At 34.5% G+C, this 144,179-nt stretch overlaps 1 long non-coding RNA gene across 3 annotated transcripts; it reads left to right on the forward strand.

Annotated features, from left to right (window-relative positions):
* The first annotated feature begins 2,001 nt into the window (after window positions 1-2,001).
* On the forward strand, window positions 2,002-83,318 carry LOC107520993. Of its 3 annotated transcripts, XR_001599479.2 has the most exons (4): window positions 2,002-2,191; window positions 51,821-51,857; window positions 59,513-59,688; window positions 81,369-83,318. It is a non-coding gene; the product is annotated as an uncharacterized LOC107520993 (long non-coding RNA). The 3 variants fall into 3 exon arrangements; XR_001599478.2 differs by lacking the exon at window positions 51,821-51,857; XR_004955759.1 differs by lacking the exons at window positions 51,821-51,857; window positions 81,369-83,318 and adding an exon at window positions 60,522-61,878.
* Window positions 83,319-144,179: the final 60,861 nt, after the last annotated feature.

A 144,179-nucleotide genomic window follows, 5' to 3' on the forward strand; every position in this document is an offset into this window, starting at 1 on the left:
ATAAATATTAGAAACCCAAACAACTTAGTACCACAATTTTAACATGAATAAGAATAACTTAATTAAGAATGGAACATGACATATAATTGAATCTAAAAAGAAAAATGTCATTAAAATATTCAATAATAAATAGAGAAATCATTGTGACAACATCAAAATTTTGCATTAGCTAGGTAGTATTTTTTTTAGATAAAATAACTGTAAAAATGAGTCATATTTCTTCATTTAAAGTTGATGCTGAAAATAGTCTGTGATTATTTTAAAAATAATCTTTTATTAACTCTAGTTATCTGATTTTTCTTAATGGGCATTGCGTGGGTAGATAAGGTATAGGAATAATTGCTGCGAATATTAATCACCAGAGAAAGAGTATTATTTAGGAGAAATTATCAAAGCAAAATGGAAAAAGACTTTCCAAATCCAAATGTAATTCAATGTAAATTCAATATAAAATTTTAGCAGTTATTGCTCTTTGCCATTCTTTTTTTTTTTTTATGAGCTCATTGACCCTTATAAGTATGGTACATGATGGGAAACTGATTAATCACAGTAGATCTTTTTTTAAAACAGCACCAAAGAATCTTCTACCCTGGAACTAATCCACCAGTTACCATGCTGCTGATAGATTTCTGGTTGCCTACATTCTTCAAAAATGAGAAAGCTATCTTTTATTCATTGCCATTTCTTCACACATACATGCACACAGAGGCACATAGGAACATGTATAGAATCTTATCCCAAAACATCATTAATATCAATCAATATTTTTCCTTTATATCTTTTATAACTTCCATTAGCTACTCCACTTTGTTTTGTTTTGTCAGTTTTGTTGTTTCGGATAGTCCATAGAGGTTATCTTATACCTTTTTTACCTAGAGCACTATCAAATAGTGATGCCAATGATTACATTGAATATGTTTCCTTGTAAGAAGCAAAAAAATCAAGCACAAGAAATGTGCTTATTACGCACATTATACAAAATAAAAAATTCATTAGCTATATCTCAACCACATCATGGTAACACAAAGTTTGAAACAAACCAGAATTATACCTTTTTTTTATTGATGTAAAATTTAACACACACAATAAAATTCACCCTTTGAAAGTGTACAACTCAGTGGACCTTAGTATGCTTACACAGTTGTGGGGCTATCATCATTCTGTAAGTCCAGAGCATTTTTATCACCCACAAAAGAAACCCCATACTTATTAGCCATCACTCCCCATGCCTCCCTCCCTCCAACCTCTAGTAACTACTATTTGTCCTTGTTTTCTAATTCTGGACATTTCATATAAATGGAATCACACAGCATGTGACCTTTGTGTCCAGCTTCTTTTACTTAGCACAAAGTACACCCATGTAGCAGATTTCAGAGCTTTGTTCCTTTTTATGGCCAAATATATTTCATTTCATGGATATCTATTTCTTAAATCTACTCATCATTTGATAGACTTTGGACTGTTCCCACTTTTTGGCTATTATAAATAATGTTGCTATGAACATTCATGTACAAGTTTTGTGTGGACATATGTTTTCAGTTATTTTGTATACTTGGGATAGAATCGCTGATAATTTTATGTTTACCATTTTGAAGGACCACCAAACTGTGTCATTTTACGTTACCATCAACAATGTATAAAGATTCCAATTTCTCCACATCCTTCATAACACTTGTTATTTTCTATTTGGGGGGGGGGAAGGGGAGAGAGGGGGTGGCTGTGTTTTAGTTTTTATAATAGCTAAATTTTGGTATCCTTTCTGATAGGAACTCATCTAAGCTATATAGAGTTAAGTAAGTTACCTGGTATTGGAATAGTCAATTAAGACAAGCCAAAATGAGAGTAATGATCAAACCTTTAATTACTTACTGAAATAGTATGAGCAAGAGACCAAGCTAGAGAATGTGCTGATTCTGCAGTTCCGTTTTTCCCATGGAAAGGCACTGGTCAAAGATCAGGTTAATCAGCACAGATATGGGAGTCATTCCACTGTTGAGGAAGCCCTAAACAAAGGGCTCCTGAAGTTTTATGTACCCATAAAAAAAGACAAGTGGAAAGCACTGAGCACTGAGTCAGAGTGAAGAAAACTGTCTTTAGGATCTTCCCTTCTCCTGCCCACCATCCTTTTCCTGATAAAAGTGGTCTCTGCAGAGGTGACTGAGGAAGGCCTCTGATGAAAGCTCTAGATGAAGTAAGTGGTCTTTGAATGAAGGCACTGGACTAGTAATGCTGAGAGCCTGCTTCGTATGACTTCAATCCTTTTACATTTATTGAGATTTGTTTTATAAACTAACACATGGTCTGTCCTGGAGAATGTTCCTTGTATACTTGAAAAGAATGTCAATTCTGTTATTCTTCTGCGGAGTGTTTGTAAATGTCTGTTAGTTTCAGTTGATTTATAATGCTGTTCAAGTTTTCTATTCCCTTGATGATTTTCTGTCTAGTTATTCTATCTATTATTGGAAGTGGGGTATTGATGTCTCCACTTATTATTGTTGAATTATATATTTCTCCTCTCAGTTGTCAGTTTGGTTCTGTATTTTGGGATTATGATTATTATTATTTATATATATATGTATGCATATATGTCATATCTTCTTGATGGATAGACTCTTTTATCATAGCATATTCTTCTAGTCTCTAGTAAAAATTTTTATCAGCCTATTTCATTTGATGTTACTATAACCACTTCAGCTTTCTTTTAGCTATTCTTTGCATGTTATATCTCTTTCCATCCTTTTACTCTCAACTTATTTCCATTTTTGAATCTACAATGTGTATGTTATAATCAGCATATAGTTGAATCATATTTTTTCATACTGACAATCTCTGCATTTTGAGTGGAATGTTTAATCTAGTTATACTCAATGTAATTTTTGATAGGGAAAGATTTATGTCTTTTATTTTGCTATTTATATTCTATATGTCTAATGTTTTTTTTCTCTATTCCTTTATTACTGTTTTCTTTTGTGTAAAATAAATGCCTTTTAGTGTATTATTTTAACTCCCTTCAAGTCTCTTTTACTAAACATTTTTTTAAATTATTTTTTTGGTAATTTCCCAGAGAGCAAACTATTAACATCTTAAGTTATAACAGTTGCGTTCAGATTTATATCAATTTTATTTCAGTACTTTATAAAAACTGCTCCTTTATGGCCCCATTTCTTTATCTTTCTTCAGTGCTATTATTGTTGTAAAATTAAATTATTTATATACTGTATGCCCATCAGTACAGATTTAAAATTATTACTTTATATAGTTGTTTTTTAAATCAAATAGGGAAAAGTCTTACAAACAAAAAATATATTTATATTGTCTTTTATATTGACCCGTGTAAATCTCTTTACTGGTTTTTACATCTTCATGTGGATTTGAATTGCCATCTAGAGTCATTTCATTTTAAGCTAAAGAATACCTTTAATATTTCTTATAGAGCAGATCTTCTAATGATAAATTCTCTTAGTTCAATTACATAGAAATGTCTTAATTTCTTTTTCTTTTTTGAAGGCTAGTATGCTGGATATAAATTTCTTTAGCAGGTTATTTTCTTTCTTTCTTTCTTTTTTAATGCATTTTAAAAATGTTATCCCACTGCCTTCAGGCCTCCATGGATTCTGATGAGAATTATCTATTAACTTTATTAAGGATCTTTTGTATGTGATAATCACTTCTCTCACTGCTTTCATGGTTCTTTCTTTGACTTTTGACAGTTTGATTATGATGTGTCTATGTGGTCATTTTGTGTAATCCTATTCATGTATTGGTAGAACAGTTTTTTAGAACCTTATGGATTTTTGCATTTATATCCATAAAGGATATTGGTCTATAATGTACTCTTTTTGTGATGCCTTTGTCTGGCTTTGGTATCAGTGTAATACTGACTCTGAGTTTATTCTACTTGGATCTCATTGAGCTTTTTGGATGTGTAGACTAGTGTTTAGCACCAAACTTGGAAAGTTTGTCCATGAATTTTTCAAATATTCTTTTTGCTTTTTTTCCCCTAGAATTCTCATTATACATATGTTGATAAATTTGATGGTATCTGACAGGACTCAGACTTCATTTATTTTCTTTATTTTTTTTCTTTCTGTTCCTTAGATTAGAAAATCTCGACTGACTTATCTTCAAGTTCACTAATTCTTCTGCCTGCTGAAATTATGCTCAGCAACTCTACCGAATATTTCATTTCAGTTTTTACACTTTAAAATTCAGAATTTCTCTTTCGTTCTTTTTTTAATCATTTCTGTCTCCATATTGATATTTTCTATTTAATGCAATGTTATTCTTTTATATAGTTCTTTGACTATATTTAAAATAGCTAATTTTAGTCTAGACAAAACGTCTTTGTTTAATAAGTCCAACATTTGGGTTTCTCCACATACAATTTCTATTGACTTTTTTCTCCTCCCTGTATACAGGCTATACTTTCTTGTTAATTTGCATGTCTTGTAATTATTTTTGAAAACTGAACATTTTAATGATATAATATGGCAACTCTGGAAATCAAATTCCTTTTCCTCCCCAGTGTTGTTGTTGCTATTGTTTTTATTGCTGTTTGTTTCTTTAATTCATTTCAGAACTAATTCTGTTAGGTCTTTGCTGTGTGTAACCACTGATATGTTTGCTCAGTGATCTTAGTGGCCAGTTAATAACTAAACAGAGATTTTTTTTCTTAAAATGCCCAAAACCAATGAGTCTCCCAGCCTTTAAGGAAGGGCTCGGTGTGTGTTTTGGGGTGTGTCTTAAATGTTCAGGCAAGCAGTTTACATCTCTGTTTTAGTCTTTAGCTCCTGATTGCACAGAGCCTCAAAGTCAGCCAGAGATGACATGTTAGGGCATTCTCAGATTTTTCCTGGGCATGTACATAGCCCAACTCATACACTTTGCTTTCTAGATCCTTAGGAATATATCAGAACTCTTCAAAACTTTCTCTGGACATTTCCTTACCCAGGTAGTCTATGTAAGTTTTGTTCCAATTATTGTTTGTCCTAACTGTTATCACCATTTCAAGCAGTTGTAACATTAAACAACTGTCACTGATTGTTTTTGACAAATGCCCCAGGAAATGGTTGTTCACACTGAGAAAGCTCTGACTCAGGTCAAATAAAGACAAGCTTTGTGAGAGGGATTTTCCAGAGAACTGTCAGAAAAGCCAAACAATGACAGTTATCTGGGAAGGAGACCCTGGAGGAACTCCAACCCTTTCTTTCCTCTCCACTGTCTGCTAGGCTGCTGGCTTTCACTATGATTGCAGTGCTGTTTTAAAGACTGACAGAACGGGAAAGGCGGGTGAAACTAGGACAAGGTAAATACCACAAAGTTTGCTGTTCTTACTGAGATTTAACCATTTTTCTTAAATAAATGATCCCCAAATTGTTGCAAGTCTTTGGTTAATTTCCAGAGTTCTTCAAAAGTTAATTTGGGCCAATTTTTGGCCACTTTTCTTATTGCTTTTATGGAAGAGGGGATTTTTAGAGGTGTTTACTCTGCCATTCTCATTGCCATTCAGCAATATTAGCAAGAAAGCAGTCCTTGGGATGACATTCCTTTTTTCTCCCAGAGGTTTTATTTTTTTAATCTAAAATAAGTTACAGTTTTAGAGTTATATTTTGAGAGTTCAATGTAAAACACTACATTAACATATCAAATATTTTTATAGCAAACTTATATTTATATTTGCTTCTTTGTTCCTAAGATAAATATTTGTTGAAATTTTAAACTGTTTTTAAAACAAAACTTTTGACATGTTAATACAATTCAAATGAATTTAATAATGTTTAGATATAACATCTTGGTACACATAGGTCTTCAAATGATGAATGGGCTTGAAAACCATTAGGTCAAAAAGAAAATGATGATCTGAGGCACAGTCATTATTATTATGATTATGATTATTATTACTGATTATAGCAACCATATATCAAGCTTTTGCTATGTGAAATCCCCAATACTATTTTTAGAGAGAAATAGAAAGCACATAAGACTATATTTACAATTTAATACAACAGATTCCATTACATTATTAATCATTATCGTCATCAGTTACCAGTGTTTAAACATATGAGATTTATTACTACAGATAAGTCAATAAATTTTGATGCCTTTTTTTTATTTCTTAAAGTAGTAAAGAAAAGATATGACAGGTCTTAATGATCAAAAAAGATCTTTCGCATTATAGCTTTTTTGTTTTCTTATGTACATAATTTTAATAAAAATGACAAAAGAAATGTGACATTTCCATTGATGTTAGTCACAGTTTATTGCTTTTATTTATTTCCATACTTTCTGCATTTCTTCACGAATAGCCCAAATTCTTTTGACTAATATTTTCATAATTTTATATTATGGGCTTAGAAAACAGTGTTTAGACCAAATATAAGCAAGAAAGCATTTGCTGATTCCTGTAATATGCAAACTATCAGATGCCAATTAGTTTGGTGATTCTTTCCATTGCAGTTGAATGTGTGTGGGCAGGAATGCAGTCCAAGTTTTCATTCCTTTTCCTGCTTCCCGTCATGTTGGTTTTAGACTATGCTATTGGATCCAGCTGAAACTCTTCTCACAGTGGGTGGGCCTGAAGATATTTTCTCCTCATACTCTTTTTAATCCCATTTCCCCATTTTGGTGGCAAGCATCTTTATTTTCACCCAACTAAGAATCTATTTGCTTTCTGATTTTTATTGCAAGGTGGTATTTGGCCCACACATTTTTTAAAATAAATTCTTTTATACCTAGAGAAAATTTTACATTTCAATGAGAGATCCAGTGGATAGACTTACTGTGAACCGTTCAAAAACAATCTATGCAGTATTAGATTTGAATACTCCTTGTGTGTTCTCCACCAAACCTTAAGTGGGCAATCCTCAAAGGAGTAAGGTGGAATCTTAAATGTGAGTGCTTGTCCAAACTACTTAGATTCTTTGAGTCCTAAGACTGAATTGAACAAAATACTAAATTTTTTTTTCCTTTACAATTCTGAAAATTACCTTTGTTGTAATTAAGAAAGATTTGAAGAAAGCAGCAAAGTCCTGTAGTCCTATAGTCACCATAATAAAGCTGTTCAGAGTAGAAAACATTACAAATAAGTTGCCCATCTTAATTTAGCCAGTAAAAATGCCTCTTCTGTACATACTAGCTCTAGAAAATAGGGACAAAATGGACTAATGAACTTGATGTTCACTTCCTTTTACTTCTCCTATTCTTGTAGTATAATTGCTGAAAAGAGACATATTTAAGAAAAAAGGCTAAAACTAAATATTAGAAAACTGAAGTTCCAGACTCCAGACTAGTATTTATTCTATAATGGATTCTATGACACCAATCTAAATAATTAATTGTTCCTTTATCTAAATAAAATAATACTTACCCCCAAATTTCAGAGAGATGTTGGAAAACAATGAAGATCAAAGTGCTGTACACATAAAAAGTATTATTGCAGATATTTGTGTTATAAATGAGAGAAATGAGAAAAATTGAAACCTTATTAAAGGCTGATAATAAGAAACAAGGAAACAAACTTGTTTAATATACCTTTCTAAATATATTGGGAGTGAATCTGAAATATGGGCATCATTTTCTTCATATTCCAACCTGAGATTTTCATAGATTTATTTGACACTGGTCATTTCCCCTATTGTTATTTCTACTACCATTCCCATAGTGTGAACAGAAAATATGCAGAAAGACCCAAGTTTGTATGGAACCATTTGTGGCAGACAGTTCTAAGCATTTACCAAACTAGTTTCCTCTCTTCCTGGGCCCACAGCTAAACCACATTTCTCGACTGCCTGTCAATTAGGAGATGCACAGGGCCAAATTCTAGAATGTGTGCAGAAGTGATGTAATGCATTTCCAGGTCTGGATTTTAAAATGTTCCCATACAAAATTCTTGAGCTCCTTCTCTACCTTCCAGCTAAATAGAGAGGAGTCCAGGGACCCAGAGAGAGGGAAATCTAAGGATGACAGAGGTCTGGGTTCTTTCCTTTTCATTCTGCTAAGTTACCGACAGTGGGGTTTGTTGTTGTATCATTTAACCTATATTACTAATGCACTGTCATAGGATTTTAGAGTCAATTTAATTTAAATTCTGACTATATATACTATGAAAAAAACTGCTGTGTAGACAATTTCGAATAAATATTTGCTATGATTATTTGACAGGCTATGAACTAAACAACTGGTTAGTTCATCAAATCTTCAAAATTCAATTTGCTGTTTGACTACTGTATTTGTAAATGTAGCCATAGTACCTGCTCTCTGGCAGTTCAATGCAAAACACAGAGTTTCCATATGGATACATAAATGAGACATAAAGAATGGCTGAGTGGGCTTTTATTTGTGTGAGTGACTTCTGAGCCTCATTGGGGGAGCAATAATTAGACTTAGGGCTGGCAAGTAGCATTAGCTCTAAGATTTTTGAGGATGGGAAAAATTGAAAAACAAGATGAAGAACTGCTGATGTATTTGACCAAGAAAAATGAATTGAATGAAATTTCTACCAACTTGTACAAATATTGACTTAGATAGAAAAGTTAAACAAAAAGAAAGCAAAAAGATAAGGTTGGGTTTAAATGTTGGAAATATTAGTTGACATTTTCTTGAAGAGATAGATGTTAGAGCTGCAATTTGTAATGAAGCATGTCTTATTCAAGCTCCCTGCCCAAATAAGCCTAAACTAGCATAGTGACTATCAAGCAATTTGAAAGAGCCAAGATATTAACCCTTCTAATAAAAAATGAAAGCTCAATCATGAGAGAGAAAAAAGTCCCCTTGTCAATCAGTCAAATGTCTTTTTTCGTCGTACAGAGCAAGAGCATTAACAATGCAATTGCAATAATGAACTTAGGAAATTTGAATTGCTGAATATTAATAATGGAAAATCACTGTACAAGTTGATGTACTGAGAAATTAAGTGAATATTATGCTATTATTTGATATTCCTGTACAAAGAAAAACATTCACAAAGAGTCTCTGTCTCGGGCATGAAAGCAGAGAGAAGTGCAAATATTAGCCTACATAGCAATATTGAAGCATGCATCAGGATCATCAACACTTAGCCAGTTCAGATGAAAGAGGTAATCAGAGGGACAGATCCTTTAGTCTGGTGAGACTTGAGTCTAGATTACATAACTATGGTACACATAATAAAGTCCACAGATATAGTACGTAGGTATGGTTTCTCTGTTTTCCATCAGACTGAGAGAGATCTGTCTATAAGGTGACAACTTATAAGCACTGCATAATTTTGTGCTATTTTTCACGAATTTGGTATTAGTTTAAAGAATCAGAAATTGATACACTTAATTAAGTCGTTAGGGTAAATTTGACTAAGGGAGTGAAGGTCCTTTAACTTAGAGATTTCATCCTGTCACTAAAGAGAGGTAAGCTTTACCCTGAAAATGGTGGATCCTTTTCTCTGTTGATATTCCTATTACTCAGAAGGCTTGGCTCTCTGGAAGTGGTAAGAGATGCTCATATTAAAGCCATTTCAAAACTATGATTTTCACTGAAATAATTGCTAGTTAATATTCATGTATACACATAGATACAGATGTTATGTCTACAAGGAACTTCCCAGTTTGATGACCTAAATATTAAGATTCACTATTTAAAAGAAATAGTGAACAACTAACAAAATCTCACAACTAATAGCTTTCAAAAAATGTGTACATTTTGAAATAACTAAAGTACCAAGTCTTTACCTTACAGAATAAGGTAAAAATGAGAGGCAATTTTCTAGTTAATTTAGGAAATATATATATATATATATATATATATATATATATATATATAGTGGGTTACTTAAGAAGTTCAATATAACAGCTATGGAAGAAATCCAAATAGACAAGTAATAATGCCAATTTTTATTTGTTTTGTCAATGACAAATGGACCCATCTATGAATATTTTTCTAGGAAACATTCCGATAATCATTTGTTAATACTTGAACATAGTTCTTGAAAAAAATATCTTTTATTATTAACATCTCTCTTTTAAAGAAAGAGTCTTTATCAGGTTTTAAAACCTGATATGAGGAAATTGTGTTTTTGTTTCCAACACCTCTGCATTGTTTCCAGATTTTATTGAAATGGTTTTCAGGAAATTATGGTACACAAAAGGGAATAGGATGGAAAGAAAAATCAGATGAAGCTTGCTAAAAGGGTGTGACACTAATAAATAGCAGGTGTTTGCAATTTACTTTCTGCAAATGCACGATAAATTACTAGACAAAAACCTACCGCCCCTCTCCTCAGAGACCACTGTGCTCTTTGTGTTTTCTATGCAATTACCTTGAATGTGGTCTCCTGCAGCAATAAGGATGAGGTTCTTCCTTGTTTTCCTTTCCGCATTCAGCTTCTTCAGCCAGTATTAAAGGTCCGCCTTCACATGCACATCATGCAGGAATGTGCCATGTTAAAGGGCCACTTCCTCTGGGGCAGAGGTTTTTCTTAATAGTTTGGGTTTCCTCCTTGTTTATATGTCTGTAGTGATATATGAAGATACCTTTAATTTTATTCTTGATGTGTTTCTTTAAAAAATAATTGAAAACAACAAAATGAGTAAGATTGTTATTTTTCCATGTAGTTAAACATGAATACATTTTCTGCTACCTATAACTTAGTTAAAATATTTGGGTTCAAGTGCAGGCTCCACAACTTATTAGCTTTGTAGGCAAATTATTTAATCTCTCTATGCCTTAATTTTATTCTTTATAAAATGAAGATAATAGTCCTACCAATTATTTAAAGTTATTGTGAGGACAATGCTAGAAAACACTTTGCACATTGGAGGACACATAATGAGCATTTAATAAATGTTAGTCACAATAAACTACAAATTCTAAACCAGGTAGTTTTGGCATTAACCGTATATTGTTGAATTTCTGAGCCAGATGCAATTAAGGAATTAATTCCACATCATCTTTTATTAGAATCTGCCTGCATAATCCATAAGCTCCATGCTCTTCTAAGTTCCCGCTAGTCTTTGTCAACCAGTTGCTTCCTTGTTGAAGGATGTTTGATATCAACTATTCGAAATTTCTGAAACCGTTCAAAGATTAGACTTGAGAGTCCTCATCACCTATATTTCTAAGAAGCATTGGCTTTTTTTTCAATATGCTAAATAAAATCTTCTTCCTCTGCTGACACTTCTTCCCCAGATATCTTAATGCTCACTCTCACCTGCTTTACATTTTGCTCAAATTCATCTTTTCAGGGAGGCCTTCACAGACCTGCCTGTTTACAAATTATAACATCTGCCCTTTCTCCCCAACTCACCAATCCTTATCTTTCTTTTTCTGATTAATTTTTCTCTACAGCATTTGTCATGTTCTGACATTCTCTGTTTTATTTATTTATATTTATTTATTATCACTATCTTCTATAAGAATGTAAAATACAAGTGGGCAGGAATATTTCATGTTTCACCCACTATTATAAGAGCCTAGAATAGTAGTTGGCACTTAGTAGGCACTCAAATATTTGATGTATGAATGAGTGAATGAGTGAATAAATGAATGAACAAACAAATGGAGTTTTTGTCTCTTTCTCTCTCTCTCTAATCCAAGGGTTAATTTATTAGTTAGATTTTCTTACTTCTTGTGCCTCTGTCTTGCCACAATATGTGGAGCAGGGTTTAAAATTCAGTATTTTCAGAAGAATAAGCCATTTCCAAAATTGTTTTGGACAAAAGAACCCACACCAATTTGGAAGTCATGGGTATCTTTATCTCACCAGTATAATACAATCATATATTCCCTCTGGTTGCACCAGTTTGGAATTGCAACCATTCCATCACCCTATCATATCACCCACTTAGACTCTAAGTAAATCCTCAGTGGAACAATAGCAATGTGTTTAAGTGTAGGCATGATCTAAGTCTTATGATGTGTCTTGGAAAAATAACATTCTGTGTTTGTGTTAGGAAGAACATACCAAGGAAGTGAAAGTTCCCAAGGTGTGTATCAATTTTTGTTTAACTGTCAAGCTACTGTATTTTGTTAAAAGAAGCCTTTTATTTTTAATAAACTTCCCAAGCTTCTTCCACAGTAGCAAATAACATTGCTCAATAAATTAGTTCTGGAGTCTTCAAAATTTCTCTAGTGGGATGTGTACTCCAAATGGATTAGACAGAACTCAACATCAACCTACCTTTAAGACTCAAATCCCTGCCTAGGAGCAGATAGTAATGATTTGAATGGGGTGGACTGAATCTGCGTGACACAGGGCACTTCAGGCCATCACAAATAACTCCATACTTTGACTTATGTCTCCCACCTACAGATTTTTCTCTCCTCTTCCTCTTTCTTCAAATTTTCAAGAATCTATAAACCTTTCCTTACATTTTTTTTTCTACTGAATCATAAAAAGTTAGTTAAAATAGCCCTTAGAGACTATCTACTCAGTAATGTGAATGTAGACCAATCAGTATTCATTTATTTATTCAATACATATTGACTGCTTAATATGCTCTGAGTTATAGGAGTTACTTTCTAAAGTCAGTAGTCAAAGGCTGAAAGCTTTCTGGTAGATGCTAAAACAGAAACTCTACTCTTACTCAAAATGGACTTCTATCTGTAAACAAAAAAGATGAAGCTCTTGCTGAAATAAAATGTGATTACTTATTTGTGGTCACAATGTTTCATCCTAGTAGAGCACACAGAAAACTCCAGAGCATTATTAAAGGTTTGAAAGATGTAAAAATGGGTGGTGGGGGGAATTAACGACTGCTTGAAGACGACTTCCAGATTTGATGTGAACCGTGCTTGGCTTCCAGACATGACCTAATCGAGCACTATAAATAATAAGTTGTATAAGATTTCCCAAGACAATCACATGTGGCTAGACCAGTGGTTTTGAGAAAGCTGGAAATACCCTGGAGTTCTGGAGGCAAATACTAAATATAAACACAAAGATTCAGCATTGATGTTTGACTAAATGAATTACAAAAAGCAATGGACAATGAAAGAATTGGTACCTATGAAGTTTCTGCTGTGTCTGAGAATTAGGTCATGCTGATGATAAAGAATGTTTTCCTGCAAATAATTAATACCAATTCATAGCCATAAGCGATGCAATTGTATAACGTTTTGGTTACTTTCAAACATATCAAATCTAAAATTAGTAGGACTTGACTTATTGGGGACTGTTTTAAAAACTCTCTTGAAAATTATCCCGGATATTTGCAGTTTTTTTAAGTTCATGATGCTATCTTGTATGCCAAAGTTTTTCACATCTCCTTCCTTTTATCTCTAATCTGCACTGACTTCAATTTACTCTCCTGAGCTCTTCTTGTTTGTTAGGACTTAATACAGAGGCCAACTTTTTTAAATGCTCCCCAGCAATTACTTCATTTTTATCACAGTGGATGTAAAATGCTTGGATAATTGTCTATGTCCTCTCTAGACCAAGAATTCCCAAAACACAGCGACTATGTTTATTTATTCCTGATAACTAATTCATTGGTACATCAATGGAGCCTAATAAATAATTATTTAATGTTGATCTTTATTGAATACAGTTAAAAGAAGCTGAGGTTACCATGAATTTAGTGTTCACTTTACAGTCTTACTTCAAATTCAGCAGCTTAATCTCTGTTTTATTCTTTAACAGATTGTAATAATAATGACTCTGTGTCCCATGGTTAATTATGATATTTAATTTTGGATTAAGATAGACTTCTTTTCTGTATTAAAGAAGGACCTTCTCATTCACTACTTATGAGTGTTTTTTAAAAAATAAGGAAAGGACATTGTGGTCATAAATTATTCATACTTCTCTAATGTAAAAATGTTTAAAAATCAGTCTTTTGGTATGTCTTTATTTTATTCACATATATGCTCTATTCATGTTCTATTAATTTTATTTTTTATTAAGTCTGATTTTAGAGTATTACACAGACTGTGTTGTACTCTACTTTGTTGACCATGAAAGTATGTGTTCTGTTAGAAAATAAAATGGAGAACTTTCTCTCTAGATATGTAATGTGCCCATGGCTCACGCTTTTAATGGTTGTCTTCATATTTCAGAAATGATTGTTTGCCATTTGAATAATCATATTTGGAAAAATGGACACACTATTACACTCTTCCATGTAGGTTCAGATTTTTTAAAGTCAAACTTCACTTTTTCATTGGACACAGTATCTTATAATTAATGTACACGTGACGAACATCCCCAGGTATTAATCTATCCATAACCCTCTTCTCAATTATAGAAGACATGACAGATACTTTATTCATTCCTATATTATTGAAATGTTTCATAAAAATATATTAATAATCAGAAAAAAACACTAATTTATCTTCAAAATATATTAAGTGGCCTAGGTGAAAAGACTAAAATAAGCTGGTAATTACCCCACTGGTTTGTTAACCTGAGGAAAAGGTCAAGCACAGACAGAAGTAAAGGCACCAAAGCCCTACACGAAAGTAATTGTAAGACACAAGTTGTAGTCCCACAAAAGTATTTGCTTGTGTCTTTTTGTGTAACCCATTTTCAATTTCTGCTGTTCATAAATAATTTTTGAGTGCTTCCAACATTATTATTAGTTACTAACAAGGAGTAACTTCTTTCAGTCTATATGGCTTATAAATAACAACAATTATCACTATTCTTTGATTGTGAGGTCTGATAGTGGCAATCACAAGCAATGTTGTAAGTGGATAGTGTGGAGGTGGGGCATGGTTTAGTTCTATTTTTTCCAACTAATTTGAACATCAGTCAGTGATAGTAATTCATAAGAATGCAGATTGCAGTAATTGCTTTTGCTTGGTAATGTTGTCCATGTCTTATATATTATGTTCAGTATGTCCATTTTTTCTAAATATACATATACTAATGGCCAATTCACGGGAGGTTGCTGATGAGATGCCCCAAGATGTTATGTCTCTCCCTAAAAGTAGCTGGAAATGCATTTATTTTGTAGTTTTTACAAACCAAATTTGCGAAAATGAAGCAGGAATGCTTGTTCACTTATAGCAATCCAAGGCATTGAATTCTTGAGTCAGGTTGGATGAGATTTTATAAAGTCTGTTCCAAAGCCTATGACATGGTGAAACCATCAATTGCTCAAGCAGCCCCCTATTTTGCCTCAGAGGATCTGAGATGTGTATCTTTGTGATTAATTATTTTCTTAACTAATTGAAATAAGTTCTAAAATTAAGGAGTGGAAAGCAGCATATTACAGAACAAAACTGATTTCTGATGGTATGATGGAATGTTGATCCAATCTCTTAATTTTACAGATGAAGAACTTGACGCCTATACTGATTAGGTGGTATTTATGGATTTCCATGGCAAAAGCAGGTCTCCAAACTCCTAGGAAAGGGCTTTTTCCATGACAGCACATCATAGTCACAAGAAGAGGCACTAACCACTAAAAGACTTGCCTATAGGATCCAGAGTCCCATAGCTCATTATTCAAAAAGTTGTAAAGAGCTTAGGAAAGTAAAGAATGTTTTTTATATCTTTATCACAGTATCTTTTTAATGGTTATAGCTGTCGCTTTTTGAAATAATGTATGTTTGGCTGCAGTTCTGTTTCATGTATTTTAGCTGATCTTTACCAGTAATGTCACTACCATAACAACCTAAAACCATCTCTTGGCGTTTTTACTTGAAACATGTCTTCAAAGCAGGGAACATGATCTGTGGTCTCTGGAGAAGAATAGATTTCCATTACAATAGCCTTATGACAAGTACAATGTGTTAATTTCACAAAACACTCTGCTGACATAAATGACTTGGTCTCAAGAGTATTTTTAAATGTTAGTCTCTTGGTACTATACTGCTCAGAGCATAAGGCTAGAATTCGAAAGAAAACTGCTGTGCAAAGATAACTGAATGTACTTTTTTGGATAAAATCACCCACAACATATTTTCTTATTGAGAGAGAGAGAGAGAGAGAGAGAGAGAGAGAGAGAGAGAGAGAGAGAGAGAGAGAGAGAGAGAACACTCACTTAGTTATGCATTTATGCATTTTCAATGTGATTACTATCCTAGAAATAGTACAGAAAATGTATATTTGGATTTCTTTTACATTTTTATAATAATACCTTACTGCAGTAACAAAATAACCACTTAAACTAAATCTTTTGAATCTAAAATTATACTGATGTTATAATTAGTGATATAGAAATTTCCTAGGTGCCTCACATAAAAGCTACAACAAGTAGAAAATATAAATATTATATATATGCCAATGTCATATGAAAATCACCTTGATCGCTCTATACATACAATTTTGGCAGGTTTTAATACCAATAAACTACATTACAAAGCCATTTGACCAAATTTTTCCAATGTGGCAAGTCGAGGTAACATCGAAAAAAAGCTGAGAAGTCTTAATAAGTAATGAAAATAAAGAGTTGAATCATGGGAACTGTGGTAATATGTTAAAGGAAATTATATTCTTTAGGACAGAGAAGACAGGTCTGGAGTGTAATTTAATAACTACATTCATATAGTATTCATATAGTCCCTCCCTGAAAGGCACAATAACAGAGCACATGTAAAGTACAAATTATTTCCAGGCTTTTGAACATATTCAAACATTTTTCTCATTTAACTCAGCTCCAGCCTTGCACCAAGAGAGTAAAAGCAGGCATGGGTGTATTCTGCTTTGCAGTATGACACAAACTTTATGTGGCTCTTTCAAATTAAATTTCTCTACTGTTTCTAATCTACATTTTAGTGACTCTTTTACCTTATGGAAAATTCTACTGATGCATTAATGTGGGCAATGTTCTTTAAGCTGGTGTATAAAGAAATGTCTATGGAAGCAGCCTGCCTTTCAAGCCATTTTCTTGCATTATGAGTGCATCTTGGACTTGCTTCCAATTTACTATTGAATGTCAAAAGATAAAGGACTTTGGTATCCTAGTAACAGGTGTATTTTTTCTTTTTCATGCATCAATCCTTAGAGGTTTGTTCAGGAATGCAGCCCCTCGTGTTGAGCAAAGCTGACTCTGGCTTGTGGAGAAGAGCAGCATGAAACAAAAAGAAAGCATCTTTAAGTGGATGTGTGGGTGCCCACACCTGTGAAACAGAGAAAGGGCACTTAGCATCAATATCTTTGTTTTTCTTGAAAACATTATGATTTTCCAGACATTCAAATACGTTTTTATGAGGCACATAAAGTTTCACAGTGACTGTACAAAGCTGTCAGTTATTCTTCTGTTTATTTCTAATTGTTGCAAAGATGCCTCCTAAAATAGAATGCCGGAGGTTTGAGACATTTCTCTATTGTTTGATTGCCAGGTTTCCCAAAGAAACAGTTTTAAAATTTTGATTGTCTTTGGTTTAGTCACAATCGTCACTATCTTGCCTGCAAATTCAACTACGTTTAAAAGTTTTAAAAAATCATTTTCTATACTTTAGCTTCTTGAACTTTGGAAACTCTTATGAAGCTTCTATAAGGGAAAAACTTCACACATATTTATAACCAGATGTAGTTGGCGACTTCTTTGCTCTATGAAAATTGTTTTGCAATGTATTTTTCCATTTATTTTTCGTCACATAGTTTACCTTGTCCAGTGTTGCAGAAATATGTGATCTCTGATGATTTTTCATATTAAGAGGGCATATGAAAAGATTTCCAGTGTCTGACAACAATTTATTTTGCAATTTCTGGAGCAAAAAGAATCCATATGGATTGTTTACAAGACAACATAATCACCCCAATCTAAACACATGGAGTAGTCCCAAGATACAAGCTACACTTCTATATACTTGATGCCAAGCTTTGCATTGCATTTTTTTCCATAATATATACTTTAGTTTTGCAGGAATATTGTTTCATCTCCGGAAATGAGACATTTATACATCATTTAAATGGATGGCCTGTGCAATTTTTTTGAAGTGATGTTTTTCATAAGTTGAAAGAAAAAAGATGGCTTGAACCGACAGTTTAACATTCCAACAACTTGGAACAAAAATATTTTTGTCTTTTCTTTCAAAAAGAAGGAGAGATAGAAGCTAGCTCTTTAAAGTTGAAAATGTAAAAATTAAATACTAAATAAACAAAATTCAAAACAAAACATTTCATCCCTAATTCCAAAAAAATAGAGGTAGAGAAAATGCCAGTATTCACTGAGCTGTTTTATTATAGGACTAAAAATTGAACTTTGAGAAATTTAAATAGCAAGTTGAAGGTGATCAGATTCCCAGTGTGCCTCTGTGAGATCTCAGGATGCTTTACCAGATAGAGAGATGATAGATGACAGATGAGAGAAAAAGAGAGACAGAGACACGGAGAATAGTTAGATGAGAGATAATGATAAATGATTGCTAGATAGATAGATAGATGATATAGATAGATAGATAGATAGATGATGTAGATAGATAGATAGATGATAGATAGATAGATAGATAGATAGATAGATAGATAGATAGATAGATAGATAGATAGATGATAGATAGATAGATAGATAGATAGATAGATAGATAGATAGATAGATAGATAGATAGATAGATAGATAGATAGATAGACAGATAGACAGACAGATAGATAGATAGATAAACAAATCATCTCTGTTTTCAAACAAGAAAACAGGCGTAGAAACAACAAAACAGAAAATGAACAAATATTTTGTAATTTTGGACTTGTCAAGTGAATTTTTTCTTTACGTGCAATTTAATCCTTGATTCAGATGAGGGATTTTAGCCTATTAGAAGAAAAATATTCAGTTTTATAACAAACCTGACATCCAAAATCTGTCATGAGACTTACAGTGAGTGCCTGCAAGCTTTCTTTGTCTTTAATGGTTCTGTTAGTTTCTTAGTTGCTGCCAAACAGACACTAGCCATGGAAGCCTCCAGAACTCCCAATTACAGAACATAAACCATCTCATGCATGCATTTATTGGGTTGTCTAACTGCTTACTTGATTATGTTTTTTAACCTATTCTTGCCTTTCTCCTGAGGAGTGGAAATAAAATACTTTAATGTGTAAATTTTAAAGATGGAAAAAATAAATATACATGAATAGTCTGAGAAAGCAATCTTAAGTTAGCTTTTGTGTATTACTAACAATAAAAATTTTTATCCAACTTTTATGTTATATTCTCCATCTGGCATGCCTACGTTTTCATTGTGCCTCTATCAAATGACCCATAACCTCCTTTTTCCGTGCCTGATCAGCCTCACCCCACTCACTACACTACAGTCATCATGGACTCCTTGCACTGCGCTGCTCCCACACAATTTGAGTTTATGGCACCTTTTCTTTGTTGTGTCTACTGTCTTCACTTTGGGTACCATTTCGTTATGATTCCCATCCCATACCTTGAACATCTTTCAAAATATTATTTATTTCAGCATAAATGACCCTGCTAACTGAAGTATTCTTTCTTTTTCTTTTCCCTGAAAAAGTCAATTGCTTCTTCTATGGTCCATATTACCTTCGATGCAATTCCATTAGAACATGCATCATTTTTTATTGCACATTTAAATTCATATATCCATATGTTTAAATAGACTCTCATTCCTTGTAGACTGCAGCCACATCTGATTTATCAGTGCATGCCTTCTGGCACATATACCTAGGAGGTATATACCTGTACCCGACACAGTGAGCATTCGATAAATATTTGTCGAATTGAAATAATTTGTGTTTGTAAGCTATTACTACAAAAGTTACAATAGTTGACAAAGAGAAAGAGATAAGGAAATGTGAGTTTAGAAAACTAAAGTACTAAACTTAAATTGAAAAAAAGGCATCACTAATAGTGTTTAGACTATTAAATATTAAGTATGTGTATATAATTCAGAATTTTAAACCAACTTTTTAAAATTAGTTCTTTTGGGGGAATAATTCTATATTGTACATGTATGATGATATCGATTGGCAGGAACTAGCAAGTTAGAAAATTTAGTACAGAATTATCCTGTTTATGTAAATATTAAACACAAATATCAACAATGGTTATTTCTCAGTGAACAGATTTTAAGTGATTTTTATTTCATTTTTGCTTTAACATTACATACAGTAAAAATATCTTATTTGAATATGAAACTAATAATTTATTTTAAAACATTCAATCTCATGGTATTTTAAGCCAATGACGTAAAATACATTTTTTAAATTTATGAAGATAGTCAATGGACCTTCATATACCCATCAACCATATTCAATAATTATCGATTTGCTTCATCTAATCCCTTTTGTTTCTTTTTTTTTCTAAAATATTTAAAAACAAATTTTAGATGTTAGGTTCTTTCAACTCTATATCCTCAATTATAAAACTAAAATTTGGCATTTTAAAAATATTACTGCAATGCAATTATCATTTGTAAAAAAGTAAAAATAATTCCTCAAGATCATCTAATGCCCGTAAATAAATTTCCTGTTATATTAAAAATGTGTTTTTACAGTTGGTTTCTTCAGAATAAGAGCCAAACAAGATTTATACATTACATTTTATTAATGTGTTCCTAAAATCCACTTTAATACAGATCACTCTGCACTCACCTTTTTCCCCCTTTGTATGATTTACTTGTTGCAGAAACAAAATGGTTTCTTTTAGAGTGTTCCATACTGTGGATTAATCTATTTTATTCCTTAAGAGCTCATTTAATTTATTTCTTCATCCCTTATGTCTTCTCTAAATGGAAGTTACTTCTGGATTCCTGATTAGATTTAAGTTGGACATTTTGGGCAAGATTTTTTTCGTTTGTTTTTGATGGTGCCATGTGTATCCTTCCATTTGCATCATATCAGAGGCCTAAAAATACCTGGTGTTTTCACTTGTAGTGATGCTGAGATTCATCAGTGATTTCAGACGATGACAGTCTAACCCCTCTATTGGGATGCTCCACATCGATCTTTGATCTAATATTGATACCCATAAATGTGGTTACTTGAATTAGTTACTTCATTAGGGGTTTTCAGAAATAGTAATTTAAAAATAATGTTTAGGCTTTAAAAAATGCATTTGCTGGAATTCTTTGATAAAGAAGAGCTTTCACTTATTAACTAGGGGTAGTTTCCTTGAAATACAGTTCATACAGCAAGACAAATGCTCAGTGCTTTCCTTTTAATTTCCAATTCTCCAAGTAAAATGTTGGTACTGTAGTTACTTCCAAAGGTGTCCCCTCTCTTTCTCTCTTTCTCTGCATCATGATAAACAGCAGATTTTGTATATTCTATATGTTTCAGTCAAGTACTTTCATTTATTTTCAGTCAGATTATCCCATCTTTGGTCAATGGAAGCCACTTCATGTTTGCTCCTATGACCAGTTAACACAATCCCATTAGTTTTTATTTTTCTTTTGGTGCATGTTATATGTTTTTTTTTTTGTTTTTAGACATAGAATTAGCCATTACCTCATTGAGCCCTGGTACTTTTTATCAGGGATTGAAATTCAGACATCAGAATCTGGGTGCTAGGTGTGCTCATGTTCAGGTTTTTATTGTTTCTAGGCCTTTTCAGTGGACGCAGCTAGAAAATATATACTTTTTCAAAGAAAAAGTTAGTCCATGTGGATATTCACAATTAAAACTTATCATTATGAGATTTTTAATTAACTTCTTTGATATTATGTTATCTTTTTTCTCATACACTGAATATCTTGGTTCGTAAAATGTTAAATTTTTAATATATAAAATAGCTTTATAGTAATAAATTAATATTGTATTAACAATTAGGCTACTAAATCAAGTTTAATATTGTTTTTGTAGCTCTATTTTCTTTAGCATATGGCTACATTGCACATTTGATACACTTTAATTTCAGTTTATTTTCAATTTTGAGTTTTTTACTTAATTTAACTTTTAAATGAATAAGATTATATTGCATTTTGTAATATTTTAATGGTAAATTCTTTGTGCTTAAAAATAAATTTTAATTGTCATAGAAAAATAATAATGAGTGTTGAGTGAGAAAAGACAAATACAGTATTGTTCATAGATATCAACTATTTAAAAATATACTTGAAAAATACTGCAAGGGATCATAGTTAAATTTTGGCAGTGGTTCTCTTTAGAGGATGTGACTCGAGGTGAAATTTTGTATTGTTTGCACGCATTACTTCCAAAATCAAGGGAAAGTTATTTTAAAAGATAATTCTGCCTTGAAGTTTTCCATTCAAGAATATGTTCTTCTACTTTTTGAAATAATTACCACTAACAGTTTTTAAAGTAATTTTCTAAGCATGACCTTTCAAAAAGTACCTCTAACAATGGTATGATTTATTTCTCTGCTTGTACAAAGTTTCAAACTATGCTCAACCTAATGATGATTTCCACAAACCAAATAAAACTTAAGCTTCAGGGCATCAGTATTTCAGGATGCCAGTCATGTGTCCACTTGGTCATATGTTTTGTTAGTCTTAACGAGATTTTAACCACATCGTTAAGATTACTGTCTCTTTCCACTCTGACTTTCATTGTCACTTTTATCAGGTGGCATTAGAGTGGCCACAGGTATTTCTGGGATCAGGCTTAGGAAAGTTGTATAGAAGAGACTTTAGTTTGGATTTTGTAGAATATTTGTATGTGCTTTGCTGGCATTGTCTATGTATTACTCACTGTCCCAGTGAAAGAACGGCTTCTCAGAGCACTCCTAGTGCCCACTGCACTGCCTTACAACGCTTTGTGAACCAAGGGCCAGGGCCAGAGGTGGCACTTTGATGTGAATAGGAACTATGGCACAGCACTAGAAGGATGAGGTAGTGGTTGAAAAATAAGGTCTGAAATGTAAGGAACAAGATACTAGTTTGGGGGGAAATATTACAACCTTTAGATTATGTGTATGACACGTAACATGGTCCACTAAAGATTTAGTTTTCATTACTTACCAGTCCAAAAGACATACTAAAAATATACTAAATAGTGCAGCATATCATATTATAAATATAACATTTCCTCCTTTTTAAAAATGTAAATGATGTATTTAATAAGTTAAAAATATGCTGCTAACTGAAATTTGAAAAGATTTTTGGGAAAGTAATAAATCAATGAGAAGTTGCATATTCTTATAACATATATGAAAAGTCTTTTTACTATCTTTAAATTTAGTTGTTTAAAAATACCCAAAGAAAAAAATCATAAAATTAATGTAATGCAAAACAAAAGCGATAAAGAATAATGAAGTCAATAAAAATAATTCTTACATCATGAAGCAATTTATAACATTTTACTCTATCAAAAGTAATAATCCATTAACAAAAAGATCAAAATATTAAAGTATAAATTTTTTGCTTCTTTGTTAATTCTAATTAATGAAGGAGTATGAATTAATGAACACATTAAAAGCTATTTAATTCTATGCTTATTGTAGTGTACAGTGAATATTGACACAAATTAAAAAAAAAAACTTACAGTATACCACTGCAAAGAATGTATAAAGAGTAAATTGTTTGAGAAGTATCAAAGATTCCAGAAGTACTTAATATTAGTCATCACACTGTAAAAAAATTCCCTGAAATCTTATGTTTCATATATTGGTATTTATTGATCATTGATATTTCTCAATTTAATAGTGCCCTACAACTTTACATGAAATTACTAATAATGAGTTATAAAGATACGAAGTAATCTTCCTAATTACCAATTATAAAATAGACTAAAATATCTTTGTATTCTATCTATAAAAAAATAGTATCACAAATTTGTTAGTATATGAAAATATGGTTGAGAGTATACAACCAAAAAAAGTCAGAAAACAAGAATTATAGAGGTATGTCAAACAGTTTAATAATAATATTAGTTTATTTCTAGATTTTATTGTTTATGATATTTGTTAGTTTCTTTTTAAAATGCATATCTTGTTACAATTTCTCATTATAAGTAAATATTCCTAGTTGCATATTTAGTAGAGAAAAAAAAAAGTGTTCCTGATATTGTATAAGATTTAAGCCCCACAAAACCTGGATCCCACTGTATTTATATCATAAAGCTAATTGGCCATAATTAAAGATGTAAGGCCTTGGTTGGGAAATTGAGGGAAAAAGAGAATGGAGAAAATAAACAGGAACCTTAAAAGGAGACTAGGAACTTGGCAGAGATGGATAAAAGACAGATAAGAGTTCTCTGAAAAATTAGAAAGAGTTGAATGTGTAACTTTAAGAATCATGAACATTCTGTTGAATTATTTTCTTATTTATTTATAATCCACCAATTCATTTAGTAGTTTAGTCTGGTGACAATAAAAGCATGTAAAATAGAATGCTAAAATAGAAAAGAAAAGTTTAAACATCAAAATCCAGGAAAATAAAAAGTAGATTAAAAAAACAAGATTAAAACCTAAAAAGGACCATTCTTTGCAGGCATTGTATAAGCATTATACAAACTGTAAATTTGACTCTAAACTTCCTGGCACCAAATAAAGAGGAAAATGTTTTCATGCACATGGTTTTTCTGTCAAAATCAAAATCAGATCTCTCCCCCGGGGGAAAAAGGCTTTTCTGGGCATTTGGCTCTAAATAAAATATTTTAAGGGACACTTTAATATAGGAAATGATGTATAGAAAACACAGTGAGAAGTTTAAATTGCCTGTTTCTATGAAAGCTGTACAACACATTTGTTACCATGTGAAAATTATCTTAGACATTTGTTGCTTTGACTGCCCCAGATTGATTCCACTTTGGAGGTAGTTCTAAACACCCCAATCCTTTTGGAGAGATAGTTATCTCCTGTTAAGAACAGTCAGCTGACAATAATCAAAACAGCATGGTACTGGCATAAAAACAGATACATTGATCAATGGAACAGAATAAAGGCCCAGAAAAAATCCACACCTATATACTCATTTACTATATACCAAAAGAGGCAAGACTATACAATGGGATAAAGACAGTCTCTTCAATAAATGGTGTTGGGAAAATTGGACAGATACGAATGAAACTAGACCACCTTCTTACACCATATATAAAAATAGACTCAAAATGGATTAAAGACTTACATGTAAAACACGAAACCATAAAACTTGTAGAAGAAAACATAGGCCATAAACTCTCTGATATTGCTACTAGTAATTTCTTTTTGGATATATCTCTTTGGGCAAAGGAAACAAAAGAAAACAATGGGACTAAATCAAACTAACAGTTTCTGCACAACAAAGGAAACCATCAACAAAACAAAAAGACGACCTACTGAATGGGAGAAGATATTCACTTATGATATATCTGATAAGGGGTTAATATCCAAAATAAATAAAGAATTCATACAACTCAACAACAACAACAACAACAAACAACAAACAATCCAATTAAAAAATTAGCAGAAGACCTGAATAGATATTTCTCCAAAAAAAAAAAAATACACATGGCCAATAGACATATGAAAAGATGCTCAAGGTTGCTAATCATCAGAGAAATGAGAATTAAGAACACAATTATATATTACCTTATACCTGTCAGAATGGTTATGATCAATAATTCAAAAAACAGACAGTTGGCGAGGATGCGGAAAAAAAGGAATCCTCTTACATTGTTGGTGGGATTGCAAATTGATACATCCACTACAGAAAACAGTCTGGAGGTTCCTCAAAAAATTAACAATGGATCTACCTTTTGACCCAGCAATTGCGCTTCCGGGTATTTAGCCAAAAAAAAAAAAAATGCTAATTTGTAAAGATTTATGCATCCCTATGTTCATGACAGTGTTATTCACAATAGCCAAGACATGGAAGCAACCTAAATGCCCATCAGCAGATAATTGGATAAAGAAGTTATGGTTCATATATACAATGGAAATTACTCAGCCATAAAAAATAAAATCTTATCATTTGCAATGGCATGGATAGACCTAGAGGTTATTACGCTGAGCAAGATAGGTCAGACAGAGAAGATAAATATCACACGATTTCATTATATGCGGTATCTAAGGAACAAAAAGAACAAACGAATCAAAAACAGACTCACAAATACAGAGGACAATCTGGTGACTGCCAGACAAAAAGGGGGTTGAGGCCTGAGAGAAAAAGGTGAAGGGAGCCTAGGGAATGCAGTCAGCAGTAATGTAATAGCTATGTGTAGAGCCACATGGGTGATAGAGTGATTGGGGGGGGATCGTTTCATAAATTATATAAATGTCTGATCACTGTACTATATACTTGAAGCTAATAATAAAATAAAATCCTTTAAAAAAAGAACAATCAGCTCATCCGATGTCTTAGCCTTCCTAGATTGGATATAGTTTAGTTTGGTTAGAGTACAAGCAGGTGTAACAAAGAAACTTGGAACTAAATGAAATGGAAATTTGTTTCTCTCTCATGTTGTGTAGCCTTTTCAAGCTGGCAGATTGGCTTTGCTACAGAACTCATTTCTGGATCTTGATCCTTCAATATTGTTGTTCAGCCACCCGCTAGAGTACTGTCATCCCCTGATCTATTAATGCTAGAAACAGCTAACATGTCCCACATGTCCATGTTTCTGCACGTGGGGATGGGAGAAACAGGTCCTGGGGGACATGGCTTTGTCTTTAAGAGAACCTAGAAGTGGCAAATTTCGTTTCTGTTCACCTCGTAGTGACCGGAACTAACTCACATGGTCATAGCAGGCTGCAAAGGAAACATGGCCTCTAGGTGGTTAGCCTGTGCTCAGCTGAATCTCAGGAGAAGTTCTGTTGCGGAAAGGAAGGAGAAATGGATGCGTGGGAACAATCATCACTCACGACTACATGAAGGGATTGTCAAGTTAAAATAAACCAATCAGATGTTCCCTCTGAAACATGCAAAGTGATAATGCAACTAAATATAGTTAGAGTTCATGCAGTTCACTGTCTGAAAGACTGTGAAGCAGTTTGCCAGTTACTGCTACCAAGACTCTCTGGAGCTATTCCAGGTCTGGTTCTTCATTCTTCTCTTTGATCTGGTTGAGTCTCTGGACGGTCCAGTACATCCCCTTTTCCAACAACAAGATTGTCTCAAAAGATCAAAATATCTGTCTGTGGAGGCAATTATGTTACAGACAAGCATTAAATAGGGTGCAATGTTTTTTTTCACTCTTTAAAAAAGAGTTAATTAATTTTATTCTAAATGAATTCTTTTTATATTTTCATGTCAGTTTTTGATTCTGCAGTGAGCAGAGAGATCCTAACACCTCTGCTTCACTAACACACACACAAACCAAATAAATGTCAGAAAAAATTATTTTTAAATTATCCTTTTAGATAAGTGGTGAGCTTTCAGAAAAGTGAGTGAATCACACAAAAAAGCAGGATTGCCTAAATTGAAAGAAGTAGGTAGTGATGAAGCTTCTGGTATCTCTGAGAGAACATGAAAATCCAGTTGGCTTAGAGCTTCTACCTGCATGTGTGGTGGGCGGGGGGAGGGAGAGGGGGAAAAGGAGGGGGAGTCTTGGACCTAACTAGAATGAAGAGCCAGATCATAGCTTCTTTGAAAAGTCAGGATTCATAAAATATCACATCTTCAGAAAAATAGTGAAAAAATTTTTAAATGTGCTTTTTCTTTTCTTCCCTTCCCCTACCAGCTTTATTGGTGTATAATTTTTTAGTATGCCATACAGTATTTTTAACTATTGTCACCATGCAAAAATCAGTTATATTTCTATACACTAATAATAAACTATCCAAAAAAGAAATTAAGAAAATAATCCCATTTACAACAGCATTTAGAAAATACTTAGAATAAATTTAACCAAGGAGATGAAAGATGCATATATTAAAAACTATTTATTTCATCAAAAAAAACAATAAATGAAATGATATTCCATGTTCATGAATTAGAAGAATTCATTTGTTAAAACGTCCATACTACCCGAAGCAATCTACAGATTTAATGCAATCTCTATCAAAATTTCAATAACACTTTTTAAAGAAATGTGTAAAACAATCCTAAAATTTATATGGAACCACAAAAGTCCCTAAACAGCTAAAATGTACTTTTTCTGAATTATATTTTTTCCTTTTTATGATCTTCCACACTTTAATATTCTCTTACATCTTCGTAGCTACATGCATTAAATACATTACCTATATATTTCTTTTTTTCTTAATAATTATCTTACAGAAAGTCTTTTGTTCATGTAACAAATATTCACAGAGTAACAATTATATAAAACTATTCTGGATGCAAATTTAAAGAAAACAAACAAAAACAAAGTAAAAGTTCCTGCTCTTATAGAGCTTATATTCTAGCAAAGGAGTAAATAAACTGATATATAATTTTACATGCACATAAGTTCTGTGAAGAAATATAAATAAAGGGTGGAGAATAGTCAGGGGATATAGAAAAAAGCTTCTCTGAAAAGATGGCATTTGAGTAGCAACCTAAAGTGAGGGGAAATAGCCACGTGAAGGTGTAGGGGAAAGTATTCCAAGGAAAGAAAGTGACAAATTCATAGACCAAATGATGGGAATAAGGACATATATTCAGGGACCACAAGAGGAAGGGTATATTGGAACAAAATTAAAAGTAGAGTGGGAGTATGTACATGAGAGAGGCGCAATAGGCAGAGGTCCAATTAAATGAGGTCTTTTGGGCAAAAAAAGGGCTTAAATTTTATTCTAAGTGTGATGGGAAACCATTGATCTGTTGTAACATAATCTGTTTTACATCTACCCAAATTACACCAGCTACTATGTAGAAACCAAACACTGCCAGATGAGTAAGAGTAGAAGCAAGAACAATTGTCAGGGGTAACCTAATCAAGAGAGGGCGATGCCTTGGACCATGATAATGAGCAGAAGTGGTGAAGCCCAGGATATATGTTTAGAATAAAGCTAAAGGGCTTTTTTTATGGATTCAGTGTGAGATACTGGGGAAATGAAGGATTTAAGCATGAGGCTTGGTGTTTGGGCTTGAGCATCTTTGTGAATGGTGGCAGCAGTTAGTGAGGTCAGAAAGGAAGAGGAGGGCTTAATGTGTAGGGGGATTGAGACAAGATCGACCAGTTGTTTAATTTTCAACATGTTAAGTTTGATATTGCCAGTTAGACATCCAAGCAGAGGTGTTGAGCAGGCAGTTTAGGTAAGAGTCTGAAGCTCAATGGAGAAGCAGGGTAGGAGATGTATATGTGGAGTCGTCAATGCAGAGATGGTATTTAAATCTATGGGATTATGTGAAATCACCCAGGAATGGAGTTCTAGCTGACAGGACTGAGCCCTGGGGGAAAAGCGACAATTAGAACTCAGGTAGAGAAGGAAAAACCGGCAAAGGAGTCTGAGATGACGTGACCAATGAAGAAGGAAGAAAAGCAGGATTTTGTGGGGCCTAAAGATAAGTCACATGTGTTTAAAGAATGAGAAAAATGCCAACCAATGTCTAGTGCTGCCGAAAGGTCAAAAGAAGAGAAAAACTGAGAATGGACCATTTGGCAACCTAGAGGACTGTGTCAAAGATTGTCCTGTATAGATCTTTCACGTAAAAGAAATGAAGTTAATTCTACCTTGCCTGGAGTAAGAGAGAAGTGGAATGGGATCAGAGCTTTTATGGGAGATATTTTTATTTGACTTTTTTTTTTTAAAAAAAAATCTTTTTCATGTCAGCCTTGAGCCGAGGCAAAGTAGTCCTCCTTCTCCTGACCAGATCGCCCTCAGTGTGTGCTGGCAGGGCTCTTTCCTTGGTATAATTGGGGCAGTCTCAGACAAGTTTAAGCTGGATGAAGGTGCTGCCTTGGGTTTTGACTCTGACTAGCCATGGGCATGCTTCCCAGAGCACTGATGGAGTTGAAATTTGCCTCCTGACAGCCTTCATCCTATCCTCAATCCCATGACTTGCCCCTCTGATTGAGAAGTTACTGAGGGGACTTATTTCATAGTTTCTCCTACTTTGTTTCCAAGTGCAAGGTATAAAGTCATGGGTCAATCTGGAACTATCTACTCTGAAAAAATAATAAAAACTTCATTGAAATTCTTTTTTCCTATGTAGTTGCAACTGATAATTAGTCTTCAGGGCTTTTACTCTTTCCATCTATTTTAAGGTATCTTGTGTTCTGGAAAATACATACTTTGAGAATCAAACAAATGGATGATCTAGGGTTACACAAAGAATTCTGAGATTTTACATCAAAAATATAATCCATGGAAAGAATCCATAGAAAGAAGAATTGAAATATTGAAACTCATCAAAATTAAAACCTTTTTGTCTGTGAAGTCCTATGTGAAGAGGAGGAAAAGAACTCATATCTAGAATACCTCAAAACTCAAATGCCAAACTTCTCAATTTTCAAAACTCATAACAGAACCAAACAATGAAATTACAAAGTGAGTAAAAGACATCAACAGACATTTCACTGAAGAGAATATACAGATGTCAAATAAACACTGTGAAAACAATTTAAAAGTTTCTTAATAAATTAAACATGCAACTTCCATATGACCCAGCAATTGCATTCTTGGGCATCCACCCTGGAGAAACATAAATTAATGGTTACACAAAAACTTATACGTTAATGCTCATAGCAGCTTTATTTATAATACCCCCAAACTGGAAGCAATCCAGATTTACTTCAATGAGTGAATAGTTAAATTTACTATGGTACATTTATACCATGGAATACTATTCAACAATAAAAAGGAACAAACCGTCGACTCCCAAGCAGCTTGGATGGATCTCAAGGGCATTATGCCGAATGAAATAAGCAAATCTCAAAAGGCTATGCAGTGTATGATTCCATTAATATGACATTTTTGGTAATGAAAATATTTCACAAATGAACCAATTAGTGGCTTGCAGGCATTAGGGATGGAGGAGAAAAGAAATGAACAATGAGATATCTTTGTGGTTGTGGTACTTGTTTAGTATCTTGATTGCGGTGGTAGATACGTGAAACTACACATGTGATAAAATTGCATAGAACTAAATACAAAAGACAAAGAGAGAGGGAGAGGGAGAGGGAGAGGCAGAGGGATGGAGAGAGAGAGAAACAAGTACAAGTAAAACTGGGGAAATCTGAATAAGCCGAGTGGAGTTCATGAATCTTAATATTCTGGCTACGATATACCATAATTTTACAATGTCACTGTTTGAGGAAATTGGGTAGTGGGTACACAGATTCTCCCAGCATTATTTGGCACAACTGCATGTAACTGTACAATTTTCTCAGTAGCTATTTCAAGTAAAATACATTTTAGGAAATAATGAAAAAACTTGCTTTGCTTTAGCTACAACCACTACCTCAACATAGTGCTGAATTGGCGATTCATTCATGTGAGAATATTGTTTAGATTCTTACATTCTATAAAAGTATATACAGTACTTCTTATCATCCACTTATTTAATTCCAAAAGTATATATTTTCCAGAACAATACAAGATACTTTTATAGCAGGTGCTCACCAGAGACACGATCATAAATTATCTGCCTTTCGTGACACCTTTTTGAATCACAAACCCCTCTCAGGGTATAAAGGAAGTGTTTACCCCGTCAGTAGAGAGTACACATTTGTGAATGCGCACACACACACACACACACGTGCACATATGCATGTTAACATATGATTCAAGGGAAGTCACAGCCACTGTTCTTTGTTAAGGATCTCTCTTCTATTTATTCCAATTTTTCTCACTGGCTCAAACGAAACTATTAGGAAGCTCTATACATATCTACCTGGATAATATGGTGGATTGCACAGGTGAATCGCCTTATCCCATCCAGGTTTTCAATGAAATTAAACATAATTAAAATAGGTGAAAACAGTAAAGGCCCTGAAAACTAGTGTTGAGATATACCTGAATTGAAATAACATTTCTACTGATGTTTATGCATATACATACGTGTGTGTGTATGTGTACCTGCGCATGTGTGAATATACACACCATTAAATTAGTTAATAAATCCAGTTAAAGTCTGAGCTATGACATTAAATGGCTTGGTAAATGGTAAAACAAGGGAGGAGACAAGGTTAACATGAAGCAACCAAACAAGCAGTTACTGGTATTTTCTGTGACAAATGTAAGATAAAACAAAAATGGGTTTTGGAAGCTACTCCCCATGAAGAACGCTTAAACTGGTTCAGCTGGGAGAAAGGTCCCAGCCAAATGACACCAAGAAAAAGGGTAAAAATCTGGATCTGTGAATATGTTGTTTACCTTAATGATAAAGATTTGTTCGCAAAATTGGATTACGTTCCATTTTCCCCCAAGAGGTAACTCTCAATCAACGACTGCAAGGCAAAAATTGTAAATATTTTCACAGGATCATGGTGACGTAAACAAAACGTAGAGTCAGATGAAAAGGCTTGACTGCAGAAGCTCTAAGTCTATTGAAAATCTCAGTTCATTTACCTGTGATGAAAATTATAGCATTAGAGATAAAAGATTCTAACATTTTTCTTCACTAAAATAATTATTTGAGGCCTATCACCCTGAGACACAAAAGGAGACTGACCAAGGGAAACAGATAACCTTTCAATTCTTGATATGGACCTCATAGCAAAGAGATTCAATTATCAAAATTTCCACTAAGAGTGTCACCTCTTTGTGACACTCTGGGACTCTCTCCTCTTTCATAACTAGCATGGCTAACAAGAATAAATATTTTTACAGAAAGAAATCTAACTATGGGAGGTGAACACACAACGTAAATATATATATATATATATATATATATATATATATATATATGCTTTACTGTTAAAGTGTACTGCTGAAACATTGGATTTCGTTAACCAATGCCGACATAATAAATATAAATAAATAAATAAATAAATAAATAAATAAATAAATAAATAAAATATCTTTCTTAAGTTGTTACTTATATGTACATATATATATCTAAAAATATTGTGACGCTGTGGTAAAGAGTGGTATTTGATAGGCATTAAATATGACATGAGTGTTAGTTGCTTTGATTCTCTGGTTTTTTTTAGTTTTTAATTTTCCAAATCAATCATAGCTTAGTGCAACAGTGAATTACCAATTAAGTGATGATGACCATGACTTTCATTTGGGATCTATTTGTTTTTTGTGGTAACTTACAATTTTTAAAAATTACAACACACATGGAAAATTGATTTTATGTGAATTTTCAAGGTGAAATAGAAATCTCAAGACTTTTTTTTCCCTGGCCATGGCTACTTTGAGCAACTGGAAAAGATCTGTTTTATAGGCTGAGATGACAGCAATCCCACAATCACAAGTGGTCCACAGATGTATGATAATTTGAGCATGACGTGTTTCTGAATCCTCTCTTCAAACTGTTGCGTTTTCTGGTAAGCTTTATTTGATACTCAGAAATAGCAAATGTGAAAGTGCCTTGAATTTAATTATATCTGTAATTTCTATATGCATGAGTCAATGATTCCAGCATTACAACTCTTCTAGGAAACTTCAGTTCCACAGAATGCGGTACCTGCAATCTTCATGTTGTCTTTATTTATAATATAAGCTCCTTGAGGAACATGACTAATATTTTGATGACCCTCATGATGACTGAAATAAGAGCAGTGTTACCAAATCATATTTGAGGAGTAAATGAGTGACTTGATGCCAAACTTAGTATAAAGATTTCAGGAAGTCATTTATTAGATGTTATTATTACTCATAGCTGTTTTCTCGTCGGTGCTATTAAACATACCACTGAGGTATAAATGTTGTATCCTACGGGAGTGAAATTTCATCTTGTCCTCAGGCCTTCACAGATGAATCTCATACTTTGGAATTTAGATCTACACCAGTCAATCCATTACACTTGCTTGAATATATAAGAATCTTGTAACAGAGTGATTTAGAAACAAGGTTTGGCAGTGAAATAGATCAAACTCTGGACTTTGCAACTGTGTGGTCTTGAGCTATCCCTCAATCTCTCAAATGAAAAACAAGGATGGTAATAGTATACACCTTACTAGGAATTTGTAAAAATTAAATGCATTGATACATGGAAAGTGCTAGACACCATACCTGGCGAAGATTAAGTGCTTAATAAATGAGTTATTATCCAAGCAGTACGCTGGAATACCATATTGAATACGAAGAAGCAACCTCAGGCTCCGCTCCTACACTTTGCCATCTAGTCTGAGTAAGCAAGATGTACACATTAAATAAAACCCAGAAACATAGCGAGGAAATGCTTTTGCATAGCACAGGGGAGGGTTACTACATAATTTCAGAAAAGAACTGAGGAAAGTAGAAGTCAGAAAAGGAATTATGGAGGAGATAGAATGTGAACTGGGCCAAAAAGAATAAGCATAATTTCAATAAACTGATGAATAAATTTGGGTTGAGGAAAAGGCACCAAGGAGAAGAGAACTATGTGAGCGAGAGCAGAGATGCAGTGGATGCAGAAGTGAGCATGGCATGTGTGGGAAGCAGTGAAGTGACAGACCAATTGGAGCAACGGCTCACTTTGGAAGCAGGTGGAGATATGGTTGGCTAAAAGGTGATTCTAGATAGAGGAGAAGATGAAAAACCAGAAGAAATTTCGATTCTTTTACTATTAAATTAACAGTTTTTATAGCATACTAAGGTAGAACAATGGTAGAAAAAATTATGTTTAAGAAAAATTAACAGGTATTCCATGTATTGATACTACAAATACCACTATGAAGAAGTTGAGTTGTGATGCCACCTCAACCAAAGACTCAGCCAACCAATCCTACAGAGAATTTTGAAGCTACGATGACCTTTTAAAGTTGTCCGCATTTGGGTGATGGAACTGGGCCTTTATATCCCACATGGATCAATCACTGGCTATGGGCCACTATAGTAATAGGGCACTACTGAATAAGGTGGCTTTCTGAGCTGAAGGCAACCCCTGAAAGAAATACACTTACGGAGAGAGTCTTCTTGCTGAAGCGAACCCAGCACCGGGGAGATCAAGGCCCCTATTTCCAAAGGAACATCTGGAAAATGTGGCATGCACTCCAGCTGTCAATACTTTCAAAGGAGCCAAACACAGAATAGTGAGGTGATGACTTAAGGTCTGGTCTAACTATTTCACTCCCATTTTCTTGCCCTCAATTTAGTAAAAGGTAAAAGATTTATATGATTTGAAAAGAAATCAAAGTATATATGCCCTCAATTTAGGACTCTTCCAGATCTACAATGGGATTTTTTTTTTTCAGTTGTTTAACTAAAATGGAAAAGAAACAAAATCTCTATTAAAGTTTCTTGAAATCGCCAAATGTGATTTCAATTGACAGGCAGCAGAATCTTTTAAAGTCTTTCATCATTTCTTTCTTCCTTAAAATCTCAGAGGAACGTCAGCTGCCCCCAGTTCTCTCCTCTGATTCCCATCACCAAGTCAAACCCAGCCCTGCTGCTGCAGTTGTACTTTCCCTTTTTGCAAATCTATTCCAGGCTTACCCACTGGGACCCTCTCTGCTGTTAGGAAACATCATCCCTGCTAATTCATGCTCCTCTCTGATCCCTCCATACCATCATTACCTGTATTTTTTTTTTTTTATTACAACGGTCCTAGGGAACATGTAACAGACATAACCTAATGCTGAAGGTTAAGTGCTTCCTCTTATTCCTATGGCCCAAATATTCTGTTATTGTAATGGGCCATTTGTGTTTGTTCCCTCCATAGTCTCTTCGTTTTGTCATCTCAGTAGATGTTAAATGAATGTATTGGACACCTCTCAGCCCGCTGTTTACTCCAGCCATTTTTGTAGCAGCCAGTTTTGCACAGATATAACCTGACAGCAACCTGCTTCTGCTATATCACGCGTCATTTCTCATCAGTCCCTGGCCTTCCAAGGCGCAGCCCTGGACCAGTGAAAGATTGAGGTTGATAAATAAATGTTCCTTTTCTCAAGTGGACAATGCTAAGGCATGCTCTAGATGGCTCATCAGGAGGACCCTATGGCACTGAGTTCCAGTTGCCAACAATAGTGAACCGTTTGAAAACACACCCTCAGATTAGCTTTGCTTCTTTCCCTGGTCTTCCTGTTCTGTCTTCCGGGATCACTTCCCAGAATAAATTATCTACACATAAATTCTTGTCTCAGACTCTACTTTCTGAAGAGAACTCAGAGGAAAAGACAAAGGAAAAGAATGAATGAATGAATGAATGAACTAATGACTAGGGGCTAGGACTCTATAGTAAGACCAAATTCCTTAGTAATAGAGGAAACTATTAGAATTAATTCTCAGATTACTTCAGAGATGCAGAATGAACTTTATTGTTCTATTGTTCTACCAAACACTTTAAACACTTTACATATGAAGCAAATGCAGCTTTCCAATCTAGACTTCCTAGTGTGTGCTTGCACGTGTGTGTTTAGTTAGCTTAAATGTATTGGGCCTCAGAATAACTTCTTTATATAAGGACTGCTCTGTCAAATTCTGCTGAGGGCATGTGTGTGTTTATTGTGGCCGTGCATTTGTATTTGTGTAGACAAGAAGAAAAAGAATTAGATGTGCCTTATAAAGCTTTTTACAAGCATTGATGAGTAATTAGCACAAATTAAATCACTGCCCATTTCTTTACAGGATCTTAGATTTAAAAAAAAAAAATGGTGTAAAGCAGAACACTTGAGAGTACAAACTGATTCTAGGAATTTTGATAAACCACCAGATGCCTTTGAGCCTTTACACAGGAAACATAAACTTTTGTTCAATAAAAAATGTTTATCAAAAATTTTGCAGCCTCCTTTCTGAGTGCTCTCTTCAAATCACTTATTTAGAGAGCCTTAATTTCCCTGCTTTTAGAATAGGCATCTTCAATAAGATTCAATGTTATTTTCCAGGTGTACCCACCTTCCCTTCTCTCGCTCCATTCTGTTGTATCTCCCACAGTTAGCGGCACTGCTACCTGGATATGCCTTTTAGTTCACTGAGTCAGAAAGATTAAAATGATTTCTAAACCATTTTAGAAAATCAGTTATTAGGACAATACTCTATTGAAATGTCTAGTCAGTTGGAGAGATAATCGAACTATGAGTTCCTATGAATGTTGGTTTCTAGGAGAGATGCTATACCTGCCTCCTGGTTAATCCGCAAGTATTTGACAATTGCTGTGTGGGAATCATTGTGTTAGATCTGTAGCAATTATGAACATCTACAATAATCCCTTGCCTGTGGTGAATTTCTCTTATGCAGAATTTAAGCATACTGAGATTTAATGAATGACCCCTGTTGTTTTCCACTGGGCCTGCCGGGAGCTTAGGATGTTGCCCTCGTTGGCTGGGAAATGGAAAGGATATCTCCCTCTCTCCCTCCCTCTCACCCTCCCTCTTTTCTCTTCATTTCCTTTTTTCCTCTCTGTTCTCTCTCATTTTGTTTTTGAGAAAGTTCTGGGAAACAGACATAGAAGTTTCAGTAAAGATTTGTGTCTCATGAGAACTCCCTTATGGGAGGCTGTTGGCTCCCTGTATTCTGAAAGATGAGGCCTAAAAAAAACCTGGGGTCAGCAAAAGGCTGTAGCAGTCACACCTGGCAGAGCAGGGATGGGAGGTGGAGAGCAGACTCTGGGCTCAGACAGTTGCAGGGACAAGTAGCAGAGGAGACTTGCTCGTAGGAGGGCTCATCATTGGTGACGCAGTCCTGCAAGGGAACAAAAAGCAGAACTGTTCCCACAACCCTATGCTTAACACACCTGTTCCCCAGAATGAATTCCAGCATTCAAGAGCTACTGAACTTGCTGCAAATGTAATCTCCATCTTCATCAAAGGAAGCATGTAATAGCTGTACAATTTCTTGCATTATAACAGTAAGTCAATAATGGAAATGAAATAACTCACTCTTGATGTTCCTTATGGAAAAGCAGTGAGATCATAACTGATTTTTCAGGTTTTATTCTGATAGATGTCAAAATTTTTAACAACTTTACAAAATGGTCAAAGGAGTCAATGGCACTAAGTAACTGACATTCTCAAAAACTAGGTTTTATCTCTTGGAAGAGAGGCAGGTCAATCTCCAAGAGTCGATTTCACTTGCCAACAATGCTGAAAAGTATCAATATGTTTGCAAACTTGAAACAAAGCTGATTCTCAAAGCAAGAATGCTTTTCTTCTAAACTTCAAAATCTAAGGATATCACAGTTGAAACTGATCTCTCTTCATGGGTTAAATTTAATCTTGAATGTATGCAACAAATATTTAGAGTACCTCCCATGTGCCAGGGACACAGCTATTAGTTTCTTGATGACTCCTTACAATCTTAGAAAGATGTACAGTGAGGCTTTGACAAAGATCATTTACATTTTATTTGTTTTGTTTTTCTTTAACCAAAGAGTAAAGAAAATAATTTTAAGAAACTGGAAATGTATAGAACCATATAAATGGACTGGCTAGGAAATTAGCCTAATAGAGCACACACATGAAAGACCCTGACTGCTCCTCTCTGTGACTACCCACAGACCTCTTTTCTTTCTCTTCTCTTTATCTTTATGGTAATCAAGACAGCAATAGCATCTCCAGGTCAAAGGCAATTGAAAATTAATTTCATAGTATCCATCATTGCTCATTTAAAATGATTAAAATGCCATTACTACTAATTGTTTAATGTACTGCCTTTAAGTGAAACAAAAGAAATTTTAACAAAGTTAAAATGTTTTCCTCTAAACTTACTCTATAAAGTCTAAATTTCTCCAAAGGCTTGAGGATCCTTTCCCCTCATCATCAAGTATGATTTCTATAATAGACCTTAAAGCTACACCATTCATTATGAAAAACACTAACCACATGTGGCTATTTAAATTTAAACTGATTAAAATTAAATAAATTACAAAAATGCCCAGCAGTTACCACATGGGACATAATAGGTATGGAATATTTCCATCATCTAAGAAAATTTTCTTGGACAATTCAGCTGTCGAAATTACCTTCAAGACCTTGTACCAAGTTACTCAGCATAGCTTAACGATGTAAATTAAGAGCCAACAATACAAGTTTTAGTGTATCGTACAACAATACAAGTATTACTGCACTCCAGTTCATGTGCCCTATGCTTCACAAATTTGAGTTGTCATAGTATGGAGCTATGAAAGATTTATTGATGTAGAAAGGACCAATCAAGAAGATGGAATTCTTATTAATGCTCCAAATCCATCTTGCCAGTTGTTCTGAGTTAAAGGACTTTTAAACACACGCAGATTTGGAGATGCCATTGGATGATCACATACTTCCGTGGATTGGTCTTGGTTCTCACTCTTTTCTACAAAGCAAACCTGTAAATCATTGTCTCATGATCTTTTTCTTTTTAATTTTTTCTATGAGGAAGAACAAAGCTATTACGTTAAGATGTAATCTATACTTTCCCTAAGTTTGTTGAGCGACAGGTCATACGTTAATGATTCAAGATCATGTTGTAAACTTATTGAGTCTTATGGTTAGGATCTCAAGCAATTTGTGGTTACAACAAAAGAAACAGATTAAAGAAGCTAAAGTTCAACTAGTCCAAGAAGGTTAGACTTGTAGGGGCACAGTTACGATAGCAATTAGTACTTCAGGAATCAAAAGAGTGAGAGCTCACTGTGAGTGAAGTGGTCAGAGGAAGCTTCGTGGACAACGTGGGATTTGAATCTAGTCCCAAAGAACTATAGAATTTGGGCAGGAAACAGGTGACAAATGTGTTCTAGATGTTGGACAAAACACTCAGTATATAAATGCCAAGTAATTCAAGGTATATTTATGGCAGTGAAGTGAAAGTTTATTATTTCAGAAAGTAATTTGAAATATTGTACATGATCTTGGAGACTAAGATGAGTGACATGTTGAAGCAGTTTTAGATAGACATTGAAAATTCCTTTATTTTCACTTCAGTTTTATTTATATAATAAATGTATATACATATATATAGTTATACAGACATTCTCTTTTATTTTTATTGATGTATATTTAACATAAAACATTAGTTTTAAAGGTACAACAGAGTGATTTCATATTAGCATGTACTGAGAAATGAGCATCACAATAAGTCGTTACTATTTGTCACCATACATAGTTAAAAAATATTTTTTATAATGAGGATCTTTAAGATTTACTCTCTTAGTAACTTTCAAAGATGTCATACAGTATGATTAACTAGAGTCAGCATACTGTACATTTTCAGAACTTATGTATTTTATAACTGGAAGTTTATACCTTCTGACTCCCTTTACTCATTTCATCCATATCCAACCCCCTTTCCTTCTGTCAACCACCAATGTGTTCTCTGTACTTATAAGTTTGTTTTGTTTTTTATTCGTTCGTTTGTTTGTTTTGCTTTGTTTCTTAAATACCCTATATAAGTGAGACCACACAGTATTTGTCTTTGTCTGAGTTATTTCACTTAACATAATGTCCGTAAGTTCCATCTATGTTATAGCAAATGGCAAAATTAAATTTATTTATTATATTATATGGCTAAACAGTCTTCAGTTGTGTATATATACCACATCTTCTTTACATATTCATTTATTGATAAGCACTTAGATTGTTTCCATTAAAGTTTTTGAAAACTTCCTAAAGTCTATTTTTTATAGATGCTATATCAATCAGCAGGACCACTGACAGCCAAAATAATGCTTTAAATGTGAATTTGAAAAGTAAGAATTTTTAAAGTTAGTATTTTTTAATATATCTATAATAGCAAGTTAAACAAATATAAAATGACTTTGTAGATCATACAAGTCAAAGTAGTAAACATAAAATTATAGACAATTAAAAATTTAATCATGGTAATTAAGAACTCAGAGTTATAAGATATTTTATAATTTATTATAAAAGAATTACTGTCATAGGAAGCAAGACTCGATGACTGCTTCAGTGCTCACTTACGTTATTTCTATACAGAAGTGGTTACTAGATTTAACAGTCTTTCTTGTGCATTGTTCTTTAAAAAATATACAAAGGGATTTGAGGTTCAACAATCCGCCAACAAAAGGCTTTATAACAAACAAGCAATTCTGAACTAACATGCAAGGTTTCATTTAAAATACCCAATCTTTTTTCCTAGTGACACTTTGTGGCTTTTGCACTTATGAGTTCTATACTAGTTTTTGTGTTTTCTTCTATATGAATAAAATCCTAATGTTTTAAACTAACTGCTCAGTTATTCTTTAACAGTTAATCCAAAGACTTCTTCCTACAGACCTAAATTCTTTGCGTTTGATCAAATTTTCACTGTCCTATCAGGTAGAAACTGCAACAGAGCACTTACTCTCAGTCATTATTTTTTTTATTAGTTTCATCATAATTTTTCAAAATAATGTGATAAGAATATTAAAAAGACCATGAATTTTATGATCATAAATCCATTTTTTCAAAATTATAGTTATATACAAAATTAAAAGAATTTGATTTTGAAATTTAATTTTAATTGTGAACTGATAACAGGGTTTGAGATCAAATACATTTTCCTTTTTTTCTAGTATTTTCTATGTTGGAGAAAGTAGCATCAATGTAAAGATACAATTTGGCATCAGCGATACAGATTTTGTGAATACTATCACATATATATATATATATTTTTAATTCTGAATCACTTTGATGCTTTCAAGGACATCATGTATACCAAATTTTGTTCTATGCATCATTTTACTTAAAACATTGAGCCAAATTACTACTTTGAAAATAAATATAGAAAAATAATAGTTTTGAAATACTTTTGGCTTGTGTTTGGTAATTTACGTCTTTATTAACATCACCAACGGTTTTCTATGAGAGCACACACTGCATTTAATTTTTAATGGCCTAGTGGAAATGACTTGAAGTTCTCATTGTGGATTCTGCAATGGTTTCAAATTTGCATTTGTAAATGTGTTTTCAAAACATTTTAATATTTCATTGAAGCTAAAAAGTAGTAATTATATAGTCCTTGGATAATGTTAAAAAAGATTTTTTAAAAACCTAAGTGATATTTACTATCACTTAGAGCTTTTTGCTTCCTACTTTATTATAAAATAAGAAATTTAGAGTGCCTTAAAATTTTTTTCAAGGATCTTTTGTAGCAAATCATTAAGCTTTCCATGTTTTCAAATTAAGACTTTAGAATCCCATGCTTCTAAAATTGTTTTGGCTTAGATTTATTCTTTTTTACCAAGTCTATTAAATTTGTTTGTTTGTTTGTTTACTATATAAGACTCTTCTCCAGAATCTGGTTTTATATTTCATCCTGTACGTAATGTTCAATATTATTTATTGTCAATGCTTGTATTCTGCATTGAAGTTTTGCCATAATGCTTTCAAATTTGGCTTTTGTTTCTGTTAAATAAAACCATTATTGTGCACAAAGTTTCTTGGATGATTTTCTGGATAATAGGCATTACCTTTGCCAAAAACTAATTTATGTTTTATGAGTTCAAAAAGGCACATCGATATTTGTATCATTAGTATATAATGTCTTTTTATATCATTGATAATTACATCCATAAAACTAAATTCAACTTAAAAACACTACTTTTAATGACTAACCTTGTTCATGTTTACAAAAATGCTGAGTACAGCCAATAACTGTAAAATCATTCTCAATCTTCAGTTGAGTTTTCTATCCTAAAAGAGTTTAAAATATTTTTTAAAAAATTACATAATCATCAGAAATAATAAACTAAACAGAATGCAATGGTTTTCACTATTTTAAAGAATTTGTTTTCAGAATAAATTTTTAAAATGTCACAGTAGTACTATCTTTTGCAAAACGAAAATTAATTACTTTTTCAGCCTATGTGCCTGGATCAGTAGACAGTATGCTTGGTGTAATATGCTCTCTGTGATTTCTCTTCATGTTTTTTCTTGAAATTCTATAGTAATAGCTTTTATGGAGACATATAGTAAATTTACTCATTCTTTATCTGTACCCTAACTGAGGCCACATTCTGCTCACATTAGGCACTTCTGAAGTTCTTTTCGTTTTTTTCTATCTTTCCCTCTACTTTCTCCAAAATTTCATCCAGCAATTATAATAGTTTTGTTTTCTTTTATAATAACTTTCTGGTTTTTGATGGACATCATTAAAAAAATCTTTAAAACATCTAATAACATTTTTGCATTTTTTTCATTTAAAACAATTTCAAATATATTTATGTAATAAGTTGCTAAATTTTTAGGAGTTAATTTTTGTCCTGGTGATTTTTTTATAACAACAAATAACCAATATTTATTTTTCAGTTCATTATGTGATAATCTCTAATTTATATGTGTGAAATACCTTAGAGGTTATTGACAGCACATGGATATTGCTTATTGCATAGTGCTTCATATCATGATAAAAATACTTGTATCAAGAACTTAATACTTAAATCAAGAGCTCAATAATATTCTAGTACAGTGAATAAGTGGCAAATGAAATGAATTAAAATATAGAATGTCAAATTTAACCATGTACTAATATTAATAAAGAATTTTTAAATTAGATAGTTGCTGATCACTAAATATATCACTATAAAAATAGCATCTTATTTAGCTTTGAAGCATATTTTAGACATGGTTAGATCAACAAGATCTTTTGACTATCAAACTTGTTTTTCCTTTATAAGTTAATGTGGCATAACATTATGTGTATATAATATATACTATGACTTAGAATAATGCACTTTATTCCCATTTTTCATAACATGTCATAATATATTCATTTTTATAGAACAAGACTCTACCACCAACAGAAAGTTGTCAATATGGAAAATTGTCGATAAATATGGAAATAGTCCATCTTTGAAGTCAACATTTACAATAAAAATATTGACATTATTACAATAAAAAAAGATATTTGTGATATGTATAATGTTCTGATGTGATGCTATTATACAGTGCACAATCTTAATGGTTAAACATGACAGCCCTAGGTATTGGATCTATTCCTTAATTAAAAGTTGTAAATGACTGGCAACCATTAAATTCTATGTGTCCTTGCCCCTTTGACCATAAAGATTGAAACTCAGATGGGCAACTCACCTAAATGGGACTATTCATAGTTCATTACTTAGAAATGCAGGACTAGGTCCCAGATGGAATTCATTTTTGGGGGGTAGGTAGGCAGAAATAGATGCCAGTAACCATGCCTCACAGAATGAACAGAAAAACCTGGTCTTCAGAGAAGGTAGGGAAAAATACAAAGAGAATTTTGATGTCATTCAAGTGCCTGGTTAGAGGCCTGGCTGTATCTTTGACTCTGGATCCCATAAATCAACCCTCTATCCATTGGTAGGGAGGTACCTGGACAGAAATACACACTCGCATACCTACAAACCTGTTTGTTTTTAAATAAGAAAAGCTGTCATCTATGTCATCTATGTAGACATAGAAAGTCACTTGGTAGCAGATTTTTTTTCTCACTTTTTCCAAAACACTTGAGTGCTGTCTCTTAATTATGAAACTAAAAGACACCTAAGGCCCTGAGGAAAGAGATAAAACATCCTGTGTTCCAATTGAGGCTGCCCCTCCTAGATGTTATCCTTTACTATGCAAAGCTGAGCCCCCGCTAGAAACAGACTGAGAATGAAAGGTGCTCCATGGAAGAAAGACCTTGAGATTGCAGTTCCTTCCATTTTGAAATTTAATATAACCAGAGCCTCTCTGAAGGATTGTGATGGTCCCACATGAGATTCACTGGAAGGAGAGGTCTCAAAGACCCCCAAATAGAAGTCACCAAGAAGAAAGGAAGGGTCTGTCCTACTGCTCAGGTAACGGTACCAACACCTTGAGTTTATAAAGAATAACATTCAGGAGCAGCATGCTGTGAAGCTGGATGTTCCCCTAGAACTATACCTTCTAGCTTATGACTTTGCCTGGGAGCAATGGCTGAGCATACAGGCATAATTTTAAAACAATATTCTTACTTGAAGACCCCAAGTTTGGTGGCATGTTGCATGCAGAAAGAACAGGATCACCAATAGTGGTGCAGCAGACAAAGTTGCTTTGCCTGTCAGGTGGACAACTGACCCAAGCTGTCACTTTTCAGTTGTGACCCTGGGGAAGGTGATATAAAATGGACCAGACTCCCCAACTCTTTCTCTGCTTGGCTTTTGGAAACAGGTATGGCCCCTTTGGATGGAGAAAGCTCAATTCACAAAGTAGAGAACTCCTTCAAAAAGAGATATCAGATTTCCTATTAATGTACATAGAGAGTGGCCTGAGAGCTTAACTGGAAAATAAAAGAAAGATATCTATATTTGTACCACAAGTAGTTCCTATGAGTCATGTTTCTAATCAATTCCTCTTTTGGATTAAATTTGGCAGAGTTACCTTCTTTAAATACAACCGAAGGAGTCCTAACCAATGTAGATGGAAGAGGTACGTTTGGAGGACATGAACTGATCTAAACCCATGTTCAGGTTCCTTGTTGTATAAGTGAATTTTATCTCCATTTGTTAATGTTTTATAACAGTCTATAAACTGTAACATATTACATTCATTGACAATAATAATTCAATATAAAAATATAATATAGTTAAGTCTTCTTATAACCAGTTTTTCCCCTGGGAAATGCAAAACAAATTGGGATCTCTCCTGTCAAAGGCCAGAAGTGACTTTTTGCCCCCAATGCATCTCCAAACATTCAGTTTACATGGAGATTGGTAAATTAACTCAGAGCAACATGTTGGTGTATGGGAGGAAATTTAAAAATCTATTCCTTAATTTATTCAATGATTTCACAATAAATCAACTGCCTTCTCTACGTAGTGAATATTTCTGTTAAACAGCAGGTCTATTGGCTAAGTAACACTATTTTGTTGTCTCTGTAAAATGTTATAGTGAGTAAAATTACATTGTTATGGTTGCATTGCTTAATGAATACGCATGCAAGGGCTTTGATTTACTAACCTAATTTATATCCACACAAACCAACACTCTCAGCTGCATTTATCTTCTTCTTTAGTCATCCCAGTCATTTCTAAATACCATTGTTGTAGCTCTCTGTAATACCATTATTTTTCTTTAATCTTGAAAGAACACAGACAGCTTCACAAATATCTCTGGAGAGAATTTCAATACATAAACAAAGTTGGTCATACAGTCACTTAAGGCTTTTTGGAGTGTTATATTCTTTTCTATAACTGACCAGGAGATCTCTTCACTCTCAATTGCTTTACATAAAATTATATTCAAGCAGCTCATTTGCATATTTTTAATTTCAAATGTTAGATCATTTTTTTCCATATCACTATTGAAAATGAAGTTGTTTGGAAGAACATTGTGAATAAGTTAGTTGTTAGCGTAAGGACCTGATATAAGAATATTTACCCCATCATTCATATCTGTTGCAAGATATGTTAATGCTTACCAGACTGATATGAAAAACAGCAATGGCACTAACCACACATTAGACAATGTCTTTGCAAGTTAGGTCAAAATGAGGAAATTGAATGACTCAACATGTACTATTTCCTGGGTCAAAATATATCTGTATTTGATATTTTTTCTAGAGTCTAAATGCCATCTATTGGTAGGAGGTTTCTCTGCAAAGTATATTTTAAAAAGCAAAAACAAACAAGAAACAAAATCGCAGGGCACGTTAGACTTGAGTGAGATATATTCACCAAATATAGGGATTATATATTTGTCTGAACTACAAAGCTGGTTAGTGGCTTATGGTCGATTTTGAGAAAATGAATATGAGAAGAAAAAAATGATATTTGATATTTTCTCCACTGCACTGGTATTGTTTCTGTTTTTAAACTTTTGGAATTTGGTCCCTTAACATATTTATAGAAATCACCGTATTTCTTGGGATTACCTAAAGGTTTTAAACTTAGAACTGTCTTTCGTTTGTACCATAACTACAGACCAGACTATAAGAGAGTTTCTGAGGAAGAAATATTTAACAAAAGCAAGTTAGAATAAGAACATGAAAATAGTTTTCAGGTATAAAAACTGGTCAAAATAAAGAACATATCATAATTATAAAATAATCCTAAGAATAGTGTGTAAACTGTCTGAAAGGAATAATATAACCAAAGTAAAAGTGAATCATTAAAATTCAGAGAAGAAAAATATCATCTACTAAATTTTTTAAAAAAGAAAATAACCCAGCAAAGTAATAGATGTTCACATAAAAAACAAATAAGAGAGAGAGGAAGCTAATCCCAAATTCCTCTTTCTTATTTCATCATTTAACCGGAATCGTCTCTTGATTCAAGGTCTTGGTTCCACCCATGTGATTTAGATGCTCCTCCTCTGACCTCCTAAAGCAGTCTGCGCATATTTTTAACACAGGACTTTTTCCATTATGCTATAACTGTTTATTCGTATCTTTCCTCATTGACAGGGTATTGGGGATAGAACCTTATTCATCTCTGTATCTACGATGGCTAGCACAGTGCCTGGCCAAAATAACTGCTCATAATTACCCACTGGAAGAAAAAATAAACTTCAAGTTTACAACTTCTACAAATCTTAAATACAGGAATAAAACACATTTGTTTCACTTGTCTTTCAGGGCACCACGGGTCTTGGATTCTTCATTGACCTCACTGGCCTGTCTCTTCTCTATCTCCTTTGCTCAACCTCCTCAACCTCTCTTGAGGTTGGAGTGTTCCAAGACATAGTCCTTAGATCTCCTCTTTCTTACCAATACTCAAGTTTTTGAAGATTTCATTTAGTCTCTAGCTTCAAATACCACTTATGGCCCACATCTTCAGCCCAGACCTCAGACACACATAGCCAATTGCTTACTGTACATCAGTACTTAGATATTTAATGGCATCTTCAACTTAATATGTCCAAAACAAAATCCCCCATTTCCAGCCCACCAAAACTGCTCAGGCAATGACGACTACACACTGTAGACCACAATCCTAGTTATTCTTTCTCCCACATCCCATATCCAGTATGTCAGCAAATACTAGCATCTCTTCTTTGAAAATATATTTGGGATCTGACAACCTCTTCCTGCCTCCACTGCTATCACCCTGACAAGTCTACTTATCCGTGGTTTCCCTGCTTGCCTTTTCCAGTCCCTTGGACTTATTCACAATGCAGCATCCAGAACAAGCCTATGAAATATCAGTGAGATCATATCAGTCTCTGCTCAAACCCTTCTATGGTATCCTTTTTCACTGGGTAAAAAAAGCAAGAGTCAATTTAATGGTTTAAAGTCCCCATGATCTGATCCTTCTCTGACCATTTCTCCTTCAGCATCTCCTGATAGTTTTGCTCACTCATCTTCAGCCATACTGACTTTCTTAAAATCCTTACAAACCTCCCTACTTAAAACTACAAATGCTTACCACATACTTTGCCTGTTTTATTTTACTCTCTTAACTTATAGCTATCTAACATGCTTTATGATTAACTTAATTTTTAAATTTTATTGTCTACTTCCCTTTACTAGAATGTAAGCCCCATGAGGTCAGAAATTTTTATTTACTTTATCTAGAAAACTACTTGGCACATGATATATGTTCAATAAACATTAATTCAATAAATAAGTAAAAATTTTACTTAATTATCTATTTTTTTATTCAACAAATATTTATTGAGGACCCACTATAATCCAGATGCTGTTCTAGTCTCACTGCAGTCACTCACTCCTAAGTTTTTGACTAATGATGATGACTTTTGGTTGGAATTGAACATAATTTAATGAATCATCTCTTTTCCTTTGCTCCTCCTCTGTATCATTATGTATGTCTTTCTTTTTCTACCCTCCCAATTGTTATTTTATCTATTTATCTGTTTCTAACTTCCTACTTTCATTCGTCTTCCTCTCTTTTCAGAAGTGAGATAAAAATGTCTTAAGCAATCTAAGTACCAAAGAAGAGAGAGCCATATATTTTAAACTGAATTTGGATATAATAATTTTTAAAAGGTTTCCTTGGTCTCTAATGCTTGTAAGCATTCAAGTTCTGTTCACATCTTTAAAATATTTCCATTCACCTCCTTTTTTCTATAACCTGCTTTGTGAACACCTTTATCCAGTATACATATAAATTAGAACACGTCTCCTTGTTTAATTTTATATTTTTTCTATTTTAATAGATTATATTGTACTAGGAATTTTTATATTATAAATGTGTGCATTTTTATAAACGATATATGAATATCACTTGTGGACAGTTAATTCTGATTATCACCTAAAGATAAACTTTTCTAACACACTTTATAACTTTCTTGTTATTTGAAGACCATCTACATTTTAAGGAATGATCTCAATTAAAATTTACTTTCCAAGGATCTTCAAGCTAAGTGGTAAATGAGATGTATAGGCTACATAAAGGCAGTAATTTTTGTGTGTTTATTTTTCACTGATGAATGCTTTGTATTAATAGGAACATAGTAGTTACTCAACAAATATTTGTTGAATGAACCTATAAATGATATGAGATGAGAATGAATAGTGAATATACTTAGTAAAGGTAAAGATGGCATATCCACTGGTGAATATGGGTAATCCAATTTAAAAATGTATAGATTCGGTTAGTATTAAAGGCTGCTAATTTTTTTGTCTTCGATTTTTAAAAAATGCATTAGTTTATAGAACTCATAATTTTATATTTGGAATAAGGAAAAAATGACAGGACTTTGAAATCTTGGGCAGGTGAATTTTGAAGGGGTTGGTACAAAGCTAAATGGTTTTTGTTTCCAACTTTTAATGTTATTCAAAGAAACACACTGTGAAGTGTAGTCAAGATTTTATATTTGGACTGCATATTTGGAGAGAATCTTGGAAATATCTAACCATAGAACAGATACATAGGGTCTCAAATATGCTAGTCCCGAGTCTGAGGGCAAGATGAAAGTAAATGCCAAATAAGTATCAAATTAGATAACATATTCACAGCAAGAGTTGAAAAAATGATTAGCCATAAGCTATTTGTAATGAAAGTCTGGCAATTTGTTGATTCTCTCTTATGCATATGACTTTGCACACATGCCCCACACATATAATATGATAAGTGGGTAGACAATTACCATGGCTGATGGGCATTAAATTATGGGCTAGAATTGCTTGTGTCAAATACAAGAGAGACATCTTTTAAAAGTGAACTTAGAAGATCCTTTCTCCACATCACACAGAGTAATTCCTTTTTCAAAATCTACTTCATATCCCATAGTGTAAATATGGTAGCCTATGATGATTTGAGAATGAAAAGTAAATGTATTCATTTTGAAGTCATAAGAAAATATGTATCTTCTTTTATGGTCAACATCTTGAGCTCTGTGGTAACAGAAATATTTTAAGTAGCAAAGTATAATCATTTAAATGTATTTTGATTTTTCAAAAGCCCAGTGCAAAATGCTAGTCAGAGACTGAACTCCTCAGATTTTTTCCTAGGACCTGTTGAAATGCGACCAGTGGAGGAAAAAAACATGACCATGCAAATAAGACCCCCTCACCCCCCGTTGGTGTGCCAGTAAGAGGAGACAGGAACAAGGTCCAGGGTGGACAGTTGCTATTCATTTTCCCTAATCCTTGTCTCAGAAGGTGCCCACAAGGGCAATACTCCAAGCTGATCTCTCCATTACTCATTACAGCTCATGACAAGATTCTTCAGCTGAAACTGGATCCACTTTCCCATACACTTTCAACCAGGAATTGTGTGATAATTAGAGGATATGTTGCATTTTAAATACCATAATTCTGCCCGCACATCCAACTAGTAATTTGCTAACCACAAATGTGTTTGGCCTACACATTTTATCTCTAAACTCTTCGCTTTGACATTCTCTAAAATCATGACTCTAATGTAAATCTAGATATAATAGTAAACCTTTCAGTGAAAGTTACCTAATACCATCAAAAAAATTAGGAAAAAGTGCCACATGTATCGTGCAAAAAAGGTCTCATTGATGAGAGTGGACTTCAATTGGAATTAATATCTGCAATTCTTTCTCTAAACACTAAATAGTGTGTTTTAATTATACTGTGGAAATCTAGTGACAACAGGAGGTTAAAATACCTTTTAAAATGAGCGCTTTTTCACTTTGTTCTGAGGAAATAAAGTATGAATAGAATAAAATAATGATAATGCAAATATTAGTTTATGTTTTTTAATGTTATAACTACTTAATATTTCAGTTAGCTACAATATCTAAGCAAATGAGTGCTATCTGAATATATACATTGGTTTTTTTCCTTTACAGAATAATATCAAGCTAAAAATAAAATTAATAGCAAATTCACATTAACCTTTGGGATCACCAATTACTAATTAAATTGGCAAATGAGCTTCTGCCAGAAAATCTCGTTCTAACTCTTAAAAAAAAACCAAAGGACTTTAAAGCAGCTTCATCAGGCCAAGAGATTGGGGAAAATATTAGCTAGATGTTATTATTTCTAAATTCATTTGTGCTTCCTCAATGTTTTTTTTTTTTTTTTTTAGCTTGCCTCTTGTGGTTACATTGTAATATATCACATACACTTTAGTTATTCCTGATGTGTCCTTCTTTGGTGTTTGGTAGATCATTCATTCATTCACTTGTTCATTCTCTGTTTCTATTAGCTTTCTTTGGTTGCAATCTATCAAAATGAACTAAATCTGAAATGAATGAATGATGAATGAATGAGACATGCAATAGCTCACAAAATCAAAGGAAAGGTGATATATCAGTTTTTTGTTTGTTTGTTTCATTTGTTTGTTTTGTCAAAATCAGTCTTTTAATGATCTAAGAAGGAAAAGAGATCGATGCTCTATTCTCTTTGGGATACCATTGACCATTGCATTGGATGAATGTGTTCTGAATTGTGTGTGTGTGTGTGTGTGTGTGTGTGTGTGTGTGTGTGTGTGACTGAGAGATGGGGAGAGGAAGGGGGAGGGCGAGGTGGAGACCGAAGTAGCTTGGGAACATACAACATGCGCACCTCTTGGTTGGGGTGGGCAGCACCATCATAGAAATAGTCTTCAAGACCATATTCATTAGTGGACTGGTAGTTTCTCAAAACCAGTTTGAAAGTTCAGTTAACCAAATAATGGAGAACTGATGCTGGATAAATTAAAATAACTGATGTTGGATAGATTAAAATAACTATACTCATTTCCTTTAAAGTAAGTTTTGAACATTCATTGACGTAGTCTGAAAATGTACATGTATTTTAATTGCAATTTCTACTTTCTTTAGGTCATGTGCAAACAGAGGAACTCATCATATTTTTCTTGTAAGGACATTTGGATTATTTCTATGCATTTTCCCCCTATGCTGCTATAAGCAATGTTGTAATAAACATACCAGCAATGTATGTTTATATACTTGTAGTTTTTACTCAGGGTAATTTTCTAAAGTGAAATTCTTGAGTCAAAGGATATACAAATTTTGCATATTGGATATATGTATGCAGAGGCATAGAAAAACAGAGAGAAGAATATATACCTAAACATTATTGATAGCTTCTGCTGCAGCCTATTTGTAATCATGTCTATCATTAAAATAAAACTGGAAATTTACTCAGAGGAGAAAAAACTTTCTAGAATGTTTTCTTTGCCTCCTTGCTGTTCCTTCTCCACTAGAAACCTGATATTTCTTTTCGAGAATAGTTTTAAATGGCCTAGTGTTCTTTTACTTAAAAAAAAAAACTATATTTCGATATAATTTCAGAGAAAAGTTGCAAAAATAGTACGAAGAACTACATATAGCCTTGATCCAGATTCCTCAAATGTTAACATTCAACATTTACATTTGCTTCCTCCTTCTCTCTCTCTCTCTCTCTCTCTCTCTCTCTCTCTCTCTCTCTCTCTCTCTCTCTCTCTCTCTCTCTCTCTCTCTCCCTCTCCCTCTCCTCTCTCTCTGTCCCTCTCTTTCCATATTTATATAATTTTTCTGATCTTTTTTAAAGTAACCTGCAGGTATAATACCTCTTTAGTCCTGTGATAAAGAATCTGACTCCATTTTCTAAGAACTTTGACTTCTGCCAGCTTTTAAACCTCATCCCCCTCTGAGAAAGCTGATGAGAAAGGCCGATGCTCTTTTCTTTGGTGTCATGGGGAGATTCAGACCATGCAAGCCCCTGCCTGTTGTGGAAACTTCTGTCTGACCCCCCGCCCCCCAACCGCAATTAAAATCCTTAGCCAAACTCCTATCTTTGGCTTCTCAGATATGCTTGGGGTGATTGTCCTACTCTCCTAAGATACATCAATTGATAAGCAAATAAACCTTTTCATACCCTCTTTATGTGTGTATGTCATCTTAAATCTCAATGACAGAACCAAATTCTAGGTGAGGATCAATCCTTCTCTTGCAGAGTGATCACAACAAACTCTGAATATAATATTTTATATAATCACAATATAATTATCAAAATCAAAATATTATCATTGATATGTCTTTATTATCTAATCCACAGACCCTATCCAGATCTTTTTATTTACCTCAATAATGTTTTTCAAATCCGAAGAATATCTTAGATTATTAGTCAGATGGCATATATATTTACCTCCTTTACCTGGAACAGTTCCAGAGTCATTCTTTGTCATGACGCTGCCATTTTTCAAGAGTCCTGCTCAGTTATTTTATAGATTGTTTCTCAACCTCGGTTTGATGTTTCTTCATAGTTAAATTTAGGCTGCGTTGTAATTGGAAGTTTCTTTTGTTTCTGTGTTTTGGCTTTGTGTGTTTTTTGAACTATAAGAGGGCTTTTTGGTACTTTTATTATTTCTTGTATCTCTCAGGTAGAAATAAATTTCAATACAAATCAGACTTTAAAGTCTTGAATATCTAAAAGCTGAGACAAGCCTTCTGGATGATGTTTCCTATTGGCCATGTTGTTATTGCTTTAGAGGGTGGCATTTTCTGGGAGGTGATAGAAAAACATTGTACCATTTAGTTGTACTTTTGAAAACTGTAAAAGTTTTCCTCTCTTGAGTCAGACTTGACTGAGATCTGACATAAGAGATGCCTTGTTAAAACATCTTGAACAAATCTCTTTCTTTCTGAGTCTTTTGTTAAGTTACCCTAGAAATTCAAAGACCTACCAAACACTAAAAGGAGAGGTGTGGTTTCTAGTAATTATAACACTATTACTACTAGATGTTGCATTGATCTATGTCTTCCATATTTTAATGCAGACCTTTTTGGGGGGTTATCATAAGAAACATATACTCAGTTCATAATCAAAACATTTATAAGGTAAAGTTTTTGACATTAAAAAATAATCAAACCTACACCTGACCCAAACTATCTCTTATTCTACTTAATATTCTCTCTTTCCTTCTGAGGTAAGTTTTTTTTTTTTTTTTTTTTCTAGTGAGCTAAGATCTTGAAGGGCAGTGTCCGCTTGGTGCCTCCACACCCTCAGATCCCATTCGGTTCTGCAGTGACCTTCTCAGTGTCAGTTCCTTGTCGTCTCTGTGGCACTTTCAGTTTTGGTCACTTCTTCTTTTGACATCTGATTGAACCTTGTCTTTATTTGAATGACTTGCACCTCCCACCCCATAAATGTTACTCTTCCTTCAGGGTCCTACACATGTCTTTCTCCTCACTGTTCAATGAGCTCATACACTCCTGCGGGTTCAACTTCCACTTTTCCATAAAGATCCAATATCCAAACCTACTACAGCCTAGTTCTCTCTCCTAAACTCCAGGATCTTAGGCCTAGTGCACTTTTCTACTATAAAGACTCACAAGCACTTCAGCTGCAGTCATTACCTCTGTCCTGCCCTTCGCCTGCTTGTGCACTCAGTACTCTCTCAGACAATGATTCTAAGATTATTCAATCATCCAAGTCAGAAAGTAAGAATCAAAATAGATTCTTCTCACATTCCCCACATTCAAGTTCTATTGAGCCCAGCTCCAATATATTTCTCAGATCTATTCTTTTCCTTCCTTTAAATCCCCTCTACCACCTGGCTATATGGAGAAATTTAACATTGATTCACAAAAATCCCATTCACTATACATGTCATAAAATTTAGTTTTAGGTTTTTTTTTTTTTTCTATCAGCCTTCAAATATCTCCACACTTGAAAAATTCCCACTACCTTCCTGACAACATTCATAATAAAGTTATACAATATTTGGTGAAATATTCTGAAATTTTCTCACTGAAAAAAATCAGAGAAAATGGCTGAAAGATATGAACATTCACATTATCATGATCCATTGATTTAGAATGAGTGTCCAGCTCTTAGTGAAAATAATTAAGGCATACAAACACTGCTTTTTATTTTTTTTTTTTCTGATAATGAAAGAACATCATCTTCTGTTATTTTTCCTAGCATTATTCTTCACATTTAATTCATTTTCCTATATAAATATCCATTTTCTTACACTTTGTTATTGCACAGATGACTTTTCAATGGCCAGTGCTGATCTAGGACCCACTCAAAAGCTTAGTTTTTGACTGTATGTTGTTAAAGTCTGATTCCAAATGTTTGCAAATATGTTTGTGTTTGATTAGCTTAATCTAAAACTTCAAACAAAAAATAAGATAACTCAGAAAAGAAAAATCCCATTCATCAGAGAGCAAAATATAAGCTGATCTGTTTGGATCTGTATTTCCTATTAGATCACATAGTACTTCAAAGTTGAGATTAACTTTTCAAAATGTATCTGTACTACATGCACAGCTTCATAATGAGCATTCCAGCTTGTCTGGGAAAGTCTTGCCACTATTATACCTTCATTCTGCAGCATTTTACAGTAACGAGGTGAGACAAAAATAAATAAATAATTTTTCTTCAAACTTCCGAAAAATGACACACCTAAGAAATACTTCCATCAGAATCATTTCAGCAAAGATTTAGAGAATTATTATTCATAAGTTCAGTAAGAACTTAGGATCGTTTAATATTTCCCAGAATATCACTAAGAACACTAGTCTTTGCTGCAACATTTTTATAAATATATTTCATTCAACATTGTGTGCAGTTAACAAAAATTCTTTAGAAATGCAAATCCGTATATCCAAAGTACTTATACTAAAACACAAGATTCAGATAAGATAGGGCAGAGCTAAAAAATAACAATCATTTGAGTTCTGACGATGATGAAGAGAAAGAAAATGTTGGTAAGAATCTATCTATCTATCTATCATCTATCTATCTATCAATCGTCTATCTATCTATCTATCTATCTATCATTCTATCTATCTATCTATCATCTATCATCTGTCTAGATTGAGAGAGAGATTAAGACCAAGATTTGATACAGAACGATTAATGATATAATCAATTTATTATGATATTGCTGCTTGGCTAGTATTGGTTCCAGATGATTTGCTAGTAAATTTAGTTAAGAAATGAAGTGAATCTACTCAGATTAAAGATGGACCTTTCAAGTTCAATGAGAAGATAAAAATAGCAGAGAAGGTGGTCGACACACGACAGCTTCATGGTTTTATAAATCTTTATCAAATAGCAAAAAGCAAAAGTTCAGAGCCTTAGTCAAAAATGGAAAATTTATTTGTCTCCTTTTCACTGCAGACTGTTGGCAGATATCAGCTTTATAACTAGCTTTAAAACATAGTGGAAATTCAACTTAAGTTCATAAACAATATTTATGAACATTTTTGCTACTTAGAAAAATCAACAATGGTACTGAAAATCAAAAAAAATTATTGCTAAAACCTATTATATGGAAATAAATAAAAAGAGAAAAATAGGGAGATATTTTACATCATCTTTTTGACATAATTATGTTTTTAGCTACATAACACCTTCTGTTCCATGGTCATAGACGGGATGTCATCTATAAACAAGGAACTTTTTGGAGTTGGTAGAATTATTCTCATTACAACCCAAATTTGAAGGCACATTTTCTTAAAATTAAACATGTTATTTATTCTGAAGGGAAATAATTTGTCTTCGCAAATCATCTTCTAGGAAATTAAATAAAAATTGTAGCATATATTAAAATATATACATATTTTTTAATAGCTGAGCTAATGCAAAGGGTGGATTGTCAATCACACTCTCAAGAATCAGAGATTTTACCCAATAGTAACCTTACTAATAGCTTTAACAAGAGAGATAATCAAAGGGCTCAGCTGGAGCAGAGGGGTCTGGAACCTCTCATTTGTCTCTATGGGTCCATTTTTTCCACATTAAATACACACACACACACACACACACACACACACACACACACACAGATCCAGACAAGTTCTCCATGAGATTTTTTTCGATTCCTCATACTGCAAGGAACATTTAACATGAAATATTTCTATTTATACCTCAGAATGTAGTACATAGTTTAGGTGAAATTCTCTAAGGAGTCATGTCTCATAGGCTATGGATTTATTTATTACGAGTAATCCTTTAGCCAGAGACATCCTGCTGATCAGAGGTCTTCCTCCTAACAAATATCATTAGTTTATTTACATGGAGGTCTAGTTGACAAGAGCACAGACTATCTTCATTTCTTGCCCCTAAAGCATGCCTCATTACTTTAAAGAGAATAAGTGGAACTTAAGCCATCTCTGTATTACTTTCCTCAAACTAGCACTCTAGATGTTTCACATGCTGAACAAATGTGCAAGGTAGAAAGATATATTGATACTAAAGATAATAAAATTGAAATAAAGGAATCTTTCTTGGACTTTTTCACCATTCCGAAAATACTGCTTGTAAACTAACAAGAGAGACTTTGAAACAATGGATATTGATAAGTGGAGAATAATGTTAAGCTTGGCAGAGATTCATAAAAATTTCCATTCACTATAAATCTAGAAATTTCAGTATTGCCTTTGTTTCTTCTAGCAACTTTCAAATGTCTCCAGAATTAAAATTTTTCCATGAAATATCTTCACCAGAAAATTCATCATAAATTTCTATCGTACTTGATAAAATATTCTAGCATTTTTTCATCTAGAAAAATCAAAGAAAATAACTGGAAGATAACAAACATTACTTAGTCCGTTGTTCTAGAACAAATTTCTTGTTCTTAGTGACACTTGATTTGAATTATTCAAATATTACCCTTTTCATTTGCTGTTTTGTTTTGTTTTGTTTTGTTTTGTTTTGTGTCAATGAATTGGTGTTTCTTGTTGGTAAAATACCACACTTCAAATCTTTAAAAAGAAATTAGAATAACTAAGAACTAGCTGCTGATTTCACAACTAACTTGCAAACAACTATAAGTTTTCTCCAAATTTCTGCAAGACAAAAAGAAAAAAAAGCACAAATGTTTATTCAGTGTTCTTTGTACCCTTCTAAAAATTTGTACTTTAATCTTTTAATTACACTAATATAATAATTATTGTGTAAAAAATCATTTAGTAACAAATAAGTTAATTTTAATAAAATCAAACATTTGCCAAAGGTACCATATAAGCAACTACTAAGTTATATCATTTATGTAACATTCTACTTTATCGATTTGTTCTATTGACCTTAAACAAATAGCCAGATATTTCTCCAGCAAAAATGAGTTCATTTCGAAACAACAAGAATCGCAGTTCAGGACATGCAGTCTACTGGCAAACCGCACTCATGTTCCCAGAAACAAAGGAGAGAAAATTCTACAATAGAAGAGAACAGGAAGTTGGGAGAGCTTATGAAAAGAGTTCTTCCTGTTGGGCTCTGCCATTGACATAGGGAGTGAGAGCTCCTTCTACTAACTCTCTCAACTCAATTTAAATGTGATTTCTGTCCATTAGTCTTCAGTTTTAAAACAAAAATTTTTACGTAAATTGTATTTTAAAGACATAGTTCACATTGGTAAAGTGTATAAACTAAAACTGCTCAAATATAGTTGAGAAGTCACCATAATAATAGATATTATTTTTGTTGCACATATGTACTAATGGTGATTAAATGTAGCTATGCTATTGTGCAATACCTCTAAATATCTGAGTTAGCCTACTTAGGAATTGCCAGAAATACTCTTGCCATAAAAATTGCTAGAATTTATTTGACAGGAAAATAAATGCAATATGTGCCCTACAATGCATTTCTAATGGTCTATGAACATTCTCAGTCTAACCACAGACTATTAGTCTATTCCCCGATGGCTAATATTTCAACTTAGTATGTAAGACAGTCTTCTCAAAGTATCCTACACCCTTAGCAAGTATTTTCCAAAAAGCTTGCCAAAACAAAAATACTTATGCCTCATCTATTACCATTTATATATATATCCATATTGCTTGCTCACATCAGTAACATTCTACTTAGGCTGACTTATCATAATTCACAACATGTTGTCTTTTTTCATTTATTCCATCTTTCATTCAACAAATATTTATTAAGTACCTTTTAAATGCCATTAAGGTGCTGAGAATATAAAGATAAAAAATGTGATTTCTTTCTTTAACAAAGTAGTATCTGAGTGGATAGGCAAACAAATAAATAATAGGTTTTGGTAGGTACCAACACAAACTCCTTGAGGGGTGAGAAAGTATCTATCAGAGAGTTTACTCTAAACACTTGGGAGTTTGAAGGACAGAGGACTTGGAAAGTTTTTACCTAAAAATAAATAAAATCAAATTTTCATTTAAAAAATCAATCTGGCCTCAATATTAAATCTAGAAAGTCCAGTTAATAATCACAATCTGCATCTTATTAAAAGAAAAGAACCTAGAAAGGAAATTTATAAATATGGCAAGTCGGTAGAAATGGCCATTCAAACTCTCATAGTCACCAAATATCAGATTGTTCACCTTGCCAGAAGGTGAAACCAATGCGTATTCATCTTTGTATACCAAACAAATGCTTTTTGAGCCAAACTTAAGATAATATTTTTAAAACTGAAAATTTGAAGAAAAAATGTTGAATTATCTATATATCCACCCCTCCCCCCAAAAAATAAACAAATGATGTGGAAGAAATGTGCTTGTATCAGTTTCCCAAATGGATTTATAATTATCTTTTGTTTCTTTTAGATTCAATGAAAGGCACCAAATGGTGAATAATATCTATAAATTGGCAACTAAGAGAAGCAAATATCCAGAAAACACACAATCTTCAAAACTGACTACTAATTCAGAACTGGCATAATTTATTCAACAAACATGTGCTGAGTGTTATACTTTTCATTGAGCACTACAAATAAAAGATGGTAAGAATTTCTAATTTAAAGGAAAATAATAACTGTGGAAATTGCCAGTTTTTCTTTCTTAGACTTCCTACTCTCCCATTTTTTTCTGTTTTGTTGTTGTTATTGTTCAGTCTCTTTAGGCCTCATGCTGCAAAAGGGGATTACAACAAAACTTGCTGTAGGGCCAGAGAGATTTGATAAGAGGGTCATCACCTCCCTTGTATTAAGTTGGTTTCCTTTTGAGAGCTCTTCTACCTGAAAGAGGAAGCTGGAGGAATTAGCAAGATTGAAGAATAGGTTAGCTATGATGACAAGGTTTTTGACAAGGTTTTCTGAAAATTTTGGATGATATAGTGTCTAACAATGACTTGAATGCACATATGTACATTGTGCTATGGTTACCATAGCACAAAACGTTTCCCAAATAAGGTTCCTATGATAGTTCACATCAACTTTTGAGGCTATAGGTTGCTTGGCACACCAAGCTTAAATAAATTGGGTGATTATGCTGAGGTATGGGAGAAAAATGATTGTAGCCACTATGTTCGTTATGACCATGATATGGCCATGAAGTTAGCATCACAGAGTTTTAGAAGACTCATTCTGATACCTGACTCTTGCAGCTTTGGGGTGTAAATTACATTAAGTATATATTATGTTAGTGAATATCTGGCTTTCAATAAATACTCAAAAAATGAGAGCTATTATAATTATTACTATTCCTAGCTCTTCCTCCTCCTCCTCCTCTTCCTTTATTCTCCTCCTCCTTCATGAAGGACAATGTTTTAACTGCAAGTCCCAATTATTCCTAACTTAATCCAAAAATCGAAATGATTAATTTTCTGATTTTCTAGGTATGATAATGCAAACAAGAAAGAAACAATAGCATTTACCAATGGCTTAAAGATTGTAAATAATATTCAGCTCCCTCCTCTTCCAAACTATAACAGCCCAAGACAAAGACCATAATAAAAAATGTCTCGTGGTCATGGTAGTCATCCTGCTCTGAAATGGATTCATCCCAAGGTACACTGTGGTTATTCCTTTTCTTTTTCTTTTTAAGCCTGTAGCACTGGGGATATTTCAAGCAATCAGCTAACTTACCCTCAAAAGAAAAAAAATCAAGTCGTGGTGGATAGATGGTGGGTGGATCAGAATGTTGAGAAATATTCACCATGAGGATAAATGCTTAGACATTTATAAAAATTAAGTTATTATTCTTAGTCTGCCTCTTTTTTTTCCCTCTTCCTACCTCCCACCCAAGTTGAAACAAGGATTTTATTACCAAGCAAAGTTGAGTGTTGTAAAATAAAGAACCCAAGATCTGATGGTGGCTTATTTCATTTTTTTAAAAAAAATCATATGTTACAGCTCTGTAAACTGATCCTGTAAGATTCACCTGTTAGATGCATTGAGGCCCAAAGTAAAGATACCTTTTTGAAAATTTATGAAAATGCATTTAAATAAAATGAATTCAGAGAATGAGATAGTCCAGAACTGAGTCTGTTATAATGTTAGAATTCTCACCATAAATTCTAACCATATGCTATTTTACAATGACTGTATTATTTCAGCACACTTTGATATTAGTATCTAATTTATTTCTTATTCTTAATGTCTTGTGATGTATTGGGTATATGAAGTATTCTTTCCATACTCTAGAAGATACACACATAAAAGTAATGACTCTCAGAATAGTCACATATTTAGTAGACCTAGAAAGTTTTATTTATTCATGCCTCAATTATTAATTGGACACCCAAATAATTACCAGGGATTATTCAAAGCACTGTGGCTATACAGGTGAGAGAAGGATTCGTTTTCTGGATTTGAATGACCGTTTCAGTATGTTTATTAGAATTCACAATTCTAAATGTGGTTTGTTCACCCATCATTTCAAACAAATTACTGCAAACAAGGCCTGAGAGTGTTAATATATATTCAGACAGCTGCACACACTAATGGGGACAGATGTGGTTTCAACAGTTCTCTGATTGTCTGAATTCTTTTTTAACACTGGTGTTAGAGAACACTGGCCCACCTTTATGAGCATGAGATCACCTTAACATTTGCTGCCTATAATTTTGAATAAAGGGCCAGCCAACCCTGGGTGGGAATTGACCTCAAGATTTAGGTTTCATGTGTGTTCGTGCATGTGTGTATGTGTGGCCACCTGCATTTGAACTCATTCATCTCCATCAAGTTTAATAAGCTGAGGGAAGGGGAGAATCCATTAATGGAACTGAAAGTTTTTCTCTTCAAAAGGAACTTGTTAAGAAAACAAAGCAGTCTTAAAACACACACATATACACACACGTGGAAGCAAGATTTGGCACAACATAAAAAATAATAAAGCTGGAAACGTTTTTCTTTAGACTCTAGTGCTTATTAAACATTTAAAATAAATCCAATGAAAATAGTTCAGGTATGACTTTTTGGCAAAACCATAAGACTGTTTCTTAAACTTTAAACACAAAATATTTCCAGATATATTTTATGCCACTTTTATTGTCTGAAAAGTGAGCATGAAAAAAATTATCCAAATAGATAGATTTTGCATTTTAAAAATTTTGTATTGATTTTTAAGTTAAATGCAGTCAAATTCACTCTTTTTGGTGTACCTTTCAATGTGTTTTGACCCATCAGCCCCAAAGTTTTCTCATGTCACCCTTTGTAGTCTGCTCCTTTTCCCACCCTCAAACCCTGACAACCACCATAGCTTTACCTTTTTACAAAGAAGAAAATACGCATGCAATTATACAGTATGTAGCCTTTTTGGTCTGGCTTCTCCCACATAGCATGATTCATTTGAGATTCATTCGTGTTGTCTCAGTAACAGATTCACTTGTACTGGTGAGCATCATCCTACGGTATTCATATACCACAGTCTGTTTATCCGGTCCCTGGTTGAAGAACATCTGGGTAATTTCTAGTCTGGTGCAATTTTGAATAAGGCTGTCATAAATATTTGCACATAGGCTTTCATATGAAATAAGTTTTCAATTCTCTTGAGTAAATTACAAAAAAAGGAATTTCTGAGAAAAATGTTAAGTGTATGTTCAACTTGATAAGAAACTGAAGAATTATCTTCCAAAGTGTCTGTTCCATTTGTGTTCCATCCGAGAATGTATAAAAAGTTCAGATTCTCTGCATCTTCACAAACACTTGATATTGTCATTAATTTTTTTTTATCATTTAAAGCATTCTAATAGTTGTGTAGTGATGGGCTTTGCTTTAATCAAAATATTTTTCTTGAAATCTCTTAAGTAGGAGTTATTAACAGTGACAGATGTTCTCTGGAACTTATATTTGGCCCTGCCTATTGGCCCTCCTCGAATACCTGCCAGAGTAGCTGAGAGCCTCAAGCACATGCTCTAACAGGCTAAAATAACTCAACACCTAAGAAATAATATTACCTAAAAGAAATCCAACAGCTCAACAGTATATGCCATCTGAAGCACAAGTATTAGAATGGAACAACCAAAACTTTAAAAAAATCAAAATACCTGTATCAGGCAATGTGAAAAAAGCAAGATTATTAAAAGGAGCAAAGTAGAAATGTTAGTTATCCCAAATATGATAGTTGAAATAAAGTCCACAAGAGACAGGAATAAGAGTAAGAAGGAAATGGCTGAAGAAGGAATCAGTGAGTCGAAAAGATAAAATTAGTATAACAATACGACCGTTATTATCAGGATTAGAGAAAGTGTGTGAAAAATGCCAGACCCAGAGTAGTCATTTAATACGTGATAAATATACATTTTTCCACCTCAATTCTAGATGCCCTTTTGACAACATTTTGGAGAATAACATTTCCAAACGATCTAATAATTTTGGCCTCATTAACTTTGTCATAGGCATGCATAATCAAGTAATAAATTTCACTCTTTCACCTTTCTTCTTTAATTCTTACTTTCTCTCCCACTTCCCATCTGTGTATGCCACTCACATTTGCATGTCTCCGTGGCTGTGTGGGACACATAAAGGTAGGAGTTTGTGAGTTTCTGAAATCAGAAAGACATGGGTTGAATCCCATAAATTTTGGCAAGTAAATTAACCTTTTAAGACTCAGTTTTATAATCTGTACAAAAGGAATAATATTGTCCACCTCATAAGATTCTTCATGATGGTTAAATTGGATAGTAAATGCAAAATGTCTAGCACAAGGTCTGGAACATAATAGATACTCAATAATCAATTCCTCCATATTTTTCAAAACCTATATTGTTTCCAACCCCTGATATTGAAATTATTTAACTTGTGGAAACACCCTGACTCCACAATTAGAGATGTACCCTACAAGGTGAACACACTTGGGGGTAAGTTATGTTTGGAATAAGCAACCCATTGATTGACGAATTCACACTGGGGCATCATTTATTCATATAAGCCTCTTTTCAGAAAATGGGAGTTTATTAAAAGAAATGGAGAGATGAGAGTCCTGGATCGGAATTAGGAAAAGAATAGATAGAGGAAGAATATATGTAAAAAGAGAACTGAGTTCACTGAAAGTAAGATTTATCTATCTTAACTTTTTGTGTGAGAATGATTATGTGTCTCAGAGCTTAGCTTATAATACTATTCTTGTGGAATCTTGGTCTTTGGACAGCATATTAAGTTCATCATCATCAACCCTATTAGAAATGAATCTGTGCTATGTAATAAGGCTTTTCTTTTACTCCAATAATAAACACAGGCTTTATTCTGAATTCTGTGCTATGACAAGTTGTATTATTTTTCAACTTTATTGAGGTACATTAAACCTTTCCCTTTCCAAGGTGTAATCAAAGTCCTTTGGAGCCAATCAATGCAATTCCTGGCCCAAGTATCAAATGATTAGAGAAAAATTTGAGTTCTCAGTCAGTGACAACTCAAGTACTTGTTGTCAGTCTGTCAAGGTGAGTGCCACCTGTGCATTTATTTGAGAAAGATGTGGATCTAGGAATGATATATATGTGTTCTGTGAATCTGGTAATAACAGCCTCTCCACTGGCTATTTGTGTCTGCAGTATCACCAGCACTGCCCCACACACCTTGTAAATGTGACATGCTATCAAAACAGTCATCATTTTCCAACATGTACCAAGCACTACATTTGTTGACTGCTTAAATAATATCTAAAGATAAATTGATAGCAATTTTAAAATATGGCTTTCAAGATCAGAGCAATGGCAACCTTAATCGAATGTGTGTTTTCTCCTCTTAATTTCCATATTCACACAATTCTTTGTTTTATCATTTCACCATTCTGTGTGTAGAGCATTCGATTCATCCTGTCAGAAGTGCTTTTGGAAAAAAAAGAAATTTCTGGGTACAAATTTTGTCTATGTCATGAATTTCTGGAAGGCAGACAGTACATTTTATTTATCACAATATTCCTTTAATAACTGAGGGAGAGCCTATTCAACACCTAGTATGTTTCAGGCATTGTATTAAGTGTCAAAGATCTGAAGACAAGATAACTTCACTACCTGCCGGGAGGACACAATGAGAACAGGGTATATCCAAAACCTCTGGTATTTCTGGCAAAGTTGCAAATATCTAGGCTCCACTCAAGATTTACTGAATCAGAGTCTCTGGTGAGTGTCCTGGGAATTCTACCACATAAACTTTTGTGGGTTAGAATTGTGCCTTGTTCTTCATTTTATTGCCAGTGCTAAGCACATATCCTGAGAGAGAGAGTAGACACTCAATACCTACTTGTTAACTTTAATCATTCTACAAATATTTGAAAATATTGGCCTTCTATGGGCCAGACAAAGTTCTAGACAGAAGTCCACATTTTCATGTGGTTTATATACAAGGGAAAGGGGGAGAAAATAAACAATAAATAAATACATAATAAGACAAAGCAGTCAACACTATTAACTAAAGTACCAGGCTAGGCCTCCTTGAGAAAGTAACATTTGAGCAAGGACTTGAAGAAGGTGAAAAAGTGAGCCTAGTAGATGTCTGGGGGAGTAGAATTCCAAAAACAGAGAACAGCTAGAGCAAAAGAAGTAAGGCAGGAGTGTGCTTGACATGTTAGTGTAACAAGTATCCTCCTGGGCCAGGATCAGAATAAGCATGGGGGCAAAGAAGTCGAAGAGGCAAGGAAGAGAGAGATCATGTAGACCTTGTATGCCATTTTTAAGGCCTTTAGGTTAAATGAGACAATGAATTAATAATTGAATGAGCTAATGAATAAAGCTGCTAATATGTCATTTGGCAAGTACTAAGAAATTCAGAGGGTGCTCAGAGGGGAGCTTACTGTTATAGGCATTCAAATATTTGAATATTAGATATTTTCTCTTTGCAGTTATTAGGTGCATTTTACTATCATCAGTTTTGCCATTGGCTAGTGAAAATTAAGTATGGTTCTAAGAGCAGTGCTCTTTCTGTTTTTGTTTTTGTTGTCGTTGTTGTTGTTGTTGTTTTAAGGGGAAAAAATCCTCTTGTTTTTGCCTTTCCTAAATTAGCCATCATGGTAGAAGTAGAATTAAACCTCTGTGTCCTGTCCTTCAATCAAGAGTTTCTTCTATTATCTCAGGTTGTCTCAAGATACCCAGAATCTCTGACAAATCAGTTCTATGATTCCAAGGGCGTAGAAACAGTGGCCACTTTAAACTAATATAATGTTGTATATCAACTAGAAATTCATAAAACTGGAAAAAAAGAAACCCAAAAGTGGCCTGAAGTGACTTCTCTTTTACTGACATTCTCTACCAAGTAAAAATAAAGTTAAAAATGATTCTACATAACATTTAGTGCATTGATGTTTTCTACAGTACAAATTCTTCCTGTAGTATCAGGTATCATTCTTCAGGAGGTTCAGTCATGTCCATGAATGTTTCACACATCTTGATAAGATTATATAGATTACTTTGTCATAGAAAAACTACAGTTTTTAAAACAAACAACCAAATCAAACAAAACACTTGTCAAATCAGAAGCACATATATACACACAGCCCTAAAGAAACAACTTCAGAGTAAAGTTTCAAGAAGATCATGATTCCAGTTCCTATTTGCTTTCAGGAATACAGGGGGTTATCTGAGAATATACTCCAGCACAGATAGAAAGAAAGAGCTGGGATCCAGAAAAAGAGTGACTTCTACTTACAAAAGGAAGGAAGAAAAGGTCCAGAAAGACAGCTGTACAGTAGGTACAGAGTAACTAGAACATCTCAGAATTTTTCCTTGGCAGGACTCTTCAACCTGCATAAGATTGACATTTCAGTCATTGGTGAATCATGCCTCATTACTGTACAAGCCAACAGATGTTACTGGTACTGAGAGTAACACTATTTGGATCTTTCGAAACAAAACAGAAAATTCAATGAATTCTGAGAAACTTATAGGAGTTGCAAAGCTTTTATTCTTCTGACTGGTTGAAAATTAATAAAGGTTTGAAATTGTCTTGGGAAAACAACACCATGCACTCTTAATTATCTACTTCAATTAACCTTCAGTACTAAATGCATCCACACGAGGTGACTTCTTAACCTAAGTAAGAAGAACATTACCCTTCACATGTGTTGGTCGAAGCAACAAAGCTACTGAACTCTTCAGAAAACTTAAAAAAAAAAAGCAAGATTAAAAATACAACATTTGCAAACTGCTTAAAAATACTCTCAAATCGCATTATCTTAGGTATTTCATGTCAATGGATAAAATTTATAGACGAAGTATGTCATTTCATTCAATGACTATTAAATTTACCTGCAAATGTGTCAAAAGCCTATTGAAAAAGTAAAAAAGAACATGGTAACAGACAAGAATAAAGGAAGAAAAGGAAATGTTGTTTTAGCCTGATTATTTTCTATGAAATTATCAAACTAATTTCAGAATCTCTAAATTCTTTCAAGGTGTATTTAATGACAAATTATTCTATTTTATGATAATAATTATATTAGGATTATTAAATGTATATTTCAACTGCATGTATATATAATAGAATTATTTTTTTATATTTGACTTTAATATACTGCTGTATTTTACTTAAATTTTAAAGTTTTTTCTCATCTTTTTTTTCAGGTTTTTATAATGCTTTTTAAAAAATGATTGGAGTATTTGGGAAATCCAGTATTTTGTCTTGTCTAACATTAAACAGGTCATGTAACACTGTTCATTTTACTCTTTGTCCCATATGAACAATCCTTTAATATTGAAATAATTTTTCTTGGAACTACTATGTAGTGTTCTTTCTCATATAATGATTTCTTTACTCATACTATTCATACTGCACCTAAGAAATTATGCTCATTTAGTCATTTATAAAACCATCTATATTAGCAGAGCATATGTAAAATGATTATAAACTTATACAAATGAACCATGTAGTCCCACATCGTTACAAATTATTAATTTATTTGCATTACATTGATATGTTAAATATTTTATAGTATGGAAAATGTGTTACATGTACATTTGAAGTTTATGTTCTACCTGGGAGCAATCCTGGAAAATATATTACTGAACCCTCTCATGCATATTAAAAATACATTTTATTTCTTCTGTGATTTTTGTCATCTATCTTGATAGCTTAGAGTAAATAATCATTAAAAAACTGAGATAGAAAGAATTGACAAAATAGTTTTTATGTTTATAATCTGAAGTCGGCCACACAATTCTGACATGAAAAGCTCACCAACTATGCATTAGTAAATTCAAACATTGTAGTTTCAGGTTTTAACTTTATAGTGTCAATAAAAACACAATATGTGTCTAGGAGAGGTTGTTTATGAAAAAAATCTTGATGGCAATATTCAAAATATTGGTTATTTTCTAAAATAATGTGTCCTTTTAACTGAAATTAGTTTACTTAAATTTATAAACTCTAAAATTCACTGATCTAATGTAAAATAATATTTTTGGTGACAGTCTCAAATACTGACCGGTTTAACAAAATATACTTATAGAAATTACTAGGAAACAACATTTTCCTTTTCTCTAACATGATTCCCCATTCCTCCAGTTCTCACTTCTCTTCTTTCTTCTTCCTTTTCCTCCTTTCTTCACATAAAATGTGTTTGTTTGTTTTTTTCTTTCTTCTCCATCGTTCACATCCTTTTTGTTTCTTCCCCTTCTCATCTTTTCCTCCTTGCCTTGTCTTCTCTCCTTTTTACATCAGGGCTTTGCTTGCTTCCTTTAACTTCTTAATGACTGTTTCCCTCTTTCATTTTGTTATGTTAAAATTCCTTTTGGCAAAATCTCTCCTTTAGATACATCAGGGTCCTTGCATGAAATGCCTGGAAAATTAATTCCATGTACATTTTAGGAAATCTTGCTCACAGCTGCATTTTTCCATTAGAGATGGTTTCAAAGGCTACATAAAAAAACCACAGCCAAATGAGGCAAAGTTTAAGTGAGAAAACATGTGTGGAGCATTAAGCCAAGTGACAGGAACAGGGTTACACTTCTCAGAGAAACAGAAAAGTTCTGTAAATGTCTTTCAAATAAAACAAGAACATTTTTTGAGTCCTAGAAATAAAAATCAGATGGCCAAAACAATGAAATTTACAAAAACAAAATTCACATTTGGTTTGAAAGAGAATTGTAGCTCAACTTCTTAAATGGTAAACAGGAACCACATATGTGAAAACAACTTCAAGTATACCTGATAACAAAAGAGAGAGAAATCCGACAAGGAAATATTCCATCCATTTATTCCCATTTTTTATTGGCTATTTGATCATAACAATTTTCTTAATGGTCTGCTAAAAATCGTGCTGTTTATCAAATTTCCACTGATGTAGCTCATTAATTTATGACATCTTCTATGACTAACTCACGTATTTTCTCTCTCCCCATTTTGGATGATCTTTTTTTACTGATTTTTAAAACATGGCTAACATATAGAATTGATATAAGTAATACAAAATTAGTCGCAGTAAATTATTAAAAGATTATCTAATCTTTAACAAATTTCCCAATACATGATTGCCCTGAAATCTCAGTGAACCTTCTGTGTAGGTCATGGAAAGTACATAATGAAGTGCCATCCTTTTTTCCCTATAACTATTATACGTGTTTGAGAAGAAAAAGTGATAGCTTTCATCTCTTTACAGCTGCCCAAGTTGTAGAAGACCTTTCATACATATTCTTATTTAATGTAATTGTTTTTAAATCTTTGAGAGTAATAAAAGATACTATTCTGTGTGTTTAAATAGCTCAAAAAGAAAAAAGGACATTTCTATAAGAAAATTGATAGGAGTGAGGAATTGCTATAATATTAAATGAGTAATCATTTTGGCTCTGTGTGAATAAATGTTTACTGTAATTCTGAGCTTCACAAGTCAAGTAAGAAGGAATTGATAAGAAATAATAACAATTTCCAAGGATCTCTGTTAATTCTGGAAAAGAACTCTCATGAAGAAGTAATTGGGAAAGATATTAAAAATAAAGTTTACGTCTTCATGATCATTTTACTTTTCAGCTAGCCTGGAAAGATCAAATATGAAATATAACCTTTATTTAAAGAAATCTCTACTCGCTTCCTCCACCTCCAACCTAATCAGTTGAGTTGAAGTACTGAGTTAAAAGTACAAAGGAGCAGCCCTCTCCTGTAAACCTCTCCAATAACTGATGGTTAAGAGCTTCTTTCCAATTCTGTTCTGGAGCTGTTTGGAACAGGTCCAAATAGAAAGAACAAAAAGTAAATTGTTTATAGAAAGACACTTGAGAAGGTGAGAGGGAAGGGGTCTGAAAAACTATAGAGTGATAATGAGGTGAATCTTCACACAGGCAAAAGTTGAGAAAAATTAGAAAACAAAAAATTTCTACTAAATAACAACAGTAACATATAAAATGTATACAGAACAAATAGTAAGTAAAAGTTTTTTACTATGTTGAGAAAAGACACTTGATTTTGAGAGAAGACACTCAATATAGATATTTTATCTTTTTGTTCTTTTGTTTCTTTAATTTTAAAATTAGTTTATCAATATAATATGTGATTTAAAAAACCAAACAATGTTATAAAGTCAAAAAAAGAAAAAAGAAAAACTGCCCCGATAACTCTCCCGGTTTACCTAGTCACCAGGGGAACCCCTTTAAACTCTTCTAATGGTTATTGCTTACCTCCCTATCTCTAAATAGTATATGCAGGTTGCATAGTTCGATGTTATCTATTGCTTTTAATTAGGTCAGCTGAGGATTTTTAGTTCTTTTCCATGCCATCTCTATTTTCCATGTATGGTTTTATCACAATTTGGGGTTAAATTAAAATTCCACTCCTTTCTCCCTTACATACTTAGTGTACTATGTTATATACTTGTAAATAGATTTTTAAGGTTCAATCAGATTCAGGTTTGACTTTTTTATAGCAAGATTATCTTATTAGTAATGCAGTTCCATAAGGTATCATGATGAATGCATAGATTTAAACATATTTGATGCATTTCAGTTATGTTCAATAATGTCATGGAATATAATCAGCAAAATTTAACTGTGGGTAACTACAGAAAAAATTAACTGCTTTCTATAAAACATGCCAGGAAAGAAAAAAGAAGAAAGAAATGGCAGGGGAAACCTAAGCTGCAATGAATAGTCATTTGGATCCCATTTCAAATAAAAATATGGTGAAAAAAGAAAAATGTTTACAGTAAAAATGAAGAAATGTGTACAATGAATGTGTAGTTAATAATCTTAAAAGATTGTTGTTGACTTGGGGAAATAGAATGATGGTAATGTAGTTTTTTTTAAGTGATAATTTTTAAAGGATTAATAATTGCTGAAGTTAGGTGAAAAGTACATAGAGATTTATTACATCATTTTTCTAATTTTGTATATGTTTGACAATTTTATAATAAAGCTTTAAAAATTCCTATTCTGTACTTTTCTCATTATGACTATATAAATATTGTTCACTGCTCTGCCAAGCAGAATATCTTTATTTTATTACTTGAACATTTTTTAAAGTTAAAATTGCCTTGCTTGTTTTTTTCTTAGTTCTCTTTGAACTTAAAGCTGTTTTTCAGTAACTCTCTAAATGTTACTGAATGCCTCTGAATGCAATATTTCTACAGTCAAGCCTATTAGATAATTTATGGGTTTTTTTCTTTTCCTGAAAGAACTGATACTAGAACTCTGCCTTTTTTTTCTAATCTCTACTATTTGCTCTCTAGACCTAATAGAGTTTTCATTCTGAGAATTCTCTTTTCATTTCTTTTCTCTTGCATCTGTTTACTGCTTTTTTTCTCTCTCTTATTTTGATGGAGTACATCTTCAGAAGTTTTCTCAGAAAAGTGCATGAGATAATTTTTCAAGACACAGGTTGGTCTGATAATATCTTTATTCTAGCTCTGCACTATTGATGGTTTGACTGGGTAGAGAATTCTAGATTGGCAATAGTTTTCACTCATAATTGAAGCTATTATTCCATTTTTTTTGCAGTTTCTAATGTGTGAGAAGTCCAATGTCATTCTTATTCTTAATTCTTTAATTGAGCTTGTTTATTTTCTTTGAAAAAATGGTTTTGAATCTTTATGACTAGGAGTCTGGAAATTTATAATTGCATAGTTATGCAATTATTGCAGCACTTTCTCCTATCTTTCTGAATATACTGAGTATTTTGATTTTATGTTCTTCGAAAATTTTTATGTTCTCTACATTTTAAACTTCTTTTTCTGAGTTTATTTTTACTTGTTTTAGTATATCTTTCTCTATATCAGAATTTTTTTCTCAAACAGCAAGTGATCTTTGGCCATTTATTCATTCTTAACATTGACATTCTGAAAAGCTAATTAAGCAATATATCTGCATGAATACAGCTTATTAACTCTATTAACCAGTAGGTTTTACTCTAGGCTGATCAAATGATTGACTGAATCTTTTATTAGAGAAACCTGATTTAAGAATCTGCAGTATTTTTCTTTGGGATTGTTAAGTTTCTCAAAGAAGAATACACTTATCTCTTGCCATAGCTTGGATGTGGAGATGGGAAGAAAACTCTGATTGTCATGATTCTGGCAAGGAACATAGCTAAGGCTGATATAACTGCTAAATATGCTAATTTCAATGTTATCCCCAATGTCAACCTAGCATCTCACTCATAAAGATAGTTTGCTGTATTCTTTTGGTTATACTTGACTAGGTTCTTAACAGCAGTTCACCCAGTACAATCAAAGGCAGGCATAACACTTTCTCATTAGTAATCATCCAATTCAAATTGCGATTATAATATACTTAGGAAAAAATAACCATTTTCTTCCCAGTTAAATTTGGAAACCTAAATATATTACATGATGATAAATATCACAGAGCTATAGGATGTAAAGGTTTTATGACCCATGCTTTATACGAAACTCTAAACAAACAGTGAATGAATTAAATAATATTCACTTCTGCAACGGGAATATTTGGTGGATATAGATATTCTAAGGTGTTTTTTCAGATTGATGTTTAATGATATTTAAATGAATATAATAGCATTATAGTAGTGAATGAACACACATGTTAAGAGGAAAGACAAAAAAACTGTTAATTAAAGTAAAGATTTTCCAAGTTTCTTTTCTCTCATAATTCAATAGGCTAGAAAATAATGGTGTAGAAGTGTAATAATCTTTATGATCTTTACCCACATCAGTACTTATGTTATGAAATGTCTTTATGGCCTGAATGAAATCACTTTAATTTGGTGAACTCATCAACTTTTTCAGTATATTTCTGTTGATGAAAAGTAAATATCTAGATTCGGCCATAATCTATAAACAGAGCTTCAAAAGTGTGTGTATGTATGTCTAGATAGAAAGATAGGTAGATGATAGATAGGTAGGTAGGTAGGTGGATAGATAGATAGATAGATAGATAGATAGATAGATAGATGATAGATAGATGATAGATAGATGATAGATAGAGATAATTTCTTACTGAACAAGCCCAACTTAACAATCTATAGTCACCTCAAACTCAACTTATTCAAAATGAATCTGTCATTGTTTCCAGAAACTAAGGTCCTCCTTCTGCATTTCTTCTCAGACCCATGATGTCACCATCACTCACTCAGTCTTCCAAGCTAAAAATCTGGGACACAGAATTCTTTTTCAGACATCACACACACACACACACACACACACACACACACACACACACACACACAATTTATAAAAGCTGGTCACTTCTGTCTCAAAAATTTTCCCAGATTTAGTCCCTCCTTTCCTAAACTATAGATGCCATTATCATTAACCAGGCTTTTTGCACAGACTTCTTTTTAAACTCTGTCTGTCTTTAATACTGCTACCAGATTTGACTCTGATTGTAAAACCACATGTGGCACTCCTCTAATTAACGTTTCTGTGATTGACCACCCACCACCCAGAGACTAAAAGCACACCCTCTTTACACTCAAGACATGGCCTCAGTCTGTTCTACACCTTGTACCTTATACTATAATGATATAAAACAACCTTCTCCTTCTGTATTATATTTTCCTAGAACACAATGATTTTCCATTACTCACTGTTGTTCCATCCTATGTAACTAGAATGTTGTTTGCTCTCACTCCCCAGGTCTGGCACACTCCTGTTTTTTTTTTTTTTTTTTTTTTTTTTTTTTTTTGCGAAACCTGGAAAGATGCTTTGCTTATCTCCTGTAAGTAGAATCAGTTGTTTTTTCTTCCAGTTCTTTGTTCATACCTATGTCATGCCACCTGTTACCTTTGACCTTAATGCATTTAAATTATCTGTAATTTTTTGTATACAAACGTTATATAAATATTATCGTAGATCTTGTATTGAGGCCTCTCAGATAGCATAAAATAGCAACAAAATATAGTTGAAATTTCATAAATTAATTGGGTACTTAAAGCAATTTTACGCAATTCTATCGTGTCATTCCAGTGACCTTTGGCAACATTCATTAGGCCCATGTTAGCTGTTCAGCTATATTGTGCAGAAATAACAGAATTTTTGCTGAACAATTCAATAGACTCTGGTATGGAAAGGAATTTAAATAAAAACTAAGAGTCACAAGTAATTTTCATGAATGACATTTCTATGAATTTTAAATCTTTGAAAATTGAATAATTTTATTTCACAATCAAAACATTTTTTATTGTAACAGGATAAATTACCACTACTTTATAATATTTAAAATCTTACATTTCTATTCTTGTCTAACTTCTACTCTGCATTTCCAAATATAAAGGATTTTATTCATTTGTTTCCAAAAAAATGAAATGGTTTTCACATAGTGATTGCCATGCTTATATTTAAAATATCACCTGTGAACTGTTGAAAATTCAGCTCAATTGGAAAACCACATGCTGATTTTCTACTTTTTGGCCATGAACTGAAGTAATATTCTCACCGCTTTGGAAAATCAATAGTGTGATATAAATAAAAGACTGGAATCCAGGATCAGAAGATCTGGATTCAAACCTAGTCTTCATTATTACAAGCCTCATGAGCCTCACAAGTCACTAGAACATACATTCTTTAAGGACTTTCTGTTTCAATAATATTTTCTTGGTATCTCTCCTATCTTAACCAGGACAAATTTGGTTGGAAACACAGAAATTCTCCAATTTAAGTAAACATTTGTGTATTTTTCACACTTCTGTAGAGAAAATAGAAACCTCCATGAGTATTTTAAACAGAAAATTATTTTAATACAGGAACTAAATGCCTCTAAAATCGTTATATGGGTTAGAAGAGTTATAATGCCAGTAAAATCATTGAGTGTAAGAATTTAAAGCCATACCTTTGAACTAGGGGACAGAAATACCCCACTAATACCTCAGCTGCCTCTTAACATTTATGAAGCTGATGACTGGGCAGGAACTCAGAGTCTGACCTTCACCTCCAGCAACACAATGCTCTCAATACTCACGGCCCTAAAACTTATTTGCTAGCAGAAACAGTAGAAGGATGATAGCATTCATCTCACTACCAGCTTCCAAATCTTGCATTAGTGTGTCTAGCTATCTGCAAAAGAATCTAGAAATGTAGGATTTGGCTTTCTAGGCTCTGAAATTCAATAAGGCACATCAAAGGAGGTGAGAAAGAAGCAGAGTGACTATTAACCATATCCAGCCTGGGGAGTGTGAAGAGAGGGTGTCTTATAAGGCTCTACTGACCTCTGTGGCCTTTAAGGACAAGAAATGAAGATGCAACTGGGTACATTCAGATGAGAACCAGAAAGGAAGATCAGTGAGTGGAACTCATTGTTTCCCAAGAGCTATGCGTTTTTATCCTTATGCTTGCTCTTCTCCTCTATTCCCCCTCTCCCTCTTTCCTTCACACTTTTTTTGTCTCCCCTCTCCCCACAACTTGCTTACACACTTCTCTGCAGAGGAATAGGAATAGGAGTACATGAAGGTGAGGGAAAGAGGTAAAGTATCTTAAAAGTGAATAGGTGATGAATAAATAAACAGATGAATGAATAAACTTTGCATCAATTTTCTCACACATAAAGTGAAAATGATAATATCTGCTCATTTCTTTCAGGCTTGTCGTGAGGCTCAAATAAAATAACAACAAAAAAAAAGGCTTATATAAATGTTAGCCTTTGTTTATGAGACATGCATCATTTTATTATCAATTTAAAAATGTTAAAGTAGAAAAAAAGGTATTTACAACAGCATTTTTTATATGTTTAACTATGGCTTGTATGGCTATCCTATCTGACACTGGGTCTGCAATTCTCAGTAAATACTAATTGAATTGAATCTACATGTGCATTCATGTGTTTAGTAAATAGCATAGATGCATCCATCCATGAGATAGTTTTATCATTGTTAATAACAATCCTTATTATTTCCTTTTGTGAAACTATCTGATAATTGACTGAATTTCCAACTGTGAAATTCAAGAACCAATCCAAGTGTCACTCTATGGAACAACTACCTTATGACTAGTACATTCTGTTCATTTTCAATAGCCTTCAATTTATTCCAGAAATATGATTTCAGTACTTTCACAGAGCATTGAACTATAGATAAGACAGTTGCAGCCATAAAATTCTATATTTCTATTGGCACTAAGCAGCAATAGATTTTAGTACAAAAATTGAAGTCATCGTAAGACTAAGTTAATCCACTCCACACCTCTAGGTAAAGATTTCTTAGAAACCGAATAAGAAATAGAAAAGAAATAATATTTATTGGAGGACTACCTTGATCTTTTTATATAAATTATTGAATTCTGCGCATTTATTGAAAATCAGGACCTACGACAAGTAATTTAGACAGGCTTATATTTTTGTCTTTTAGATATTAAATGAGTACCTAGTATACGCCAGAAAATAGCCTTGGGATGTAATGACGAGCAAGATAAACGTCACCTCTACCCTCCAGGAACTTTTATTTCAGAGGATTTATAAAAAAACAACAAAGTACAATGGTCTGAAAAATGTAATATATCAATTCAGCCTACAATAGTCAGGAAAGACTTTCTAGAGAAAGCAACAGTTAAGCTGGGACGTGAAAATGAGTATGTCTGAAGCAAAGAGTACAAGATGTGTGGTGGCAATATGTGAGACTTCTGTAGAATCTTGTCTGACACATTAAGGCATTTTGACTTAATAAAAAGGGAAATGGAATACCTTCAGTAGAGAGGTATGATTAAAATTGCATCATGGAAAGATCAATCTGGCTGTGTATGGAAATGGACTGAAGTCTGCAAGAGTGAAGGTTCAATGGGACACTTGGGAGAAAGTCTAATAACAAAGGTAAAGTGGGATGGTGGCCTGTACCAGGCAGAGCTAGTGGGAACTGAAAGAAGAAACATTTTAAATGAAAGAATCTTGTGATTTGATAAAGGGGAGAGGTTATGGATGATATCTTTATCTCTGGTTGGGTTCAGACTACTAGAAGGATGAGAACACCATTCATTGAAATTGGGAAATATGAAGAAACAGAATTTGGAAAGAGGTGACAGAATATTGAGTATTTTGAGAGTGAAGTGCTAGAAGATATCTGGATGCAGACATTCAGTCATACTTCTCTTCAGTTCTATGAGTAGTTCTGAGACCTCCAGAGGGCTCTCTGAGAGGGAGACCATGGAAAAGTAAGAGAAAACACCTGCAAAGAGTATGTAGAGTGCCCCCGAGGAACATCAATATCTAAAGGCACCAAAGTCTAAGACACAGGCAAAGAAAAGACGCTTTGAAAGGAAAATATATAGTGAGGGGAAAAAACGAATAGGAAAACATTGGGTCATGAGACATTGTAAAGAAGTGTTTTAAGAAAGGATGAGTGACCAACAGTGGTAAATGCTACTAAAGAAACTAGTTCAAAAGAGAAGTGGTCAGTTGGATTTATTGGGGGCACTGTAAGGGGCAGAAGCAATACTGCAATGAATCGGAGAATACAGAAAGGAGAAAAAAAGGCAGTGATTACAGATAGATATTTCATAAAGTTTGACTGTAAAGGAAATGGAATCAGAATGATAATTGGAGGGAGCATTAGACTGACAAAAGCTCTCTCCACATTTTTCTCTCCAAGATGAGCAAGACATGAGTAATTTTAACTATTGAAAGGGAAGAATCAACATAGCAGAAATGGAAAAGTGGAAAGTATAGGACAGAGAAGATACTCAAATGAAAGAGGTAGGAAAAGAATCAGAGCCAGGTAAAGATATATTGACCTTAGATCTGTTCAGTCATTAACTCCACAAATATTTATTGAATGTTTACTCAGTTCTAAAGATACGGCAGGGAGAAGAGATAGATGTGGGAAAAGAGTAAATAAGCTTTGTGGAGGAAAAGGTGAAAACAGAGAAACTGAAGGTGAATGTGGGACGAGTGGAATTTGTTATTAAATGAAAGAGCATTATTTCTTTGAAAGCATTAAATGTAATACATTTTCCATATTAATCTCCTTAATTGTACTTTGTTTTTCCAAAATCATTTCTGTATCTTTCTCACCTACCATGTCTATTGAATCTGAGGTCAGTTTGTGACTACTAAAGGAGTTAATCAACTCAAAGTATTTTCTTTTTGGTTTTTTACAAGACAGATCAAATAAGAAAGGAAAAAGGCTTTACACAAGGTGGGGCTCATTACTCAGCTGGATTTGTTTCTTAAATGTCCACAGGGATGTGGCCAAGAGAGCTCTTTGCAAGTCACTAATATTACCAGAATAGGAACAGTTACAAAGCCAAAAAATAATAATAATGCAAGCAGGACACAATCGCTACACCTGATGTAGTTCAACATTTCTTCATTCAATTGAATCAGAATCTTTTATGAAATTATCAGTTGATATCATAGAGGTTCAGACCAAGATAAAACAGTGTCTTTGTACTGAGAAGGAAACCACATACAGCTTTCTGTGTTTAAGATGAAAGACTCTGAGACAGAGGGAAATAATGTGTGCCGGCTCTTTCACATATGCTGTTTGGGTCTGGACCTCCAAGGATTTAGACTGACAATTTTATTGAAAGGTTCTGATTCAACTGTTCCTTTCAAAAACACTTCAAAGGATGATGATGAGGGATACCAAAGGGAAAAAGATTTCTTTCAGGGTTGTGTTAATTTATTTTAGACCAAAGAACAAATATCCCAGTTGATAAGGTAGGCGATTCAGTCCTTCTGATTGTAGTGACAAACCTTTAGAAAGATCAAGTCAGGAGGAGGCTGGAAGAAATTTCTGATCAATTCTGCACCAACTTGCCTATGAAGTAAGTGTCTTAAGCCACTGTGACTGGAATGTGTGTTCTGACAGCTAGACGCAGAGAAAAGTCAATGCAAGTGATATCTGGGGAGAGAAATCAGGGGATGAGAGCCAGTTAGTGCCTTTGCTTACCAGGCTGCTAATGACCTCTATGTGGATGCAGCAGACAGATATTGACAGGGGCAAAGGAGAACCAAAGATTATTTTGTCACAATCAACTACCTTGAGTCTAGTTAGAAAATGTACTGGCTTTGAAGTTCGAATTCTTGGGTATGGATTACAACATGACCTAGATTAGGCTAGCTGTGAGACTAACAGCACATAACTTAATTTTTCTGTGTTAAAATGGAGACAAACAAACAGAGACTCATGGACATGGACAATAGACTAGTGGTTACCAGAGGGGAGTAGGGACGGGGGGAATAAATAAAATGCCAAGCAAATAAATAAATAAATAAATAAATAAATAAATAAATAAATAAATAAAATGTTCAGAAAATAAATAAATAAAACAAAAAATATATAAAATGAAATGCAGACAATTTCTCAAGAGTAAATGTCAGAGCTTTTGAGTGCCTTAAATGAGATGACAAACCTTAAGGCACTTCATAAACTCTAAAATGCTACATAAGTTAGAAATTTTTCTTAGTTATATTTGTAAGAATGTATTAGAACTTTTAAAAATTTATTTGAAAAAAGGCAGTAGGAAAAATGTCACCAATCTGATGGTGGCAAGCATGAACTCAGATAAGTTGAATGAAATCAAACTTAGAGAAAATATTGGTAGCAATCCAGAGGCTGTGGTATATTTCAAGATCAAGTAGAATGAATGAGGCAGAAAAGAAAAAGATGAGAAAGCATGTCTTTGTTGTGCATTCATCACGACTCATTGGTAAGGCGTTTTTGAGAAAGAATCCAAAGCAAATTGCTGAGGATCGTGCTTAAAGTGAGTCCTCCCACCCATCCAGGAGTAGAGATGATATAATGCTCTCTTTCTGTTGTTTCTGTTGTACTTAGTTTGAATGCATCTTTTATCCCCACCTACATGAACACTGGAGCTATAAAAAGATGTTTAATTTCTGTCATAATAAGGGTTATACGAATTAACACCACACCATTTTCCATCCATCAAATTAGCAAAAATTCTAATTTCAATGAACATATTGTGTTGGCAATGATGTGGGGACATAGATACTTCCATATATTGCTGACAAGTATGGAAACTGATATAATTTCAGGTAATGACAATTTGTCAGTATCTATTAAAAGCACAAAATTATTGACTAAACAACCTCACCACTAGGAATTTATCCTAGATTTTATACATATGAGATGATGAAATGGCATATGCACAAAGCTCTTCATTGCAGCATTATTTGTTACAGAAAAAAAGATTGAAAAATGTTTTGAATGTCTCTAGGATGTTGGTAAAATGAATTAGGGAATATCGATACAATGAAAACCATGACCCTATATAAAATAATGAATAAGAACTTTATGTATTGATATAGAAAATCTCAAAATATATTATAAAGTGAAAACATTAAAGTAGAAAACTGTGTAAGATAATCTATCATTTGTGAAAAAAAGGGGCATATAAGTTAAAATCTTTGGAAGGAAACATAAGAAATTAATAAGACCACTTACCTGTTGGAGTGTGTTTATAAATGACAATAGTGAAAATGAGATGTATTACTTTTATACTTTTTGGGTTTTAAAATACAAATGTATCATGATTTCAAATATTTAATTAATTGTTTTTTAAAGAAAGTATTTGCTTGGAAATTTGTTTTACCCACAAGATTGTGAACTATGCCTTATTTGTTTGCACAATCTCATTACCTAGTCAAGTGCACAACACACAGCACCTGTTCAACAAATGCTTACTAAATATATGCTGAATGGTAAAATGTTGGAGATTAAAATTTCCTAAAGGAAGGACAAACATCCTGCCTTCGTTTTTAAAGAGTTTTTTATGAGATGAATGTGAGTGACATTTTGTGAAAAGGACATGGAGGAACAGAAGAAAAGTGACTGAGATGATAAGAAAATAGATTTTAATATAAAATCTTAGTTCTGGATGTCATTCATTTTCTAATTCTTTCCAGAGCTTGCCTGCCACAGTTGAAGTGGGTGCAGTGAGGACAAAAACTTCAAAAGGAACTTTGAAGAAAGAGATGGAAGAGAAGAACAAGAAAAGTGTCAAGTAGAAGCAGCTGTTTCTCCCTTTTGAGAATTGAGGTGATTTGGGGGTTTTGTTTGCTTGATTCAGGTAAACTATTTTGTTTAGTGAACCGCTTTTTTTTAATGGTTGTGGATTTTTAATTTTTACTTCATGCTTTTTTTAAAAAAATGTTTATTTTATATTGTTTTCTAGATGCTTTTCCCTTTCTACCAGATTCAAATAGCTCTTTAGAATGAGTGATTAACATGCAGGTTAGATCATGTGGCTTAGAACAGTGATTCTCAATCTTAGCTGTATATTGGAATCCCCAGGGAGCTTTAAAAATTATACTGATGCCTGGGTCCCACCCACAGACAGTCTGATTTAATTGGTTTATAGAATGGCCTAGGCATCAGAAGTTTTTAAATCTTCCTCACATGATTCTATATGCAGCAAAGCTTAAGAGCTACTGATTGATAGTTTTCTCCAGCTATTGTATTGAGTTAAATATCTCCAAAATCAAATAAATATGAAATTTGTTATTTACTTTGAATAATTAACTTGTATGGTGAAGACTGTAAAAATAAAATGTCATGTCTACTTTCTTTCTTCTTCAGGGTAGCCAAGTACTCACTCACAATCCTTACCTACCTAATAGAGGAGCTACATGTTGTAACAAGATCCTACTTGTTTCATTTTAATCACAGGTAATGGCAACACCAAAGGGTAGCTTTGCAGGTCTTTAGATTGTTACTGCCATTGTCACCATGAGGTTCCTCAATGCTCTGTAAGAAAGCCTAGTGGACATGCTCTTAAGTTATTTACCTGTGTTTACTCAAACACAACAGCATAGATGTGTAGCAAAAAAATTAAAAACCAACTCAGAAGAATGGATAATTTGCTTTATATTAGAAAGTCTGTAATAGAAATAATTAATTACAACTATATGTAACAAAATGGAGTAATTTTAGTAACATAATACAGCATAAAATGCAAAACAAAACAAAAAAAAACACAATTCCCAGAAGATATCATACAGCTTAATGCCCTTGAAAAAAATAATTTTCCAAATTAAATAAAGCTAAGTAATGTATTATTTAGGCATAAACATACCATAAAACCATCAGAGAGGAAGCTCCTGATAAAGGGAATGATAAGCACAAAATTCATCATGGCAACTACCTGTGAGAAAGGAGGAAGGAGTGGAATAAGGACAAACATATGGAAGATGCAAGTTATTGTTAAGGTTCTAGTCCTTGCCCTGAATAGTGAGCTTGTGGGTTTTCATCATGTTTTGTTTTGTATACATGAGAGAGACCCTATCATATTTTTAATAAGGGCATTCTTATCAAAACTGAATGCATGAATTAAAAAAATGGAAATGAAACTTCTTTGTAATAGAATTATTTAAGATATGTTTTTTAAAAATGATTTTTGTGAGTTTTTTACTTTGTGTGCATATTTACTTTATTTTTAAATAAAGATTTATATTGTTGGTAGAGTTAATGTACTAACTTCTGTTTCCAACTAACACAATCCGCGAAACTAAAATGTGACTTAGTTTATAATAAAACATCTTCAACTTTGCAAACTGAAAAATCACTTTGATCACAAATAAATGACATAAAAAACAACTTCCTGGAATAGTTTGAATTTCAGCATTCTCTGGAAAGTCTGGCTAAGTAAAACTGAGTTAGTTCTTCACAAGCAACTGTATGAATAAAACATGACTCTCCTTCCAGACTTCCTCCTGGTTTTATTCCTTCACTTTCTTGCCTTTCCCAATAGAAATAATATAAAACTAATATTTTACACATTTACCCTTGTGTAGAGCTTTACAGTTTATAGAACTTAATTTTATCTCACATGTTTACCTTAACAACATTGTGAAATGTGCAGGACAAAGATTAACTCTAAACAAGACTGAATGGTTCATATAATATAACAAACTGGTTCCGAAGTGCACGTGTACTTGATTGAACACAAGAGAAATTTTAAAATGTGTACATCTCATCTAACATTAATATTTATACATAAAATTTTAATATATGTGTATTGCTTTTCATTTGTATTATTCTGCACCCATTTATGGCAAATAATGCTGTTTTTCACTTATAGTAGTGGCATAAAGTTGTCTTTTTAAATAAACATATTTTAATTTAAAAATTTATTTAAAGAAAACTTAAGAAGATAATAGCACACATATTACTTGGAGAGAAGATAAAGGTTATAAAGATGATAACTAAAAAATGAAATATAAAAAACTTCATCCTTGCATATAATATTTAAGTATACATTACTATAAAAATATGCATGTTTAAGTCACTTACAACTAAATTAATTTGGCAACTTACTTGTCAAGTCATAATTACTATTTTTCCTATGTTCTACTTTGAGGAGCTAGGTACTAAAGAAAGAACAATAAAAATATTTAATAAATGAATGAATGAATGAATACTTTTTTAAAAAAAGTTAAAAATCCTCATGGACTTACAGTCAAAGGAAAACTCAACAAGATAAACAGATGGCTTGTGTGTCAATATAGGAGTAAAGATACAACCCTATATGAGAAGATATCCCATTGTTTGGGTAGCAGCAAAAGCTTCCTGAATGAGCTGATATTTAAACTGAAGAATGTCTAAGACTATGCCCAAGGAAGTTTGCTCTGGGAGGATGAAATAGCATGTTCACATACCTGGAGAAGAGAGAGCATAAGGCATTCGGTGAGTTCCATATAAATGGAAAGGACAGGATTAAACAGAAGGAGTTGCAGGTGGCAAGAAATATAATGGAAGAGGAAAAACAAGTAATAAACCATGAAGAAACTTTTTGTCCCTGCAGATCAGAGGTGTGCTACAAGCAACATGGACCCTGGATCACATAAAAAGAAAAGATCTGTTGGAAAACTATCAGAGAGTGGCCATGCATTGTATCCCACCAATAGCACACTTCGTGTGGGTTTTCCAAAATAAAATAGGGGGTCAGATACAGATAGAAAACAAGACTAAAAAAGAGAGAATAAAATTAAAACACATTCTAAAAAGCTTAGATTTCATCCTGTAGGCAAACAGGAGTCATAAAAGGGATTGACAGGTTCAGATTTGCATTGCAGATAGATGGTTCTTTCGGGAGTGTTCTATTATTTATTTTTTAAAAGATTTTTACTAAAATATAGAGCTAATATATAATATTGTGTTAGTCTCCAGTGTGTACCATAGTCATTCAATATTTATACACCTAAAGAAGTGATCACCATGATAAGTCCAGCAACCATCTGACAACCAACTATAGTCAATAATATTGTAATGACATTGTATGAAATCAGATGGTCGGTTGCAGGAGTGTTTTAAATTGAAGTTAGGGAGAGGCAATTAAGAACTGTTACAGTGATATAATTGAGAGCTGATGGTGACCTAAGACGATGATGGGAAAAGAGAATAGGAAAGAAAGAATGGTCACAGAGAACGAGTGTTCTTCCACGCTCTGCTACTGCTGATCTGTATTTCTGGATACATTAAAAAGTCATGGCTTCAGCATCTTGGCTTCCATGAAGGGGAGAGAAAAAATCCCAGATGGGGGTGGATTTGGAGAGTGAAGAGTTAGCTGCTGCCTCTTCCCGAATATCCCTGTGTGGTCCCAGAGTCCACAAAACAGAACTGCCAACCAGCCCCACTTTCAACAGTGTGGAACTTATCCATTTTATTTTCAAACTCCTCTTGTTCGAACATAACACTTACCCTTGACTGTCCCCCATAATGGGATGTAAATTTATTAACACCCTTCAGTCATTTGCCTGAAACTATATATTTTGGCTGCCTCCCAAGTCTTTAATTCTTTTATTGATGCATTTCATGATGGTTGGTGCTTCTGTTTAAAAGATTTTTGCAGTCTCTGAGCTTTTGGAATACTATCTGTTTCTCTCCCATCCATGTTTTCATTAAAATTGGTTTTCTCAGCTTCTCATGTATTTCTCTATGAGGCAAAGAATTTTATATAGATACCACAACCTAAGCACCAAAGGTAAAGATGGACAACCGAGATCTGAGTAATGTTATTTTAATTGCAATATAAAGCCAAAAGGCAAAGACTTAGAAAAGAGCCGTTTTCATTACAGTTGTTCCATGCATGAAATGAACCATTACACATTGGAAAAGAAGAAATCATTCCACAGTGGCTTAGTTATAACAAACAAAATGACTTCCAACAAGCTGTGTTTAATTCTATGGCCAAAAATTGCATTCTGTTGGTATTTCGGATTTTTTTTTTCTAGCATGGCATTATATTTTGAAAGGTTATTCCATGTTATACTCTCTTCGTATAACATATTTGCATTGAATAATGAGAGAAATGACCAGCTGGTCTCTAACAGTTACAAAGCCCTTTATTGAAGGCAGCAGGTTGATGGCAGATGGCAATTTTAGGTTTAAGTCTCACTAAGAATAAATTTGCAGCACCTTGTTCATATAGTATATACAACATTTCTCTGGGTTTATGAAAATGATGGTAGAGTGGTTTATTGAGATACTAATTTATATTTTATTCTCGCTCTATTTTTTTTCTCATTAAAATGGGAGAAACTTTGGGGTTCACCGGATATGAGTTTCAAAGCCAAAAGCAAAAGTTACTCAAAGACAACCCCTCTTACTGACTTGTTTCTGAAAGCCTGAATTGATTCAGGAAATGAATGAGGAGAAGGAAAAGATGGTCCCTGAGATTGAGATTGGAACACTGAATAAACAATTCTATATCTTTGATAGGTGAGATTCTGCCAACCCTGAGAATGGTAAGATAGCACTTGGAATAGTGCTTGATGGATTGACCCTATTTCTTTGCCAGTAGGGCCATGCACCTTGAGAGGCTGCATACCAGGCACTGAGAATATCACTTTTGTACCTAGGCTTGACTCAGAGCCACCCAGATGTAAAGGGACCATATAGAAGCAGAGATTTCTGCTTTTGTTATTATCATGAAAATTTGAAGAATAAATTTCTTTGTCATCATTGTATTGAAGACAAGAAACTCTTTCTAATATTTCATAACATTAGACCCCTATTGTCTAGACCCCTATTCTCTTGTGTGACCTTGGAAGTGTAGGACCCTGTGCCTGGTAGTGAATTCCTCATCATCTCAATGATCGAAGATTTGGAATCTAGTTAAAAATGATTTACAATGATAGTGTGATATTTCTTGTATTGGAATTTAGTAGAGTAAAATTCAAACCCTTCACAAATGTGAGAAGACAATTATTTAAGGTAAAATAATATACAATCATATACTGCATAACAACACTGTGGTCAATGATGGGTCACACATACCACAGGAGTCCCATAAGATTATAATAAAGCTGAAAATTTCCTATTGCCTAGGGATGTCATAGGGCAATGCATGGCGCACCTGTTTGTGGTGATGCCAGTGTTAAACAAACCTATTGTGCTGTCAGTCATATAAAAGTATAGAACATACAATTATGTACAATACATAATATTTGATAATAAACAACGTTACTAGTTTATGTATCTACTATACAATTCTTTTTACAATTCATTATTTTAGAGTGTACTCTCTACTTATTTAAAAAATTTTGCTATTTAACAATATCCTATGTTACACAGGCAGCCGCCTCATATACCTCGTGTTTACCATGTCTCTCAATTGCATCATTTTCTCTTGTGCTTTATTTAATCTTGTGTTATTCTGTACAGCAACATGTTGTACAGGCTTATAGCCTAGGCTATACCATACAAGCTAATTGTGTAACAGGTTATATCATCTAGGTTTGTGTGAATTCACTTTATGATGTCCACACTATGATGAAATTGCCAAAAACACATTTCTCAGAAGGTATCTTCATCATTAAGCAGTGCACGAATATATATATATATATATATATATATATATAAAATTGGAAACTTGATTCCAAATCACTCTGTACTCTAATTATAGTAATTATGAGAAATTAGAATATAGTGGATTAGTATAAATTGGAGTGGCGGGGGTGGGGGGGGCAGGGCAAAGAACTCTTTCCAGAGAGGTACGTCATGTCCTTAACTGGCAATCCACCACTGTTTCATAATCACTGTTCCTAGAAACCTTTTAATCCTCTGTCCTGAGTCCTTCATGTGGAGGTGGAGATAAACCCCAGCTCCTCACAGTCCAGTGTATCACACTCCTTCACAAACCACAGTCGCACCTTCTCCTTTTGTTCACTCAAGTAAATGATCCCAGTCCTGTTCACGTTATATCCCAATGCTTAAGTTCAAGGGTTTTGCTCTTTGCACTCTTTAAAAGAACTTCTCTTTACACATCCCATCAGCCATTTGTGATCATTAAAGGCAGCGTGGCATGATGACAAGAAGTGGGTAATGATTCTGAAGCTGAAGTGCAAGAGCTGATGATTCACATCCGGGCTCTGCCTCTCCCCAGCTCCGTGACCTTGGGCTAGTCCTTTAAACTCTCCATGCCTCTGTGTCCACATTTTAATTAATCATGTGTTTTTTTTTTTCTGTATCTTATTATATTTTGACATCTGAGGGGGCCTTACAGACCTGGAGAAAGACTGCTTCTCCCAGGACTAGTTAATTCTTAAGGATAGTAAACAAATTACTTGAGAGCATGCGTTTCACATGCAAACCAACAAATACTAAGTTTATACCCTCAACTACCCTCTTTATCTAACTCTCGTATACCAAGCCAATATTTATCCACCTCAATGCATCCAAGGCCAGGTACCAGACAACTAGAGACCACCTCAGTAGCCAGGAGCCGACTGAAATTATTCAAACGTGCCATTCCTAAACTGTTTACTCTGCCATGCTTGCCTTTCCTGCATTAGCCTCAGTAGAGGCTTTCTTGATGCTGCTTCTGCTTCCTGACCAAATCTGGTGCTTTCTCTGTGGCCCTGTGTGGCATGGCAGGCCCTCTTCTCTTAGAAAAGGAAAGTAATAAATTCTTTCAATGGCACTGACCTCTCTGTGTCATCACACAGTCACCTCCATATATTAAAATCTCATGGGTACATATGAGACAAGATCAAAAAATGAAGACAATAGTAATAATAGGTTGTCACAAGGATTAAAAGACCCAACAATGTGCACAGGCATAAAAAGTCTTATGAACATTGCTCCAAGCACCATATGTACTTAATGGATGCTACTTATTATTTTTTAAAAATGTTAATATTTTTGGATACAATGATAGTATGTCAACAACAAAGGAATGCCTTTAATTAATCTTAACTTTAAAAACAATAAAGGAACTCTATTCATACACAGTATTGTTTTAGAAAATGCCAATAATAACTATCACAGTGTATTCTGAAATCGCATTGTAATCTGTTATGGTCAGGCCAATTTTATTGATTTAATGATATCAATAAATAACTTCTTGAAATGACTAGATGATTTATGCCAATTTAAGGATGTCATTTCTATCTTCTGTAATGTTGTTCCAACTAGACAACTTCTCCAGGAGACTCCCAGCTGCTGATAATTCATAATCTGCCTTCCCTGGGAAGAAAAGAAGCACAGAGCAAGCATGCCCACGGTGAGAATGACTGTTGCATCCCGCCTTTGTTTTTAAGAAGCTCGGCCACATTTTTGAATAATTTCCAAATCAGAACCACATTTTCTGCCTGCATTCTCATGTTCAGCATGAACCACAAACTCTGACCTGGGGCATTACACTTAAAGGCCACTATTGACTGTGTTCTCTGTCTAACCTGGGGCCCTGAAGCCCAACCTGGTCCTTCCCCTCATCTGAAACCATCCCAAACTTTTTAATGTAAGACACAAGCAAATGAGGGAGTTGTAAAAGGATTTACAGATAAGGGAAGTGTTTTCTGTTAAGATAGTTAACAGTGACCCAAAACTTTTCTTGTTAAACACAGATGCTCATTTCTGTGCCACACAGATGTGGTAGAAAAAAGGAGTATATGAAAACAAAAAGGTGGCACAAATTCTGGAGAATTTTAGCATGCATCACAGTCACCTGGAGGGCTTGTTATTATGCCTCTGAGATGATTAATTTGACATACTTTCCCCTACTCCTCCGATCTTCCCACTGGATATTAAACAGACATAGTATGAAAGGTGGAGAGACGGTAGACTGACTAGGATCTTGAGACCCAAAGAAGGACACAGTAGTGAGTTCTCTGAGGTTTTTGGTGCCCCTCACCCCTCATATAACCCAGACGTCTAGTGAAAGAAACTAACAACCAGGAAATGCCTATGTCTCAGGGGATAAAAAAGCCTCAACAAAAGGACTCAGAAAGGAGAAGCCAGAAAAGACAGAAACTTGTAGAAAATAACAGCTTCATTCCAGCAAAAACACCACAGAAAAAAAACTGTGGCCACACCCAAGCCAGCAAAGGCTGAGTGGGGAGCTTGGACATTTATCCTAGGGAGGTTGTAGTGAAACACTCAATCCTCCTGCTGGGTGATACTAAAGAAAGTCAGTCAAGGGTCCAGGATTTCCTTCCCCTCCATCCAGTAATGAACACCCGATATCAGTTAAGACCATGTGGGGATCCTGGACTTCCATTAGCACCCAGCAGGAATGAAGTGCCTCACTGAGATATTATCATAGGAGGCCCATGGACAATTAAGGCTTTCACCCATTACCCAGCAGTAATGAGATCATCTTCACCACAGTGTCAGTGGAGCTCAAATTCTCACCCCAAAGTAGAACAAATGAGCTCTTCTCCTGAGTGTCAAGGGAGACTGCGAAGGGAACCTGGACTTCTGTTCCAACCTGGCAGTCATAAGGTTATACACCACCCCTACAAAAGCCTCAGCAAAGAAATAGAAAGTCTCAGCAAAATAATAGATGGCATAAAGGAGAACTAAATGGACATTTTAGAATTGGAAAATACAATAACTGAAATTAAAAATTTCAGTGAATAGGATAACATCATAATGGAGAGGACAGAGGGAAGACTCAGTCAATTGGAAGACAGGGTGATAGAAATTACCCAATATGAACAAAAAAGCTTAAAAACCAGAAAGAGAGAGAGAGAGAAGAAAGAAAAGAGGGAGGGAGCCAAAGAGGGAGGTATGAAGGGAGGAAGGAAGAAAGAAGGGAAGAAAGAAAATAAACACAGACTCAAGAACCATGGAACTATACAAAATCTGATTTTTGTGTCATTGGAGTCTCAGAGGAAAGGAGAAACAGGAAGGAGCTTAAAAAAAAAAAAACTCAAAAGAAAAAATAATAATAGCTGAAAGCTTCCCAAACTTGACAAGAATTCCAAACAAGATAAACCCAAAGAAATCCAAGCTGAGACATCATAATTAAACTTCTGAAAACAAGTCAAAGAAAATATCTTTATAGCAGTTGGGTAATAAGCACCCTAACTATGAAAGCAAAACAGTTTGAATGACTGCAAATTTCTCATCAGAATCCATGGAGGCCAGAAAGAAAGGGCACAATTTTTTTCAGGTAAAGAGAGAGAGAGAAAGAAATATCAACTCAGAATCTTATACCTAGAGAAAATATCTTTCAGGAAATAAGAGGAAGTGAAGACATTCTCAGATGTTGAAAAACTAGGAGAATTTGTTTTGAGCAGACCTACAAAGAATGGTTAAAGGAATATTTATCTCTAAAAAAGAAAGAAATTAATAAAAGAAGAAACATTGAAACATGGGGAAGGGAGAAAGAACAAGGTAAGCAAAATCATAAATAAATACAATGGGTTTTTCTTCTCATCTCAAAATTTTCTAAATTATGTTTCATGGTTGAAGCAAAAATTATAACACCCTTTATGTTATATATGTGGTTCTAAATGTATGTAGAAAAAATACTTAAGACAATTATATTATAAATAAAGAAGGTAAAAAGACATAAAGGAAGGTAAATTTTCTATACTTAAATTGTTAAAATGATACCAATAGATTTTAATAAATTATGTATATGTAAGGAGGAATACAAAATGATACAGTCACCCTGGAAAATAGTTTGGAAATTCCCTTAAAAATTTAATATGCAACTGCCAGACAAGCTAGCAGCTATACCTCTGAGTACTTATCTCAGAGAAATGAAGACTTATGTTTATAAAAAAAAAAAACCTGTCCATGAATGTTTATATTAACATTATTTGTAATAGTCAAAAAATAAAACCCAAATGTTCTTAACTGGTGAATGGTTAAATAAACTGTGATCCATCCATACCATGACTCATACTAACAATGAAAAGGAATGAACTATTGATTCAACAATCTGGATGAATTTCCAGACAATTACGTTTAGTGAAAAAAAACAACCGCAAAAGGTTATGTTCTGTATGATTCCATTTACATAACATTCTTGAAATGACGAATTATAGAATTAAGAACAGGAGTTAAGAAGGAGGTTAAGGCAGAAAGGAAGTGTGTATGGGTATAAAGGGCAACATGAGGGATCCTTGTGGGGATAGAAATGTTCTGTATCAATGTCAAGATCCTGGTTGTGATACTGTATTATAGTTTTGCAAGATGTTACCACCAGAGAAAACTGACTAAAGGCTGCAGGGGATCTCTCTGTATTGTTTTCTATAAGTGCATGTGAAGCTACAATTATCTCCAAATAAAAAGTTTAAAAACTGGACTCCACTGACAGAGCTTTGATTCAATAAATCTAAGGTAGTGCCTGGCAATCTGCACATGATTCCAATGCTGCTGGTTGGAATCACCATACTTTGAGAACCACTATCCTAAAGAAAAAGAAATGTTTGTTTCCAGAGAAAAGCCTACAAAGGCATTCTATCCAGAAACTCTTTCCTCCCATCTCAAACCAAAATATCAATATAAATAACCCCTTCTTAAGTGCTAAGTACAGAAGTAAGAGAAAGAAGAGAGACTGGAGAGAAACCAGTCTTAAGACCTGTTCTAATCTTAAGACCAATGTGGAAAGACCAGTGTGCTGCCATTGTGGCCAGGAAGACCAAATATTGGTGGCCAGAGAAGTCACTGACTCTTTAGTCATGGGCATTGCTCTTTAACATAGTGGACGTTAATGCTGGCTTGGAACCAGAAACAGTTGTGGTAAAAATACAGCTTTCTGGATATCCCTGCACAACTAATGGAATCCCTACTTCTACTATGCTTCCCAAGAGAGGTGTGCACAGTCAAGTTGGAGAAACCCTGGGCTGGAGTCTTGTGATATAGATAAAGAATCACCCAGGAGGAGTAGAGGGCAAGCCACCAGTGTGGACTGGTGTGGAGCAGTGGGGCCTCTAGGTGAGACAAAGGACCTTCTTTGCCATCCAGACAGAAAGGCTTCTCCTTCCGCAGTTTTATTAGCTGCCTTTCATGGAGCACTGCTCTGTATGAGGCGACACACCAGGAACATCCAAACTTTCTCTAATTTTATCCTCACAATATTCCTCCAAAATAGCTGATATTACCCTCATTTTATATATGAGGAGCCTAAGGTCTAGAGACGTTAACTGCTCGGTGTTATATATCTGATAAGTAATCGAGCAGGTCTTCCATCTGGACAAACTCAGCTTGAAAACTCAGTTTACAAAATAGTATCACTTGGATTCTCTACTACAGTATAGATGAATAGAAATGGTAGGAGCAAAAGGTGGGGGGAAGGCAAATCAATAACAGCAGCAAAATAGCAAACACAACAGCTAAATGGTATGAGGGAGCAGATAATAGAGTGTATGGGGAAGGGACACAGACTAATGAGTGAGGGCTGGTGACAGGAGGGAGCTAAGCAAGGCGGAAGAGTGGGTCTTAGGTAGGAAGAGACAGGGTGCCATGGAATGATGTAACTCTTACCATCAATACTATGAAATTGGTTTATTTTACATTGAGATGGAAATTTCTATTTACAAAATAAAATAATGCGATATAAAAATATATTTAGAAGGCTTCATATACCTTAATAAAAGCATAATGTACAACAACAATGTTTCAAAGAAGCAAATGTTTTCAGCTTTGTTCATTTTCAGTTTAAACATTTGTTTTCCTAGAACATGTGTCCTATAAATAATCTAACACTCAATATAAAACCTAGCAGGAAATATAGCCCGTTAAATATCTTCCATTGTGCTTTCTTTATCTGTCATATGTTTTAATATGATTTTATTAAATGTGATAATTGCTCTGTTACTGCTAATGATAATATGATACTGTTAAAAATCAACTTCCGAGGTAATTGGTTTTATGCTTTCCACCTCCCTCAGTACTTGCACTCAAACTGTATGCATGACTCTTGAGTTAAATTAGGCTTGTATTTCTTATACTTGAGTCAATTTGGTCTCTTCTACCTATGGTAAATCCAGAGCTATGCTAATTTCTTCCTCCAAATTTCTACTGTTTTACTTAACCCCAAGAACATAATACCCTTATCTACAACTGGAGGGATAAAATAGCAGAATAGACAGGTAGCGTTGGTTATACTGTTTGTTTATAATAATTGATAACTAGCAATAGTCTAGTAGTAGCAGCAACAGCAGTCATAACTGGTAGTAAACAGTAGTAGCGATATCCAATGAAGAGCTCTAAAAGAAATGAGCAATATCTGCTGTTTTGGTTAAAACAAGTTATCTGACTTTCAGGATTTCTTTTGTATTGTTCAGAGGAGAAAATGCTAACATCTGGCTCATCCAAAGAGATATCTCAGGTTATTATTTGCTGACCCCAACCTCTAAAGTTCTCAGTTTACTTTCCTTGCTCTGGGTCCATGTTTACCGAACAGCCTCTTGGTGGTAGTTTGTCTTCCCATGTGGATTTGCCATCCAAGGAGACAATGTCCTCATTACCCAGTATAAACATCTCAGGCTTTTTGTGTTTCTCTTATAATTCTAGGTAGGAAAGAAAGAAAGAAAGAAAGAAAGAAAGAAAGAAAGAAAGAAAGAAAGAAAGAAAGAAAGAAAGAAAGAAAGGAAGGAAGGAAGGAAGGAAGGAAGGAAGGAAGGAAGGAAGGAAGGAAGGAAGGAAGGAAGGAAGGAAGGAAGGAAACATTACCTTCTGGAAATTCTAATGAGATTTGTGTTCCTATTTCTTCTTTTGTTCACTGGATTCTCTGTTGTCAGGGGAAAACTTTCTACACAGCAAAAAAAACAATTAACAAAATGAAAAGGGGACCTATGGAATGGAAGAGAACATTTGCAATCCCTATATCTGAAAACAGGTTAACATCCAAAATATATAAGGAACTTATACAACTCAATAGCAAAAACAAACAAAAATATTTAAAATGGGCAAAGAACTTAGACATTTCTTCACAGAAGACATACCAATAGCCAACAGGTATATGAAAATATGCTCAGCATCACCAGTTAATAAGGAAATGCAAAGCAAAACTTCAATGACATATTACCTCACACCTCTTAAGATGACTTATAAAAAATTTCAAAAAAAAATAATAAATAACGACAAGGAGAAATTGTAGCCCTTGTACACTGTTGGTGGGGATGTAAAATGAAAAACAACTGCTATGGAAAACATGGAAGTTCCTTGAAAAATTAAAAATTGTGGGTTTTTTAGTCCTGCTTAAAACTAGGCTCCCTGTTATAGTTTATCTATCTGGAAATTTAAGGAAGACAAAAATAGAACCACTTTGTCTTTTTTCCCAATTACCTCTCAGGTCTCAGTCGTCTATGAAATCAGTCCATTGTTGCTAAAGTCTTAAAAGTCTATAGAAATACTAGGAAAGTCTCTAAAGCTTATTAGTGTGTTTATATTAATTCTCAGGCAGCCTTAACATTTGTTCTATGTGGCAGACTATAAAATTTAACTCTTGTCTACCGTTCTTTACAATAACATTAGATAAAGAGTCACCATGGATGAGAAATTTGACTCTTCGACCAAGTATGTTTGGGGAGACATGATGTTTCAGGTAAAAATATGCAAATAGTATTTGGATTACCACACAACCTTGCTATTTGAGATCAGTTTCTGAGATAAATACCAAAACATATGGATAAATCTTCCAGGATAAACTTACTATGAGATTCCAACTCTGTCTCTTGAAAATCTTGGTGGCATCCTGATTAGTCTTATGGAGGAGTAGCTTCAAAATAAGTATTTTTAATAAAAATACTGCAAAGGAAACTATCTTGAATAATGGAGAAAAAGACATAAAGACAATGCTGGCATCCTTGAACCAATGCATTAGGGCATATCTATTTTGGTATTGGGTAATTAATGTGGTGAGATTGTTTTAGCCATTGTGAATAGGACAACACATAAATACTATTACCATAAGTTTTCATTTATTGATCACTGACATCCTACACAGAACAAAGTATCACATATGCACAATTTCTCAAAAAATCCATGAGATAGATATAGTCATGACTATTTACAGATAAGGAAATTGAGATTCCAGGAGTCAAAATGGATTGCTCAAGGTCACACTTATAAAAGGCCAATCTGAGATTTGAACTCAGGCTGTCCGCTCGGTAAACTTCCATCAAAAGGAAATAGATGTCATAAATTTCAGTAATAAAATATATTATCCTTACCCTGAAAATAACCTAATCAAACTACTTTTATCATTAAGATGATCAAAAATATTAGATAATTCCTGCTATATTTTAATTATCAACCTGCAGACTTAGCTAATAAAAAATAAATAAATAAATAAATAGATAAATAAATAAATAAATGTGATACTTAGAATTTCAAGTCTGAGATTCTGACAATTTCAAAAATGGTCACACATTAAGGAAAAGGGACTCAGTGGAGCTAAAAGTCACAGAGGAAATTTTGATCTAAACAAAACAATTGCACTTGAAAAAGAGAAAGGACATTTTTGAAGGAAAAGTCTAAGATTAGAAAATAAGACATGTTCTTATAGTAAGTTTCTGGCTTATCTTTAAAACAGTATAAAGAGAGGGAACTGTTTTGAAACTCTTCTGATAAAAATACAAACGTTTCTTTAATAAGAAATTAGAAAATTTGATTTCTTTTAAGCCTCTCGATTCCTTTTGTCCACATCTCGCCATCGAAGCTGTAAGGATCTATTTTAGAGGTTAGGAAACTCCAGTTTGCTGCCTATTTCTTTAAATAAAGTTATTGGAAAATAGCCATATCCATTCATTTATGTATTGTCTATGGCTGCTTTTGCATTAAAAAAATAATTGCAATAGAGACCATATGACCCACAAAGCATAAAATATTTACTATCTGGCAATTCACAGAAAAAAAGTTCGCCAACCTGTAACTGCGTAGTCTGCAGAGAAATTCAGGGAACCCTGGTTCCTTTCTAGCTCTGAAAGTTCTGCCTCCATGTTTGTTTCCCCATTCTCCACTTTCTTGGCATTTCATTTTGGAGGGTTAGTTAGCTTAAGAGTAAGGGTGCAGACTTCAGATCCAGACTGCTGAGGTTCAAATTCCATTTTCTCTACAACCCTGGCAAACCTGCCGAACTCCTATGTGCTTAAATTCTGTCCTCTGTGGCTACTGCTCCCATTTCTGCTCTACCATTGCTATTTTTGGCCACTCTCCACCTTCATCTCTGTTATACTAAAATAGGAATCTCAGGACTAGCAGTCGCTGTACTTCCTGCCAGGGTGGAACTCCTAACGGGGCTCGCCAGCTGTCCTTCCACACAAAACCAGAAACTGGCCTCACATTAAGCTTTCTTCCATTTTCAGCCCTTTATAAAAGTGTCTCCTAGGAGCGAAAGTTACTTATGGATAATAAATCCAAGCTCGATGGGGGAAGGAAATCAGTCTGTCTCCCCTCCTCGCCCCCAGCAGTTTCCGGGAGTCCCACAGTGCCCGCATCGCTAGCTTCCCCTTATCATGACGCCTACTGTCGGTTAGAAGTCTGCCGCTTTGACTGTTCCCATACCATTTTCACAATCATCGCTAGATGAAGATACTAAGGCTGTTTGTGTCCCATGGGAAATACCTAGGAGAGAGGTGTCTAGACTTTAGTTCTGGCTCTACTTAAAATTGTGTCATGACCTTAGGCTATCCCTTTAACCTTTCTGTATGTTCCTCTTCTAACATCTGAAATCAGGCACGCTAGATAATCGCCAAGTTCTCTTATAGCTGTAGGATTTTTATGATGCTATGTAACCCTGAAATGACTATAAAGGATACTTAAAACTTGCCCAAATGAAGTCTATTCAAACAGAATTCGGCCTGAGTTAAGATCATCAGCTGTCGGGCTACGGAAGCAATGATCTTTGTCTTAAAAAAGGGTTTAATAGTTCATCCTCTCTGGGGGTCTTCTATATCAAACAGGTTCAAAAATTGTAGAAAAGAAAAAAATAGTTTGCATAATCTTTTTAGATTTAGGGCAACTGTTTCTTGCAATGAAAAAGAAATAACTTACTTTTCTTAGCAATAAATTCTACACCCCAAGCTATATTTTAACATAAGCCTATAGGCTCCTGGCAGAGGAAATATACATGACAGAATATTGGAGGAGTTTAAATGTCAGATTTATTCAATGTTTTCAAAGCAATAGCTTCAATAATTAAACAATGGACTAAATTTGGGGCAATAATTAAAGGCTGTTCATTTGTATGAAGAAAGGGGAAAATATAAATTATTTGATGAATGCAAATAATAGGAAAGCATTAGTGTTTGAATTTCAATAGTATAAAAGTAAAAATTTCAAACTATTTCTGATACATTATGAAAGGTCTTTATTTTTAATCCTACTTCAAAAGAAAGAATTAAAAGTATTGAATTTGGGTTTGTGAGAGACATTCCTCAAATTCTATTCCTGAATAAAGAATGAATATACTAAGCATAGGTATTCAGGCCTAAGTGTTGTAAAGAATTCTTTGAGAATATATTTATGGATCACATTGATCGGTGACATATTGAAAACTATATTTTTTAGATGCTAGTTCAAGAGTTTTATCACTCCTGTTTCAATCTATTTAAAATGGAGATATCAAATTTAAAAATTTATCTTTTATTTTTATAATTTATGGAGTCCATTAAATTAGTCTTTACAAATGGATTTACAATGCTTTTTTTAAAAGGGAATATAGAGATTCTTTAATTTGGAGTGTGCATAGGGGGATGGTTTTGCAGAGAAGTGGTGACAAATACCAGAAAATGTTTATTTATATCTTTATATGAGGAAAAGACCTAAGTTTAAGCAGTGTGCCTGTCACACAAGAGGCCTCTAATGGTCATAACGGTGCCCACAATGAAGGATGACCTACTCAAGAGCCAGAGGCCAGCTTCTACTGGCTCCAGCCTATTGGGCTGTATAGCACACTCTCAAAACTAAAATTCCTGGAAACACATTCAGAAATCTTAAAAAAAAAAAAGTCAAGACAAGTTTCAAAAATCCATCAACAATGACAAACTAATTATCACATCACCTATGAAAGCATCCACGAGTTACTCCATTATTGACTTAGTAGGCTATTAATACTGCACGGAGGTCCTGTGTAAGTAGAATTGTCTCTTGCCTTGGCCTCACTCTTACATACTTGAGAGGCTGAGTTCTCTTGCATGTTCCAATAAACAAGTCCTCTAGCTGTGACCCTGGCTCGCCCACATGCTAAGCCCCCTACTTGCAACCCTAGTTATATATACTCTCCTCCATAGCTGAATACAAAAGCCTCTCAATCCCACAGCCATCCAGCAGCATCACTGTGACAATATGTATATCCACTTGGAACCAAAGTAAATTTCACGCCTTGATCAAAATTAATTGGTAAAAAGACTTCACAGTGAGCCAAAGTGCCTGGGAATTCTAATAGGTAAATGACTAAGTGATTAAAACAACAACAACAAAAACCCCATTAATTCAACAGTTTAAAAGGTTGAACAGTTGAAGATTCTAGGGTGCCCAATTTTTTATATCATGATTTTTAACTAAGATATACATAAGTAGACATTGACACATACTGCCCTTTCCAGACTCATCCAAATTTAAGTCATGATTTTAAGGATAGTGCTAAAATGTTGACATTGTTTATGGTTTATACAGAATTGATTTAGCTAGTCTATGTTGCAGTAATTTTCACAATTATTTTCCTTCTCCGAGTATTTACAGAAGTTTTATATTCATCTTTGGCAGGGCTGCATCATGTTTTCTTTCAGCTTACTAAGTGACCTGGATGTCATGATTAGCTGGAAATATTTGCCCTCCATGTGCATTAGGGTTCATGAGGCGGAGAATAGCAAGGAGGGTTATTAATGAATTGGATCGATTATATGATATGATATTTTAGTGCTCATTTGTATCAGTCTAGTAGAAGCTTACATGTCACTCAAAAGTAGCCCTAGTTAGGCTGTCAACACTATGGCCCAATGTCGCAGTGATTGTTAAGTTATTCCTAGAAGAGCATGTGCCTGCCAAGCACATAACAGGGCTTTACAGTTTTGACCTTCTTTCGTGTAGTCCTTGCAGCCAGAACCTGGCACAGAAGGCAGTACTTCCAGCTGGTACTTTAGGTACATTGGGCCACCAGAGGTAATGAACGCACTTGACATTTACAGTTGGGTCTAAATTCACCACTGTAGCAAATAACAGGAGTTGGATTAATGAATGACCAGTATGCAGAGCTACAGACCATGTCAATGGAGACCTCCCTAGAGTGTTGAGGCTTACAAAAAGAAATAAACATATTCAGAAGCCAAGAATGCTTTATGGATTATGTGTGCTAACCATGTGCAATCCTCAGCAGGGAAAACACAGCCAGGTATTTGAGGCAGAATTGGAGTGTGACCATGCGTGTCAGGGGAAGGGATTTTTATCTCTAATAGGCACAGCCAGCTTAATATGAAACTTGCATCTGCAGTTAGCACCAAACTCAAAGATTTTCATAGTTAACTATGGAGCCAAATTCTGTATTTGACTAGCTGTTGAATAAGCATGGCAGAATTGTGAAGTATTTTCTGACTATGGAGGGAATTAAGCCTTTCTTATCACTCTCAAAAAAAAAAAAAAAAGAAAATGTTTCTTTATTCTTTTTTTATTACTATAAAAGAGATAAATTTATGTTTAAAAATTAAAAATGCAAAAGAGCAAAAAGAAGGATATAAAAATTCCCTATCACCCTCACCATCTCAGATAAACTCTGTCAGTATTTGATTAATTAATATTATTCTGGTCGATTTTCAATATATGTGTATATGATCAATTTAAAATATACATAATATGAAGTATAAAGTATAAAAATATGCAACTTGCTTTTATTTTTCTTCACCAAAAGATCATTTTTCCATGACATTATTTTTCCACTGCTGCATTTTTAATGGCACACAATATTCCAGTATAACCTTATTGTGATATACTTAAACAATCTCATACTGCTAGACACTTATATTATGTCCATCTGTTTTTTTACTACAAGCAATGCTGTAATGAACATTAAGAAGAGACGTATCTCTTGAAATTGGTTCCATTTTTAATACGTCCAAACATCATTTCTGCCATTCCCTCCAGATTAAATTAACCAGGCACCCGCCTACTCACCAAGCATCTAGTTTTCCTCTTTCTCTGGAATTTTACTAGTGTCTCAATATAGAAATGACAGAAAGTATTCAAAGAGCTATCATGTAGAAGAGAATTTATAATGGTTCTATATTTTCCCTAAGGATGGAATCAGAACCAATAGCGAGAAATTACACAGGAGCAGATGTCCACTCGATGTGTGAACTTTGAAGCAATGAAATGAGCTGAGCTGGAGAGTGATGAGTTCAGGTCCCTGTTATTCAAGCAGGGGCTAGAAAGATGTCTGTGGATGGCCTTTAAAAAGGATTCTGATTCTGGGTGGGAAATAGATCAGATTAGACTTTTTAAAGCTTTTTGTTTTCAAAATGAAAACTTTCCTGCAATTTTATGTGAATTCTATGTAAACAACGCAATACTTTATTACATTCAAATTTTGACACTTATTGAGAAGTCAGTCAATGAGAAAATTTGAGAACTGGTGGTTCCCTGTATGTTTAAAACTTAGAAATCTTACATATTTTGGGAGAGCCTTATTTTTAATAATTTATAAATACATAAAATATAGTTTTAAAATTGTTTTTGAATCAGTTACAGAGTCCTCAAACTATCGGTAATTTTATGATTTTGTGGAATGAAGATGGAAAACCAGTGCACCAGACTGTCCTTAAAAACCTTTCTAGTTCTAAGACTCTAAATTTTTGCAAAATTTTGGAAGGATTATATCTGTATGAGCCAGTTTCCTGATTCAAATGGTGCTCTATTTTATGCAGTGGTGCATCTAGTAACAGAGTGTAACAATTGGAGAGTGTGCATGGAGTGTTGTCAGTCAGATTGAGGCAGGGTGTGAACTTAAGATCAAGAGAAAGCTGGAGTTAGTTGGCATTGGTTCTCAAATAGAATTCAGGCTAACAGGTGTGGCACGGGGGTCTGAGTCAGGCAGCAGTGTCCAAAAGCCTAAGACAACAATAGTTGAAATCCAGTTTGTGTATACAGATGGCAAGGAAGGGGAGCAACAAGAAAATATGTTGTTAGATGGCAAATTTTGTACAAAGCAGGAAGTCTTTCCCTCCATCCTACCAAAGTCATAGCATACTCTCAAAGGGCGGACAGTCCTGAGCATAAAATTACAGGATAGTAAAAGTTTCTGTTTTTGATGGCATGAAGATGCAGAGACAGAGTAAAATATCTCTGACATTAATAGTTTGGACAGGCAGCTTTATAAGCAACTGATTATGCTTAGAAAAAGTGTTGGTTGGTCAGGTAAAGTCTTTAAGGAGATTTGCTAGGTTTAAGAGCACGTCATGCCCTCTGGGGTGGGAGAGTCTAGTATGCTAATACAAGGAATAACTTGAAGACAATTAACTTCTCTTCCACCTTGAAGCAGGGAATGAATGAATCAACCTCAAGCCATAGTGCTGTCTCCAGGTCCACACTGACTCAGCCGTTGGCATTCTGCCTAACAAAAGCAAGATAATTGAAAAGGGACATGTTTCTTGGGATGTTGGTAGTCTCAATATATTGGTTTATTCATCTACATTCACATAAATAAACCCCTAGAAGTCATTTCAGACACAAAAACTGCCTATATATGTGTATATATACATACGTATGTATATATACATACATACATATATATACACACATATAGAGAGAGAGAGCCATAATATAATATTTAGCTATAGAGTTATATAATTATCCTTTGATTTTGAAGGGAATACGTTTATTCATTAACTAATCATTCATTATTATTAGCTATTTGTAGATCGCTACTTTGCTAAGTACTGCTAGGTACGTGAGTAAATGACTTCTGTATTTAAGAAAATTATAATGTTGCTGAGAAACACTCAATATATACTATTAAGTAGTAGTCTTATTCTGTATGTTTTGCAGACTGTTTCTATATGTATCTCATCCGTTCCACAGTATTTCAGTATTTCCATATGAAAGAGACCCAGAGATCACCCCCTCCTCCAGGTGTACTGATGAGCAAACATGAGGCCCAGAGAGAATGTGACTTGCCTAGACAATATTAGAATCAAAATCTTCTGACTCAAGAGCAATGTACAAACTATATTAATTCTTCCATGCAAATAAATATGATGCCAATGCCTCTTTTTCTCTGTAATATATATTTAATTTTCAGTTTGTCCGGTGCAATTCTAAGTTTGTCAAACAGCTTGAAATACAAATATTTGAGGTTTGGTTTGGTTTGATATGAGTCATATGTATGAAGAACACTTTAATTTACAAAGCTATATATATATATATTTAAGGGAGAATTAAAACATATGTTTCTGATTCATTTATGATTAACTCAACCTTTATTTTGCAATAATAGTTATTTGATGCTTAAGATACTTCATTGTGGCTTCAGTATAGTTTTACCTAAAAGTAGAAATCATAGTTCATTAAGATTAAATTAATTCACTCCTAAATACAGCTGTATGCCTCAAAACTAGTTTTCATAATATTTTATTAGATTCCAAACTTAATAAAAATTGCTCATTTTTACTAAAGCAAACTTATTCTCCATTTAAAATTTTTTCCAACTCCTTATGTTCTATTTAGATACAGTGATTTTATTTTATATTTCTCAGAATCCTTTAGAATGTGTATGTCGCAGTTATTATAAATGGCTTTTGTTGTCAAAAAGAAAAAAAAGGAGGAAAAAAATCACTGGGCTTTTTTGAAAAGGTAATAACAAGACTTTTAAATGAATACCTCTTTTCACCATTCAGACTCGAATGAACTTGGCATTAAACCTGTTCTTAATTCAATCCATCTGTTCAGTGCCCACTGCTTTATTTTTAGTGCCACCATTTAAAATTGCTTGAAGTATTTCACAGTGAAAATTATCAAAGATCACAAATTCCCAATGTAATAGACATGTATATGTTCACCAACGAACCATCTTGTCTGATGTGATAATATTTCTCATGTCTCTCTAATGCCAAACATCCCTTCTAGGAAAAAATTATGAAATTTTTATGTCAGGGAATTTTAACCACTAATCATGTCATCTATTCAGTGTGGCATTTGAGTTTAAATCACCAATTTAATGTAGCATCAAGTATATACACTGGATTTTAAAAATTACTAGCAAGAAAATAGAAGATGGAGCATACTTTATCAGTATAAAGAATTGTAAGAGGCAACAAAAACAAACAATCTCAGTATGTGTGCTAAAATTCTTGTTAATGGGGTTGTCTATAGTGTCAAGAGCTTTATTGAAACTCAGGCTTTGCCCCTGTCTTCAGACCCACTCACATCCTACCGACCACTGAAGTGAGAAGCCACAATGGCACCGCGGAGCAACACAGAGGGCACCGTGGTCAGCCTGGGACCGCAGCAGCCTTGCTGGTTCTTGCCCAAGCTTTTCCCGCTGATCCCCCTCTTTCCATAACAGCCCTGGGAGTTTCTCAAAAAGACCTGATTGTACTGCTTTGGACTGCTGTTTCAGTCTCTATATACTGCAGAACCAGAGTTTCCTGTTTCAGCAGGAATTCCTGGTATTTATTTTTGAAGCCAAAAATCAGAAGTTTCTCTAAAACTTTTTATTTTACATGAGCTGTACATCAAAGGCACATGACCAGGTAGTTTTCATTTTATAAGATCCTAAAGTTTTAGCTTCCAGGATAGTATGTTTTGTGCAGAATTTTTTTAAATTTTTTTCATTTCTAGTAAGAATTCAAAAGTATTAATGGGGAGAAGAGAATAAAAAGGTGTGCAGGTAAGTGCACAATCCATTGTTTTTCTAGTTTATGTGTCATTTTTAAACTCAATTATTGCAATTATAACAGGCAGTGTAGTCTAGTAGAGAAACGACATAAAGTCTTCTAAGCTGCAAGTGACCTCAGAAGTCATATAGATCAGTGGTCCCCAACCTTTTTGCAATTATAACAGGCAGTGTAGTCTAGTAGAGAAACGACATAAAGTCTTCTAAGCTGCAAGTGACCTCAGAAGTCATATAGATCAGTGGTCCCCAACCTTTTTGGCACCAGGAACCAGTGGTCCTATGAGAATCTAATGTCGGATGATCTGAGGTGGAGCTGAGGCCGTGATGCTAGCGCTGGGGAGTGGCTGCAAATACGGATGGAGCTTTGGTCACTTGCCGACCACTCACCTCCTGCTGTGTGACCAGGTTCACAACAGACCACGGACCTGTACTGGTCTGCAGCCCAGGAGTTGGGGACCCCAATATAGATGAATTCCTTCAAAAGAAGCAGCCTCGCAAGGTCAAACTATTTTCCTGAGTACTCAGGTTTGGAATCCATGTCTGTCATTCTCTCCACTCCACTGCCCATAGACAGGAGTCAGAAAATGTGGTCTTAACTTTCCAGCAACAGTATGAACTTTCTAGGCTTCAGTTTCCCTTTCTAACAGTAACATTGATGTGTTCTAGACATAAAGTTGCATATTTTTAATTTATAGAAGAGAAATTTATTTTGAAAAGTACAAAATGCTATATTTTATCTTCTAATCCTTTTTAAATGACTGGTGTAATTATTAAATGAAATAATGTGTGTGAAGACCTAAAAATGCCTGATACTCAGTTAATAGTAGCTCTTAATATTCTTGTTTCCTCTGAGGAAGCAGGAATATTTTCATCCATTGCTAAAATGTCTCCGATGCTATTTCCTTCAGTACTTGAGCTCACCTTACAGCTTTCTTGTTCCCCTGACATTTTCCTCTCTTCAAATCAAAAGTGCAAATCAGAAGCGAAAGAGGCTTGAAGAAAGGAAGCAACAGGGCTATGAAGGGATAGGGGTGGGGATATTCTTAGAAGGTATCCCTAATGGGGAGAAATCCCATGATAAATAACAAAAAAGAAAATACTTAAAGAGAAATCTTTTAATAGTTCACTACTCACAATAATTAAAGAAGACAAATGAATTTCTGGGGACTTCCTGATAACTTCCAATCACCCAAGGGATAGAAAAACATTAAGTATTCAATTAGCAGTGCCCAAGGACACCAACAGAAGCACCTGCTACAAATCTGAGGGTTCTCTATGTTTAATTAGACCACACTCCAGGACTTAAAGCAGTGAATATGCAGCTAATACCCCATCTTGCCCATCATGTATTTATAGTGCATGTTGCTGCAAAGTCATCATTTGGGACTGCCTTTTTAACTCCTGGTTGTTTTCCAGATACTTGGAAGCTATCGCTGTATGTGTGATATATACCAATTTATCCAACTACTCTTGCCAATCTTTCCAGCAAACTGAACCCCAAATGAACTTTTCTTCCAAAACTGACTATGAAATAAATACTATCATATCCTTAGGCAGGCTATTCTCAGTCAACAGATGACATAAAAGGTGAGAATCGGTGACTTCTAATACCCAGGAGTCTCACTGGGTTAGGGAAATGATCCCTGGGGCAGGATCCTATTAAAGGCCAAGTTTCCAAACCACAAGGGTACCATCTAGTGCTCAGGAGCAAGAACCTGCGAAACAGTTCCCCGGTGTCCTCAAGAAATGAAGGCACCCTCAAAACGAGGTTCGTTTATACCTGGGAATAGGTTATTCACTCATACACAGGATCCAGCCCCAAGGTTAATATACTATCTCAAGAATCCATGAAATTGTTTCTGTGTTCAGAGAAGAAAAGGAGAAACAAGGGAACAATTCTGACTACTATATCTGCTCTCCCTTAGGTAATGCACAGTGATTTCTCTTTCAGGACTCTGGGAATAGTTTTCATCCTGAGATAACTTGGGCTAAAGGTCTGTGTACTGGCCTTCTGGGAGTTAATCTTGAGTTTACTGTGGATCGGCAGACCAATCTGCAGCTAGCTGTTCCTTTGCATTCTCAATTTCTTCATCCACAAAATGGGGATAACTATATTTGCTCCTGCACCTCATAGTGGCCTTTATGATTAAGTAATTAATGGGCATAAAGTTCATTGAAAGCAGAAAAAAACATATGAATGCTAAAAAGTGTCATTATAACAAATCCCAACGGCTTGTCTGGCCAGATAAGAAGGAGACATTGAATTGGATTGGTAGGATGGGTGTGACAGCATTTTGTTTGAGTCAGGTGTACCACAATTACTTCAGATTGTTTACAGCAACTTCGAAGCGTGATTTTTTTCACCCCTGAAGATAAGAGGGTTTAAATTAAATGACATTCTTTCATCCTGTGACTATGGGAAAGATCTATCACTATTTTCTAATCCCAAATTTTATTTGACGCCATCTTCCATTTTATAGTCAGTGGAAATTTATTCAGCACCCACATACTGAATATGCGTAATGAGAGAGACCAAAAACTTTTACTTTGTTTAACAAACTTCCTTGTTCAATTTGTTACCGGTATGTGTCATGCCCTAAGATTAACTCCAAGTTGAAAAAGACACAGCCCTGCCTTCCGGGAGGTCACATTCTAGTGGGGGAGATGAACCCATACATAGACAATACAAACGCAAGGGCTGCATGAGTGTTATCACCTAGATAAAAAGGCCTTCCAAGCGTGAACTTCCTAAAATAAACACCCAGTCATGCTATATCCATTTAAAACACAATATTCAGGATAAAGTGTAAGCCTTAATATGATTTAAACAAACTTTATAATCTGACTCCTGATTAGCATCCAGCACCATCTTTACCTTCTCTCTCCTCATGCCCAGTAGTCAGATAATCCTTACTATTTAGTTCTAGTTCACAAATTCACTGAGCTGTCTATTACCTCCAGGCCTTAGCACTTGCTGCTCCTTTGTCAGGAAAAGCATTTCCCTCTATGTCCTCTGCTTCCTCATCCCAACTCATTGCTCTTCCTTTTTGGCCCAACTACTGGCCCACTTCCAACGCTTCAGATTTCAGTAAGAGTCACATCCTTCTAGAACCTTCCCTGATGTCTCAGATCATTCTTTTGTGACTCTTTATCAACTTGAATTTCTCTTATCTTGGCAATTGCTGCACAGTATTATAATTGCCTGTCCCTTTGTATTTTGCACTAGGCTCATGGACGGCAGCATATATCACTGATACAGCAAGAGCATAGCAAGTGCAAGTTAAATATATATGAGTGAATGAATGAATGAACAAGTGAGTGACTGAGTGACTGAGTGTATAGTCTAGGAGTATCCCTCAGAATTGCTAAGTGCTTAGTTACAAGAATATTAAACCTTTTCTGTTTCATCTTCACTAAAATACGTCTAAAGCTAAGATTTATAGCTAAGATCACTTCTTCATATTGTATCTCCTCAACAAGTATATACTTTTATGCAATAACAGGTTTCTAATTTTTATACAATACTGTTATAACAAAAATGCCAACCCTGAGTGACATAAAAGCCTTCGTGTACTTTTAATTACGACTTTAAATTGAGTTTTTGTGTAATTCATTTCATTCAAAAAGGGGACAAACAGATTTATTGACATATTAGATCACAATAACCAAATCAAACAGGATGTGTTTTTTTTCAATTTTAATGTAGATTGTCAATTTTCATTTTCCCTGACAATCCATTTTGACACTGATTCAAATCCATTCTATAAAAATGATATCTTACAGCATATAATTATGTACTTCATGTCACTCTACAGCAATTCTCTAGTAGTTTCATCAATCCATCAACAACATTTATTGAGCACCTGCTAGGAAAGCTCTCAGCCCTGAGATGGGAGTCATGCAGGAAAAGAGGGAAAGTATAATTAGTCTGCTTCCTGGCCTCAGGCAGTGCGAAATCTAGTTAGAAAGTTAACTGAGATCATGTACAATCTGATTTAACAAGTCAAAATAATTATGTAGCAGGTACAAATCTCTATCCACAAAGTTAGGAAACTGTGAGATGCATTTCTCTTTACTCCCTTGCTACTTCAAGTGTGGCCAGCATCATCAAGAAGCTTGTTTGAAATGCAGGTTCTCGGGCCTGGTTCTCGACTGACTGAATCAGAATCTGCTTTAAAAAGGCCCCCGGGTCATTGGTATACACATTAAAGATTTTGAAGCATTGGTCTGGTAGAATATTTTTCAAAGTAGTCCACAGGTGACCTGTAGGGGATCATCTGAGGGTACTAGTTAAAAAGAGATGAAATACTGCCATTTGCAACAGCATGGATGGAGCTCGAGATAATCATGCTAAGTGAAATAAGCCAAACAGAAAAAGTTGAAAATTACATGATATCACTTATATACGGGATATAAACCTAAAAGCAACAAATGAACAGGACAAACAAACAGAGACTTATGGACATGGGCTATAGTCTAGTGGTTTCCAGAGAGTAAGGAGTGTGGGAGGAGGGGGAGGGTAGACGGGGTAAAGAGGGTCAAATATAGGGGGGTAGAGGTAAAGGGAGTAAGTGAGTAAAGGGAATCAAATATATGGTAGTTAAAGGAAATTGGACTTTGAGTGATAAACACACAATAAAATATACAAATGTCAAATTATAATGTACACCTAAAAATTATATAATTGTATAAACCAATGCTACTTCGATAAACTTAATTTTTTTTTAAGTGCTATATGGAGAAAAAAAATGCATATTCAGCCAAGACCTATAAAATCGTAATTTCTGGATATCCAACTTGGAATGTGTAGTTATATAAAGCCCCCAGATAAGACACAAACTACATAGTATTTGAAAACTTTTGTAACACTCCCTAGGAATGAGATAGGCTTAAATAATTATGGAATTGCATCTTATTTTCAATAAATAACATACAAATATGTATAAATATCAAATAATGCATTTATATATGGAGGAAAAATCTGATATGTGTTGGATTGATCAAAAACATACAAAATGCCTAAATTTTCAAAATATTTTAGAATTACATTCTGTTGCAATTCAACTAAATTCGGTAAATATTTATTTAGCACCTGCTATGAGTAAAATATTATACTGTTGCTACAGTGATGAATTAACTAAATATACATTTATTAATTTTCTATTATGTGTCAGGAGCTGCTCTGAGAAAACACCAATATAACATGACATGGACTCATTCCTCAAGGAAACCTGATGAAGGAACGTTTTTGGAGTTCCCTTAGTGTTTTATTTATAAGTATCTCACCTTAAAAAAGGGAAAAGCAGAAAAAGGTTATTTTAGTGGGAATATCCTAAATAATATGGTTTATGAATATCTTATTAGAAGTATATATCATATTGAATGTTTTTATACCTTTCAAATGTATCATTCTAAGTATATTAACTAAATAAAATTCTATACTTGTCATGGAGACTAAAGCACAAATATTTTGGCTTTTATTATAACTAAGTTTTGTTACATAATTGTATTAATCAGAATAGGCTGTTTTCCTGCAGTAACAAACAACCCAAAAATCTCAGCAGTCTAAAAACAACAAAGTTTATTTTTGTTCGTGCTTTCTGTGTATTGTACTTGACAAAAGGGCCCTTCATGGAATCGCTCAGGGATTAGAGATGATAAAGTCTTCATCTTGATACAGGCTTCCATGATTGGAGAATCGGGGTGAGAAGAATGTAGTGGACAAACATGCTGGTTCATAAAGCCTTGGCCTAGAAGTGACACGTGTCACTGCTGCTCATGTTTCGCTGGCCAAAAAACAAGTTACATGGTTGCCCAAAGTCAACAGAATAAGGATGTATAATCCTTTTGCATGGAAGGGCGCCAAATATTTATATAGTCAATCATAGTAAGCAAATAAAACAACTGATTAAAAAATAATTAAGCAGTGAGACTTAAGCTCCAAGTTCTGGTGTAATAGTGAGGGCTATAATTTAGTGAGAAGCAGGGTTAGAAAAGGAAAAAATAACAGGACAAATCCCCAGACAAGTAGTGGACTTGTTATGGTATCATCTTATTTGTTCAAAAAATGCCTAAGACTCAACGAAATCTCTCTGACTTACTTCTTCAAACAAGTAACCAATGAACTAGCCCTGGCTATATTCAAATCATTATTCAAAGTTGTCATTAACTCTTTTCCATGGTCAAACATTTCTTTCCCAGAAATAAATGCTTAATTTGAAAGCATCTAGTTTGGCTACCAGAGAAGTAGGAGATACCCGCTAACTAGAGGTTCATTTTCTTCTCCTTTGCCCATCGCATCCATTCTCTTCTCTTTATTAAATTCCCTATTATTGAGAATGTTTTATTCCACTGATCTATGCAAGTTATGGAGGAGTGAGAAAATCCATTTCCCACAGTTCTAATTCCTTCACCAAATAGAGAGGTTTTCTATATATCATAAACAAAAACTTGCTAAGGAATGCTGTTAGAATTAGAAAGATAATCTTGAAAAATGGGTAAAATGTATTTCTTGTTTCAAGTGTCTGATAGTCTCATGTTATATGAGGATTTGCAAATGTAGAAAAATTATCATTTTTCAGAGCAAAGGGCCTGAATACTAAAGAAGTAGAAGACAAAGCAGAAAATGTAAAAAGAGTCCAAGTTGCCTGCTAAGGACTTTAATGTCTGGCACATAATGGACAGATCTGGCTCACGATTAAAGAAAGTCAATCTGGTTGTGATGTGCAGTCAACAGAGAGAAGGGACTGGGGCCACAGAGAACAGGAGGGGGATATTGAATTAGGCTGGACAGGAAGGGCCAGCAAAGGTAGAATTTAAAAGACCTGTTGAATTATGCAGAATAAAGAAGATCAGAAAAGGAGTCAAGGACCATTGACCACCAATCTTGCTTTCTCTAAGAAGTCTCCACCTGTTTGGGAATTCTTCATTGATAGACAATAAACTTCAGGATTCAGGAAGTCTACCTAAAATGAAACCACCATGTAAACAAGACTTTAGAGCTTTTCTTTCAGAGTTTGTCTTAATGAGGAGAATAAATATAACCAGGTTACAAATGTCAGTCATTGCCCGGCAGTTGAAATTACAGCAGAGTAGTGAGCTCTCAGGCCCTGTCTTAGACCTTCTATGTCTCTGGGATTCTCTCTTGGATATCCTTGGCCTGTCAAAATATGTCTTACCTTAGAACCACTCCTGTTGTTACTTATTTCTAACCAGTAAAAATCTCATTCTTGTTTACATGCCATTATTCCTTTTTAATCTGTCACTATTGAACAGGGAAGCAAATTTCTATGTTTCTACGGTAATATAGATATTTTGTTTTTGAAATCCTTTACCTAAGATATGGTTAAACTTCGTTGAGTTGATGAGATCTTCTGAGACCATGGAGGCCTAATAACAAGCTATATGTGCCTATTTGACCCTCCTCTGATTGGTGAAAGGCCTTGGAAAATATGAAGGGAACCCTTAGAGGTCAGTAAGAAGACATACTTGGTCTCTAGCTCCAAAACCTCCTGTTTAAGTAATATTCATAAAGCTCTTCCTGTTGATAGGTAATATGCGTCTCTAAAAGGTGAGAGATGGAGAATAGCAATGATGGAGCAAATTATGTGAGAGCATGGGAGGAAGAAAATGAGGGGAGGAAAGGAAAAAATGAGAAGAGAGAAATGTTATGCAAACAGGAAGTGAGTTAATTTATTGAGAATGACGGTTGTGGAAGGGGGAATAAGACATTAGCAAAATGGCACTTTCAAATTCTGACAGTGATATGGAGGCATTTGGTAGGGCATACATAATATTCATGCAGCACTGAGGGCCAGCTGGAGTGGCAGAAGAGGGATGTTTTATGGATTTATTTATCTCCTTTCTGAGGTCCTGGTGAGATACATAATTCTAGGTAAGGAACCAGCAGGGGACAAATGAGGCGAATAGTGCTTTTCAGAAATTTACATATTGCTGCATCCAACTTCACCCAGACACCAGCACATTTACTGGTGAAGCAACTGTGTGAGGGTCCTGTGATATCAAATAGTGAGTCAGCCGGGTTTTGAAGATAACTAAATGAAGCTGAAATCCCTAAAGACACATTTAGCACATTTAGTTGCTGGATTGTTTCTTTCTTTTCTTATTCATCCCCATTCAGGGACAGTGTAAAGAGCTTAAAAAGTGGGGAGGTTGATTAATTTATGGAAATGCTTTTTGTTATTTTAAAGAAGGTGAAAGCTTATGTCTTGTTCCTCTTTTAGTGCTGAGTTATATAGGATCTTGTCATTTTACAACCCTACTAGAGGTCCCCATCTTCTTAGGTATACAGGTCCCATGAAAAGAGAGGAACTAAGAGAGACACACGGACTATCATAAAACTATTTTAGAAACCCCAAGGCAGGACAATAATTGCCAAAAAAATTTTTTTTCTTCTTCAGTTCTGGAATCTGTATATCTTTCAAGAGAAAACTAATCCCACGATTTATGATGCATTTATGACTCATTTACACTAAATTTATTAAAGCCACATTTTTCAGATATTTCTCAGATAACAGACAGACTACAGGACTCTTTGTTAAGCCACTTTAAAAGGTAATTCTTTGAATATAAAGAAACCAGACTTTACCCAGACTTACTAGAATTTGTTCTTGAGTTTGATTCAACTCTGAGTATCTCAGAGCTTGTAGGATTTCAGACATGAAACAACCTGCTCTCCAATCTGATTATCAAGTGAAGCTTTAACTGATGAGGTATATTTCATTTATCAGACACTTATGTCATCAAAGGTTTTAACCATCTCTATATTGGGCAAGACTTGGCTACTTTCCAATATATAATGTGCCATCTGATCACTCCAGAGCCACAGGGCCAGCAATTATCCAAGTCATCTATACTGACACAATAAAAACAGATTAGCCATCTAAAACAAATGGATTTACAATTAAGTCATTAAGAAGATAGCCACCCCTCTCACCTCTTTTCTCCATCTCTGTCAGAAAGAAGACCAAATAAGTCCGCTCATTTCCCATCGTTTATCCCCTATTCCCTGAGGTATTTGGTGAGTGAAAAACCTATAAACTTTTCCCAGTGCCTTTTATCTTCTGCCATTCTCCGCCATTCTGCCCGCAGGTCATTTAAATAAATGTTTGCTGCTTAAATCCATTTGTCCTGGTGGCAGTGATTAATGTACCTGTTTGGTTTAATTTTATATGCATTTTATATCACCCATTGTGGACTTTCAGATTTATTAAATAAGTGCTCCATCTTTTCACACAGAGTCAGTAAGCATTTTATTTTTATAATGTGTATGAGTATATATATATCTCATTTTAAAAACTTTTTTTCTTTGAAAATATAATTATCTATGGGTTTAACTATCTATGGTCTTATTTGTTTTCTAATGTTTATGTTATAATGCAAAATGAAAAGATGACTTTGAGTTACTAATCAGCTTTATTAATTTAAAACAAAACAGCTTTTAACTCTTTTTGACAATGCATTAGAAATATTTCCTAATAATTCACCAAGAAGCAAATATCTACACTTTTCTTAACAAATATCTTTGGTTTAGGTGACTTTAAATACAATTTTTTTAGGCAGGATTTTAAACTGATTTTTATGAATTGTTTAGTTAATGTGGAAAGCTCCACTTCAATTTTAGTCAAGGATTATTCTATCCTTTTACTTGCAAAGATTTACTTAGTGTCAAGATGAATAGTTTAAATCCTGGGCTAGCCAATCAAATTTCTTAATAAAATTCTTTTACTTTGATTCAAATCAAATAAATAGATCTGCAGAAAAGATATATGCTACCTGTTGATTCCAACTTTATCACCAGGAATGCAAGGATGGTCACTAGACCTGGTGGATTAAATGACCAATATCAAGACTTCTTTTCTGTCTTCAATATATTAAAGCTAATGTTTGCTCTTTGATAATCATGACTTCAATTTGAATACAGGGCTATTAAGGAAAACTATGAGCCAGAGAGTGTTACCCATGAATAATTATAACCACAGACACACACAGACACACAGACACACACACACACACACACACACACACACACACACAATACTGAAAGTCTAAAGTTAAACAAAGGCACTTGATTGAAAGATTATGCTTTTCTGTAAAGGGTCAAGTGGTTTTGCAGGCCACTTGGACTCTGTGGTAACTACTCAACTCTGCCATTGTAGTGTGAAACCAACCATAGACAATAGAAACAAATGGGCACAATTGTGTTTCAATAAAACTTTAGTTACAAACACATTTGGTGGGTCAGCTTTGGCCTGTGAGTTGTAGTTTGTCAATCCCTGGACTAGGATATAGGATTTCCAAATCTAGGAGAGTTTTATACAACAAATTCATGCAAATTAAAGGATCAAATACCTTTTGGCCAAAATATTTGACCGACTTTCAAAAGAAGCTATTTAACTTGAGGGACAGTAAATTCAAATAAAAAGATCAAACTGTGAGTTAATCCAAATAGCAAATGTGGAATAAAACCTTGCATACTTTAATATGACTTGACACCATGCTCTAAATCTCTAAAATGCTAGAAAGGTAATGATCATAAAGAAGTTTATAAAAAAAATAAATAAACAATAAAAGCATATCACCATAAGATGACGAAAAGAGATTTAGAAGACATTTTAGGTTTTGAATGTAAAGGTCAAGACTTACATTTTATAAGATTTAGAAAGAAAGTAGTACATAGTAGCTAAATGTAAGCTAGTTTTTCTTAATTTAAAAAAAAATAGTGTGCACTTTTTTCTCCTAACACTATTCTTTAACCATGCTGCCATTTGTGCTGGAAGGGGTGTCTAAGAATTAAATTCAAAATTCCTTTCAACAGAAAGTTTGTTACAGCAGAAATTTTGCAAAAGTAAAGTTAAAACTTAGGGATGTATTCATATTTATCCAAGTACTATTTAAAGGAGAGAAACTGATTCTACCAGACATGGCTATTTCAGTGCTTATTGTTGTAAACACAGTAATGGAAGAATGCTTTTCCAAGCTTGAATAAAATATTATATAAGTTAGCATTCTCTTTTATCAAATTTGGTGTTCATCAAATACCTATTGATTATTCATATACTTTTTCAGTTACTAAGATAACAGAAACAGATTATGTTCCCATGCTCTTCATTAATGACTACTACTTATTGAAGTCTGATTATGACTCTAGCTCCATTTAGCACTTTATGTGAATTAAGTCATGACAGTTTGATGAAATGGGACTATTGTCTTCATTTTATAGCTAGAGAAGCCAAAGCTTAGTAAACTGTACAAGGTTACAAGCTAGTAAGTGGCAGACTTTAGTTTAAATCTAAGACTGATAGACTCTGATACCCATACTATTGACCATGGTTTAGTCTTGCCACAGGAAAGAAATTACTACTCACTGGAAATTATTCTGTGTGATAAGCTCAGCTCTTTTGAACTTGGCTGATGTGAATCAGTTGCTAAGCCTATAAAGTTAAGAATACATCGTTGAATATCAAGTGTCCCAAAACGATAAACGTCAAAAAACTGACCCAATCGAATTTTCCACTAAGCTATACATCTGCCAGTGATTATATTTTATGTTTCTAAAGGGTAAATAAATACAAGGTACAAGTGAGCACACATTCTAGAACCAGATTGTCTGGGCTCTTATCCCATTATCCCCACTTACAAGTTGTGTGGTCTTGAACAGGTTTCTTAAGTCTGAGTTTACTCATCTATAAAATTGAGATTCTATTTGGACCTGCCCCATAAAGTCAGAGAGGGATTAAATGAGATAATCAGTGTAAAGCACTTGGTACAGCCCTCAGAATACAGTTAATGAACAACAAATTAGTATCTTTAAAAAAAAAAAAAAAATGACTCAAATAGTTGATTGGCAGCATTCAAAAATAATCTTTTGAATATCTTTCTCTACTATATGGAGGCCAAAATGATTGCTTTGCTTTGAGTAATAGACCCACAGCAAATGCAAGGTGTCCTTTCTAAATGCCATTTCAAACATGAAACCAAAAAGTAGAGATTTGATAAGCCAGCCCAGTTTCTGTCCATTTAATGAGGTAGTCGAGTTCATCCTAAGATTCATTGAAAAATTTGAAAAATTTCCCAGCAGTAGAATTATTTAAATATTTGGGAGGCTGTTCTTCAAGACTACTTGCTTTGGTCATAGAAACCAGAAGATGAATTACCCAGCTGAAGCCAGACAGTGTTTAGAAAACAAGCACTATGTTAACGACTGACAGGAGGATGCAATGCTCTAAGACTGCTATTTATATCATACCAACTCCACTCAGTTAGATCAGCTTGTTCCAAAACCAGCCACAAAGCAACTATATCATATATGCACAAGAATAGTGATAATGTTCATAAAATGGTTGTTAGTTAAAACTGACAGTTTTGAAATTTGGGAGCCAATCGTCCAGATAAATAAGAAATTAACTGAACAATTGCTCTAATCTGAACCAAGTCTTTGACTCTGTTTCTGACATTTTTTTCCTACGTATTTGCTTAGAAATAGCAATTAGAATATATAGGCACTACTGCAAGTGATGTGTTTTTCTTTCCTCTTCAGAACCTACAGCAGAATTCTGAGTTTTAGAGATGAAGAATTACAAAGTTACTTTGCAAATGAAGAAACTTAAAGATATGATGGAAGAGAACCATGTGGCATTTGAAGTTGCCACATTTTTTAGGTTCAAACCATACAGCATAAAATTAATTTCAGTCCCTGCATGGACCACAATGCAAATATCCTTACAGACAAAAATTGCAAAATCAGATAATTGCCGTGTCAAAATATAAAATTAACAAAAACTATTTAGGACTTCTTTGTTCTCCTAAAAGTGTTTATTAGTATGTAAGTTTATTAATATTAAAAAGATGTTTTATGTAGCATTATCATCTACCTAAATTTTTAATTTACTTCTGCTGTGTTTTAAGGTTTCCTTTTCCCTTTTTTTTCCTTATAAGTATTCTCTGGAGTATCAATAAGTAGTTGTACAGAACATTGAACTACTTGTATTACTTATAAGTAGTTCAGTACACAATATATCGTATGTATTAATGAAGTATTTGCAGCTTATGGCACTTTCTGTGCTTCTGAAAGCACTTTTATAAATAATATTATCAATCGCTAGGCTAGAAAAATCTCATTTACCCTTTGAGGGCAAATTTAAATCCAATCTCCTTCATAGAACTATCTTTAACCCTAAAAAATATCTAATCTCTTAGAGTACATATTTTCTGCCCATGCACTTATTTTTTAGCTTTTATTTTCCGTAATAATCATTAATAACTTAATTACTTGATCATTTGTACATTTATTCACCTATTTGTTCATCTATCCTTTAGCAAACATTTCCTAAATACATTCTATATATCAGTCATTGTGCTAAAATCTGGGGATGTTAAATTACATATATAGTAATTGCTTTATAATAAGGGTATTATACATAGTATAACAAGAGAACCCGAGATTAGAAAATCTGGTTCTGCCAAGGGAAGTCAAAGAAAGCATCAAAGAAGAAAAGACATTGGTTTAGAGGATGCATAAGTTTGCTAGGTGAAAAAGAGCAGGTCATTCTAACCAAGACAGACTAAGAAGTCATATAATGGCTTCGAAAAGAGTACACAGTTTTCACTAGCATTTCATCTCTTGGACCAGATTCATTACTTTCCAGTGGCCACTTTCTTAGGAGCACTGAGGCTTTCTCTGATCATACTTGGATATAAATATAGTTACCTAAGTGCCTGTCTAGAAAGGACCCTGCAAGAGAACTAGAAGTTAATCTTCCAAATATCAGAGTATTTAAATTCCCTGCTAAGTGAGACACCCTAACGTTGGTTGGCACGGAATTTTAATTTCTGGTACTTTGAAGAAAACATATACAACAGATGTCAGGACTGGACACTAACTCTTTTGTGAAAGATGCATACAATACTATATGAAAAGATGTCTTGGTTAGATGCTCAGACTGTCCACATAGAGAGAGTTTGTTGGAAAGTTCTTTGTTTCACCACTTTTATTTAGAAAGTTTAAGTTTACTTCCTCTTTTTAAAAATGAAGTATACTAAAGATTTCTAAACCTTTTGTTAACTTGTAGCTGTCTTACCTTGTGTTTGTATTTTTGAATTTCGGTTACCACTAGACAGTACCAAAAATGTAAAAAGTGAAGGAGATTGGGATTAATAATGAGTGACCTCAACAAAATTAGTTTCTTTCATGAGGAAATCAATAATAAAATCTTACTATGTGTGTGTAAAAGCCAAGTGAATGAGGGGAAAATACAATTTGGCAAATTGGAATTCTGCTCATTTCATGTGGGGGTGTGGGGAGAAGGGCATTACCACCATTAAATTTCATCCCGGTTAGAATCAAAATATTATTATTTATCACAACAATTCTTCTAAATTTTATTTGTAGCTACAATGATTATGCACTTCTCAACTAAAAATTTGGATATATCATCTGGCAAAAGAATTTGTGATGCTTGGAAAATATACTTAAAGTGTTTTTTAAAATATTGTTCTCAAAGTCACATTTCATTAGATATTTGCCTATTTAACTCTTTGACAGAAGAAATTGTGTTCTAAGAGAAGCATCCCAAGATAAAAATTTGAGCTCGAGTGATTTATTAAAGAAGTCTCAAGAAAACTGAGGAAGAGAATGGGGGTGGGGGAAGTACATCAAAGGGAAAAATGAAAGGAAAGATGAAGTTTCAAAGTGCCTTGTGGGTACTGGTTCTGCAGGAGAGCTGTAGAGTGTGAGTTGGGCTTCAGAGTTGTCCTTACGAAAACAAAGGAGGTGGGCTTTATTGTCTACTACACACTGATTTTAGCCCCCGGAGGTGCATGAAAATTTCCAGGCACTTTTGTCATTCTGAACTTGCAGAAAAAGCATCCTGTGGTAGCCTGAGGGCAGTCCTGGAAAAAAAAAAAAAAAAAGGCAGTATTGGCTATTGGAAAAGAAAGAATATTTTTTTAAAAAAGTAGGAAAAGTAGAGAGAGAAAAGGAGGGAAAGAAAGAAAAGGAAAAGGAGAGAGGGAGGGAAAGGGGGAAAGGGAAAAAAGAAGAGTGGGAGAGAGGAAAAAAATTTTTTAAAGTAAAAAAAGAAGGGTTGTGGGAGATCTAATATAGGCTCATATGAAAGGAGATGAATCTAGGAAAATGCCAGATGTATAACCTGACACCTATTTTAATTTTCCTTACCTGCCTCACTTGCCAATTTAGGAAACTATACTATTAACCTTATTAGCTCCAATATCCAAGGAGGCCAAAGTACTTAAATGGAGCAGGGATGAGTGCGAGTCACCACAAGTTATTCACGTTCCACCCACTACTCTCCCTTTGGATTCATCTACTACACCTTAGTGGCTGTCATTAATAAGAAAGCCTGTCCAAGTCAATTAGCACAATCTTGTCATGTGTTGTGGTCGACTCTTGCTTGTCATTTTCTTTTGCATGCTTTCTGAGCTCAAAATATTCTAATCCACATTGGGTGCCCCTGTCATTAGTGTGAGGTGAGCCATTATGCTTCTGTATGAAATAGGCAGATGAGTATTTGTTTAATTTCTCATCGGAGGAAAGAACTGTAAGGTAATTCGCTTGCTCTGCTACTCCAGGATAACTTTAAAAGTTATCTCTGCTTTCCTTGACATTGATGAAACAAGACTATACCCACAGGCGATGGCTCAAGGTCACACTTTGGATTTTTCTTCATCTTTGATTTCCTTTCATTCAATCCCTGCAAATTTATATTGGTAAAATGAGCTCACTTTGTACTAAATGACCCATCTTAATGAATACTGAAGTCGTGTGACTTCTCATAGGCGTAGCTCTGTCAGACATTTACATGACAGTCTCTAGCGGATAGAGTGGGTTAGAATATAATGGTTCCATGAATTCCTTTCTGCCCGAGGCTACATATTTCTACCAGTTTCATTGAGATTTAAAAATAAATCTGATTTAAAAATAAGCCTGTTCATCTAACCTGGGTCTGAGTCTGGAGTGCCACCTACCGAGAACCTCCACCACCTCGGTAACCAGGCGGAGATACTAACACTGTTACATCTACAACTCTAGGAAACCTTGCTCAAATCATTACATTTGGTTCCATTTATCCATCAGTAAAATGAGATCATAATAACTACATTAAAATTGTGATAAGAGGATGAAATTAGATTTTAAATAAGAATGCATATATAAAGCATATAGTGTAATTGGCCACACATAGTTAGCATCCGTAGTCATAATTATCATTATCTATCAAGCAAATGGTTCAATCTGATCATCAGTATCACCTGGGCAACTTTTAAAAATTACAGCATTCCTCTCTTTCACCTCCCTGGAGTGAAGGTCTAGATGTCTGCAGCATTAGAATCTCCACAGGTGATTCTGCTGGACATCTAGGTTATGTGGAAATCTTGTGCCAGTCAACAAGTTTCATCTTTCCAAAGCTCAACTTCTGGAAAAATCTTCCTTTTGTCAAGCTAAAGTTAATTTGTACTCATATTTTTATTTTTGGCCCTGAGGAATAGACTGAACAATCAAATAAATTTTTCTCCTTGAAAATCTTTCAGACACATGAAAGCAGCTATTATTTCTACCCCCTCTGTCTTTTCTCCTTCTGGCTAGTCCCAGTTTTTCAACTGCTCCCACATAACATGATTTTAAGTCTCGACTTTCTAGCAGACTAAGCTTCAGTGCCTAGAACAAAATGCTGCACTCCAAATTTCTTCTGATCAGCCACAGAAGGGCCCTATTACTTCCTTAAGTATTTAGCTTTGTTGTTGAGAGGATGAGAGCAAGGTGGTGTTAACCATTGTTGATTCATATGGTGCCTGTTGTCATCTAAAACTCCCCCATTATCACCAACAAAATGATCCCCTTCTCTTTCTTAGCACCATCTCATCACATCAGGTAGTTGTGCTTCCCGATCCATGAGTAAGATCTGTTATTTATCTCACTTGCATATCCTTTTGTTAGATTTCATCTGTCCTGCCCCTTAGATTTTACTTGACTCCCAAATCAATCATCTAATGCAATTGTTACAATTCTACAGATTTGTGACATCAGCATTTTAACACTATATTAGTAAAAATATTGAATATGACAAGAATGAGAGGAGAGGAGAGCTTTTGTTTTTGGTTTTGTCTTTGTTTTTGTTTGTTTTGGATATGTACCAGTAGACTGAGAGGCCAACTCTGAATTAGAGCTTCTGGTTCCAATTGCAGCTTCTCTACTTCTTAACAGCATGACTTTGGGGAAGTTAATCAAGTTTTCTGTGTCTCAGTGATCTCATCTATAAAATGGGAATAATATACAATAGTGACAAAATAATAATAGTACCTGATTTCCAGGATTTTTATGAGGAATAAATGAGTGCTTCATGTAGAGCAAGATAAGAGTTGATTAATGATTAAAGCCAGATGCATTTTACACTACCACTCACTACTTAGGTGTCATTTGAGCATAAGAAAGCTATCTATCATCTCTGAACAAAATTTCCCCTCTGTAAAATGAAGACTATAATCATAAAAACTTCACAAGTCATTATAAGGATTATATGAGATGATGGGTATAAAGAACTTAACATGATAGCTAGTACATGGAGATCACTAAATTAAGTGTATTAATTTATTATTAATTATTATTGTTGTTGTTTATAATATCTTTCATTTTTTTTTTGATTCCATGTGCGGTGTTCTTGCCATTATTTTGTATTACCCAGGTTTCTCTTTTCAAAGCAAAACTACTTGGCCTTCAGTGCCTAAATAAATCTTTGTTCTTTTAAAAAAAATAAAATTAAATAAAATTAAATTTTTCATGTGTATCCCTCAATGTTTTTACTTTTCCCTATAATAGATTTTAAACATACTGCTTAGAATATCATTTCAAAGAGTTAATAAATCTTTGAATCCTACCCTTTATTTTTCTAATTCTGTCTCAAGTTTCTTTTATTACATGTAGAAAATCATGCTATGATTTTAGAACAGTGTTGCTGTTAATTCTACAGTCTTGAATTGCCCTTGAAATAAGCTAAGTCTTCTTGCATTGTTATTATTACAGAATTCTCAAGTTAGAAAAAAAAATTGGTGAATTTAAGAACGCTTACCACCTCCTCTTCCTGATACTCTGAGTATGTATGAGTTATCACACAAAATCTCCACTCAGGTGCCAGAGGCAAATGAAAGTTTCTATATAAGGAAATAATGGTTGATGTACTCAATTGCATGCTGGGAAACTCTTCCCTGGGGCTTGCCTAGTCAGTGGGGACGAGAAGAATGGCGTGCCTGTGCATTGCACCTCTCCTTGCACATCCTGCTCATATTGTTAGAGCCATTTTCAGATGTTCTTAGGTTCTGATTCTCCTTTCAAGAATTATTACCTGGCTCCTCACTCAAGTTTGGTCTTTATCTTTCTACTACAGGGCTCTACAGACCCTACTTATTTCACATCTCTTTCTTTTGAGGTTTTCTTACAGATCGACCCATATGAGTCTGCAAACTTGTCCCCCAAAACTCTTTACATTCTTCCTCCCATGCCTGACTCCCAGAAGAACTGACTCCAGATACATGCAATCTAGAATTCTATGAACCACTTGATTGGTTGTTACCTTGAGAACCTGATATAAATACAGATGATGAATTTCCCAGTTCATTCAATCTTGGATGGGGTATAGAAATCTATACGATTAAAAAGCTTCCCAGTTAATTCTGATGTACCTCTAAGTATGGGAGCTATGTTTTTACATATCACTGCCACATTAGTTTTTCTAAATCATGGTTCAAATCATGCCAAGTTCCTGCTCAAAATATTTTAATGTTTCTCCAATGCCTACAAATTCAATTCAAAACCCCCAACATGATCACCAGAATTTGACCCCAATATTCATCTATTTTCTTTCCATTATTCCCATGTACATATCATTAACTGTAGGCAAACTCTACCTAAGACATTTCACAGGCTTTCCATCCTCCATGATTTCACAAATGCCTCGCCCTCCATCTCGAACACCCTTTTCCTACCTTCATCAGCTGTTGAAAACCCTTCCCATTCATTCATTTATTTTTTTAATTTATTTTTATTTTTTTATTATTATTTTTTTTACCCTTCCCATTTTTTGAGTCAACTTAAATGCTACATCAGAGCTTTACCTAACCTTTATCTTTCACCTTCACCTCATATGGAACCTTCATTGTCAACAAGTATTTACTGAGAAGCACCCAAGCGCCTGGTGGTGAGAAAGGCACTAGTGAGTGATACCAGTGCCTCATAAAATAGAGGCTTCATGGAGCTTACAGTCTAGCAGATTTTTGCCTTTGAGCCTTCACAGCACTTGGTTTATATTTTTCTTATGATGCTGACCTTGTATAAGTTATTCGTGTCCTCTTTTAAACTGTAAATTCATCTATTGTGCCCTATAGTTTCTTTCATGGGATTGTACACATGGCTGGTACTCGTCAAAGTGTTATTGGGCTGAACTGAATTCCTCCACCGGAATGAGCACAAAGTAGATGCTCAGTATTGATTGACATTAGGCACTTTAACTCGTACAGATCATTCTCTGCAATAGAAAAAAGTGCTTTATGGATACCAAAGCAGAGCAGAACAGCCAAAATATTATTAAATTTCTAAGGATAAATGTATTTTCCTCAAAATGTCCTTAATAGTAGACTCTGAAGCTAGGATACTTTCAATTACCCTTCAGAGGAAGGTACTGAAATAATTATAAACCCATGTGTCATTTATCAGCCACGTTGGTGAACTGAGATAAGAGAATATGCACAAGGTGCCCGTGTCAGCTTAATTCTCAGGAATAAAGCTGAAGAGTTTCCTTTCTTGAAAACCTCAAGCTAGGCATGTTCAGGAAGAAATAATAGTAATAAAAAAGCCTTGGAGGTATGTGACTAGCCTCTAAATTCTGCAATAAATGTGCTTTGTTGAACATTAGTGTCAGCATGTCATAACGTCAGCTCATTTGATGTGGCATAACTCCTGTAAGTCTTCTTAAAATGTCAAAATACAGGCTATAGCTCTTTTTTTTCCTGTGGAGGAAATAGGAAATAGTAATAAATTTCTCTGCTGTATGCAGGCTACTGGACAGGTCTGTTTCCCATCTCCTAGGCTGGTTGTCAAGTTGTTATACCACTGAGAAACATGAAATGTTATTCTCTGGGTAACCAGTGATTGGACTCCTGTGTTTACTAAAAGGCTAAAAGGCAGAGTTTCCAGTGCTAGGCAGGGAATTGAGGAAAGGAAAAACTTCTCCACTTAAAAAAAAAAAAAAAGCCAGGGGTGGAGAGGGGGGAGGGGGAGGTTCTGCCTGCACTGTGATTCTGTGCCCATCTTTGTATTGGGCAAATACTAGATACTCAATACCTGCTGGTAAATGAATGTTGAATGAATTTTAGCTTCTTATTGATGGAAAGTACAGAAGCTGGGTCAGGTGTTGAAAGGACATCTTATAAACCTATGCTGCTTATCCATGGAGTGATCCAAGTGAGAGGGCTCCAAAAGAAGTTGAGAGAAACATAATTCAACATATATTACCAACTTCCCTTCTCCAATCTGTTTAAAAATATCCCACTATTTTAGCAATTGTAAGCTTCTTGTGATCAGAATATACAACTCATACATCTTGTGTATCCTCCATAGTTCCTACACAGTTCTGAGCATGATTGATGCATGCTAATTAGCTAATTAAGAGTGGGAAGAAAACAGCCGAGAAGAATCTTTAATGTCAATGCACATGGCAATTCCATAAGCCCCAAGAGAAAATATGAGTTGGGCTCCCAATGGGGCCGTGAGACATAGCTGCTTCTGCTGTTTCTGTTCATGCCTGTCTGACCACTGTCCTCTTACTGGTTTATACCTCTACTCTTTGTCACTGCTAGGGTACTAGGACAGTGCCTGATGGAAAATAGAACTAAACATACATTAGTATTCTTTCCTTCTCTTCTCACAGTGGGCCAGACTTTTCTTCCACCTGCCAGGTCACCTTCCTGTATAAGTCTTTTTCTAGGCTGGCTCCAAAAAAGTTCCTTGAAAGCACAGGAAGCCACTTTTCGCCACTTTATTAATATCTTAGACTCTTCAGAACAACTAAAATGGAAAGGTTTTATTTATTTATTTATTTTTTCCCCTTTCAAAGATCTCATGTCTCAGACAAAGAGAAGTCTAAACCTGAGAAGATTTAAATGATTTCCCAAGGTCGACATACTCAAAGACATTCAAAATTTCATAAGCCTTTCTGAGAACATGCATCTCTTTAAGAGTAGTCCCAAGTACATTTGAGTAGCATTGTCAGCAAGAATGCAAATCATTCACTCAAGCCTGAAGGACACTCCACTTGGAACTAGTGTCCCAAGCCAAATATTCAAAATGGGCTATTTCCTCAACCCACGCTCAATGCCTCAACTTTTACACTACTGTCATACAGCAAGATAGTGAAGGAGATCACCGGATTTGTCAGGACTTACAAGGGTAGCGTGGCTTTGTAGAAAGACTCTTGCATTAAAGGAAAGAAAATACCTGTTTTCAGACTTGATGAGTCACTTATTAACTATGTGACCAAGGGCAAGTCACCTTACCTGTTTACAGCCCTTTTTCTTCAAAGTGAACTTGTATCCTACAAACTCTCATAGACCTTCTGAGGATTTTATGAGTTAATGTACATGAAACTGCTTTGAAATGCTACCTACTTATAAGGTAGTGGCTATCCTCTGATATTCACAGAGAGGAGTCAACAGTCCTCTGTCTTCATTCATTCACTCATTCAATCAATCAACAAATATGTATTGAGTGCCTAAGTGCCAGGAAGTGTTCTAGGTATTGGAGATATAGATATAAACAAAACAAAGCCCTTGCCCTCATGAAGTTTTACTATGCTAATAGAGACAATAATAATAATAATAATAATAATAATAATAATATAAGTGCTATGAAGCGAAATGATGCAGTGTTGGGGGTAGAAACAGATTTTGGTGAGAGAATGTGATATTACATCCAGGGTCAGCAAGGCTGGCTTTTCTGATACAGTGACATTTGGGCAGACCCCTGAAGGAAATGAGGGACAAAGCCTTGAGAATATTTGGAGAAGCAGCATTACACAATGAAAGAAGAGTAAATACAAAGGCCCTGAAAAGTGAGTGTATTCGGTGCCTCGAGAAACAAGGAAAGAGGTCAGTACGGCTGGAGCCCAGTGAGCAAAGTGCAGAATGGTTAGAGAACTAGTCTGGTGGCAAGAGACAAGGAAGTAGTCAAGGTATGGACTCAATATTGTTCTGGGTATTGGAGAGCTTTGAAGAGAAGAGAAACAAGACTGCCTCTCTTTCTAGGGGGAACTCTCATACTGGGAGGTAAATCATAAAAGGACAGTAATAGAAATAGAGAGACCAGTTAGAAGAACTTTACAGTAATGCTGCAAGAAGTTATGATAATCTAGATTAGGGAAATGATGATGAAGGTAGTGATTCCAGATATATTTTTAAGACAGAGTCAATAGATTGCCAATGTATTGAATATGAGGTATAGAGAATAAAATAATTAAGGAATGATTCCAAGTTAAAAGCAGATTTTCCTTTGGAGGGTTTGGGGTGGGAGGAGAGGAATTAAAGAGATCAAATTTAACATTATTGTTTCCTAAAAAATTATTTATCGGGCTCCTAATACACATGGCATGATTTCTGACCTTAGCGGAATTTACAATCATTTGAGTAAGTAAGACCAAAATGGGAAGTGAGAAAAGTTAAATAAAAATATTTAACTGAAAACTAATTACAGATTTTACAGCTTTAAAGATAAGTGACTATTTTTAAATGAAAAAAATTAAAACAGTATATCATCTAATGAAATTATCTCTGCATAGTTTATTGAGGCCAAGATTGAAATTCCAGTGCTGCTATAATTGCAATTTACAGGTGATTAGTCATAGTAGCCACAACAATATAATTCAAAAGTTTGCTTTTTCTAACTCAGTTTAGTTTGATGGACTTAAGTTCAAATCATGGTTCTATCACTTATTAGCTCTATCATCTTAGGCAAATTCTTTGTACACTCCAAACCTAGTTCTCTCTTATGTAACACCCCAATGATAATGCTAGATATTTCATGGGGTTTTCACTGAAGATGATATACATGTGATATTATATTTGACACCTAATTCTCAATTTCTAGTTACTGCTGCTGTTATCACTTCCTCTGTAAGGCCTCTCACCAGTTGGCCTCACTCATATGGGCCCTTACTATTCAGTGTACTCTTTTCACAGAGATACCTGGTTTCTGCCACAAACTATTCAATGGCAAGAATTGTTTTCATATTCTTCACATTTCCTGAGTGATTGGCACTTTGCTGAGTGCTAGATGGAGTAAAAGATGTGTTTGCTACTTGACATGCAGCAATGTAGTATGAGGATGTTGGCTAACTGGCGTGCAGTGGAGCAATGTGAGAGCATTGGTCAATCGACCAGCAGTAATGGATTGGAATGCTACTTAAGTTGTATAAGTGAAGAAAGAAGATGTGACCTCAGAACTTTGCTTTTCCTCAGTTTAATAGTTTGGAAGGGCTACCGTAGCAGGGCATCACAAACTGAATGGCTTAATCAACAGAAATCTATTGTCTCGGTTCTGGAGGCTAGAAGTCCAAGACCAAAAGTCAGCAGAATTGAATCTTCCTGCGAGTTATGAAGAATCTGTTCTCTACCTCTCCTCCTTTCTGGTGGCTTTCTGGCAATCTTTGGCATTCTTTGGCTTGTTAAAGTATCACCCAATCTCTGTCATCATCTTTACATACATCTGTGTCTAAATTTTCCATTTTTATAAGAATACCTTCTACTGGATCAGGGGCCCATCCTACTCCAATATGACCTCATCATAACTAATGACATCGGCAACAACCCTGTTTCCAAATAAGGTCACGTTCTGAGGTGCTAAGGGTGAGGACTTCGGTACGCCATAACGCAGGAGTGCTGTGTGCCATTCTGTATGCTTTCCCTGACCAGGATTTTTTGGCTTTCTCCCTCCTTTCCCTTCCTTATAGTAGATAGTTCAGTTTTTCTAACTAGAATTTAACAAACCCATACCCATGCGATGCTTATGGCAGCTCTCTATATTCTTCTCACTGCTGACTGCCACCTTACAATTCAGACCTTGTGCTCCACAAAGGAAGTAAGTTTGCTATCTTGGGGAACATTCCAGGCAATAAAAAACTAAACAGAACAACTCGTTTGAAGGATTGTTTGATGACCCAGTCATCATTTTTACTCTAGGGCTGTCTTTGCTTATGTCTCCTCACTCTCTGACCTTTCCTCTCAGCAAACTCCTTCAGACAGAGTTTCCCTTCTCCTTAAGGTCAGCCTACCCAGGCAGAGGATCCTGCATACAGGCCACACATAGAAACCATTCAGCATAGACAGCATGGAGCAAGGTTAATGAAGAACAGTTTTAATTCTACAGCCATCTCCCCACTCCTCCTCTCCATTTATATTTTCAACATATGATTTGCTTTCTAATGTTGCTTAAATGTTTTTTCTTCTATTTAATTATTTAAAGATTTAATAACAAATTGCTGAGAATCAATTGCACACAAGGGACACATTTGTTTGAATCTGCTTTTTTTCCCTGCTTTTGCATAAGAGTTCATTTAAGCCACTGGAAACTCAAAGCACAAAGTTAAAAGAAGAAAAAAAAGAATAACTTAAATGCACTCAGAAAAAGATATCTGTAGGTGAAATCAAACTCTACAATATCTGATATGTATTTCTTATCAGCAATAGGCAGTAGTGATAACCAAGGAACACCAAAACAAATAACTTCAACTTCATTTTGTATCTAATAATAGAAAGCCACTAGCTTACATGTTAAAAATTTTCTTTCTAAGATAAACTCCTTTTCAGATTGTTTTTGAATATTAGGGGCAAGGAAACAGAAGAATAAGTACTGCTGTGGGGATCTTGTCTTATTGACAGAAAAAAACAATTTTTAAAAATATCACTTTTAAAATTGCTTAATATTTTAGGATCTTTTTTCCTCATTACTAATTATTGTCTGGATAAGCTAATCCAGTTAGGAAGACACTCATTCATTAGTGTATTCTATCTATATGTTTCGAATGACCAACTCTGTTAGACAGTGTGCCAGGTCCTAAGGTTCAACCCCATCCCCGCTTTCATAGCTAGCCACATCCACCCTTGGAGAACAGCTAACAAAAGGACAGTTAAAATGCGGTACTTTTATGTGCAAGATATAGGATACTATAGCAGACCAGAGGAAAAGCATTTAACCCTGATTTGGAGGAAATGGGAAATGTTTCCTGCAAGAAAAGACAACTGTAATAAGACCTGAAAAACTAATAGCAGTACAACTGAAGTATGGTAAGAAGATAAATAATGGACTTTATGGAGAACCCACTACTACTTAGTCATTTTTTTATCTGTTTTAAAGAAGACTTAGAAATTAAGCAAACATTTTACAGATAACTCTGGAAATGGTTCTTCTAAAGGCAAAATCTCATTGACTTTCTCTAGAAAATGGCTCTCCTGAGTTTTCACCAAAGACTAAGTCTGACACTTTATTTGCTTGAGCCAGCTAGTACTGCTAAGAAGAGAAACCCAAGTCTGCATCTGACCAAGGGGTTCCCTGGACCAGAACCTTTTAAACTCTTGGAATCCCAGTTTTCAGGCTGGCCAAAAGGCAGTCTAGAAAAAAGTCTGAGTTGTAACTAAGAGACTTTTCCTGACTTTGAACTAAGGGTTCATGCCCTTTGAAATTCTCCCTGTGCCAGATTTCTTAGACCCTTACATTTCATTTTCACTTATTTAAAACTGTGACATTTATTTGCAAATCAAAATTCAATTAAAAATATACCACAGAATGTTATATGCTATTACGGATTTTTTCCCTGTGTAAAGTTCATTTCAGTTAACATTCTTATTTCAGGGAGCACACATTATGAAATAAATAATTTGAATATTTTTTAAAGACAGCAAATAAAACTTTATTTTTTAATTTTCAATGATGTTTCTCTAGGACTTCATTAATGAAAAAATTCGTCATTACATATTATTCTGAGCTCTGTGAAAAATTATACCATCCCACCTTATAATGCACCCATTTGTCTGCCAAACGAAACCAAAAAAAAAAAACCAACATTGCTGGCATTTAGATTATATTGAAGCATATGCTTTTCATAAACAATAACATTTATTCCAAAAAGATTTATTGAGCACCTAATATTTGCCAAGAACTCTCCTAAAGATATAGAGATGTAAACAAAAAAGACTAAAATAAACAAACAAGTTTATAATATTTTAGGTTGGGGAAATAAAATAAATAAATAAATTATACTGTATATTAGAAGGTGATAACTATCAGGCAAAATCAAGTAGAATCAAGGAGAATGCCAGCATGGGGTTACTATCTTAAACAGGATGATCGGAAGACAATGCTTTAGCAATCACTTGCAGGAAAAAAGAGAACAAACCACATGTTTATCTGCAGGAGGAGTGTTCCAGTTAGAGGAAACACTTAATGGAAAGGTCCTGAGTTGGCCTGGCACATTCAAGGAGCCCCAAGGAGATTGGTGGCTAGAGTGGCAGTAACAAAGGCCAGATTATGTGGTACCCTACAGGCCATGGAGGGGCACTCTAGCTTATACTGTGTAAGAGGAAAGCCCTTGGAGGGTTTTGAGTGGAGGTGACATGCTTTGACCTCTCTCTGGCTGTTGTGTCGAGGGAGGATTCTTGGTAGGGTAATGCGAATGGACACAAAAACCAGTTAGGAGGCCATTTCAATAGGCGAAGTAAGAGATGATGGATTAATTTTAAAGGTGGATCCAATAGACTTTGCTCATAGGTTGAAGGTGGGGTATAAGAGAAGAGAAGTCAAGTGTCTCTTAAGTTTTTGGCCTGAGTAATTAGGAGGATTGAGATGCATTTAACTGAGTTGGGTAGATGTCAGCTAGGGCAGGTTTGGGCTTATTTTTCTTGGAAGGACACCAAAACAAAACAAAACAAAACAAAACAAAACAATGAAACAAAACAATGACAACACTTTCTCATATCTCCTTAAAACTATGACATAGAATTTCAAATTCTCAAATGTGAATTGTATCCTGGTACAAATTGTCATAGATTAACAGCATGTCTCATCCGGAAAGCACTTACTGAAAAACTTACCTGAGTGGAAAAAAAAAAAAAAAAAACACATCCTTTGACAAAAAAAAAACACAAAAGATTATATACTCTTTCTTTATTGAATACTGTCCTTCCACCATTTATCATTGACATTTCTGGCTGGAGATGAAATGCAGACATTTCCCTAAACCCATTGATTTCCCTCATCACTCCTTTTGGCATGGATGCTTTTAAAGTCTGCTGTAGGCTTGACTGGTAACTGAAACAGAAAGCAGAAGTAGCATATCACTGCCCCCATCTTGCCAATTGACCTCAATTTTATTGTTCTCTCTTCCCACTAATCTTATACTCTCCTTGAAAAATAAACCTAAATGACTCAAATCTATTTACAATCTTTTTCTCCAATTCCTTTCCCTGGTAACTCATTTCATGTTTATTACTCTTTTTGTGTGAAATATTTCTGCCTGAACTATCCATTTGCTTTCATTTTCTGAAATGTAAAACACCTCTTTTTTTTTTTAAACCCCTATTATGTTCCTTTCATCAAACTCTAGCATAAATCTGAAAATCAACATTAACATGATCTTTATCATCTTCAAACAACACATGTTAACAAGGAGTTGATATTTGTGATTAATGCAAGACAGCATCCAGAACAAACTACAAACTACAGCACAGTACAATAGAGATTATCCTAGGAATTCTATCCAAGGAATGAGTTGCATGATGAAGCAATGTGTTCCCCCATTCTTTAAGAGACCGAGGCAGTAAAAAGAGTATTAAAGAAAAGACCTCCAGGTTGAGCAGGGAGTTATATTATAAATTATTATTATTTTAATTTTAGAAACAATATACTTGACTTTCAATTCTTTCATAGGGTTATTATAAAGATAATTGGAGATATACATAAACAGTATAGACCAGAACCTGGCAAATAAAGTATATTTAATAATTAGTGTTTGTGCTAGTAATAGAAATAGTAGTAATAATAATGAGTCGTTAGAAAAAAAGGAGGAAGAAAAAAAACAGAAAAGTGAAAAAAAAATTTTAAATGTCCTATATCTCTACACAGAGAAAAACACTCATTTTTTTTTTAAATTTTTTTTATGGATGAATGGATGGATGTTGGATGGATGGGAGACAAAAAGGGAGAGAGGGGGAAAGAGGAGGAAAGAAGGAAAGATGGAAGGAAGGAAGGAAGGAAGGAAGGAAGGAAGGAAGGAAGGAAGGAAGGAAGGAAGGAAGGAAGGAAGGAAAAGAAACATGAGCAGGAAACTTTGAAGGCTTTCTTTTAGCCTTGAATGATAAGTTGGTAAACATAGGGCTCTCAGTTCAAAATCATTTTCTTTCAGAACTTTATAGATATTGTCTCTTTATTTCTTAGCATCTTGTGTGGCAACTGAGCATTCTGCTATTAATCTGACCCATGTTTTTTGTAAGCAACTTTTCCACTCCTTTAGCTTATATAATTTTCTCTTCTGCTCAGAGGTTTCACAAATATGTTCTTAGATGTGTTTCTTTTCTATTTTAATTTTCTTCATTCTCTGTCAAGTCCTTATTCACATCATAAAGTTTTAGTTTTATTGATTTTCTTTGCTTATTTTTCCTCTATGTTCTTTAATTCTTTTACTAACATTAGACAGATATGGAATATCTTAGACATATCTTTCCTATCTCAGGAAAAAAGGCAACCATTTTCTCCTTCAGCAGTCGAGAAGTTGCTAATCACAGAAACTTTGACTGCAATGAATAGGGGAATGTGAGCAAAGTGGGAGCTTGCCTTCTTGCCCCTTACCTATTGCCTTATTCCACCTCCTTCCCTGGAATCAATACCCATACTGGATTTCCCCATAAATCAATTGCCCTAGTTTGTTTAAAGAACTGTTTCTGTGTCTTTAAACTACAGCACAGATGCTGTATAAGTGACTTAGCTGTGGAGATTGGAGCAGTTGGTCTTTTAATAATCACCACACTAACCATTGACTTATTTCCATTTACAAGTCTTACACCTCTGATCTAGGGATTTTTCCTAAATTCAGCTGGAAAAATTGACTCTTGAATGGTACCCACTTTCGCTTTTATGGGTCACGGGCATTCACCTCTCAATCCAAGTTCATCTGCTATGTGTCTTCCAGAAATTCCTTAATAATCCTGATGTGCTGATGGTGCTTTTCCAAGGACTGCCAAAAATAAGTTTGTGAGTATTTTTGCTCTCAATGGTATGCAGTGGCTCTGCTCTACTAGGGTTTCTAGTTTCACTTTGGTTTAGTCTTATTTTTATATTTTTTCTATCACTTCAGTAGGATCTTGGTAGGAGAAAAAGCAAATGAGATTTTCTAGTCAGACATCTTGAATTGGAGTTGTGGAATTATTTTAACTATTTTTTTTACATGCCTGTCTATCCCCACTAGAGTATAAACCCCTTGATGCCAAGATCTCCATATTACTTCATTTCTATACACTTTCCCTTGACACATAAAAGATATAAAATATATGTTTCATAATGAATAACTGATTAAATTAGATATTAGATAGAATAACTATAAACATATATTTATTACTTACAGCATACAGGAGCAAGTAATAAAAAAAGTAGTCATCTCTTAAACTTGCCACAGTGATAGAAGAGTAAATTCTTATCATATCCATTATACTTCCATTGCGCAATGCAGAGAGGGAGGCTCTATAAAGAAGGCAACATAGTATGGGAGCTCAAACAAGGGTACTGAGAGTGGTTGGGGAGGACAGAAGGTGAGAAGTAGAGGGAGAATTAATTCTCAGCTACTCTCTTCAACCTGTCCTTGCCAGAGATTCCATCCCGGTCTTACTCCTTCTGCACTGTATTATCAAAGCAAGAAACATCCAAACCTGTAGAGAATTTTTATGAGTTTGAGCTAAACTGACAACAATGCCAGGAAGCAAGATTTCAAATGCTCCTGAGAATAACAGTTTTGCGGTTTCTTTTATGCATTTGAAATTAAGGAGGGAACATAAGGAAGATTACATGGAGGTGGGAGAAAGTTAGGTGGGGATTGGATTACAGGATAGTTAATAAGATTATGTGCTCTCTTGAGGGTTAATACCCCCTTCAAGGAGTATTACTTCTGGCATTTCAAAGATGTGTTAACCTAGATGCACAAAAAACAATGGACAGGGCTGACTTAAACCTTTCATTAAAGAAAGTATACGCCTGGGGTGTGACAATGCACCATGGCCAACCCAGTTAGGAATTTATTATCAGACCACCCTGTTAGTTACTTTCCATAGAACACACACACAGACACACACACACACCTTTTTATTTTTTTTCCTCAGTATTTATTATCTCTTTTCTGAATTCTTGCTTAGCTTCATGTCTCATGTCTCTGGCTGTGGTCTGGTTTCCTACTCCAATTTCCCTGACTTAGGTAACCTCAGTTGAATCCACCTCTGGCTGAATTCAGTCCTCAGAGACTATTTCTTGTCACCATCCTTCAATGTCGTGCGACAGCACTCATCCCAGCCCTATGCACCAGAACTGAACAAGTTTATTCATAGTCTTAACTTTTCTGTTTCATATTTGACCTTAATAAAATTAATAAAATAATTGCCTCTCTCCCTCAACCTAGGGATAGTGGTAAGCTTGATGTCTCCTATTTATTTTCAGAGTCTCCAAGAAGAATAAATAGTGCCTGATATGCAAGAGCAAAAAGGGGAGTGAATAAACAGTCAAAGCACTGAGGCTTCTCAGGTTACCAGCCACTTGCCCCATCCCCTCCCATCCAAATTAAAAGAGGTGATAAAGATTTATGTGCATTAACAAGTCAGAATAATTAAGGCCGATTTTTAAAATTATGTGTAACAAGTAAAGAGAGCAACAAAGATTCTTGCAGCACTGTAGGCAAAGAGCTTATGATTGAATAAATTTACATGTTTTATCGTTAGTCACTAGCAGCTGGTGTAGCCAACCATTTCCTTACCTAAAGATGAGGTGTTGCTTTAGGTCACTTTAAGGCATTGAGATTAATGAGCTAGAAATTATGTGCTGTGAATTTCTACTCATAGCAAGAAGTCCTGCACTCAAGTATTAACATTTGTAATTCAGGATTAAATCTGATTTACTGTTTGGATTTTTGAATATGAGCCAGTTTGTGGGAATAAGTAGGATGCATGATATTAACAGTTGCAAGTTAAAGTAAATGAGGGAAAATAATAATCATTGGAGGTAAATTCACTCGATCAAAGGATTTTTTTAATCATATAAATTTAGATATTTTTCAGACTTTAGAAAAAGAAACTCTGGAGAAACAGATTGTGGCAGAAACTAGACAGACCTTCACAAAACCCGTTTCCTCTTCTTCCAAAACCACACCGAAGCTACATTTCTCAGGCAACTTCGCAATAAGACAGAGCCTCATTCTAGAATATGCACATCAACATTTCCATTTCAGGTGCACAAAATCCTCCCATGTGTGATCCTCTCCTTTCGTTCCCTCATCATCTGCTAAATGTGGTGAACTCTGTGGAATTAGAGGAGGATGGGGTCAGAAGACAGGAATCTGGATCTTAAAAGTTCACAAACTTATAAGGAATACTGACATTGAATTGTTGCATGAATAAGATTGAGTTTCAATTGTGTTTAGTCACTGAGATTTGGGGATTTGCTTGTTATAGCAGCTAGTGTTAGCCTCACTGATTTATTATACTTATAAGTTACTGGTTAGCTTTTCAAAATTAGAATTGGTCAGCATGGCAAAGAGATTTTGAATAATTTTTTCCTTTAATTTTATTAAATTTATTGGGCTGATGGTTAATAAGACGGTTAATAAAATTCTACAGGTTTCAAGGACACAACTCTATAATACATCATCAGTATATTGCATTGTGTGTTCTCCACCCAAAGTCAAGTCCCCTGCCGTCACCATATATTTTGCCTCCTTTACCCTCTTCTACCTCCCCCTCCTCCCTTTCCCTCTAGTAACCACTATACTGCTGTCTATGTCTATGAGTTTTTATTTGTCTTGTTTATTCATTTGTTGCTTTCAGTTTTATACCTTACATATAAGTGAAGTCACATGGTTCTCAACTTTCTCCATCTGACTTATTTTGCTTAGCATGATATTCTCAAGACCCATTCATGTTGTCTCAAATGGTGATATTTTATCTTTTCTTAGGGCTGAATAGTATTCCATTGCATATATGTACCATATCTTTATCTAATCACCTATCAAAGGACACTTCTGTTGTTTCCATGTCTTGGCCACCATAAATAATGTTAATAACTATAGAGGTAGGAATATAGCTAAATAGATGGTGAAAAGTAAGCCATATACTTGGGATGGTAATCATCTATAACTCAGTTAAGCTTTACTCTTCTGAATCTTCCTACCATTTAGGTCAGACAGACACAAAGGTACTTCCTCAGAGAACTTCTTCATCACATTAACTCCAACCAACATCCTGACTAAATGGTTTTCTCCATAGAATTAATCACTCATCTTTTTAAATTTTCACATACTGTTATTTATTTCTTTCCTGTAACTTACCCTCTTGAAATCAGCTCTATGAAAGAAGAGATCTTGCTAGTCCTGTCTCTTCTTCATATCCAGGAACTTGAACTCTTGATTTATTTTAGACACTTCATGGATAATTTTTTGTTGAATGAATGAATGACCCTTGATGCCCATGACTAAAACTTTTTTTTCTTAAGTATTATTAGAATCTTCTTCCAGTTAAAAATATTGATGTGACTAAAAAGAAGTATAAGACATTAATCAATACCCTCAAGGGGTCTGTCATCCAAGTGAAGGAAGATAAAACATAATAGAGCGAAGTACTGAAAATCGTGAATGATAAACACTAAATTTAATTAAGAAGGTAGAATTCAAACATTTATAGAACTTCAGAACAAAATATGGAGTGGTTAAGAACAATTTCATAGGAAAAGTATCTTGAGTTAAACCCTACAGAGTCTATAAAAATTGCTAGCCTAAAGACATGCTCACCAAGCGGTAGTGGTCAGGTGGGGGCTCACAAGACAGTTCCTGGGGTGGAGGGAGAAATGATTAGAATTGTTATTTGTATTCATATTTTATATATTTTAAATTAGGTTATATTAATAATTGCCATATGAATTAATATATACATATATATTTTGTAAAATAAACATGCACATATTATGTGGTTATGTTCACAATCAGAAAGTTTAAAGATTACACATAAAGAGGAGACATTTTGATAAGGAGACATAAGCAGGGCATGAGTGCGTGAAAACATAAAGAAGCATTGTACCCCAACTTGGACAGCACAAAGAGGTATGTAGGAGTGAATTATAAGTTAAGGTTAGAATAGAAGGTTGTAACAAAATTATGAGAAACATTAAATATCGGTAGAAGCATTTATATTTGATTGTTGACTCTTCCTCAACAATATATCTCTATGTGTCCACTGTTTTCATCCCCATGGTTTTCTCCCTATTAGAAACCCCCATTAGTTAGCCTCTTGATGACCTTAACACCTCCTAACCCATGTCCTTGATTTCATGATGACCCCATGACTGTCTATTTCCCATAGAGTAGCCGTTGTGATATTTTAAAAACTTCAATGGGATAATTCCACTATTTGCTCAAAAGTTTCAAATGACACACCATTATACTAAGAACAAAATCCAAATTTTTACCAGTTTCTTTACAATCTGTCCCCTACTTATTTTTCCAGACTCATCTTGTATCACTTCTGCCATCACTCCCTATATTCAAGTTGCATCAATTCATCCTTTTGTTCTCCTCATGCAGGCAAAATCTTTCCTTCCATAGTATCATTGCACTAACTGTACCCTCTGCTTGAGTGTTCCTACCTTTGTGACTGCATGACTTGCCCCTTCTCATCATTCAGGACTCCTCAGTGCTAGGTACTTTCATGTATATATATAGCAGAAATTATATCCTCCCCACAACACAGTGAGGTAGGTATACAATGAGAAAGAGAACATTAGATTTAACACACACACACACACACACACACACACACACACACACACACACACGCACATGCATCGATTAGTTGACAAAGTACTTGAACTTAGTCCATTTGATCCTCACCCCAATTCTGTCAGGTAGAAACAGATTTATAGAGGGAAAAAAAAAATGTTACTAAAATAATTGTGATTTCACAAAAGTCACACACAGATTGTTAGTGCTAGCTCAAGGATTTGATTAAGTCATTTGGCTTCGAAATCTAGTCTTTCTACTCTATACCCTATGGTGGCAAAGATATTTCAAGATTGTGAGGAAAGGCAATAGCTGGCTCTCTCAGAGAGTCAGCAAAGGAAAAAAAAAGTGTTCATTAGGAGGTCAGGAGAGGTCTCTGATAATATGATGAATAAACTAGCATATAAGACATTCATTAAATTCCTAACATGTGTAAAGCACTGACATGAGCTAAAAGCATAATAAAGAGTAGTTCTTCCCTAAGATGGAATTTTCAAAGGATAATAACAGCAGTAGAAGTCAAATCAAATAAGGACAAGATATCATGCTCCAGAGGAAGCAAAAGAACACACCCAGGTCAATTTTTTCTGAGAATCTGGCTCTGAAAGGAAGAGATACCAGTTGATAACAAAAGAAGCAGCAGGTCAAGTGAAGGTTGTAGCCAAGACTCAAGGCAACAAGCAATTAGAAAGATTTCAGCTTTCCTAGCTTGACATTATTTGTGGACTTTGCAGCCTATATTAAGAAATTTGCATTTTCACTTCAGGCCCCCAGTTACCAGTGTTTCAGTGGTGTCATCGAATTAACTTTTTCTAAGGGCCTCTTCTGGGAGCACATGTCAATATTGAAAGCTCAGTATCCAGGGAGGCATAATGTTGACTCACAGAAAATAACCTTCTGATGACTGATGCTCTTGCTGCCTCAAGTTGACAAAGTGACACATTGACCCAGAGCCTCCCAGGACTTGGATGATCCTTGGGAGTAAGATCAGAGCTTCGGAAAGCCTCATGAATAATTCTGATGGGGATGGGGTGACATTTGATAGATATACGTCTGCCTTAGTGAACTCTAGGGACCTAAAAGCAGGAAAGCAACTTCCAAAAGTCTGCTTACTTACTCCAGAAGAGTGGAAAGGCTGTTGAATTCAACTCAAAATACTTCACTATCAGATATTAATTGAGTTTACAGTGGGTCCCTCATTAATATTGTCTTAAATCATTGATATCATCGTCTACTACTCAATTGTCTGTTTTGCATTCCTCAAAAAGGTCAGCATATGAGTAAGTAAAGTGTGGTCCCAAGAAATGAGATAAATTAGAGAATTTTCTATGAATTTCCTAGGAGAAAAGATAAAAGTATTACAAGAAAGGAGGCTGAAACCAAGATCTAGACATGCTAAAGGGAAGAGGCCAGGACAAAATACAAGTCAACCTATCAGGTAAGTGGTCAATGGTGGGATACAATGGAACAAAACCAGGAATACAGTGGGTTAAATCAGCAGACTTAGACATTATATTTACTATATTAAGAGAAATACTAAACATTCCTTATAGAATACATATAAACACAGAATTTGGGGGGAAGCTTAGTGTTTAAATACCATCTCTCAATCTGGGACTTGCTCTGAAGCCTTAGTGATGGGCGCAACTTCTTGATTCTGGCCCAAACCCTTCCAACTTGGCTGATATTTCTATAAACATCATTTTCAGATTCTTCCTCTACCATACTGGCTAGTTGTCTCTTTGGTGTTCCACAGTAATTATGCTCAGGTAGATCTAAAAGATTATCCTTCTTGAAGGAAAGTATTACTATACCTCCATGCCCGCCTTCCATAAATACACAATTGCCACCCTGATCTTCTTCTTTTTTCCCTCATCTTTATTCTTTTCTCAAATTGTCTCCAGATCTCTTCAGGAAAAGAAAAAGTAAAAGCCAGTAGCCATGGGAGAAATGACTAAGCACTTATCAACTGAGAGCAAATCTGGCATTTCTACTGGCCTCTGTAATCATCACTAACCAGACATACTTTGGAAGATACTGCTATAGCCCATAGATATTAATTTGAGGAGTTAACAACAGTATAGATAAGTAAGTTAAATGTGTTATTTTAATGGATCCAGAAATGGCTACACCTAAGTAACGTACCAAACAGGAGCACTATATAATTCAGTGGTTCTCAACCCTGGGTGCAATCAGAATCATTTGGCTTTTAAAAACTACTAACATCCAGGACCCACTCCATACTAATTAAATCATAATATGTGAATGTGGGTTCCTCTTATTTTGTCAAAGCTCCCAGGCTGTGATCTTATGCAGCAGGTTGAGGACCACAGATAACATACTCAGAGATTTCAATCCAAGGATTCGATGCTAGTCTCTGCTCCATCACTCATTTGTGCTGTGATGTTGAACAAGTTACCTTGCCTCTTGGGTTTCAGTTTCTTCTTCCATAAAATATCTTTGGCTCCCTTCTCTTTCTTTTCCCCCTCTTTCACTTGCACTTACAGCTTCTCTACAAAATCATCCAGTTTTAAAAGTTTATGATTTTCAATGCCTATAAATGGCTCAACTGGGATAATTCTGGCTTCTCAGATCATAGAAAGATCTCATGACAAAAGAACTCATTAAAGGTAATAAAAAATTGTCTAGAGGAAAAGACAGAAAACAGCTGGTAGTTAGCCAGGGATTTAACATGAGAAACAGGGTTGGAATAAAGATCCAAGCTTCCCAAATGCCAGCCTTCAATGGACTTATGAGGAAAACGATAAAGAAGGTATTGGCCAGATTGTTGACAAAGCAGTACAGCCATGGAAAAATTATGATGGGATGATATTAGAATATTGGTGGTTCTGTTTTTAAATTTCCAGTTCTAAACTTTGTGGGAAGTCAAATGAAATAAGCTTGAGAACCTAGTCTTATTTTATGTAAATGTGATATCAACCACAGTGATATGTATCCATTCAAAAACACATATTCACATCTGTTACATATTGGTATAAGTATATGTACATGCTAAATGCAGTTTTGCATTAAACAAATATTCATAGAGCACTTGTAAGGCGTTTTACATGTTAAAGATACAGCATATACAAAACGGAAAAGTTCCTTCCCTGGGATAGCTTATATTCTAGTGGAGGAGACAGACCGCTAAGCAAATATATGCTAATTAAGGCTAGATAGGAAAATACTGCAGGAAAAAGATATCAGAAGTATTGGGAAAGGTGTGTAGTTTTAGATAGGGAATCAAAGAAAAAATAACCCATATGTCTTATTTGGAGTTAGATCTAGTTAATTTAGTTTTCCATTTGTAAACAAGGACTGTTTGCCTGCTTCTCCAAGTTTGTTGGGAGGGTTAAGAGAAATTTTGTACAGTCCTTGTTAAGGTGCCAGGCAGGTACTAAAGGGCTCAATTAGCAGAGAGAATGAAAGAAACAGTGGAGACAGAATCCGTAGCAGGTCAACAGTAGAGCTAGAACCTAAGCCAGAGCTTCAGACTTCACAGGGGGCTCCTGCTCCTTCACATCTATGAACCCAAGAAAGGCGGTTTTATGGAAAGTAACCTCACAGAGCGATCTGATCAAAAATTCCTAATTGGGCAGGTCATGGTAGGTTGTCACACCACAGGCATATAACTTCTTTTGTAAAAGGCTTATCATTGCCTTAAGCAAGCCCTGTCATTTATTTTTGTGCATCTAGGTTAACATACCTTTAAAAGGACACTTTCAGACCCTCCTTCTTTAGTGTGACCACTCCTAAGGGAGTACAATGCCTTGTAAACTACCTGATGATCAGATCCTCATAAAAGAAGCTGCAAACTCTCGTTTCTTGGAAGCTTTTATCTCGGTCTGTTGAGGTCTTGCTACCATGTGTATCCTCTGTTTGGCTTAAATAAATTTCTATAATAATTCTCTACAGGTTTGGACATTCTTACATCAATGTTTAGGACACACCTCGGCCCTCCGGTTTTGTGTTTGAAGAGCAGTTCTGAGTTCATAAAGTTATGACGGTCCCACCACAACTGTGGAGAAAACGTGAGGTCTCGAGGCAGAGATAGACTGCTTGGTCCCCACTATAATCCAGGAAGACAGTAACTACTCAAGTAATATTTGTAGAATATGTTACCAGACTCAAGGGGTTTGTTTTGCCTGCATGTGACAAAACCAAAAGAGACACAGACAGGAGTTTGCGGCAAAGAAAGTAAAAGTTCATTTAAGGAAATGGTGCCAAGTCTGGAGTAACAGGTGAGCTAGCGCTCAAAGACCTGGCTCTCTGATGACCTCTAGGGCATAAGTTATATAGGGGAAGGCTCATTAATAGCTAAGGAAGTTGGGGTCATGCGCTCTGCTGATTGGTCAGAGTTAGGGGGATGCAGGTGATCATTGCATCAGGTCCTGATGTCAGCCATGGCATCATTCAGTCTGGTTTCAAGGGGATGCCGGTAGGGTCAGTGTCGGAGCTAGAAGATGCTCTCTTTAGTTTGACTGCAACTTTGTTTCTGTCAACAAACCTGAGGCTTTCCTAAAATTGTTTAATGCTAACCTAAGGGCTTAGTGATTAAAGGAGTGGTGGTGCAGTACACATATCGTAAGGAAAGAAAAGAAGCAGGTGAGCCCAAGGCCAGTTTGAATCAAGGAGAAAGAGAAAAGAAAAAGTCCATTTAAAGAAGTGAAATCTTGCATGGTTACAACTGATTCTATTTACTACTCTAATTTCTAAAAGTAACCCATAAAATTCAACAAATATTAACCATGGAAGTGCTGTACCTCTGAGGGTGTATTTGGTTTTACACTGTGAGCTGAATGAGACATGAACACTTGTTTAACTAAATTAATATTTTGTTTATTGGTTCAGTTTACTTTAGATTATATGAGAGTAACTGTATTTCCATGTTTGTTTTGAATACAAAAAGTACTATTTTAAGTAAATGTTTACTTTTTCAAGTCTTTGTCTATCACCATGGTATTTCAGTGCCCAATATTCTGAGCTCTAATCTTATTTTCTCTGCAAATAAAGAAGGTAGGTTTATATTTTAATCACTACTCATGCTGCCCCCACTTCTAAACTCCCAGCTCACTCTTCGACCTCTTTCCCCCATAACGGATGGGAGAAGATCACTAAGGCCACTTTTGGGCCTCAGTTCTGTTCTTTCCTCCCTGGCTTCCTAGCAGTCTGATGAACATCACCGGTCCTCCTTGAAACCGTTTCCACCCTTGGCTTTCAGAAACTTGGATCTTTTGGTCTTTGCTCTCCTCCTTCTCCCCTGTAATTCTGCGTGTATGCCTTTCTCTTTCCTTCCTCCCTACCTGTTGGCACCCCCAGAATGCAGTCCTCATTCCTCGTTCCCTTCCCCTTTCTCTTAGTTAACCTGATATTAACTAAGTTTTAATCATGACAGTTATCATGTTTATGAGGAAAACCTCTAATTCTCTCTCTAGATCATATCTCCAGGATGGCTTCTAGGTCTACATTTATATAAGCAGAATGTCTTCTTGGGCATGGTTTTCTGTTTTTGAACATGTAGCACATCCAAAATGGAATTCTTTATCCTCGGTACATTCATCCCC

The sequence above is a fragment of the Rousettus aegyptiacus genome, unplaced genomic scaffold, assembly GCF_014176215.1.
Source record: "Rousettus aegyptiacus isolate mRouAeg1 unplaced genomic scaffold, mRouAeg1.p scaffold_m13_p_2, whole genome shotgun sequence".
In the NCBI taxonomy this organism is placed as follows: Eukaryota; Metazoa; Chordata; class Mammalia; order Chiroptera; family Pteropodidae; genus Rousettus; species Rousettus aegyptiacus.